General features: G+C 39.2%; 4 protein-coding genes across 5 annotated transcripts; 3 read left to right on the top strand and 1 right to left on the bottom strand.

Moving 5' to 3' along the window:
* Positions 1-9,350: 9,350 nt before the first annotated feature.
* On the top strand, positions 9,351-30,315 carry DSG2 (desmoglein 2; the record flags this gene model as incomplete). Its single annotated transcript, XM_079533678.1, has 15 exons — positions 9,351-9,395; positions 14,979-15,014; positions 15,925-16,059; positions 16,726-16,884; positions 17,126-17,270; positions 18,517-18,677; positions 19,497-19,631; positions 19,777-19,962; positions 20,858-21,117; positions 21,931-22,073; positions 22,750-22,977; positions 23,997-24,227; positions 25,338-25,465; positions 26,580-26,921; positions 29,473-30,315. 15 exons carry the CDS (start codon positions 9,351-9,353, stop codon positions 30,313-30,315), a joined length of 3,177 nt encoding a protein of 1,058 aa, XP_079389804.1.
* Positions 30,316-50,920: 20,605 nt separating this feature from the next.
* Positions 50,921-59,054, top strand: LOC306944733 (transthyretin; the record flags this gene model as incomplete). Of its 2 annotated transcripts, XM_079533329.1 has the most annotated exons (5): positions 50,921-51,008; positions 52,346-52,380; positions 53,161-53,300; positions 57,339-57,474; positions 58,947-59,054. In XM_079533329.1, the coding sequence occupies 5 exons, from the start codon at positions 50,921-50,923 to the stop codon at positions 59,052-59,054; spliced, it is 507 nt and encodes a 168-aa protein (XP_079389455.1). The 2 variants fall into 2 exon arrangements, with proteins under 2 accessions (XP_079389455.1, XP_079389456.1); XM_079533330.1 differs by lacking the exon at positions 50,921-51,008 and having other exon boundaries at positions 52,312-52,380; positions 53,170-53,300.
* Positions 59,055-61,209: 2,155 nt separating this feature from the next.
* LOC306944832 (transthyretin-like) lies at positions 61,210-66,872 on the top strand (the record flags this gene model as incomplete). Its single annotated transcript, XM_079533435.1, has 4 exons — positions 61,210-61,278; positions 62,799-62,929; positions 65,053-65,188; positions 66,765-66,872. 4 exons carry the CDS (start codon positions 61,210-61,212, stop codon positions 66,870-66,872), a joined length of 444 nt encoding a protein of 147 aa, XP_079389561.1.
* Positions 66,873-71,287: 4,415 nt separating this feature from the next.
* On the bottom strand, positions 71,288-89,695 carry B4GALT6 (beta-1,4-galactosyltransferase 6; the record flags this gene model as incomplete). Its single annotated transcript, XM_079533173.1, has 9 exons — positions 71,288-71,435; positions 73,138-73,239; positions 74,021-74,143; positions 75,306-75,493; positions 76,800-76,916; positions 77,375-77,499; positions 77,884-77,997; positions 78,363-78,479; positions 89,581-89,695. The coding sequence occupies 9 exons, from the start codon at positions 89,693-89,695 to the stop codon at positions 71,288-71,290; spliced, it is 1,149 nt and encodes a 382-aa protein (XP_079389299.1).
* Between the last annotated feature and the right edge of the window lie 31,614 nt (positions 89,696-121,309).

Genomic DNA, 121,309 nt, shown 5'->3' with positions numbered 1-121,309 from the left:
ATATAGTATCTATCTCATCTTATTTCTGTATCATATGTATAGTAAGCATGGTGTATGCAACATCGCTTCAGTGTAAATACATCAGAGTTATATGGGGGGATTGGCTTGTTTTGCTAGATCACCAGATCAGTGCTTTTCCTCAAATTTTGCTACTTCAGCTTTGATGGACAGGTTAGTGAAAAGCTGAAGAGTTGTCTGTGAACTTCCCACTCAACAAAAAGAAGAAATTTTCATATCCAGATTAACTCATCTCAGAACTGGATGACAAGTTTCTGACTTCATGTCAAGAGCAAACTATTTAAATGATGCTTTCAGAAATGCAACCATATATGCTCTCGAAGACAAGATGCAGAGTCAATGCTACAGCAATTGACAACAGTGCTCCTCAGGAGTCACTGCCAAATCCAAGGCTACCTTGAGAAAGGGATTTTACAGAATGTCAAGCTTTTCCTGGAAGCAACTGAGCATGCCAAATGCTCTCTTCTTGGTATCTGAAGTAATGCTACTTTCATTTCATCCTGTAGCCTTGGTTATCACTAAAATTATGTTGATTTCAGTGGAATTATTCTCTTCTGAATGTTTGTAACTACTGCAAGAATGGTTTCTGGAAGTGTTCTTTAGGAAAGGAAAATAGTAACTAATATATAAGCTGTATGTTTTTATACGTATGTCTCGAGATCTGGTATTACATACTAAAATTCACTAAAATGCTGACAAGATCCATTTTGTTTCACTGAACACCTATTTGCATTAAAAAAAAACAAAAAAACAAACAACAAAAAAAAAAAAACACAAAAAAACCCCCAAATATTTCCAATATCAAGGGCACTCTACATTTAGAAAGCCTATGCAATATAGCCAAGGCCCATTAGAGATATTTTTAATGTAAAAAAAATATTTTTTGTAAATATTTCCAAAATCATGATATTCAAATAAGAAATATATTTCCTAGCTGTGTTCCAAGGTTATAAATTCAGATTCCAGGAGCAGATGCTGAATCCTTTGTAGCTCCTTAACAGTAATGCTGTGTGAGGTTTGGATGTGCAAACTGACTCCGATTGCTTGCATCTTTAGTAGAATGGGGAACAAAAAATAGCGAAAAAACTTTTCTTAAATCACAACTTTTGGTAATGTAGTGGTTCTCTATTTATTAGCACTGTCTTTTCCCAACTTTTTAGAAGATTGTTAGATTATTATTTAATAAAAACTCTCAGAAAAAAAATCTTACTTTTTTATATTTTCATGATTGGCAATAAAACAGCAATCACATAATCCCACAGTGCATTTCTGAATATTAATTTCTACTGCTGCATATTTTTTACAGACTTTCTTACAACTTTTCTTACTGAGACTCTGAAATGTTGAGATTACTACAAACTGTGGAACAACAGTGTATCAAAGATGTGAACAAATACGCTGTTCATTAATATTCAGTGCAAATTCTTTTTCTAGCTTTATTACTAAAAAAACAGCATATAGATTTATTCTGACTAACTGACAATAATTTTTCTTCTTTTTATTCAACTACAATTTAGAAGCCTGTCTGCTGACTGGCTTTAATCTTGTTGTTTAATAAAGAAACATGAATGGACTTCAGGGAAGAAAAATAACATATAATAGTGATCTCAATCCTGCTATAAGCTATTCAGCAAAACACTCCTAATAAAGTACCAGCAGAATGCCACACCAAGTCTGTAACTTCTTTACTTGGATGCAGGATCCTACAGTCTTCCAGAGGCTCACTGAGACCTCAGTGGCACAAAAAGCATATGGCAGAGGAAGTGAATAGAGCTACAAGCTGGGGATCTCAGTAGATTATTGTCTTGGGATCACTCTCTCAATCAAAACTCACAGCTTTGATTTTTTTTGCTCTACTCTGATTTTGTGGTAATAAATAACACATTCAAGCTGCTGTGAGCAGCATACTGTACTACTTGCAAGATGAAAAGACCACTAAATCTAAGCAAAAATCCAAAAGTGCCTGCCATTTTGCTTGAATTAGTACAACTGCTTAGTTCAAATATTCCTTCCTACTGAGTAACCAAATGCATTTTCGTTCTACTTAAAGTATACAAGTAATAGTGCAGTGTAATTGTGTTTTCATAAATAAAAATATTAGAGTTTTGCCTGTAAAAATTTCTGAATGACTCTGAAAAAATACAATAAATGATCATTTTAAACAAACTTTGAGTAGACTGACTTGGGATTTTTTTCATCAATCAGTGGAAAACGTAGTTTTCTTTAAAACTGAAGGTTTGTGCACACAGTATCCATTTTTAGTTTTCTTTCAGGGGAAAAAAAAAAAAGAAAAAGGATTTAAAAAGCTGGGGTATCCCAAGGTAAAACTATTTCATGTGTCAAAATGGTTAAGATACTTTAAGTTTTCACAACAGAATTTTTTTCTCACATCCCACTGGAATTACAGTACAACTTCCTCAAATAATAATTCTCTGTATTGTTCTTTCCCACTAGATGGCCTTCCCTGTGATAGTCGTCTGTTCCTCATCTCTGAAACAGTGCTTCAGAAAATCTGTAGATCAAAGAGAAGAAAGAGAACAAACAACATTCGAACTGCAATATTTGGGCAGCCCAAGCCCACATGGACATTTGCCGAACTGAAAATGCAAGCAGAAACTATTGAAATGACAATTTATGCATTCTAGTCACAAGTCATAAATGAAGACCCAAACACAACCTGCAGTAAAGAATCTGGACAAGGAATTGCTTGAGGTGACTTCTTAACTTATAGTTTCATGTGGCAGAGCTCAATTTTCCCAGCTGAATAATAATGGATTTCCTTCCTAATGTCTCTTTTGCCCATCTGCACTCCCTGACTCTCCAAATGAAAACAGAAAGATGAAGAAGGAGCTTAATTAATTGCAAAACAGTGAATATTATTATTCTTCCTCATTTTCAAATGCACTTAATTAATGATGTTCTTACTTTCTTGTTTTTTTTCTTCCTGATGTAGAAATACTAGGAAATGCTGAGGCAGTTTTCAGACATTAAATGTAAATACTTATGGCAGTATATTGGCATGAAACAATTTTGTAATTTATTTCTCATCAATGAATTTTAAGCTGTTTCTTTACTGCCAAGGGAACAGAGAGTAATAAAAAGATCAAGCTTGTTCCTCTTTCAGCTGCTCAAATAATATTTATCCAAACTGTAGAGGACTGTTTTGTTTAAGGACTGTACAAAAAATTGGAACATAAAAATTGAAAGGCCAGCGCTGTTTTGTCATGAAGTATTGTCAGTCCACATGCATAGGTTTTAGTATTTGCTCATGTGGAAAACTCTTCTCTGAACATGCCGTCAAGTTAACCCACCACCATGGGTGTATGTGAGATGATGTCCATGTGCAAGGTTAATCACAGAATCGTAGGAGTTATAAGGGTCTTCCTAATATCACTGAGTCCAACCCACTGCTAGAGCAGGTTCCCTAAACTGGGTTGCATAGGAAAGTAGGCAGGGTTTGAATATCTCCTGAGAAAGAGATTCCACCCCTCTCCAGGCAGACTGTTCCAGTGTTCTATCACTCTCAAAGAATTTTTACCACAAGTTCATATGGACCTTCCTGTGTTCAAGTTTGCACCCATTACCCTTAGCCCTTTGCCAGGCACTACTGAAAAGAGCCTAGTCCCATCCACTTGATTTCTAACCAGCTGATATTGACAAGGTCCCCTCACAGTCTTCTCTAATTTAGGCTGAGCAATCCCAGAATACCTTACCTCTCTCTCTCTCTTTTTTTTTTTCTTTTTTTTTTTTTAATTTTCTGATCTTAATATATATATATATATATGCACAGCAGAGAAAAATGATATGATAAAGCATGGGCTTGATGAATTTAAAAGGGGAATGTTACAGAAAGAAAAAGTCCTCTTTGCTCTCTTTCCATATGAGCGTTTGGTGAATTTCAGACTCTGAACTTTACTACAGTTGTATTCACATAACCGATTTCAGGTGAAATTAGTGTCACTTTAGTGCATGTGACATCATAGAAGTGTCTTTTAAATCTTTCCAGGTGGTCTTAGCTCTTTGCAGCTGGCACAAGCAGGGTTTTGTAGGGCTCTTTCTCCCTGAAGGGCTGTGAACTCGGGTTACTAATTCAGTGCAGGCACTTGAAAAGTATCAGCACTAAACAAGTCAGCCTGCAATGCAGATAAGCCAACAGTACAAATAAAAGTAGAGCCAGAGGTCAAAGCTATCCTCTCTGCTATACCATCATCACTGTAATTTAATGAGAGGTTTTCATACATAGATGAATGCTGTAATGATTCTAAGAATCTTAGTTAAATGTAATGAAGACATATCCTAATGCATCAGCATCTCCTACTCTTACTGATTTGACAGACATGCACTCTCAAACAACCCAGCTATGTGCTAAGACTGTATCTTTCAGCAAAGTACTCTGATGATTTGTTGCACATCAACAAAACTTTCAGATTGCCTTTAGAAAGTAAAATGTGAAGGAACCTTCTCTGTGAAGTCATCCACTTCCTTAAAAACTAGCAGCTACATTGCAGGATCTCCATTAGTTGACAAAATCTGCCAAAAAACAGTTGAGCTTTTGTCCTCACACTTCCAACAGACAGTCACTCTAAACACCGCTGATTTGCTTGATTTTCTTCTAATTGTCAGTCTAAACCTCAGATCAGTTAATATCTTGTTTCATGCTTGTACTTTTCTTTAAAACTAAGACTTCATTTTTGCTAAGCCAAACACTTCTAATGTTACCTGATGAATTAGTGTAATGGTATACACAGTAAACATATTAGCTCATGTATCTGAATTGTGACATGAGAAAAAAAAAGATCAAATATACTGTCTTTTTCGTGATCAGGGAATGCCACATGTCTATATCTACACTTCTTGAAATCCTTCACAGTAGTGGTGCACTATAGCAGCTGATACTGGATCTGATAAGTAAGACCAGAAGATATGGTTCCCACAGCGCAAGTGAAATTTTTCACAGCAGTCTTTTTCTCAACTACAGTTTGTATTTATAGCACTTATTAGTGTTCTTGGACTTAAAAAAGAAAAAAAAAAGGCTAATATTTCTACCAGCTGCACAGCAGGATCTTGAGTAATAGCTTGTACCTGCCTAAACGTTGTCTGTTATGTAAGTTTTCCCAGAAAGATAAGTCACAGAGCCCTGAAAAACAAGGTCTATAGGCACCTCTAGAGCAGGCTGGGTTGCTACGCAGCTGGGAAACAACAGGAGAGTTGTTCTGCCACTCCTTGTTTTACATACATAAAAGGCCTTGTATTCCAGTGCTGTCAGGCAGTAACAAAACGCCTGTGATAAAGGCAGGAATCTGGTGCATGCTGTTACAGCCCAGCCAGACCCACAGCTCAGCAGGATTACTCACTACTGCAGCTGCTCACCTGGTGGGTTGCACAGCCTGGCTGTTAGGAAAGGAGAAGAAAACTATAAACCTGAAGAAATGGAGAGTTTATTTCTAATGATTACAAGGCAATGAACAGCGTAATTTTTTGTATAGAGTGGGCAAAATGCAGGGAGAGTCAGAATTAGAGTTATTGCACATAGGAAAACAATGGCTCCATTCTGAGAGTGTGAAATATTTACTCAAAGCACCAAACCCTGGAGCTAATGTACTTCTGTATTATTTTATTCTACTTTTATTTTTCCCACCAGGGGCCCTGGTCACGCAAGCATGTAGGAGATGAGAGCTATCACAGATAGGACTACTGATGCCAGGAGCCACTAGGGCTTTGGGATACTTCTCTGCAACGTGCACATTTTTTCACAGAATCTACAACATCCTTAACATATTCCCCGTCTTTGGAGGCACTCAAGGCCAGGTTGGATGGGCCTTGGACAGCTTGATCTGTTGGGTGGCTGCCCTGCCCACGGTAGTGGGGTGGAGCTAGATGAGATTTGAGATTCTAACTGAAACCATTCTACAACTGTATGATTCTATGATACTTCAAATAACTAAATGTAATTTTTATGCAAGTGGAGCCTTGATGCACTACTTTCTTCTGGTATCTTTTTTACAGCTGAGTGGAAATTGGGGCTTCTATGCAGTAAAGAATCTTTAAACAATGCAGAAAAGTTTCAGGAAATAGTTTCAAACAATGGGAAAGATTTTCATAATAGTTCAACATGAATCATGATGAGATTTAAACATCTATTTGCTGAGGATATATGCTGGATTTTCCATCTTAATCCCACTTGCTAAATACTGCACTTCGGTGATGTGATTGGATCTCTTGACTAAAAGAAGAAACTCAACTTTTTCATGGAGGAAGCAAATAAAAAACACCTACTTTTCAACGGCAACAGCAGGATCACCTCTGCTTTTGTAAGAGGCAGAGCTTGACTCTGCTGATCAAAAGCATGCCCTTGTCCTCTGCCCCAGCCACTCCCTCAGCACAGAGGGAGTGGCTGCCACACTGGGACCAGGCAAGGCTGGGTGAGCTGGGTGAGTCACTAAGCCCCTTGCACAGAGGCCATAGGTGAGACCATACCTCACCAGGATGCTTGTGCTGACAATTACCAGCTCTGGAAGCAAGCACTCCATCTCTGCAGGAAAGATATGCATTGTTTTAGAAGATAATTCATTCAAAGCCTATAGAGAGAATGCCAGTAGACATCTGTACTTCACAAAAATAGCACCTGATGCATGCTGTACATCTTGGAGAGCCCCTTTCCTGGGCCAGCACTAAAGAAGGGCTTGGCTGCTTTTAAGGTTTTAAAAGCAGCGGTGAATTTTCTTTGTTCTCTGGAGCCTGTGAACTTTGAACTGCTGCTATCTCCAGAAGGAAAACAAAGATCTAATGCTGCACAGATCCTCCCATGCATGCTGGCTTTGGGGTCAGAACTATGGTGGGAGGAGGACAGTTTTGCAGCTGCCAGTTTAAAGTGGATAAGAGCTAGAAATTCAACTTCAGGGGATACTGGCACAGCTATGAGCTGTTAGAAGCAAACTGATGCTCCTTGACACTTATTTCAAAACATCAGACGTTTTCCTTCTGTAAAATATGAAATAGTTTTCCATACCAGAGAACAGAAGTTTCATAATATTTAAAATATTCCTGTTTTAATCTGTTAAAAAAAAAATAATGTGCAGAAGAGCTTCTGGTCTTGTTGTGAGCAAGCTGCTAGAAGAGATTTCCTTTTTAAAGGAAAGCAGTGCAAAGGATATTTCAAAGAAAATTAAATTAACTTTTTATTCCATCGTATCAGCATTCAAAAATGGCGAATGATTGTAAATGCATGTTTGCTAACACATCTTTAACCGTGCACTGGATAGGCAACTAAAAGCTGTTTCAGAACTCCACAGAGCCAATTGAAAGATGAAGACGAAAGCTGCAAATCAAGGTTCTTCCTTGACAGCCATCTGATGCAATGAAATGCTTTCAAGCTATGCTTAAGCATCAGACTAGGATTGGAATCTACTTATAAATCACCATATTAAAAGTACTATAAATAAATATAATACCATAGAACTGTAAGAACTATAAATATGTTCTCCAAGACATGCTCTATGTCACTTATCTTAAACAAAAATTACTAAAAGAGAACTTCAGTGTTTGGTTAATATTAGCTGCACCTGTCACGTTGGTTGCTAGATCTGCCCCAAATTGCACACCTGGCCCTAAACTCTTGGTCAACAGCAAGTGTCCCTCATTAGTCAACAGTGTGCCCAGGCAGCCAGGAAGGGCAACCATATCATGGGGTGCACCAAGCACGGCATTGCCAGCCAGCTGAGAGAAGGTTTGTTCTGCTCTACACTGTACTGGTGTGGCCTCACATTGACTACTGTGTGCAGTTTTGGGCACTACAGTACAAAAAGGACATAAAACTATTTGAGAGTGTCCAAAGGAGGGCTACAAAGACAGTAAAGGGTCTAGAGATCAAGGTGTGTGAGGAGTCGTTGTTATCCCTTGGTTTTCTCATCCTGGTGCAGAGGAGGCTGAGAGGACTCACAGTGGCCTACAGCTCCTTGTGAGCGGAGTGAAGGGGTAGCTCTGAATTCTGCTCTCTGGGGACAATGACAGGGCCCGAGGGAACAGCATAGAGCTGTGTCAGGGGAGGGGCAGCTTGGTTATTAGGAAAAGGTTATTTGCCAGAGGATGGTGGGCATGGAACAGGCTGCCCAGGTCATGGACCCAAGCTGTTGGAGTTCAAAGAGTATTTGGACAACACTCTCAGTCGTATGGTCTGATTTATATGTAGTCCTATGTGGAACCAGGAGTTGGAATCCATGATCCTTATGGGTCCCTTCCAATACAGGCTGGATATTAGGAAAATTTCTTCTCAGAGTGGTGAGGTTGCCCAGGGAGGTGGTGGAGTTACTGACCCTGGAGGCATTCAAGAAACTTTGAGATGTGGCACTGAGTAATGTAGCATGGTGGGAATGGGATGATGGTTAGACTAGGGGACTTTGGATGTCTTTTCCAACCTTAATGATTCTGCAATTCTGTGATTCCGTTCACCATACATTGTTACAATACACACGAGGGGAATGCAGTGTCTTTACTATGAGAGTGGTGAGGTGCTGGAACAGGCTGCCCAGAAAGGTTGTGGATGCTCTGTCCCTGGAGATGTTCAAGGCTAGGCTGGATGGGGCCCTGGGCAGCCTGGTCTAGTCTTATGTGTGGAGGTTGGTGGCCCTGCATGTGGCCGGGGGGGGAAGGGGGGGCTGTTGGAGCTCCATGATCCTTGAGATCGCTTCCAACCCGGGCCATTCTGTGACTCTGTGATTCTGTGTCACTGAGAAGACTGCAGTAAGGCTGGTTCCCTGGTGAGCATCACTGGTAGCACTATGACCAGCTGCTTCCAAAATTATTTATAACAACTGAGTGTGATCTTAGAAAGACCAATCAGGTAAGAACATCCTATAACAAAGGATGTACAGGAAGGGCATTTACTTATTTCGCCATCATGAATAAGCAGTTATGTCTTTGTCAACATCAATTAATGAGGTGTATCCAGGAGAGATCTCTGCCAGATAGGAGTAGGAAGGATATAGCTAGGAGCACGTTAAATAGAGGGTTACGGGAACTGTCAGAAGGCCGCGCTAAAACAGCTCACCGTTTCATTTTCCCACGAGTGTATCTTCTATCAGTCACTCATTGATTTATCGGTTGGTTGTCGGTCCTTTCTCGGCGGGGCGGTACCGGGGGCTCTCCGAGGTCTGGCCGGGCCGGGCGGGGCCGGGCGGGGCGAGACGGGCGCTACCTGCCCCCTCCCCGGCGCTCCCCGGCTGCTCTCTCCACCCATCCGAGGCTACTAGCGCGCCCCTCGCCGGGCCGCCTCCATTTCCCTTGACGGCAGTAGGAGGTGACCCCGTCCCGGGCGCGGCGCGCAGGCGGCGGCCATGTCGCGGGGTAGCGCGGCGGCGGTGCCGTTGCTGGCGCTGCTGGTGAGTCCCTGCCTGGGGCTGTGCCGGACGGTGGGAGCCGGGAGGGAACCGCGGGCTCTACGCGGTGCCCCGGGGGCCGTGTGCGGGCGCGGGGCGTGGGGAGGGCGCTTCCCGTCGAGGTTTGGCAGCTGTCGTGTTCGCTTCCTGGGAGGGAGGTGAAAGAAAGATCCGAAAGTTGGGAAAAGTCGGGAAAGGTGATGAAAACAACGTCCCTGTGTTTGGAGATAGGTGGGTTTTGTCGGGGCTGCTGGAGGATTAGGGGAATTGGTGCTGCTGTCATCTTCTCGTTCAGTGTACTGTCTGTAAACTGTGTTACCTGTTGGAAGGAGCTGTGCCAGGAGGGAAAATGGATCGTCAGTAACATTTACTGGAAATCTTAGAGAAAATATATACGAAACTCTTACAAATACAAGATACGTGGGTTTTCCCCTTCCCTGCTCTCAATCTTTAGACCTTTTGTCCTATGCAACAGCTTTCCATGCTAGAAGCAAGTTCTGAGTGTCCTGAAACCAAAGAAAGCTTGGTTTGGTTCAGGCTGGTGTTTTCTGGCAGTTTCTAGCAACTCCCCAAGAAGCTTTCCTTGAAATCAGAGGCATTACTGAGCAGCTCGCTCTCCCTGCTTGGTGAAACTCCTGTGAAGTTGGGCAGCCACTGCCCAGGCAGGGTGGAGGCCAGGCCTGGCTGGGAGCAGGGAGCTGAGCAGGGCTCAGGAGGGCTGCAGGGAGCTGGGCAGGATTTCTCATGCTCGAGGTCCCAAAAATCAGGTTGAGTGGAGATCTGTTGCCTTGCAGCTTTAATGTGGGACATAATATTCCAGGGACTAAAACTGCCCTGCTTGGTCGTTGACAGGAGAGAGAACTATGGGGTGTTCCCTTTTTGTGTGTGTGTTTTTGTGTGTGGTGGTTTTTAATCAAGACAAACCCATTGTTGTGGGTGAAAGTAGCTGCTTGTGTGAGCATCCAACTGGAGTCACTGATGTCAAAAGGCATGCAAAGAAGACATAAATAATTGCAAAACCCAGAGAACTGACTAAAAAGCAAAAATTAAAAAAAATAATAATCACAATGTACCTTCCACATTAGAAGCCTTAAAAATTATAGGATCTTCCTTTCCTGTTTTTCCTGGAAGCATTTGTTGGTTGACTGTGCTCTCTTTCTACCTATATCCATAGCATCAGTCCTGAGGATTGTATGAAGGTCCCAGCAGCTTTCCCATCTCTACCCTTTCTCTAGGAACATCAGGGTATGCCCAGCGATGGTGCTTGTAGGGTTGGGACCAACATGGGTCATGTCCAGGGCACACACCTGGAGCCGTGGCCTTGTCACATAGGCACAGCCAACAAGGGTCGTTGCACTTTTGTCTTCGAGAGAGGAAATGTTAGAAAGTGTCCTGTATTTGAGTGAGAATAGATTTGAGATTTTTTTTTTTCCTGTGGATGTTTTCTTAGGTTGTACATCCTTAATATTTGATATTTTAGACATTAGACTAGTATGGAATACTTGGAATCACGATTGTAATGTTACCATCAGTAGCAATTTTTTTTTCAGAATTTATAGGAACAATACCACAAAGCCGACTGTATCCTGTGCTGCATCAAAAGAAGTGTGGCCAGCAGGGCGAGGGAGGTGATCCTGCCCCCCTGCAGAGGCACTGGTGAGGCATCCAGATGTGGAGTGCTCAGTACAAGAGGAGACATAGACCTGCTGGAGCACATACAAAGGAGGGCCACAAAAATGATACAAGGGATGGAACACCTCCCTTGGAGGACAGGCTGAGAGAACTGGGGCTGTTCAGTCTGGAGGAGAGAAAGCTCTGGGGAGGCTTGAAAGCAGCCTTTCAGTATCTGAAGAGTGTGTATAAGAAAGAAAGAAATATACTCTGTAGTGAGGTCTGTTGTGATAGGATAAGGGAAACAGGATAATGGTTTAAAACCAAATGACAGGAGATTTAGACTGGATATAAGGAAAATAAATTTATGATAAGGGTGGAAGAGGTTGCCCAGTAGTGGATGTGCTGGTGCCTCATCCCTGTATACATTCAAAGACAAGCTAGACCAGGCTCTGAGCAGCCTGATGTAGCTGTAGGTGTCCATTGTAGGGGTTCGTTGTAGGGGAGTCCCTTCAAATTCAAACGATTCTATGATTCTGTGAAACAAACAAATAAAACTGACTAGTTTTAGTTTTTCTAGAACTGATTAGTTTTAGGAAAAGCAAAAGTGAGGTGATTTCAAGAAGCCTACTTTCTGTCTGCAAATCATGCATCTTTAAAAACAAACAAACAAAAAGACAGGGCTGTGGTGAGATATGAAAGCAGGCATGGAATGCCTGAGGTCTGTGATTTTATCTGTTTGGCTGAAGACGTGTGTTATCTCAGATGCCATACATCAGAAGAAATGGAATTATTACAGGAGAGACTAGAGAAAAGCAAAAAAAAACAAAAAAAAAAAAAAAGTAATGTAAATTCAAGTATTCCTAGTTTATCATTCTCATAGTGATACTAAAGAACTGGGATTGGGGGTAAAATGGATGATAAGGTTTCTTATATGTGAAAGGTAATCGTCATGAAAAGGGAGTTGTGCTGTTTCCTAGTTACGTTATCTACATGACGAAGAGGGAGATTCAGTTTGAGATTAAGACTTCTCAGTATAGCTGTTTTGATGTTGGTTATAGGAAACACATGCAATGGATGTAGAGTGCACCTATTTGATTGGATCAAATTGTGCTTTTGAAGCAAATCTCCAGAGTGTGACAGTCTGATTCTTTGAGATTGAAACTGTTCTGAGAGATGTTTCCATCACCTCTGTGGATGTTTATTCCATGGTTTCAGGTTAATTCCAGTCTGAAGTAAAGCCCACAGAGCTTTACTTGGGTACTGTTGTGTTCTCAGCAGCAATGCTGCGATCTCCATCACTAGTTTTTAGAAACAGGTTAAACAGATGTCAGGCAGCAGATGGATGTTACTCATCCTACCCCAGGGCAGGGAGATGGACTCCCTGAGATAACCTCCATTCAGCTCACTTCTGTAAGTGTGCAGGATGTCCACTTGCCAGTGGTCTTCAGCACCAAACTGACCAGCACAACATGTGACAAGACCACATTTATAGGGTTGGGTTTCTAGTTTCATAGCAAAGCAAATAGGTGTACACACCTTCTAGCTTACTCATTCTGCATCTTCACAATATAAAATGAAGCCGTGTGTTTAAAATGTGTCTCTTCAGTTACTTCCTTCACAAGACACGAGCACACATTTGCGCAAGAGCAGCCTTGCACTCTCTATACATGTCAGTCACTCCCTCCTTTTCCCCTGCCACCTCACCTATTCCAGGTGCTATTCTGCAGTATTTCATTCCATTTTTATTACTTCAGGCTTCAGGTTTTCTGACTAATTTTCTGTAGCAATACAGTTGTTTTTTGCCAATGCCTTTCCAGCTCCTTGTCATCAATAGATTTCGTCACTAGATGTGTGAGTTTTTGTGCAGGGGCAGTGATTCACACCAAGTGACAGATGGGGGGGTTTTCCTACTGAGCCACTTAATAGAAGGCAGCTGTAGTGTGTTGAAAAAGGGAATTTCAAAATTCAGCACATGTAGAGTGTGATTTTACTTTTCCTGAAAAGTAATTCAATAAAAATATTTTTCTTAATTTTGAAATTTTAGTGTCTTTTATGAATTTTCAGTTAAATGCAGAACATGCCTATCTTTCGAATGTGTTTTTGCATCTCATAAACAAAATTCCCACCGTTAGACTCCTATATTAGATCACTTTAAAATTCACCATGGACCACTGACTGTTATAGGTTAAAAAGTAAAAAAACAAAATAATCTTTTTTTAGCAAGAAAACAGAATGCTTGAGGCTCTTTTGTAAGACTTTCTATTTCTAATGACTAATGGGATTTTCTTTACTTCCTTGATGTGCTCTTCTTTTATCTCAGTCCACTGAGGTATTTGCAAACTTCAGGCTTTAGTTTACACTGTTCTCAGGCTTCTGATACAAGGAAACTTCTCTCCTGATGCCCCCTGTCTCTGTTCATTCTTTGTCCCTTCAGTTTGTGAAAGCAAATAAGGATGTTCAAGATGACACTTTGACAGCTGCTTCCTAAAGAATTGTAGTTCTTGTTGGAAAACCTTGACTGGAAAACGAGTGTTTCCCTGTTATGCATTACCTTACTGGTATAATCTCATTGATCAGAAAAACAAAGTTTAAAAATTCATATGAATATTAAATAAGATTAAGAATATTCATAAGAAAAGCTTGATCTAAGATATAAGATCCTGCAGCCCTCACAATGTGTTAGGGAACCTCCTGCTTGCTGATTTTTGTCTTCAGGATATACACACTGGGAAGACTGCTGTTTGAAAAAGTTTTGTTGTGCAAGTTGAAACCACTGTCTGCTGCTTTTCCCAACCTTGTCCACTGACTGCTGTGTTGCATTGTGTAAGAAAGAGAGAAATTTAAAATATTCTATCATGCTATGATGTAGCAATCAGTGTAAGATGGAAGGGATCAATAGTGAGAGCCCAGATAGCAGTTTGAAAACCAGTCAAAGAGAACATTTAAAGTATTTAACATATTCTCAGTGGCTTGGATGAAGGGGTAGAATCCACCCTCAGCAAGCTTGCTGATGATACAGAGCTGGGTGGAGTAGCTGACACAGCTGAAGGCTGGGCTGCTGTTCAGGAGGACCTGGACAGGCTGGAGAGATAAGTGGAGAGAAATCTTACAAGGTTCAACAAAAGCAAGTGTAGAGTCCTGCACCTGGGAGGAATAATCAGGTGGCCAGGAGGTTGAGGGAGCTGGTGCTCCTCCTCTATTCTGCTCTGGTGAGACCACATTTGGAGTACTGTGTCCAGTTCTGAGCTCCTCAGTTCAAACAGGACAAGGAATTTCTAGAGAGTCCAACGGAGGGACACAAAGATGATGAGAGGCCTGGAGCATCCCCCTTATGAGAAAAGGCTGAGAGACCTGGGATTGTTCAGCCTGAAGAAGAGCAGGCTGATGGGGGATCTTGCCAATACCTGTAAATATCAAATGGGCAGGAGTCAAGTGAATGCAATCATGCTCCTTTCAGTGACAGAACAAGGGGTTAGGGGCACAAACTGGACTGCAGAAAGTGCCAAGTGAATGTGAGAAAGAACTTCACTGCAAGGATGACAGAGCTCTGGCATAGGATGCCCAGAGAAGTGGTGGAGTCTTGTTCTCTGGAGGTATTTAGAATCTACCTGGATGCCTATCTGTGCAACTTACTGTAGGGAACCTGTTATGGCTGGTGGCTACATGATCTTTAGAGGTCCCTTCCAAGCCCTACGATTCTATGGTTTACTGACTTCAATAGGCAATCACTTCTCTAAGCCTACTTTTCCTTAGGCCTTAGGACCAATAAAAATCACCTTTGGAGCATCAAGGAATGCAAACACAGGATCTCTGATAATTTGACTGAGACTCCAGTTGCTTACAGTTAACAAGAGGCACCAAACTGCAGTTTCTAGGGCATACATAGCTATCCTGGGCTCTTAGTGGATAAAGAAATGTGCTGCTAAAGCGACACTGAATTAATAATAATAGTTAACCTCACTTTCATTACAGATCTGTCTCAGTTGTGGAAATGGACTCCATTGGAAGGTAAGAGAGAGGCTTTTCTTGATCAGTACCTGAAGAAGGGCCTTCTGAAAAAAAAAACAAGCATCAAAGACATGCTTTATTTAACTTGATAAGTATCTCAAGTTCTACTATTTTCTGAACAATGAAATCTGTATAATGGGTAACAAAATGAAAGCACAAATGTAAGAAAAGGACCAATCCCACATCCATCGAAAGAGTGATGTTCAAGAAACTTTAGCAAAAATGTTACATTGTAAATATCTTTTTTAACTCTCCATAAATGAAGTCAACTGCTGTGATACAGTGTTTGTTGTGGATCTGGGCACCAGCAGGACAGGAGGAGGAAGGACAGGAGTCAGCAGGAATGAGGGGTACCTGGGCAAGGATAGCTGAGACAGTGAATGGGTTGCTTATTGCGTGTATCCTGTATTATAGAAGAAGGTGAGTATTAGTCAGTATTGATGAGACGTTAAACAGCATAATGAGGCAGAAGTAGTTGTTTATAGCAGTGTCAATGGCAAACTTCATTCCACATCTGGTGACAAGCACTTAGATCTGTCAGAACAGGTGTATTTTCACCATACCCTGGTCATGCAAATGTGCCTGTGTATTTAAATCTTGGGTTTTATATGTCTGTCTTGATTAAAAGATTACTGTAGTTTTTCAGTTCAAACAGCTTCAGGAATGTGTAGTTTTAAATTGTGCTTCAGAAGGCTAGTCTGCTCTGTGATTTCAAAATTACTAACTATTGAAAGAGTGCATAGCCTCCTTGGAAGAAAATAAGTGGTAAGGTCAGCACATGGTTTTGTGCAAGCAGAATGCCCAGGTTATGGCCTATGCTATTCAGAAATGTGGACTAGCACAGCAATAAAGCATTTTATCTTAAGCGACTAGATGTTATGCTGACATTCAGCCTTGTTCTTTTTCACAGATTTATAATCGAAGTGGCAAGAATGGCACATTAACTCATCCCAACAGCCTTGTCAGACAGAAACGAGAATGGACGGTCCCTCCTGCTTTCATACGGGAAGAGGAAGACAATTCTTATAGGAATCCAATTGCTAGAGTAAGACCTGAAAAGAGATAAATACAGAATACACAGAGATGAAAATATAAAATAAAGATGTAGCTGCCCTAACCACAGACACAGATGTTTCTTTAATTTTAATGAACTATTGAATACTAGTAGAAAATTGGCACATTTCCTTCAGTTTTCTTCTTAAGATGAGTTACTCTTGAAGCCTGATTCAGCTGAGTCTTTCATCTTTTCCCAGTCAACAATTTTCATAATACTTTTGGAAATGCAGTGTTTTTGAATTTTTTTTCACTCTACCACCCAACCAGAGTTACTCAGCTCTAGTTCAAGTTGGCTAGCAGCTCCCAAAACTGCTGGTGGTGATTGGACAGAAAGGTGTACATGGAACAGTCAGACTCTTCCTTGCACTTGTGTGCTATCCAACTTTCTTTGTCCAAGTCTTCTCTCTGTTCTGTGGTTCCTAGCTGTTGCACTGTCCATCACATTCCTAATCTCCGTTGGACTAGATCTTCAAAGAGAGCATGTAACTTTTTCTTCTGGTTTCATCTCAACATCTTAAACACTGTAAACCATGTAGAAAAACTGTATTTAATACTAATTTTTGTTTGTTCATTATGAAAATAGCTAAAAGGATTATATGTTTTGAAATGTGGTTTTATTTACCAATTACTATTTACTCTATCATGCTCCTCCTAGATACATTCTGATTTTGAAGACACAGGGATAGTGGTAACTTATACTATATCTGGTCAAGGAGTTACAGAACCCCCTTATGGATTGTTTGTTATCAATGGAAAGACCGGAGACTTGAACATCACAGGAAAAGTTGACAGAGAAAAGACTCCAGTGCTATTTGTAAGTTGAATAGTAACTTTACCCTTATAAATGCTCTTCTTTCCTTTTTTAATAAAAATATACATTATTTCAATAGGTTTTAATGTTTGTGGACACTTATATATGTATGTGTGTGTGTATATATACATACATATAACTGCTAATAGTTTTAGTTGCTATATATTTTATATTTTGTGTATGTGCTCACATATATATATTACAGTCACTCATTTTCTTATTGTTTCTGTCTGAATCATTTCAGTTGCGAGGTCATGCTCTAGATAAGACCGGAGCAAAACTGGAAGAGCCAATAGACCTTCCAGTTAGAGTTCTAGATATAAATGACAATCCTCCAGTGTTTTCACATGAAGTTTTTGTTGGTTCAGTTGAAGAATTAAGTGAAACAGGTAACATTTTATATATTTTTTAATTTACCTATTCTGAATGTATTGAAGAACAGAAGTGAATATAGTCAGTGCAGCAGCATATCTGTAGTAACAATAGTGCATTATCTTGCTTATGTAGGACAGGTTATCCAAGTTTGAATGCATGTTTTTATTCAGGGCTGAGTTGTGTAGTGTGATGAAGGGAAAGTATGAGCATAAAGGCAACAGAGAACGAGACTTCTTCTTATGCCAACTTTGTTTTTGGGTCAGACTTGCCACTAAGCCAGGGAGTCCTTAAGTAGACACTGCATGGAGAATTCCATCCATCTTCTGGCCTAGCAATTCCAGCCTATTTTGGAAGCATTTAGCTCTGCTGTCTTCTAAAGTTCTCCTTTATTTTATAGTCTGGAGAAGCACTTCGATGTTAAGAGTATACAATCATCACCCAAACCTCAGAACAAGCTATTGGCAGGTTTCCCATTATCGACAGTAAACATAAGAACAGATCTGGGAGCAATAGACTATTTCCCAGAATAAAACATCCTAATAAATACCTGATATCCTGTTCTTTTCAATGCCATGGCAATCTGAAGATAGAAATTACTGACCATCCATTTATGTGAGGTATTGAATTCCCCCAGCTGCCTTTCAAGTCAGTAGCAGCCATATGGTAACTGTCTCTCTTCTTGAATTCCAGCTGATGCTCAAACCCAACTAATGGTGCTGGACACTAAGGTTGGCTCTTTCCAAGTACAGCATTACAACATCCTGTGTCATGCATATAAGGGGCTTGCAGCATGGGAGCCACAATTGATTTTGAATCAAGCTGTTGGAGGGCATCAGTCTGTAAAGAGCAGTTGTTGTATTGATGTTCATGTACAAAAGTTGTTCTACTTCCTTTAGAATGACGTATGAGGGAAATGCAATTTACTGTCTAAATAAAGTTTCCATCTTCTTTATACAATATCTAAAGTTTTCTGTCAGAATTCTTGCAAGAATTCAACTCATTGAGTAGTTGTGATGAGTTGAATTCTACAACCTCCAGATCTGTGTTGATATGTAGTTTTGTTTTTGAGGTTTTAACATAAATTGAATTTCAAGAACAATTCTTCAGCTCTATTAATATGCCAGAGGTAGGGGCATTGTGAAATGAGAAAATTGTGCATTACATCTGGCAGTACACTCTTACCTGTAACATTACATTAAAAATACTTGCCAGTGCATGGCAGCATAACCAAATATTGTATTTTGTTGGTTTTTTTTTCAGGTACAATTGTAATGAGGTTAAATGCAACTGATGCAGATGAACCAAATAACCTGAATTCCAAAATTGCATTCAAGATCATTTCCCAAAGCCCTAGTTCTGCATTCAGTATGAATAAAGATACTGGCGAGGTTCAAGTAGCAGCAATAAACCTTGACAGAGAGGTAAAAAAAAAAATAAAAAAAAATAAAAAAAATCTGTTGATAGCATTCTTCTGGTACCTGTTGTCACTTCTCTCCTTCCTTCATCCCAGTTGGGTTTAAAGGACCATTCCTTGTCTGTCTGATGTATGTTTTCCAGTAGCTTTGGGAGGGGATGAGGTATAGCTTGCTTTCATCCTGTCTCCTCCCTCTCACTATACCAGTTGGTGGCTGTTGTTTTCTGTCCCTTCTGTGCAGCTGGGCAGCAGTTACATGACACGTGGGTGTCATTTCTTTGCTGGTGGGCCTGTGGATAGAACACCCAGGTCACCAACCTGTAAACCTGCTGGTTGAATCTAGACTTTGGTAGATTGCTGTACAAATCAGGACTCAAAGGCTAAGAAATGATGCTGCTTTGAAAGTGTTGAAAGCCAAATACTGTCAGCAACTTTCCTTATGCTTGCATGTATTTTCACTGACCAGCAGATGGTGATCTTTATATTAGCTCACAGAGGCTGTGGATGCTATCCCTGTATCTGGGTCTGTCTCAATGTGCAGGTATTGCTGTATCCTGTCCGTGGCTACTAAAATTTTTCCATTTTCCATTTGAGCACAGTCTAACTCTTTGGGAGGAAAATGCAAAACTCCCAAACCCTTTTCTAAGGCTCAGCTTTACTCCAGTAGAAAGAGCTATGTGTAAGATTTAATAGTAGAGAGAAAATGAGTTTTGATTGGCCATTACTTGAGAGGTTTTGACAAAATAAGATACTGGTAATACAGTAAGGCAACAAAAATTTAAACTAGTTGAAGCATTTCTTTCTTTTTTTTTTTTAATTATGACAGACACAAAGTAGCTATTCTTTGGTGGTGGAAGGGAAGGACCGTGGCGGTGCAGCAGATGGGAATAGTGCTACATGCTCTTTAGAAATCAAGATTCTGGATGTCAACGACAACCTTCCTGTGCTTGAAAGTTCTGCAGTAAGTAATTCACCATGATATTTGGTGTGTTTGTACACCTGCTGGTATCCCATTGCTTAAGAAAGTCTTATGCAGACTTTCTTGTACTGATGAAATACGGTAGACTGGGACATCTTTTTACATTTAAACGTTTTTGCTCTTGCAGTTTGAAGGAAGTGTTGAAGAAAACAGAGCAAATGTGGAAATTATGAGAATAAAAGTATTTGATAAAGATGAAGAGTTTTCTGATAACTGGTTGGCAAACTTTTCTTTTGTCTCTGGCAATGAAGGCGGCTATTTTCGTATAGTAACAGATACCAACACAAATGAAGGAATTTTGACTCTTGTGAAGGTTAGTATATTCTTTGTGAGTCTTTAGAGTAATTGATTCCCTTAATAGGGATTGATGTACAAATTATTTATAGTTAGTAAATAAACTATAAATGTACGTGGTGGATGCTTCTCTTATATTTTTTGGTGGTGTATTCAGTAATTCTGTACAAAATAATAATTTTGTTCACCACATTCTGTGTGGTGGCACTATGTATCCAGTGGAACAGAAACCCCAGATCTTCCTTGTTGTTGGGCAGCAGTGCTAGTAGCACATATGCTATAACCTTTCCCGCATATTTGCTCTCCTTGCTTGTCTCAGTTTACTTATTTCCCATGGCCACAGATAACTGCATGCAGCACCTACTCCGGGAGTCATGGCTACAGACTATTTACATTGTGGATTTCTGTGGAGCTTTCACTCTTCTTTAGTGACAGGAGCTGAAGATGCATAGTATGCTAAGCTTTATTTTTCTTCTGCTCTGTTTTCCTTATCTCAAACTTGGAAATTATTAGAAATAAAACAATAATAGTAAAAATTAAAAAAAAAAAAGGCATTACTAATAACCAAATTGTTCAAATCATTTAAAAAAAATGTAGAAGAGTAGAATAATTCTGAGTAGGGATTCACTGAAGGCAAATGCAAAATATTTGTGTAGGACTCATTGCACATACCTTAAATTAATTTGATAATATCAAGTAATACCAGTGCTGCCATCCATGGAAAAACAAGGAGCAATCTTCTTAACATACTCTTCAAGAGGTGTTTTGAATTGAGAGTAACATGCTGAATTATAGTTCTTTCCACTGTAGCATCCTCCATCAGCATTATTTAAATATTAAACATCTGGATGTTGTCTCAATATCGAATACCATCAAATTCTGAGGGATTTTTTGTTTGTTTTTGTTTGCTCTAGGAGCTAAATTATGAAGAAATGAAAAACCTAAACCTGGGCATCGTTGTTACAAACAAAGCAGAATTTCACAAGTCCATTAAAAACAGCTATAAAGCACAAACAATTCCAATCAAAATTAATGTGATTGATGTGCGGGAAGGCCTTGTATTCCCCAGTGGGACAAAAATTATTGGAGCAAGTGAGAGCATGCGAGTAGGGCAGGTCATTGGACAGTATCAAGCCATTGATGAAGACACTGGAAAAGCTGCAGTGCACGTTAAGTAAGAATCTTTTTATATATCCCTCATAACTGAGCGTGTCAGAAACTATAGCTTACTGTAAAAATGTGTGTATTGACCTGAAATAATTTCAGAGGAAATCTGTTCTCTCCTACGCATAATTGACAACTAAAAGAACACCATTACTATCAATATTCTATTTGGCAGAAAATGACTGATTTGAAAATACCATTTATTTTCTGGTAAATGATGAGTGCTTGTGCTGAAGTTGTCCATAGTTACATGCAGAATTATCAGGAAGGAGTATAGAGAAACACACAGAAATTGAACAAAAAAGGATGTTCGGGTAGATAAGCCTGCGTATGCATTCATGTGGCTGTCTTTAGCTTTTGAATTGTAGCACATCAGCTAAAACATTGTTGAACTACCACTGTGGTGGCATTTAGAAGTGTTAGGAACTGACAGAGGTACAAACCTCACCCTGGGTCCCTTTCTTCATGCCTGTTATACAGCCTTTCCAGGGGGCTGCTGCTCACCCATGGCTGGGAGGACGGTCAGGGGAAGGGGAGCATCGTGGTCAGCAGCACGCTGCCTCTCGAGTGGAACAGGCATTCTTGTTTCACTCGATAACACTGGCACACCTATGTCCTGGCTGGCTTGAGAGGGAAAAGCAGGTTTCAACAGCCAGGGTAGGTTTATAATCTAAGGTTAATAGTTGAAAACAATTACATTGACAGCAGTGTCAGAGTTTGGCCCGCACAAAGAGTAGGCATAGTATGAAGCTGTTTTTTCTTCTGGTAGTTGTTTTGATCTTCTAAGTATGATATTTTTACTTTTTTATGTGATTTTCATCAGATATATGAAAGGAAGAGACCCAGCAAACTGGATCACGATAAATTCAAATACGGGTGAAATCCAGCTTGCTAAAAACCTCGACTACGAATCACGTTATGTAGTAAATGGTACCTACACTTTTACCATGTTGGGTGTAACTACTGGTAAGTTTAGAAAGTTCTGTTTCTGCTTTACTGGATCTGGTGTCTTTTGTTAATTTCCTTGGGGGGAGGGGGGGAGGTGTTGGGTTTTTTTAATTATTATTTTTAAGGGCTCAGTTTGTATTTCTATGGCTACAGTTGGCTTAACCTCCCTACCTTCAACTGCCTAAAATTTAGGTGCCCAGTGCAGTTTCCAGTAGGCTCTGTGGAGGGACAAAGGCAACTCTATGAAATGGGACAAACCTTGGACTGGGTTGCCAGGATGCTTGTTTTTCTTTGACTGTATCAAGACAAGCTTTTAAAACAAGTTTTGTGAAGACATAGGTGGAAATTGTCAGTATCTCACTATAATAATAAGCAGATTTCAAAGTCCTAAATTTTCTGGAAAGCTAAGTTGGAAAGAATCTCTGAATTTCTTGTATAGCTAGTTAGAATTCTTTGTAACCTGCTTATTATTGTGTAGCTATGCACAAGAAATACATTTTTACATTAAGGTAGTAAAACAACTTGTCTTCAGAAGAACTTTGTCAACACAGTCATTGACATTAGGAATGAAACATTGCTCCCATAAACTCATTTCAGAAGTGCTTATGTTTGGGAAAATGTTGGGTTTTTTTATTTTAAGACAAAATTTCTGTACTTGTGAAATGATTTAATTTTTCATATTTTGTAACCTTAGATCTTCCTACAAAAACAGCCACTGGCACCGTTGTTATTCAAGTTCAAGATGAGAATGATAACTGCCCAGTTATTGAGAACCCTATACGGACTGTGTGTTTAGATGCAGAGTTTGTTGATGTTACAGCTAATGATATAGATAGTTACCCAAACAGTGCTCCCTACAGCTTTTCTGTCATTGATGAGCCAGAAGGAACAGCAAGAAAATGGATAATTGCATCCAAAAATGGTAAGAAAAAATATGTTGAATTACTTTCAGTTTTCTGGAGTTCTACAGGAGTGTTACACTTTGCTAATTCCAGTAATTCAGCTTGACTGATACAGACAAAAAATAATTCATATATGAAATCCCGTCTGAGGACATGTTGCTTGTGTTCTGATGCCTTCCCTCTATCAGCTATAAAAATAATCGTGTTCTGGGGCCTGTTGCCTTCCCTCAACTGGACCATTTTAGTCCAGTTTGATGAGCCAGCCATATGTAGATCATAAATCAAAAATTATTTTAATGAGTATTTCAAAACTAGATTCGCATTTTCTTCTTACATTCCCATTCTTATATACCTGGGAAACACTTGAAGGAAATGCTTCAGGTAGACTGAAGACACTAGAAAATACTTTTTCTTCTCAGAACAATTCTTGTTATTCATAATCCTACAACACAACACTGCAGAGCAATCAGCACAGTCCTAATCACAGTTTAGGACTGAAAAAGAAATCTTGCCTTTCCTCACCCTGCTTGTAGCCAGACTAGCAGCAATTACAGAGATTACAGCTTTTCAAAACAGGATGGTATTCAACTCCTCATCCGGGATCTCTTGAGCACCTGTTGCCCAGTCCTGTCCTAGACATGGCATGGTAATATGTCTGCCAGTAGCTTACAGCAAGTTAATCTCCTAATGACAGAAGTTGATTTTTGTGAATTCAGCCTTTAGCTGACTGGATGAAGTGAAGGTTAGTGCTCTGTAAGCAATCAGACTATCTTTTGTGATGGTCTCTGCTGGTGCAAAGCTCTTCTGTGATTTTCTGAGTCTTCAAGAGAGCATGGCCATTTGTTACCAGCGTAAATTACGTGATTAAATAAAAAAGCACATATGCTGCCACGGACATAAATTTAAGTTGGGTTGCATTGACTGGTCCTAAACGGAGGGAGCTTGTTGGGAGTTTGAGAAGGTTTAGAGGAGTTAACTTTCTGTCCACTCATTTTGTATTCTTTTTTTCTTTTTCACTAACCCCACCTTTCTGCTTTAGCCACCAGTGTACGGTTGGTTCCCCAGGACCTGAAGGCAGGCAGTACTGAAGTCCCCCTGCTAATACAGGATTTCCAAGGGTTCAGCTGTGCTCAGCCACAAACCCTGCAACTGTTTGTTTGTACGTGCACTGCTGACGGCGGATGCAAAGATAGAATTACTGGCACTGGGTCAGCAAGTCTGGGACCAGGAGCGATTGCACTAATCATCTTGGCGTTTTTGCTTCTGCTGCGTAAGTAATCATTTCATGTTATGTCAGAAGCACCACAAATACGGTCCACAAAGTACCAGGGAGTAAACTGTTGTGCTCCCAGGTTTTATCATCTTGGTGTACTTCATGTAAACTCCTAGGCTATGTGCAGTCATGGCAGATCTCCAGTTTGTTTTTGCAATATCAGCACTATACATTCAGAAGCTGTGCATTTTGAAGTTAATATGTACAGCTCATAATATTAGTTTATAACGCCATAAATAATAGGTGGGGAAACACTAAGGTATCCTTTTAGCATTTCCCACACTTCCCTGTGTGAACCCTAGCTCTTCTCACTCAAATCACAGCACTCTCTCAATGTTCTCCCTAATTACAGACCCAGGTCTGGTTCCTTAATCTGAGCAGTACATAATGTAAGAAGTCACATTGGTAAGACAAAGCAAAAGCTGAAAAACAAGAGAAATACTTGCAGTCAGGGTATGGCCATATATACTAGTACTGCATTTGAATCATAGAATCCTAGAATGGCCTGGGTTGAAATGGACCACAATGATCATCTAGTTTCAACCCCCCTGCTATGTGCAGGGTCGCCAATTACTAGACAAGAATGAAAGGGCAATAATTTGAAAGGACAATAATTCATTGTTTGTAGTAGTAGCGCTCTGGCTATGAGAAAACAAAGTTAATTCCACAGAAGTATGTTTTCCTTCTGAAATTGAATCATTTTGAGCTCTCTAGGTAATACTGTAAATGCGACCACTCATGGGAGTGTTCCATAAGGAAATGTCTTGATGTAGTTAGTAACAGGACAGGAGTTGGAAATGCTGAGGTTGTACACTTTTGGGGCTGGTTTTGCTACATGAGATCTTCAGTAGAAGTAAGGATAAATACATGCACAATCATCTGCAGGAGTGACAGGTTCATTGTCAGTTTACTGTTTAGAAAAAAATCCCTGCTTATGTTTCCAGGAAATACCTTGAACTTCTGGGAATTGACTGCACTCCTTATTTGTTCGTATGATGTTCTTTAACTCATTAAAGACGCGTTGCTGGCCAGACTTCAGTATTGGCTGTTAACATGCTTTGACCCTAGTCAGTCCATCACTAATGACAAACTTGTGTTTCCCTGCAGTTATTCCGCTATTACTGCTGTTGTGTCCATGCGGCTCAGGAGCAAAGAAAGGATTTGCTGCAATACCAGACTGTAGCGAAGAGATGTTGCGTAAATGGAACAGTGAAGGAGCAGCTCCTGAGGAGAAGGCAGGTTTTCCCTAGCAGCATTTTTCTTTGATTTCCAGCCAAGTGCTCAGTTTTGCACTCGTCTCTACCGCATAATGGGCTGATGTTTTCAACCTGCACAGCAGATTTTAGCCACACGTGAATATTAATTAAAGTTAACCCCATCAGGCTCAATGAAGAATGCATGGAAAGGGAATTCCAACAGCAGCTCTAGAAACATCAACCTTAGTGTTAAAATCCCAAAGTAAAGGCAAAGGAATCAAGCACATGCTGATAGTATCTGATTAGAAGATAAAGTGTGGGAAAAGCATCCATGCTATTTGCATCTGCAAGCCTGGAATGTTCACTGCCTGTTTGGGAGTGTATGGTAAAGCTGTAAAGCTGTGAATGATCGGGTTATAAAGCTGAGCTTCCCATCACCAGTTCAGAGCTTCAGGTTGCATTTTAAATTACTTTCTTGTGTGTTTATCTTCTTAAACAAAGGATTATTAAAAAATAAAGTTAATACGATTTCAATATTATTACAATTTTTTAAAAAGGCAGAAAAAGAACTTCAAAATGCAGAGGGAATGCAACAGACAGAGAAATGAATGCTAGAGGTGTTTCTTCTTGTTGTCCTATACAAACAGACAAAAGGGTATGACACCGGCCTGTTTTTGCATGACAATAAGAAATAAGGGAAAAAGCTTTTATTTTAGGGCCAGCACTCACACCAAATTCTTGATGAAAGATTGTGAATTTGACAGGGAAGCTAAGAAAAGAAGAAGGGGCCAGGTAGCACTACAAGGACAGCAGGCATTGCATGCTCCCCATAGTTGGAAGGCTGAGCACACTGGAGTTTCGCAGGTCTTTTTCTTGTTTATTTTCCCCCCTCTTTCATTCTCAACCCTTTGAGTTTTAAGAACAATGACCTGTGGAAATACTTCTGTGATCCTCCTTGGGAACACAGTCATGGAAGCTGCACCCTCTTTCAGAAAGCTCTTTACTCTGCAGCAACATGAATCAGTACAAATTCGAACATGTCCTAACTCAGCACCCTCCCAGGTTCCACCCAGCCTGGCTGCTGGTTTGGTGAGCTCCATATGCTAGATAGCCTAGCTTTCATGTCACATCCTCATTCGTGTTTTTCTTGCAGTTAATGCAAAGTGTTATGCTACCCACTGCATCGGAGAACTTGAAGGGACCAGCCAGCGGAGCAGCAGTAACAGCAGCAGTGGCGGCAGCAGGAATGAGTGCAGAGGAAGCTGCAGCAGGAGGAAGCAGTTCCACCTCTTACATAAGAGGGCAGAACAACTTGATTACCAGGGAAGAGCAAAGACATCTTCATCGTGCTGATTACCATACCAGAACCACGGCAACTGGAGGGTCTGTAGGCATGGTATCTGGAGAAGGCAACATGGTGGTGACTGGAGGAGGTGTGGCGATGGGATCTGCAGGGGCCATGAATGAAGAATTTTTAAGAGATTACTTCACTGACGTAAGCATATGACCTGAGAATAACAGTATATTGAGATGTATGCTTAGCATTGTGAAATGCTTTTTATGTTATTATAAACATGAACGGATTGTTTATATGTAAACAATCCTGATAAGGGTCAGTGCTATGTGTGTGTGAGTGGGCTGTTAAGGACTTTTGAGTTAGGCTCACATGTGGGATGTAGACCTCGACAGTGCTAAGTTTTGTAGCATCTTTGGGTTTTTACATGATCTTCACTGACAAGACCCTTCTCAAGGTTTGGGATTCAGAGTATTTAGCAGTGAACAAGGAGCCATATCCAGGAAGAAGCAATGAGGAAGATGATGTGATATAAATGTCGGGGACTTGAGCATAGTAACTGTCCTGCAGGAAGGCACTGGTGACTCTAGATGAGTCACGGCTACAAACCTTTCACAGAGCAAGTTTTTGAAAGATAAGCCATAGACGTCAAATAGTAGGGTGGGTCTGCATTTTAAAAACAGCTGATTAAGAGGTGCTGGATTTGTCTGGTTGTGCAGTAGTTTGGGTGAAAGGCAGTTCACCAGATGCACATCAAGCATATGTTGCAATCCCTTTTCTGAATTATTTTTTTGCAACCTAACTATTGAACAATAGGATAATCCTATTCATTGTAACTATTCCTCTTTCTGTTATTACTTGGCTGGTGAGCTACTAACAGGGGAAGGTTCCACTTCTGTATGCCAGGGAGTGCAGAGATCATCCTTCATGTCTACAAATTAAACATCTTCAGTCTCTATAGATGACTGACGATGGGGCTGGGCAGGAGAGTAGCTGTGCAGGTTTGAGTCACCTCAGGCTAGGGAAGGATTTGTGTATCTCCTGTGTGTTCTGACTACTGATCTAGGTGAGCAGACACAACAGTAGCGATTCTGCTCATTTTGCTTCTGAATGTTAAGACATTCCGAGCACAGCTACCTGCTGAAATCTTGCAGGAGATGCTTAGTAGATGTTATACAACTGGACGATAACAGGTTAGTTATTGTTATAGTCCTTTGGGTGGCTAAAGTCGAGTGACTAAAATACTTCAGATACAGAACTAAAAATGAATGAGAAAAGAGTAAAGAACAAACTAGAAAAATATCTGAACCAATTAGTTCCATGTGTGTGCTGATTTCTGTAGAAGCATCTCAGATGATGTGTCTGCTCCCAGGATCAAATGCAGGTAAATATAAATAATCAGTTTGGATCTGGATACATACCACATTACACAGATGCCTGAGCTAATAAGTACTACAGTACTTCAAATATGGCATGAGTGGGTCTGAGCACGAGCCAGCAACCATATTAGTAAAGCTGGTTCAGCAGGCCCAAAGGATTTGGCCACCTCTACTCCCGCAACTGGAGCTGCTGCAAGAGCATACAAAGATTTGTGCCAGCATCAGCAGCAACCCAGTTGCAGGGCAAGTTCAGTCTGAAAGCAGCAGCAGCAGCAGCCCAGTTGCAGATGCTGCCTTCAGACTGAGCTTGCCTTGGAAAAGGTACAGCCAGAACTTGGTTAATCCTTCTTGTTCTGGGTAGAGCCAGTGTATGCTGGAGTATGTTCCCATACATACCAAACTGTTTAACTCAGTAATTTGTTCACTTGGGTGTGATCCTGCAGACTACAGAAATGAAAAGAGCCATGACAGTGATGATATATCAGCCTTTTCTCATGAAATGTACTCTTAAATGTTAGATACTCTCAGACATGGCACTGGCACTCTCCCACAAAGACCTAGTTACAGGTGAGAGTTATTCACTGAAGCAAAATGTGAGTAGACTCTTTTTGAGAAAGGAGTGGTATCATAAATGGTTATCTGGGAGAAGTAGCAGATGGTGATGTACCCAAGGCTTTCCATTAAATTCCAAAGTATTCTTTTTTTCTTCTCATCACTTCACTGTCCAGCTCAGAGTAACTTCAAAAAAGCAAAAAGCAGTTCTAGGCCCTGCTCTGATTGGTTGACAGATGCTGTTATTATAATCCCCTTGACTAAGCGTTCAAGGTTTGTAAAGGGCTTGGAGAACATGCCCTTCGAGGAGTGACTGAAGGAACTGGGGCTGTTCAGTCTGGGGAAGAGAAGGCTGAGGGAAGACCTTATTGCTATCTCCAAATACCTGAGAGGTGCTTACAACGAGACTGGGGGTGATCTCTTCTCACTGGTGACAGGATGAGGGGAAATGGCCTCAAGTTGTGCCAGGGAAAGTTTAGGTTGGATATCAGGAAACACTTCTTTCCAGAAAGGTTGTTAAGCACTGGAATAGGCTGCCCAGGGAGGTGGTTGAGTCACCATCCCTGGATGTGTTTAGAAAGTTTGGGAAACTGTTTGGATGTGGTGCTCAGGGACATAATTTAGTGGTGGGTTTGGTTAGATTGTGGTTGGACTTGATGATCTTTAAGGACTTTTCCAATCTGAGCAATTCTATGATTCTGTGATTTAATGATTCCTGATTTCTTTCAAGTTTACTATGTCTAGTAGTAAGGTTAGTAAAGTAGTAGCAAAGTAGTAAAAAGGTTAACAAACTTTTGCTTTCTTTTGCTTCCCATCTTTAGAAAGCTGTCTCTTTTGCGGAAGATGAAGCTCAAGCTGCAAGGGACTGTCTCCTGGTTTATTCTCAGGGGGAGTCAAGCTCCCCCCATGGCTCCATCGGCTGCTGCAGCTTTATTGAGGGTGATCTTGACGACCGCTTTCTTGATGATTTAGGAGACAAATTTAAGACTCTGGCAGAAATATGCATAGGCAGACGCATCGACATGAAAGACGGTAGCTCCAAGAATGAATCCAGTTTTGACGTTAATGAGCAAAAGGCTTTCAGCTCCAAACAAGCCTCTGCCTCAGGTGGCTACTTCTCACCCACCCCATCAGTGCAGGCAGGAGGTGCTGTAGTATCGGAGGAAACATCCTATTCTGCAGAGGGCCATACCCACTCAACTGCCAGCTTTTTAGATCCCCAGTTTAAGGAGAACATAGTGGTGACAGAAAGGGTGCTGGCTCCTGCCTCGAGCTTGAGGGGAATGGTGGAAGTCCCCAGCCTGCCCTCCGGAAGCAACGTGGTGGTTACAGAAAGGATGGTGACGTCAGAGGGCCCTGGGGTAGGAACCATGGCAGTTCAGGACCTCCCCAACTCAAGGTATGTGGTGGTGAGGGAGCGGGAGACAGTGCTCGTGCCCAGCACTGAGCAGGGCTCACCGAGCTTTCCCACCTTGTCTGAAGGGCAGAGCATGGTGGTGAATGAGAATGACCTCACAGCCTCAGCAGGGCCTGGTGGAGCTGAACAGGTGCTGATCACAGACTCCCTGCTGAGCCCTCTGGAGGGGGCACCTCCTGCCAGCTCCACGCTGAGCAAGTCCTCCAGGGTCACCAAGTACAGCGCAGTGCAGTACAGCCGCTCCTAGTCTTGGCACCTTAACTTCTCATGCAGCCTTCTGTAGGCTTTGTATTCAGACCTGGTTTTTGTAGTGCCTTAAAAATGACACTGACTTGTATGTAGTGTCTTCTTCAATAAGGACTGTGGCCAAGAAGCTAGCAAAAAAAATCTACTATTATTATAAAACATTGACAATGTTTTTGAAGTGGAACGATGCAAGATATATATAGTTTGCTATTTTTGTAACTGTTTTGCTATAAATTTGCTATTTTTATTATTGAGCTAGTGTAATAATATGTAACTACAAGCATAATTATGGGAAAGCAGAAGAATATTAAAATCTAGTGATGGATGTCAAAGCACAAGTTAGGTTTCTGAGCTGCTCTTGAGTCTATCTGCTGAACCTTCCTCCCTGCTCCCCGAAGGGGCATTGATCTCACCACATCTTCTATCTGTTACCTTGTGGATAGTGCATAAGAGCAGCTCCCCTAAACTGCAGCTGCACCACAGTGAATTCATCAGAAACCTCCTTCCTAAGAAACCCAAGTTGCCAGAGTCCTCTGGGCAGCAGTATGAATCTCCTAGAAGGTTGTCACAATTTCAGGTTATCAGCATCTGTACGTTAAGCAATCAGTACTTCTCTTTAACCTCTGTGCTAATATGCAAGCAGCAAAAAGAGCTGAGAACTGCTTTTCTTCTTTGGGTTTTTTGTTGATTTTGTTGTTGTTGTTGTTGTTTTGGTACTTCAGTGTAAAATTTCCATTACTTGGCATAGATGTAGACTGACATGGGAAAAAAAAAAAGCATTTGCATCATGAAGATTTTACACTGTCTCTTAATTGGTCATTTGAATCAGTGGCTTCTGCTACCAAGATTTATGTCCCTTGGGAATCTGCTGGATCTGATTTATAAGTGCAATTAATTGATTTTATTTCTGTCTGTGAGTTCACAGATACAGGTAGAGGAATGAGGCTATGAGCATATTTTTGCAGTTGTGATAATTGCAGCATCAGAACTGCTGTGGCCTCTGCAGAGCTGTGTCATGGCAGCTGTCATTAGCTCTAGCAGGAAAATAGAAAAGCTCCCTGTAATTTTGTAACACTTGATGTTACTTTTCTTTCTATTAAGTCTGTGGTAAAAGAGAGAGTACTGTAACGTCTGGCACTATGTATATAAGCATGTGTATTTATTTGTTTGCAGTTTTAAACATTTTAATATGACTTCATAGCAAAAAAAAAAAAAAACAAAAACCTGTGATACACTACTTATGTTTTATCAGAGTAGAAATGCATTGGATCATTGGATCATACATTAGTACTGTGTGTATCTCATAACTGTAAAATCAGTGAGGTAATCCGAGGGTAGTGCAAAACCCATGGACTGCAGAGCTTTCTGGTTGTCTCCATGTCTGCTGAGTTTTCAGGTAGTTGTAGGTTATGTTTTCCACTGTATTTATTTGAGGGGTGAGTCAGAAGGCGATTCAAACACATTAAAAAGTACAAGCAGTGACTGTGCTCATCATGGTATGCATAAGTGTGTTACAGTGGAGAAGTACTTCAAGCAACTCAAACGATGCACTTGCTTGGGCCTGTTGCTTATTTATCTCTTACACTTCATTTTTAAAGTACACATCTCTGCTTTTAAGCATGCAAGCAGTTTTAAGTGGTAACCAGTTGTTTTCTCTTGCAGTTAGAGAGAGTGAACTTACCTCTGTTTTTTTTAAATGGAGTGCTTCTGTATTTTTATGCAATCTGAAATAAAGAACTCTACCACACTTTTTCTATTCTTCCTTCACTATTAGATAGCTACACGGATGAAAGTAAGGACTTTTCCTTTGCAAACGCAGTGTGTAAGTATAACTCGGTTTGGGATTTCCCAAATAGCCTGAAGGAATATCTTAAAGATACAGATACAATAAAAGTTTATTTCATGCTAACTTACAGACTATGAATGAGGGACTGGGGGGGGATCCAAACATTCGTTCTGCCTGCTGCTTAAAAGCACTGAATTCTTTAAGTCTACAAGCAAGATAAAAGCAGCCCTACGCAGATTTACTGGGCTTTTGAGTCATACTCTTTAAATTGATTTACACCTCTTGTGCACATGACACGGCACAAAGATACTGCCTGTTTTATAGCTGCTAAAGCTGAGACCCAGAAGGGGCTGTAACACTCATGAACATGAAAATTCCAACTTTACTAAGTATTGTTTATTTACAACTTCACTTGCTCTGTAATCATCACAGATGTGCTAGTGCTGTAACAAATCCATTAGAATAGATTCATTAACGGTGACTCCTGTGGCAAGAGATTACTGGTCAAAAGAAAAAACAGGCTTGTTACTAATAGTTAATTTTGCGTGTTATGTTGGGGTTAGGTAGAAGCAATCTTCTAAGAGCTTTTCACTTGTTTAGACTAATACCTCTCTGTAAGAAATTCCAGTATGAACGGCAGATGGTACAGAAAGAGTTTAATTGCTGGTGCATTAATATTGAATAGTGAAGACAAATAATACTTAGCACTTACTCAACATTTCATCCGAGGATCTTGAGTGAGTTCATGAATGAAATCTGTTTTCTCTGTCATTAATTACGGTGACTGTGGAGAGCAGCGGCATTATGTCTGCCACATCTCATGCCCTTTAATGGAATACACACCAAAAAAAAAACCAACTACTTTCATCAACACTTCAGATCATATCAGCATGTGCAAGTGCTGGCAGAATATCCATCTGATTAAATGTATTTTTCAATGGAGCTGTGTTTTGCACATGGTTGTGGGAAGAATGCACAGACCCAAATTAATGGAAGTGCCTGGTTAGCATCCAGCCAGTAGGTAAACCTGGGACTGGCCCTAGAGTCTTATCTTCTGGCTTCAAAATGAAAAATCACGTCTGTAATTTTCTATCTAAAAATAACAGCACGCTTAGGCAAGGGCTGAAATACCGGAGTGACAGGGACTGCATCCATGCTGCTCTGCAAGAGTTATGTTTCCTGCAAAACCTTGAAGAGTGCACCAGGCTTCATGAGCACAACCTGGCATGCTGCAGTGAGGGTGCAGCCCAGCAGGATCGCCAAGGAGGGCAAGAGGGGTGCTGGTCCCCAGCACCTACAAGAAAGCATTTCTGTGTGTGTGTGCTTGGAGTCAGGCTGGGTTTTGAAAGACAGGGTGTTTCCTTCCAGCTCCATAGTCTGCTGGGTGTTTGATCATCGCCCACTATCAAACGCTTAAAGCTTGGTCAGGTTATCAGCAGTAAATCACTTAAAAGACAAAAATAATCAGCTGCTCCCCCCAGGAGGCTGGCCCTGCTGGGAAGTGTTTATGGCCTTAAAGAATCCAAGCAATCCGTCACTCCTGCAGCACTCTGGTAGCCGAGCTGCAGATGCTGGCTGCCCCCTTCACTGGCCCCTTCACCCTCTTGGTGGCCTTTGTGGTTGCCCTGTGCTCAAAACACACAAACATCTGTTCTTCCTGCCTGGTGAATGATAAAAGGGGAGCCTGCCCCCACTCTTCCAGAGGAACCAACCTGGGCAGAAGGCCTGTCTACCCAGACCTGGTCTGAGCTGCATTTCCCCAGCCTTGCCTTGCTCTGCCTGCACCCATCTCAGCAGGAGCTTGGTGGTTGGCTGGGGGATCGGGGCCTTTTCTTCAGGAGTCTGAATGTCATGCTCTGCCAGCCTGGGATGGTACAGGTGAAGTGTCAAGGCAGAGTAGGGTAACAGCCTCCTGAGGCAAAAAGAAGTGGTGTGGAGAAGTGGCGGTGAGGAGAAATGGAGGTTCAGCTCTCTGCAGATCTCACACTGAATTAAAAACCTGGGGTAGGGCCCACGCTGCTGAATAAACCATGCCCAGTGCTCCAGCCCTCCCATCAGAGCCTCTACCAAGAAACAGCTACACAAACACAGCCCTCACCACCCTTTCATCACAGAGGTTTCAGTTTCCGGCTCCCAGTTTCACCAGATGGCCTCAACACACAGGCTGGTGCTTCAGGCTCTGGAACAGGTGCAGGTGGTGTCCCCAGCACATCCTATTGCTCAGCCTGCTGGCAGCTGAAAATCAAACTCAGGAGGACTCTCCCAAGAGGAGAACAGATGGCGATGCAGGCTGTGCAGCTGCTCCCAACAGGGACATTTACCTTCTGAAGCTGCTGGAAAGAGTGGTGCCACATCCACAGCTCTCTGCTGCCTCCCTGCCAGGAAAGACAACTCCTCAAGTGCTGGTGGTCAGAGTGCTTTTGCACCCTGAGTGTATTTGGACAAAAGCTGTACAACGTTCGGTAGCAGAGACCTATGCTGCCTCCCTCACTGCACTGCGTCTTTATTTCTGCAGCCAGAGAAAAGACCAGAGCAGAAAAAGCCACAAATGTAATTCTGAAGCAGCGCAGGGCTGAGTTTCTTCTCCCCTATTACATAAGTGCAGTCTGTGGGAAGGTTATCTGCCTTTTTTACAGGCCCCCACTCATGCAGCTACTGAGGCTGTAATGGAAGGCCTGTCACGGTAGTGGCCATGGCAGAAAATTGTGGTTTTGTTTAATATTAAGAAAGTTTTTGACTTGCCACAGACTGAAGGAGACTTCCACAACTACCTTGCATTAGTTGGGGAAGCCCAGGGAGACAGAGATATGCACTGTCCAGATGTTATAGTTAAGTCATTATTCACTTTTAGTTACTGAAGTATGCATAACAAGTGATGGCACCACTATTAAAATTCCCCTGAAACTCATTTTCTTGGGATAAATAACAAAAAGTGTCTAGCTGAATGGTCCACAAGGTGCTGGGATCATTCTGGGGAAGAAAAATGCCCAGCCAACAGCTGGTTCTGCAGGATGCTGGGGGTTGAAAAGTTTGTAACCCCTCCTACACTATCATCACGCTGGTTTCTGACCTATGATTCAACTGTTTCATCAGATTATTTCTTTTAGATCTGTTATCTCTAGCAAATAAAACTCAGAGACGAGCTATCTCCTCCCGGTGATTAAGTAATGACCACGATTGATTTTCTGGCTAATGATTATCCCAGATCTTTGGTCTCCTGTAGGCCTTGAAATCTGCCTCCTTAGGCTGCCAGCCTGCTGGGAGCAGGGTGGGGGCCACACCTGGTGGGGAACATGGAGCAGGTGGCAGCAATGTGGTGCCAGAAAGGTGGGGCTGGGCCTCAGACCATGCAAAGGCAAAGCAGCAAGGCTGGGACATGGGGCTGGAAGCACTGGGCTTCATGTGCAGCCTCCTGCCATCGCTGCCTTCTCCAGCAGCTGACATAAGTAAGGTTATTGCCTTCCTCACTTCCCTTGGCTTCTGCAGTTCCTGAAAAAACTCCCAACATTGTCTCTCTAATGTGAGTCGCATTATTTTTTTAATCTACAAATATTACCAATTGCCTCTTTCTTCTTTTCTTAATACAAAAATGAAAAAAAAAAAAAATGCAGAGCAAGGAATCCTGTACTTACAGCATGAGGTTTTAATTGGAGCCAAATCACGTCTCCCAGATGATGCATTGCACCTGATGTAACTCTCATCTGACAGCACAGCTCCTGCTGGCAAGGAGAGAGCTGCTCTTTGTTAAAGGGAACCCACCCTTTTGCTATTTATCATCCTGTGATACACCCAACACTTTGTCCTGCAGTCAGCTAGCTTGACTTGTGCAACGACAGGAAAGACAGAAGGCTTCTCAGAGACTTGAATCAGGGCTTCAGACAGATGCTGCCAAAACAGGAAAATTAAAGACAGGGACTTTCTTGTTACCTATCCATCCTGCCTTCGTTTTGTTCCTGTGAACAAGTTATATGCAAGCTCAAGTAAGGATCCCTACAAATAGTGGATTTTCCATACTGCTGCTAAGGAGTGGGGCTGTTTCTCCTCCCCATGCTCTGCCCAGCAGGATTAAAATATTTAGATTAATGAAAATCATCATTATTCAGAGTTCTTGAGGGATTTCAGGCATCTCATCAAACAAGCATGCAAATCAGGCTGAACATCAGGTGGCTGAGTGTATCTGCCCCCTTAGTCTCCTTTCTCCAATGTAGAAAACACAATAATGAGTAATGCTCATGGCATCCCTCAATGAGCTTCCTGTGCAGTGAACGAACTGCTGTAGCTGAAGCAGATAAAACACACTGGAGTGGGTAAAGACCTGGAGCAGCTCTCAAGGACATGCCCTAACCAAGGACAGGAGGATTGCTCTAACACTCCTGTTCTTTGGATTAATGAGCACCTAAATATTTGATGCCACATGAAACACATCCAAGCAGAGCGACCTCACAGCATTCTTGCAGCTCTTAGGATGTTCTCATGAAAGAAAGCAAAAATAGTGGAACTGAACACAGGTCTTCCCTCACATGAAGATTTCCCTTATTACTTGAATGGAGGTCATTATAAATCCTGCTCAGTTTTCTGGTTCATTCCGTTCATATTATTTCATAAAATACTTAGTGTGCAATAGTCATAGAGGTCTCTCTATGACACTCAGAAGCTGTCTGTTGGAGATATATAGTGATTTTTATAGAAAAAAAAAAAAAAAAAGCTGCCTTTAAGTCCTCATGCACTCAAGTTGTGCCCTCCTCCTTTCAAATCCAATAAAATCCCTGCAAAGTCTAAAAGTGTTTGAGCACCTGTTGAGCATAAAACCTGATGGCATTAGGTGCTGAGAAAGCAGCCACAGAAAAACCGGCCTCTTAATTTTTCCAGGCCACTGAAGGCATGCAGCTAGCTCTCCAGTGATAAGAAAGTCTTTTAGAGGAGATATTTAAGCAAATATTCTGCTAACAATTCTTGAGCATTCAGTGTTCCCTGAAGGACATGACTCAAATAGAAACACACCTGAGGTGACTGGTGTTAGGAGTAAGTTACAACCTAGCCAAGAAAACAATATGGGGTAGAAAGCTTTGGAGCAGTGATGTTCTCTATAAACACGGTTTTATGTTCTTACAAGTTGACTTATTGCATCAGCTGAAGTTTGGGATTAGTGGAGAAGGACATTATGACTGTAAGTGATGGCACGAAGGAGGACATAGGCTGTTCTTTTAAAAGTTATTTCTGGAAGGGGATGTGCTGAATGCAGCTCTAAATCTGAGCATACAAAACTATCATCTGCTGTGCGTTAGAGGGGGGAAAAAAACACGCACAAAAAAAACAAAAACAAAAAAAAAACCACAAAAACATTCTGTGAGGAATGTGTGCTGCCCTGGGAGGAATTTCTACCACAAATAACAGCATTTAGTGTGAGTGGGGCTCACTGCAGTGAGAGCCTCCTCCGGAAGGCCTCATGGCTCAGACAGCTCTTTCTTTCTCTTCTACATATACCTTTTCCTGCTGTGCTCTAAAGCAGATTAAGGGATTAAGAAGAATTGCAATACTCTCCTGTGCCGTCCCCTTGACGGCTCTGTGCTGCTTTGTTTAGAGTTTGACAGCCTGAGCTATCTGAGTGCATTAGGTTTGTGGAGCGTTAGGAAAGAGATCCAGGCTTTCAGAGAGAAGGGAAACTGCCTTCAGCATTTATTTTTCTTTTTTTTTCTTTCCACCTTGGTGACTGTACAATTCTTAGTTTTTTTATGGCTGGCTCAGTCTGACACAACAGATAACCTTCTGAATCACAGGAACAAATGAATGCGTGGCATTTTCCCTAGTGTAACTGAAAAAAGAATCGGTTCATTACATTTATTACCAGTGGATGAGCAGCTAGTTCCTTAGAAACACCATCAGCTTACCGTGTTTCTTTAAACAGAACCATTAACATCATTCTTTCTGGACAGAAAAGCAAGAAGCCCGAACCCAAGGGAAAAGCCCCTGAAGCCCTGAGCTGGTCCGGCCTCTGAGCGCGCAGCAGAGCCCATCATAGCTCCAGCTCCTGCCTGCCCAGGCACAAAGATCGAAGAAAAGGCATTTCCCTGAGCAAAACTATTGGTAGGAGCTGGAGGCCTGGAGGGCCTCCGACCAGCAGGTGGCAGCCTGCTGCTGCTGCTGCACCTCCCTGCCGGCAAAACGCTGGGTGGCAACGGGCTGGGGGAGGGTTAGCCAGACCACGGGGATGAATGCATTGATTTTTGGTTCAGTCAGAAAGAAGTCATTAACTGGCATTGAAATGGAACCAGGGGTGCTTGATAAAGCCCAAGGGGATAAAGAGCTCCTGGACTGCAACATAGCCTCTGCTTTCTTGTGTTTCATTTTATGTCAGTAGCCAAGAACAATTTCCCACCTTTGTCCCTGATCTCTTAAGCAAGATATTCTCTGAAAACACATCGCTATTTTTTTTTTGTTGTTCTCAAAGCACAAATCATTTGGGATGGACTTATGGCATTTTCCTTTCACAAATTATGAGATTTTCTTTAGTGAAAAGAAAATCACAACTCTGACAAATGGAATTGCAGCTAACAAAGGTTGCCCTAGGGAAGCAAAGAGTTTTCTTACTGCTCCTGTCATCAAGTAATTCCAGAGCAAAGACTCCAGCAGCAGCTCTCCATCCCCCCTTCCTTCACTCTTCTGCCCCTTGTCTGTGCATAGCTTTACACTGAGGCAGCACTGCAATGTGCTGGGCTGCTCCAAGCAATTGGCAAAGCTACCGGTGGAAAAAAAGACATCCCATCATCCCAGGTCAGAGTGTGATGGTTTCTGTTTGACTCATCCTAGTTTGAAAGGAGCAACTCATCAGTGACACCTTTAGAAAAGAGGCCTATCATGGTCCATGCTTTCTTCATCATGGCTTACTTCATATTTTCTTCTGTATGTAGGCATAGGCACCAAGACAGTCTGGCCATTCCTTTTCCTTCTGAGCAAAGTTCAGTCTGGGATGTTAAATGAGTGAAACTTACCTTAAGCTGGAGTTCTGTATTTAATTGTGGCAGGCATATAGGGAAATTACAAGATCAAGGACAGTCCAACTTGTATTCTAGACCTCTAACCAACTTGTTGCCTTTCTCTGGACACGCTCCAGGGCCTCAGTTTCTTTACTGTAGTGAAGGGCCCAAAACTGAACATTATTGCAGACTCACCAAAGCTGAGTACAGCAGGATGATCACCTCCCTAGTTCTGCTGGCTACACTATTTCTGATGCAAGCCAGGATGTCACTGGCCTTCTTGGCCACCAAGACGAACTCATGGTTTATGTTCAGCCAAGCATCCACCTACACCCCCAGACCCTTTGCCACCCTTTTACATAGTCTTCCAGCCACTCTGCCCCAGGCCTATATCATTGCATGGGGTTGTTGTGACCAAAGTGTAGGACCCCGCATTCGGTCTTGCATCTCATTGGCCTCAGCCCAGCTATCCAGCCTGTCCAGATCCCTCTGTAGGGCCTTCCTACCCCCAGGCAGATCAACATGTCCTCCCGCCTTGGTGTCATTTGCAAACTTACTGAGGGTGAACTAGATGATCTTAAAGGTCCCTTCCAACCCAAACCATTCTGTGATTCTACAATGTGGATTTCTTGGGTCCCAAAAAAGTAGATTTCGACTACCCTAGTCAAAGATGGAGTTCAGACTGGAGATGACAAGTCACAAAGCCTGTAGGATGACTGTAGGAGTGAAAAGAGAAAGTGCTCTATTTTTGGAGGGTATTTTTCCTCCTTCCAGAACAAATTCAGACAAAGGATCCTACATTATTTTTATTTTTTTTTAAACAAAAGTGGACTGTTCACGTGGGCAGCAGCCAAAAGCAGAGGCTGCACATCACTCAGAAATACATGCTGCTCTTCCTGCTCTTTCTCTGCTTTCCTCCATGTCCATATTTCAAATGCTGGAGCAGTCCCTGAACACTGCTGTGACAAAGTCAGTTGTACTTATTCAGAATGAAATCCCCAAAAGCTGTGTCACAGAAGTGGGCAACAGAAGAGACTCTGACCAGGAAGAAAGATAGGGAGATGCCTCCTGTTCTCATTCATGGTGCTGTGCAGAGCACAGCTGGCTGCTAAGAATGAGGAGAAATGAAAACTAATTCAAGAGGCCCATAACACGCATAGGAAAAACTTGTTCTAGGGTAGGAAATGCAAAGTGAATGTTTGCCTTGTGCTTAACCAGCTGCACTAGCACATCGTAATAAGAGGAGTTCCCAGTTTTGGATTTATTCCTCTGGTTGCCACCAACTCTGTTAAGTGGCTGCTGAAACTCAATTCAGCAAAGCCAGAATAGTTACCTCCAAAGATAAATTGAACCCAAAGCTATGGCAGAGGCAGGCAGCAGAACTGCACAAGCTATTCAGAAAAAAAAGGTGCATTTTTGTTCACTCTAAAATCTCTCAAACACATGCACACAAAGTCTCCTCTGCAAGGTATTCTAGCAGGGTACCCATAAAGAATAAGGTACTGAACAGGCATATGGGCAGCACGTGTTGAACGTCAGCTTAAAACACAGAGACTTCAGCCTTATTTTTTCTAGAGTTCCCACTTCCCTGGTAGGCTTGACCATAAAAGACCCAGCTGATAATTAACCCCCCTTCCCATTCTTTTTCTGTTCTAACCAGTTGTGCAGCTTCCTGATTTTTCCATGCATTTTCCATTGGTTCCCCCTAAGTAAATTTTTGTTAGGCTTTAACGTTAGTTTAACATTTAGTAATTCCTTGACCACTTGGGTTTGTTTCTTCCTTCCCTTTCTGAAGCTTCTTGAGCACTTTTGCTTGAGAGAGTGGAATTGTGTTGGCTGGGAAAAGAGAAATAGAAATAGGAAATTTCTCAAAGATGTAAGCAAGTAGGAGACCTCTGAAAGATCTGAACTCTCTAACCCATTTTACTCACTCCATCCCATTTTCTCCTGAACGCAACCATTCAGAAGAGTACGATCTTACTCTCTGAGACCTCCAAATAGCAGAGACCATCCACACAATCCATCAGGATGAGCCCACCTTGGATACTGAGGCTGCTCAGGACCTGAACAGGCCCCAGGGACAACAGATCTATGGAGGGGTGAAGGTGGAGTAGGGGCATGGTAATGAAAAATCAGTTCTCAAGTAAGTAAATGAAATGTGTAATTACACAAGAGCACTGAATAGAGATTTCTGTTAATCTGTGATCCCATAATCTGCTTTCGTTGCCACTTAGCAACAGAATCGCAAATTGAGGACAAAAAGCCAGTGTGACTTAACATTCCTCTTTTTGTTTGGAAGATGGGAAAAAAGGTCCCCCAGCAGGCAGAGCAGCATTTTCAGGTGCAGGCTGTATTGTGTGTTTCATCACTATTATGCAGAAACCTGAATTCCAATTTGCCTAAAGTCCAGCTCTGCTGGGCAAATAAAATTCTTTATAACAATTAGGAAGCTTTTATTGCCAAAACATGGGATTAATTCAAACAAATATATCCATGGACTAGTGGTAAGGTCATATACTGTAAGCAGGAGGAACATGGAAGGGGCTTGTACTAGAAATTTATCTTTATTGGCCAACAGCAACCCTCACACCTCCCACATCTGTGGGATGCAGGATGCCACAGGGATGTTAGGGGAATGGTGCAGGAGGGCATCACCCTGTGGCCTCGGACTCTATCCAGGGCAACTGGCCTTCATCATCCTACCCACACCCAGCAGTGCTAGCCTACCTCAGCCCTTTCCTAGACTCAGCTGTTCTCTTGACTGGCACAGAAAATTCTTTACATCTCAGCCTGTTTTTCTGTTCTCCTTCATACCTCTTTTTTTTTTTTTTTTTTGTCTTCTTACCTTTTTACTGCCACTGTGCTTTTTTGCTAATGGGCCTGGAGCAGCCACACAAGCTGAGATCTTTTGCAATGTTTCTATGGATCTGGTCCAATGAGGCAGGCAAAAGACATGCTGTGATCTGCCTGGGAGCCAGGTTCGGGCCATTTTTGAGCAGTTGGTAGGACAGTATGCCCTGTTTGCTCTTCAAACCAGGGGCAGATTCTCCCTCATAGTCCAGCTCAGATGTCTGTTTCATTGCACATGGCTTGGTACTCAGAGACAAGGCTCCAGTAACAACAGCTGCTTCCCACCTTAAGCACTGTGCTCCTCCTGCAGTACTGCAGGAGGGATAGGCTTCTGTACCCACAGTGTTGACTAGAACTGGAGAAGAGTGGGGAGGTATCCCAGTCAAAGGGCAACAGAATAAACAGTCAGAATGAAAGTTTCGTTTAATATTTACATTTAAAAGGATTAACTTTCACCAGGTTTGTTTATCTTTTGTCAAGGACATGTTTGCTTTTATTTCTTTTTCATTTTTACAGTACTGTTTTGCTCCAAGACTGAACAGCCAAGACCTTCTTTTTATGCCAGACACATTCACCCTGTTTAACCTACAACACAACTCTCATCCAGATTTCACAGTCCAAACTAACCATGAAGGCGTATGTCCGGCCATTGGGATTACAAAAAGTCATGGGTTCCAATCAGAAAGGAGATAAGAGACTGATGAATGGGAAGGACAGAACTGGGAACTCTGCTCCTTTGCCTCTTCCTCTTTGAGGCAGTTGGACAAAAGAGACAGCCAGAGGAATTCTGGCTTTTCAAACAGCCCAGGGTATGGTTTCACAAAGCAAACGCACCTGTAGACGTTACTGGAGTACACAGGGATGTCTGCAAGAAGTAACCACACCATCCACAAGCCTACTCTATGCAGTCTGTCATGCATACCACTTCAAGCAAGAGGGAAAAAAAACAACCCTCTAATAAGCCATTTATATGTGCTTTTAAGCATTTTTTTTTCCCGACTTCTGCATGCCAACTCTTCATTTTCAAAAAAAAGACAAATTGCTCAAAAGAAAGGAGTGTGACAAGCAATTACTCTCTTCTGCTATTTACAGCCTTCCTCATACAATGGTAAAAAGGAGCAAAAATAGTACATGTTCCTCTTTTTATATGACTCTCTGTAATTTGTGGAGGAAGTTCAATAGACCCATCAAGCTGATACTAATAAAGAAACGATCTACAGTTCTGTCTGTAGTCAAATATTCCCCAGCTAACAGTTGTAGACTGGTGTGCTGGTATTATTTGCTGTTTTTTTCCCATTGTAGGCTATGCTTCTTTCATCATTATTTCAAGATCTAAAGCACCTACCTGCAGAGTATCATCTTAAAGAAATGGCTCAAATTAGCTTCTTCCCTGTCACCCAGCACCCAATAACAGACAATATCAAGTTCACAGCAAATCATAGAATTGTTTGAGTTTGAAGGGACTTTAAAGGTCATCTAATCCAACTCCCCTCAATGAACAGGAACACCTACAAGCTACATCAGGTTGCTCAGAGCCCCATCCAGCTTGAGCTTGGATGTCTCCAGGAATGGAACATCCATCACCTCTCTGGGCAACCTGTTCCAGTGCCACGCTACTTTACAATAAGTAGTAAAAAACTTCTTCCTTATATCCAATCTAAATCTTCTCTCTTCTAGTTTGAAACCATTTCCCCTTGTCCTATCACAATAGACCCTGCTAAAGTGTCTGTCTTCTTCTTTCTTATAGCTCCCCTTTACATACTGAAAGGTTGCTATTAGATCTTCCCAGAGCCTTCAGTCATCAGTATAAAGCAGTAGTCAGTAGTGTAGAGAAGTCTTAAACAGAGGACTGAGGGAATCTTTTAGATTGAATGAGGGAAAGCAGAATACAGATATCGTCCAGATAAGTCTCTTGTCCTCTGTGTTGATGAAGAATGCTAACTGGCAAGAATGGATAAGGATTTCAACCTGACACTTCAAAACTTTTTGAGGGTTCCAAGGGATCCAAAGGACTTTTGGCTACACTTGACAGTTACTTAAGGCAGTGTGAGAACATAAAATGTGCTAACTATTCTGCTAGTTGTGGACAAGCTTTCAGCCTCACCGCTTTCTATGGTCAAAATAAAAGAGGATTAAAATTCCTTTGAAACACATTCAGAGGGGAAAATCACAGATGAAGAGGATTAAATTAATTTAGTTTACCAGCACATAAGTTCCCTAAGCTAGTTTCCTGTGGCTGTGATGTTATGTGCTTGTGATGGAGCTTCGGGAAAACACAGAGTGCTTTGCACTTCATTGTGTATCAGCAAAGGGATGTACACGGTGAGTAGCACCCACCAGTTGCCTCTGGGCTATGCAGGAACACTGGAGATGTCCAGAGCAAGAGTGATCCATGACCTATAGCCTTGTCTGTGTTGCTAAAGGGGACAGTACAGCAACCACAGTCTGAACAAGAAGGACTTCCAGGTCTTCTTGGATGACTTTACTAAAGTGACACTGAGTTCTTCAGATATTTTAAAAGAACAAACTCAACTTCTGAAGGAAAAAAAATGTCCCTTGTTTTGTTTAAGCAAAACAAACAAAACCTTGGCGTGTTTCATTGGTAGGTCCTACAGTACAATCTGCATTACAGAATTTATAGATTTTAGAGTCAAGCAAAAAGGGGTTATACTGAAGTTACTGACATATAGCATTCAATGAACAACATTTAACATCAAGTGACCTTTGAACAGCTCTGCTTCTAGATCAAATTGCTGCAAGAAAGAAAAATGAGCCTTCAGAGAAAATTACTAGAGATCTCCATGTCTCATGAGAGCAGTCAATGGGAATAAGACCCCAAGATAGCCCCATGCTCACCCAGTGCTGCAGATCACTCTACTTGCACTGTAGTTTTATACACAATATTTAAAATCACTATGTGGACTCACATTCCTTAAGCAAGATGTTGGAGCCTGGAACTAAAACTGTCTGCCTCTCTGACTTGGGCACAGGTCATCATTTCATATCTCTAGCAGATATCTGACTGCCTGCTATTCTTTTGCTCCCTGGGTATTACATCCTTCATGATGCTCTGGCAGTCAAAGGTGAAAGGTGGCTTCAGTTCTGTTTGCTTTTGTTCTGAACATGGAGCATGCCTCTGCTTCATTATTCTTACTGATAAAGAATCCTTGGATGTAGAGTAAAATGGAACTTTTTCTCAGCAATGGTACGTGGCTGTACCAAACACTGTGCAGACCAAGAAAAACAAGGTATACATTCCGCAGGAAGAACAGGCACAGACGCAGATCAGAGATGAAATGCATAACCCAAATGCATTTCAGACTTGTAATTGCTGTGATTGTGAATTTAGAGAAGTGGTGCAACAGCCATACCTATAAATAAATTGAAGCCTCAGCAGCTGTGTACTTTATTTATGTGCTACAGGAAGTGTTCTGAATGCAGCTTAGAGATGGTTTGTCCTTAGCAAGGGTTATGCGGAACTACTGACAAGCTTGCACTCTAAAAACTTGAGCATGTATGTGCTACTGGATTAGAATTTGGTCTCCCAACTTGGCTGGCAGTTGGTAAAGAGGTTATAAGCACCAGACTGAAAACATGAATATGTAGCATCTGTTGGTCCATTTAAAATGGCAATCTGTGTTTGCACTGATGTGGAATATACAGCACTTCATGCTGAATGTCCAAGGGAAAATAAATTGTGTTTACACATGTTGGCAGTGATAGGACAAGCGGGAATGGTTTTAAGCTCAAGGAGGGAAGGTTTAGATTGGATGTCAGGGGGAAATTATTTACAGGGAGAGTGGTGAGGTGCTGGAACAGGCTGTCCAGAGAGGCTGTGGATTCTCCATCCCTGGAAGTGTTCAAAACCAGGTTGGATGGAGCCTTGGGAAGCCTGGTCTAGTACCAGATTGGGAAGTTAGTAGCCCTGCATGTGGCAGGGGGATTGGAACTTGATCCTTAGGGTCCGTTCCAATCCAAGCCATTCTATGTTTCTATGATTCTATATGAAGACATACACAAGCTGTATTGCCCTTACAGTGTATCAAGCCATGCTAACTCATGTAACCCACATTTCCAAGTAGGTACAAATGACTTTTGTCCTGCTTTGTATAAAACTATCACAGTTTACTGGCAGCTTGGGCACTGGAATGGGCTGCCCAGAGAGGTGATGGAGTCACCAATCCTGGAGGCATTGGAGGAACATTTAGACATTGTGTTGAATGGCATGGTTTAGTGAGAACTATTGGTGATAGGTAGACGATTAGGCTGGATGACCTTGTAGATCTTCTCCAATCTTGGTGACCCTATGATTCTATGATTCTATGAATCCCAAAGCTACTCATTATTTTTGCAGTATTCCTTCAGCCCGTATTTCCCATCTTACTCAAAGAGTTAGCTTTCTGCTAACTGTCTGCTGCAGTTAGAGACAGCTTTTCACTCAGGTAAGCCTATTTAGGAGCAGTGACTGACCTCCAACAGCTATCAGCTCTTTTTCTTTCCTTTTCTTCTGCTTACGCATCATGCTGTTGCTGGTTCTGCAGCACTAGAATAGTGAAGTCCATGAAAGAAACAGTCACCCAGTTTATGAGACAAATTGGGCAGGTCTACAGGAGGATTAAAGGGGCTGGGCAGCCCAGGACTCAGACTACAGGCATGGTATGCACTCCAGGTATACTTCACCTCAAAGCTCCATCCAGAGGAGTCCATGTGATGATCTCTCTACATTGATCTCCACTAAAGAAAAAACTGAGTAATTTAAATGACACTGCAGGACAATTAAGCATTGACCAATGGCTAGTTTGGCTCTGTGCAAATTTGAAGAAGCTTTTGAAGAGCCTACCCAGGTGGACCTGCATGCTAGAAAAACAGGCATTTCCACACATCTATTTGTATTCAGGTACCAGAATGAAGTGTCTGGGAATAAAGCCTTAGACTCAGCATTTTACAATCTTAAACAGCAAGATGCAGAACAAAGTACACAGCTGTAATAGCTGACACAGGACCTTCAGTAAATATATAGGTAAGCTAAGAAAAGATTATCATTTAACTCTACAGAATCTTTCTAATGATCATAGTAGGTATGGGGAAGATTTTCACTGTCACCAGTGATCCATAATTTGTGGAGATTCCCTTAAAAATTTAGCCCTGCAAAGGCACTGTGAAATTCATGTTCTCTGTTATTGCTTTTTATGCTATTAAAAACACTTGCTTCCTATTGTGGATTTCCTGTGTACCTCTTACTGTAAGGAGGGGACAAAAATAAATGAACAACTTTCACCATTTTGCTAACAAAGAAACTGAGCTTTAAAAAACATTGATCTCGTGGCAAGTTCAAAGCATTTTTCAGCATTACAAGAGGCTAAGGCACCAGGGTTGGCGCAAGAATTATGAAGTTAGTTTTGTGTGTAAAATGAGATGGGGTTTATTTTTGCAATTACTTGTCTAGACTGATGGATTGGTATGTAAGCATGAATACATACTGAAGTTGAAGAACAGAAGCTTGTTTTAGAGGAAACTAACAAATTAGCACTGATCAATGCCCAGCCACCTTTGGAGCTGAAACACTTCAGAGTGAAAGCTTGCTCTGATGAGAAGGTGTGAGGTGAATTCAGAAATCACAAATGCCCCAGAGCAAGCATCATCTACTTAGATGTTTCAGTTTTTTAGACATTGGGCTATGTCCAAGGAGCATCCTGGGATGTAACCTGGATATGACCAAAAACTGGGACTTTTTACCTGAAACTTAACCCAACACATCTGTCATCTAAGTCATTTGCTAACAGAATAATTGTGTTTCATGTAGTGTATAAGGTAAGAATGATTTTCTTATTTTTGTATTTCAGAGCAGTAATATTTCCTTCCCACTTAATGACCCAGTGTTAGGAACAAGGTAATTGGAGAATGATCATTAAAACTCTAAACATAAACACATTCCCTATACAGAATCAAAATGTACAGCAGACTAACAAACATGCACTCAGCAAGCACATCTGAACTCACACTATTTTTAAAGCAATTCTTTGAAAACTCAGACTCATGCATGAATCTCTCTGAGCACATTTTTTAATCAGCAAAGTACTATTCCTGGCTCTGCAGAGTGGAAAAATGGTGCATCATTAGCAAATAACAAAATCAGTGGAAAATCTCTCGTTGATCCCAGCAGCACCCTAATGTGCCAGAGTTCAGCCACAGCAACTCACTGGCAGATGCCTGGAGTAAAACCTGTTCACAGAGAATCACAGGCATACAGAGTCTATTTTCCTTTTAGAATAGTGGCCCTGCTAATAGTCCTTGACTCAGTTCAGTCACAGAATCACAGAATGGCCAGGGTTGGAAGGGACCTCAAGGATCATGAATCTCCAACCCCCCCCACCACAGGCAGGGCCACCAACCTCCACGTTTAATGCTAAACCAGGCTGCCCAGGGCCCCATCCAACCTGGCCTTGAACACCTCCAAGGACGGGGCATCCACAACCTCTCTGGGCAGCCTGTTCCAGTACTTCACCACTCTCTGGGTAAAGAATTTCCCCCTGATGTCCAACCTAAATCTCCCCTCCCTCAACTTAGAACCATTTCCCCTTGTCCTAGAATGTTCAGGCAAACTTAGTCAAGAAGTAAATCTTAGGTCTTTTCCTCTTAAGTACTAATGGAAAGTAACCCCAGAAAAGTGGGGCAGGAAAAAGTGCCATACTGAAATCTCTATACTATAGACTCCTTTTTTTTTTTTTTTTTTTTTTTTTTTAAGAAAAAATGCTAGGGAAATTTATCCAGATTACCATCAGCCCCTTTCCTCCCAGTATCAAACGAGTAGCTTACAGTACTTGATGCTCAAAGTCAGCAGTACCATCCTGTCTGAACATTATGCCATGTAGAAACAGTTGGCTTACTAAATAAAATCAAACAGAAGAGAACGGAGCAGAGAGGAAAGAGATTATCTGTGTAAAATAAACATAACTGTACGAGACTATGCAGAAGAGAGAGAAAGGTATACTGCAAAGCAGTTGGAAAAAGCCTTGACACAAACAAAAGTATTAGTGGGACATGTTTGTTCTTGACCTGAACGCTGTAAAGCTTCCAAGCAGGGAACACGCTTTCTCTAAAAATAGGCATTAATTCTAATTCTTCAGAGATGAGCTTCAATTGATTTGGAATTCAGATAAGCTTTAGAGTATTTACATATTTGAGGATTATCTAATTTTTTTCCACAGCTGGGGGTGTCTCATACCTCTTGGTTTCCATAGGATCATGGTTACTGTGTACACTAGGGACTCTGCCTTTCTCTCCTTCAGCTTTCTAATCACTCTGCACGTTTCTTCCTTACTCTGGGTTCTGAGTGCCCTTCAGTCCCAAATAGCCTCTTTCTGTTTCCATGTTAGCTACATAACCCTACTTTTTCTTCCACACTAGGATTTCTAAATGTCTTTCTTTCGAGGTGTCTTCAGTGATTGCATTTACTCTCTCCCTGCAGTAGGGCTTTTATGCTACTGCCCCATGCCTAAGGTTCTGTGTTGCACCCCTTTTCTTGTGGCACATACCCTGCTAGCGGAGGCTCTGGGTATTGCTCACCAATCTCTTGCTCTTCCCTACTGCTTCAGAAGTCTGTTTGCTCTTAGCCCTGCTTGCTCCTCAATGTTCAGTTCTTTTCATTTCCCTTATAAGCTGCTCCTCAATGTTCTTTTCATTTCCCTTATAAGCTGAAAAATATTCTGCTTATAAACTTCAGACTCCCATTACAGAGAGAGGATGTAGATACGATAGACAACAGTCAGTCATCACTTTCAGATGTTCAGCACTTACTCATCTCCTTTTTCCTTCTTACCCCTTACAGTCAAGTGTTTTGATTCTTGCTCAAGGTAGTAAGATTTCATTCACTGAGGTGGGTAAATTCTATAAAATGTTAGAGCTCAGTTGGATGCAAATGTCAAAATCTCTCCCAGTAGAAACACACACGAACCTGGATGACAGCAATTTTCCAGCCATGTCCTTTAAGAACTACCCCTCCCTTCTCCTTTTAAATCCAGCCAAGTAGGAGCCTCTATCTGTTGGGGTTTTTTTTGTGTCTTCATTTCTTGTCACTCCAAGCAGATGCGTTTTTCTTTCATTAATATTTCTATATATATATATATATATATATATATATTCCAGAAATTCCCATGCATTTTACCAAAACTATTTCACTTGCAGTATTTGTATCGATACTGCAAGAGAAGGAGGAAGGACTGACTATCATTCGATTCACTAGTCTATATTAATTTTAAATTAGGTTTAAATGGGGTTTTAATAGAATTTTGTGTAAGTTCTAGATGTTCAGTGACCTTCCAGATTGGAGGAATATTAAAGGTGTTTACCTTTTCAAAGAGAATCACAAAGACACAAGAGTTTATTTTCCTTTCAGAATGGTGGCCCTGCTAATAGTCAAAGAATCCCTATTTAAATTATGGATGGGATGGGAAGAGTCAAAAAAAAAAAACAACAAAAAACCAAAAACCAAAACCAACCTGTAATGGAAGGAGGAGAAAAAAAATAAAGTAAAAATAATGTTTGGAATTTTCTATGCTTATTTCATCTGCTTCAAAAACCAGCTACCAAAAGGTCGTTTTATAAGAGGAAACTAAAATAGATTATACAGACAGATGAAATATACTGTCCTTTTAGACCTAGTTTTTCAGAAACTCTTATCTTGCAGTAAAACCTAGTAAAAATGATTATTTTTTTTAAAGTCATTCTCCCACAAGAAGGAATTCTATGTTCAATTAGGCTCATTAGCTCCTTGGCATTTTTCCCTTGCAGAAAAGCAGATAGCAAATGAGAGGAAAGTCTTTTTTAATTAAAACACAGATCATTTATCGTCCTGATGTACAAAATTTTACTGCTTCAGAGAAATACTTGCAAACCACAGAGAGCAAAGTAAGCAAATAAAGCACTGATGCACTGATCTAAGAGCAGTATTTACCTCTCCAGTGCCTGAAGAGAACTCACAAGCACTAGGCTGCAGCATGATTTGTTATTGCTGGTCACCTTGCACTAACTTCTATGCATGGAACTTGAACATAGAATGCTACCTACGTATCAGCTTGCTTTGCTGTAAGTCCAAAGGGCACTTTGATTTCAGTTTGGAAGATTACTGTAATATAGATTTTTTTTGCAAAAAACAACTTTGCTTAGAGAGAACAGACTACTGCCATCTGAAAGCATGAAAACCTCTGGAGAACACAGTCCATAAATTCACTCGCTCTTCGTCATAATCCGACCAAAGTTAGAAGGCAAAAATGTTTTTTCTTAGAATATTTTGAAATGAGAATTAGGCTTATCACCTCCAAAGAGCAGAAATATAAAGTCAGAGTTCTTTAGGACATGGGAAGAAGGAAATGCCAAAAGAAATTTTTTTTCTTATTCAACGAGCACAGGCAATACAGACAAGCTTTATATAATGTAGCTAAAAAAACCCAGCTATCCCATGCATATTCTTCCAACAGCAATCTCCTTTCCAATTTACACTGGGGCCAAATTCACCCCTGAAACTACTCTTATCAAAACGTACATTGTAGAGCATAACAATATGTCTGCCAGGATGATAAGAGTTTGACCATTAGATTTTAATTTAAGCTACTGATCTCTGCCATTTGGCTTTGCTTATTCTGGTGTGCCATGAGGAAAGAGAGGACTCCTCTCACTTTTCTTAAACCTCTATCTTCCCAGAAGGACAGGTCATTCTAGGTCTCTCTCCAGTGACAAAGAGGAAGCTTCAGCATCTGCCCGAAAATTAGGTATGATGAATCCTTGGGGACATCTAGAGTAAGTTGCAAAAAGAAACAATGCTCCTTTTAAACAAGCGGGATCAGACATGGGAATCTGTCTCCATGCTTAGACCATTAATGCTGCCTGAGCTAGGCAGCAACTGAACTCCATCACTCATATTGACTCCACATCTATATTTGGGAGCTAGTCTTTGGAAAGCATTAAAAGAAAGAGAGAAGAAGCACAAAACATATACAGAGAGAACACTGGGGCACTATCATGCACAATCTGAGGGCAAGAGAACGTCTCCTAGAACTGGCTGGACTTCTAGGCAAGGAAAGGTTGCTTACATTATTTTGTGGAGGGCTTTTTACAAGTTTAATCTCCCCAGGCAAGGGTCATGTTTGTGTCCGTTACTTATTCTCTTTACTCTAGTGATCCTGCAGTTCTTCCATTGACTGCAATGGCAGCATTATTCATGGACTGTCTCTAGGATTGGACTGTTTACTAAGCAAATAATCAGAATCAGCAGATTTGTAGTCATATGGGCACCCAATAAGCAGCCTGTTTTCTTGTAGGGTTGGGTATAAAATCCCAAATCTCATCAGCTCCTAGCTGTTGGCACCACGACTCACTAAAAGCAAGCAGAATGGCCTTTCACTCTACTCTTCTTGTTTTCTTAGCTGGGCTGGTATTTCTCTCTGAAGCTGCACCACTGGTGAGTCTTTTTTTTTTTTTTTTTTAATTCAAACTCAATCATTACAAGAGTTATAACCAGTATTTTCTAGATGACTATCATCTTCCTCAACCATGAAATTATGCAACCATTAGACAGTCCTGAAGTGTTATTTTACTACCACTTTTTTACACAGCTTTTATTTCACCATTTACCTATCTATTTTAGGATACTACAAAAGGGTCTGGTATATAGAAGATATGAACTTTCATTTTTCTTTTTCTGTCAGCTTGTGACTCGCATCCTATATCTTCAGAACAGAGACAGCTTATTCACCAAACAAGCGCTTCTCTAAAGAAATTTAAATATTTTTAAAGCATGACTAAGAATGTACTATAGTATAGCAAAATTTAAGGAAACAACATCCTTTCACCCTTAATGATACTGTAGGTATTTGCTGTTGGCTGCCTAGGCTAACATACTCAGCCTGCACTTATATTAACTTACTACTTTACTATTTGCAATCTCGTTAAAAAAGTATCTCTTCTATAACATTTTTTCCAGGATTATATGCAACTCTAAATAGTTCTAAAATAGTGTGCATATGTATGTGTGTAAAATAAACACTGTATAAATACTGAAGATACTCTTCCGTATGGGGGACAAAACAGAATCTTGGGGACTGGCTTTGCACACCATCTGGCAAAGAAATTCCTTCCAAGTCAGCATTAATTCTGCAATAAGAATCCGTCTACTCTTTGAAAGTAGGTTTTTGCAGGGCTAGTGAGCAGCTCCTTTACAACCTCTCCTGCTTTCCCCCAGGTCTCCCACGGCTCTGTTGATTCCAAATGCCCTCTCATGGTGAAAGTGCTGGATGCAGTCAGAGGAAGTCCTGCAGCTAATGTAGCTGTTAAAGTCTTTAAAAAGGCTGCAGATGGAACCTGGCAGGACTTTGCTACTGGGTAAGTTATTCATGTGGTCTTACTGAGATATTTTTTCAAAGGGCCTTGAATAAACAGAAGAGAAATAAAGGGAACAGAGCTCTGATAATGTTTTTTGCTGAAGTTTTCTGTCACCATTAACAGCACATGAATTCTGGTCTAAAACTCATCAGATTCAAGTGGAACTTACCTGTCACTGAAATACATACAAGTTGCAAAAAAAAATGGTCAAGATTCTTGTCATACCTTTGTAGGGGTGTAGGTTTAATAAACACATTTTACTCATTGCTTCAATGCTATCTTTCCTTCCTATAAAAATAAAAGAAACAGAGGGACACAGTTTTCTAAAATTCAAATGCATGAACACCCCATCAATTTAAGTTTCAATCTAAGAATTCAGTAAATCAGGTTTTTAATTAAGAGAAGTTTCTAGCAGCAGCAGGTTGTTTGAATACCGAATGACAAGCACAAGCATGGACAGCAGCCACTAGAGAATCCAGCTTTTCTAGTAGGATTTTATAGCTTGATTTACATAAAAGCTGCAGAAGGAAATAGAAAAGACTGCAAAGAGAGATACGCCTTTCTCCATTTGAAGGGTTTATTTTATAAAATTCAAAACAAAACTAGAAAACTTTCCCCTTTGAAAAGGAACAGAAAAGTTAAGAGGAGAAACGAACAACTTCATTCCCAAATATGGGAATATTTCCTATGAGAGTGGTGAGGTGCTGGAACAGGCTGCCCAGAGAGGTTGTTGATACTCTGTCCCTGGAGGTGTTGAAGGCCAGGTTGGATGGGGCCCCGGGCAGCCTGGTCTAGTATTACACGTGGTGGCCCTGCCTGTGGTGGGGGGGTTGGAGATTCATGATCCTTGAGGTCCCTTCCAACCCAAGTCATTCTGTGATTCTATAATTCTATGAAATACTGAATGGTAATAAGGGAATAAATGGCCCTCGGAATAGTCTTATATACTTCAAGGAGAAAAACAGAGAAACTCTAAAAATTGACAGGTTGCTTTCAGGGGAAGTGGAAACAATGCTATGGTTTTGTTCTTAACAAGAATTTGTGCTGCTGTTAGGAAATCGAGATTATTTTGCACGCTTCATCACTTGGTCTTGAATATGCAATATACAATAGAATCTACACTGTAATAAGATAAACGCAACATCAGTGTTAAGAATAGTCACATTGTGAATGTAACAGTTCAGTTTGCAAGGCTGCTCTTAAGAAGCTCAAGGAGACAAGTCGTGTGGTGGTTCTTAGCCTTTGTTCTTTTGGCACTTTGCGTCACAGAGAAAGTCTGAGAAAAATCAAAGTATGTATTTAAAATAATTAAATAAATAAATGAGGAGATTATTTGCAGGCAAGAAAGAAGCATTATTTTTTTTTGCCAGGGAAAGCAGTAAAGGAAGATTAAACCACCATTTTTATTGCAGGTAAAGATTGCGACCTCTCCTTTGACTTCCTTCTTTACCAAGGCTGCTTTCAGTGACACCGCTGACTTTAGCTGAAAGCACTTATTTGAAACAGTTTTTCAAGCTCACTTTCAGTGTTTTTATTTTGGAAAAGCAGAGTTTATCTGTAATAAATATGTTGAAAATCCAAATGCAATCAAGGAACACAGTCTGTAACTGAAGCTGTCAGGTTAATATTATGAAGTTCCATATGCGTCTGCTAGGTACTGTAAGAAAACTGAAAAAGAAAAGGAAAACTGTAAAAGTTTTCCCTTTTGTACAGATGTCCATAGAAATATTTTGTTAGGTTTGGTTGTTTTTGTTTATTTGCCGTTGCTCAGTTTTTTCTAACAAGTTTTAGGAAATTAAGCGAACACACCTCGCCACTCATGAATGTGGATAATTACTATTTAAAAAGTTTGGAAAAAGTTACCATAACAACAGCTGATTTTATTAAGAGGGTTATTTCAAAATTAGTCTGGCCAAAATATGCACAAAAAGCTTAAGTCCAGCAGAGACGCTCTCTGAGGAAGGCCAGAGGGCACAGAGACGTGGAAGGCATGTGATCTGTGTTCTATATGAGCTCTTCCCATGACTAGCTTTGACTGACTTACTCCTCACATGTTTTAGGAAATCTATGCCTTACAATGAAGTTCAAGAGTTTCATTTGTCAAATATTTTTCATGTGACCTAAGTTGTGGATCATCAAAGAAAAAGAAAGTTACAGCGTATTTGAAATAAATACAGATGCTCAGACAGAAATACAAGTGCTGCTCAGAAGGAATGAGTTGAACCGTTTTGCTACCAGGGCTGATGGCAGGGAGCACTCTGCCTTGCGCTAATCCCGTCCAGGATCTGAATCATATACTGTCCTTTTGGATGTCACTGCAACAACAGCTCTAAGCATTTTGTTGGTGAAACCACTAGCAAGGAATAGCTACCCCATATTAGCCTTTTTTTTCTTTTTTTTCTTTTTTTTTCTTTTTTTTTTTTTTTTAAGTGCCATGAACTCTTGGCAGTGAAGAGGAATCTCATTTTCAGTTTTAAAATTCAGTGTCTGAAATGTATTACCTGAACAAAGATTTTTCGGTCAAATACCATATTTGTTTTTAACTGGTTTATGTCTTAACTATCCAGCTTCTAAGCAGATATACCTGAATTGCTAATTTGCACTTTAAACACTTCTACAGAATTTCAGCAATTCTGTTTCACAAGTTCAAGGACACATGAACACTCACCAATGAATTATTCAGCATTTTGCCTATTGCCTTTTCTTAAATCAGGATAGGTTAAGGCTGGAAGTACTAATTAAACTAAAAGAAAATTTCTCACAAACTGCCTGGAGCCATGTTTCAATCAGGGCTTGGCTTAGTACAAGTTTGGTCTTCCCGGGATACAGCTGATTTCAGCTAGACTAGACTTACGCTGTAATGCTTCGGTCAGTCTTCAAAGTGCTAGAGTTAAAATGACTTCTTAATTCTTAATTTATCATAGCTTTTTTTATGCACTATCAATAACTGAAAAGAAGACAGCTGAGGTGGAGGAGGTGGGGAAAGAAAAGCTGTGACAGCACAATGGTTTCTTTCTCTGATAAGAAGCTGTAGGTCACTGTGTTATCCCCTCTCTCTTCCTCCTAATGCTCTTCTGTCCCATTTATAGAAAGTTATTCCTTTCTGTAGATTGCGTAGGTTGTTCTTCATGTCAGGGTTTTGACGTTTCCTTCAAATACATCAAGTGGTTATGAAATGTGATATTATATAAACATTTTAAGTAAAAAAGTAAAATAAGTTAAAAAGATTGAGGGAAGAATATGAAAGTAGAAGCATAAAAGCGGTTTAGTAGCTCAGTAGCTAAATATTTCTGCAGCTGTCATACAAAGCCTGGTCTTTTTCAGACTGTGCTATGCAAAACCAACTACATTTCCTTTTTGTTTCTGGATGTCATCCACCCAGTATTTTGTTACAAACTAAATAAACAGCCTCTCTGAGCTGGGAATTCCTATTTCTCATTTACACGGCACCCAGTGGAAGCAGTTCCTGCTCTTTGACCACTGCACTGTAATACAAATTACCGAAATCTTGTGATGCTAAATTGCTGTTCCAAGACATTACCATTCAGGGTCATATAAAAATCTGTCAGGGTTTAGATGTAAAATCCATAGTCTCAGTGTTAATATCTAGTGAATAAAATCATTTTCCACTAAAATCTTTTTTCTCTAATTATAATTCGATGTTTGGCATCTTGCCTTTCATCATGACAGTCCTTTTCGTAAGCCACTGACATTTGTCTCCAGAGAGCACTTGGTACAAGTTAAACGTGATATTAAGGCAGAGGCCTTAAATGCAATCCTGCCATAGCAGTAAAGATGACCAAACAGCAAAGAAAGATGACCAACCGTGATATACATGAACAAGTTGGTAGCTGAGACAGATTCTGCAATATGGAAGTATAGGCTACACAAGAAGGAATTATTTCACATGATTAAAAATCATTCAATGTCAAATTTGGCTGTGCAGCACCTGTGCTATTTAACACTCAACACTGACTGTTTCTGCCTAGCATTTAAAGGACAATACAAAATATTTATGTAGGTGTTTTATCATTGCAGGAAAACCACAGAGTATGGCGAGATCCATGAGCTCACAACAGAAGAACAGTTTGTAGAAGGAGTATACAGAGTTGAGTTTGACACCAGTTCATACTGGAAGGGACTTGGCCTTTCGCCATTCCATGAATATGCTGATGTAAGTATTTGAGAACACACCTAATAACCCACGTACCATGTAGTGGTATCAGCTGGACGCAGAAAATACAGCGCTTTCACACCAAAAGAGCAGTAAAACAGATCACTGTCATGTTATATATGTAGCGTTCTGGAACAGCTACAGAATTTCTTTGTAAAACATGCTAAATTGCAATTTTAAGATCTGTGGAAGGCTAAAACAAATGACTGAGACCCAGATCTACAGAAGCCTGAGGAGCAAGTTGAGCAATTTAGGTCAAACAGACAATCCTGATATTCCTGAATCATTTGAATGTCTGAAAATACAGATGGGGCCTAAGACCTTCACCTCCAAAGGTGCTTAAAGGCACGTGGTTGAGATTGTTCCAGATAGGTTGCTGAGGATGCCTTCTTTTGATGTACTACTGTAGCTGAAGGGAGGTTATGACGAGGCAGGTGTTGGCCTCTCAACGCACATAACTAATGACAGGACTAGAGGGGATGGCTTCAAGTCATGCCAGGGGAGATTCAGGTTAGACATTAGAAAACATTTTGTCTCTAAAAGAATGGTCAAGCACTGTGGAATGGACTGCCCAGGGGGATGGTTGAGCCACTGTCCCTGGAGGTGTTCAAGAAATGTTTAGATGTAGTACTAAGGAATATGGTTTAGTCGGGAAATATTAGTGGTAGGTGGATGGTTGGATTGGATGATCCAGGAGGTCTTTTCCAACCTTGGTGATTCTTTACTTCTATGATTCCATAAGTCATTCCACTGTCCTGGGAAGTGGACAAAGTTTAACAAATGATTAAAAGGTAGCCCACAGTCCTCACATTCCATCCATTTGGAGACTGACAAGATGGATACAGGACGGAACTCTAGTTCTCACATGTAAGAAATACACCATGGATCCAAAAGTAGTTCGAGTATTAGACTAAAGAAAGCCAAAGAATGCGGGAGCTTAATCCAATTGACGGCACTTTCCTGGGAGCTGTGTATTCCAACTTCCAGGAAGTATATGGAATTCATATCCTTCATATTCTTTTAGGACAAGGGTCTTTCTGTTCTTGCACGTCTAGCAATTCATTTCTTGCATTAAAAACTGACCCATCACCATTGCCTGCCTTGTTTAAATACAGACGTTCTATTTGAGTTAGAGTATTTCATCTCTGTTTTTCTTACTGGTTGGTTTAGTTACCACCCTCTCATCCTCCTACTCCACATTACGAACTAGAAATGTGCATGCCTGATTCAGGTGGTAGGTGTCTTTACTGAACTTCACTGCAGGTGAAGCCCTTCAAGGACATGAGTCCAAGTCCCACTAATTTCTCAGTCTTCAATGTTACAAAGTAATGGTGAGCATTTGCAAGGGTGAAACCTCTGAACAGAACTGGCAAAGCAGTTTGCAGCAATTCGAGTATGCTTCCTAATATTAAATGCTAAGCTAGATTTGAATACGCGTTGTTCCTCTTGATTACAAGTTTTCTCTTTTCCAGGTGGTGTTCACTGCTAATGATTCTGGCCACCGCCACTATACCATCGCTGCTCTCCTCAGTCCTTTCTCTTACTCAACAACTGCTGTTGTCAGTGATCCCCAGGAATAAAAACGTACTGTCAATACATATATTCCCTCCTCTGCTAGGACTATTATAGGTTTTTAGGAGGAAGGTTTTTCCTATTGCTAATGCATATCCTTTTGCTACATTAGTTGGTTGTTTTTTTTTTTTGGTTTTTTTTTTTTTCCATTTTGTAACCTGGCAAAAATTCAGAGTCAACAAGTCAATAAAATGTAACTTCTTTAAAACAGTTTTGATTCTATTGGTCAAGTTTTATTATGTCCTAAAGCATTATGATTTGCGTTCAAGTACAAATGAAATCTAGAAACAGTGCGTGGCACAGGGCAGTAAATTAACACTTGATTTGGTTCTGTTAACTTCCCCCACTGTCCTAAAAAAAAAAATCTCAGCAAATGCATTGGTTCAAAATAAGACAGAGTTCTACTATCTTAAAAAATATATAAATCAGACAAGTATACTCAAAACGTGAAACTCATTCATGCTATTTGGTTTACACACAGAAGATAGGATCCCTCTATCAACTAGGTCACGGAGTAAATAGGAGAAATTCTGAATAACTAGCAGCAACACAAACAATATAGAAAGGCTTTTAAGATATACAAATGCAGAGAGCTGAGCTAAGATCTGTATAGCTCTTCTTAAAATTTCAAGGCAAACTTTGCTGATTTGATGGGGAAGGATTGCTGCTCACTGAATCTAGGAAGTTCTGGTGTAATTTCAGTTTCCGTTGTTGTAAAAGCTCTGCTCTTTAATACAGTTGGCTACCTCTAGTAAGCTGAATATCTGTTCATAAAAAAAAAAAAAAACAAATTCCTAAAATGCAAGCATCACCTTAATACTATTTTCAAATTTTTAGAAGAAGGACAAGGTAAATTGTGGAGTGATTGTGATTCAAATAATATTGATAAATGGACCCAAACATCTGAAGGCTCTAACATTAATTTCTGTAGAAAGATAGCTGATTGTATTTATGATATCCAGAAGCAGAGAATTGTTGTTTAATGGGATTACAGAAATAACACAGAACATTACTGAACTCAGCCATTCCGGAACTATCAGCACTAATCTGCTACTGACCTTGAAGCTAATCTCTACATAGGAGCCTGCTGGGATGACTCTATACCAAGAGAATTCACAAGGTTACAAAAGCCTTTAACATTCTGCTATTTGATTACTTTTCTCCCTGATTTCTGGACTCTACCACAGTTACGCAATTCTAGCAGACAGTGCAAACAGTTTCAAAACAGCACCCATCTTAAAGCATGAATGTCATTGCATGGAATTCTGCAATTCCTAAAGCTTGAAAACCAGTAGGTTTGATTTGCACTGGACTGTGGCCAGCCTTCTGAACAAAATGTAAATATATTCCTACCGTAGACATTAAAAAAAGAAGTTAATGTCCTAGCTGGGCATGTAGTCATTCATATGTATAAAGACAGTCTCATTTCTGGAAATAGTATTTACCTAAAATGAAAAAGAAACTTCTGATGAGGGCTGACTTGCAGTTATACATATAAACTTCTGAAGTTGTATGAAATGTAAGGAACTACTAAAGGAACAGAAATTAAAGGAACTGAATTTAAAATGCTGTTTAGCTGTGCTCCAGAAATGGGTATGTAAGTATGTAATTGTTGTGCTAGAAACCAAATGTGGTGTTTTTTCTCCATGGGAATACATAAGAAAACGAGCAGGTCACATGTTACATATTTACCACACAGAGAAATTGTTTAATAGGTAAACATGGATAAGTTGATTATGCCATACTGTTACCACAGAGGAATACTCAATTAAATGGACATTTTGAATTAACAAGATCTTTCTATTTTTCTTAGCTTTACGAGACTTCAGCAGTACTATTGTAACTAATGTTCAACGAGAAGAGAAAAAAACAGAATAGACATTGCTTCCAAGAAAACAGATTGCTGCAGTTAAGCTAGGCAATGTTCACTATTCACACAGGCATTAATAAAGTGGATGTATTTTCACAGACAAGGTTCATGTTTGTATGGGTTACTTATTTTCTCATTATTTACTAAGTAAATAGTAAGAATCAGCATGATCAAAGTCAGTTGCATTTTTTTTTTAATTGATAAACAGTCTTAGTTTAGAGGCCTTGATATAAAAATCACAGATCTCATCAGTTTCTACTTGCTGCCATTGAGAATTCCTAGTGATAGCCACAATGGCTTTTCGCTCTGTATTTCTTGTTTTCTTAGCTGGCCTGGCATTTTTCTCTGAAGCTACACCGCAGGTAAGTGTCTTAGGATTGAAGTTGAAGTCCTTCATACTGATGTAGTTCCAGCCTCTCTTTTTTTTTTTTTTTTTTTTTTTTTTTTTTTTAAATCTCTCTCTTAAATACTACAATTAGTGTAAGAGGAAAAAATAGTATATTCCATTTTATTGCAATTACTTCAATTTTTTTTGTATTACTGACTATAGTTCTCTCTTACTGCACTTTTTCTGGTCCTTCTTTCTCCTCAACAGAGAGCTTTCTGATTAGAGAAGTAGCACTTGCCATCAGACTCAGCAACTACATGAAAAAAACATGTTAGAAAAGAAAGGGAAAAAAATACCATAGTCACTATGCAAAGGCCTTGGGCTTCTCAAAAAGAAACTATAGCCCTTATAACATAACGAACAAGGTCATGAGGGATTTCAAGGCAGTTCAGGCAAGTTTTGCAGTCCTAGCATTCTCTGTGGTATCCAGCACTTCCTCCCTCATTAGTTTTAGTTGCATTGGCTGAGGAGAATCCACACTGGAGTAATGTATTTTCTTGTTCTTTCCCTTACTGCTGCCATGCAAGAAAGAAGGGATGTCAACACTCATTGACGCAAACCAACTCTATCATATGGATGGTGGTATAGATACATTCTGATACACGTCTGACACAGTGGGAATCCTGATCCGTGGGATATTCAGTGCAGCATAGAATGAAAGAGGGGATGTATGAGAGGGCTCAATTTTTACCATCTACATCATGATTCATTTTCCAATGATTAAATGGAGATCAATGATCTCTATTCTAAGTGGACCTCTGATTAGCACCTTCTACATAGTTTTATTTTCTCACTTTTCACTTATAGAATTAGGTAATGGAAAGATAAAGCCTTGATTCAACTTTCCTTTTGAGAATGTAAAAACACCATAAACAACATGCCTTGTGATGTGATGGGAGGGAAATTATCACCATCCCATAGTTGAAAATAAAAAAGTTCCTCTTCTACCCCATGCATAACTGCCAGGGGACAAAAAATCTGATCCTTTTTTGGCATTAGGGAAGACAGTATGTGCTAGTTATCAAGTTCACAGCTGAATTAAGATAATTCTTCAGTAAGATGACTAGATCAGAAGCCAACAAATTCAGAAAGTTCTGCTCAAACTGCAAAACATAGAGGAAAAGTTGCCTAATTTTTGAACATTTTTGCTACTTTTGATGATTTGATTATTTAGTGTCTGGGTCACCATTTGGTTAAAAATTATGCTGTGAATGATGTGTATGTGAGCCATCCCCAAGGGAAAACAAAAAGGCATTTTCACACACAACCGCTGTGTCTATATATTACACACAACTCCTTGACTCTCTACACCTGCTGATATCCTCCTCCTTGGTTCCACTGTCTCCAGCTTCAAGTAACCTTCAGGCTGTATTTCTGAGTACACAGTAATCTTGTAGAGAAGACTGTAAAGCTAAAGAACAAGACTCCTTATTGCTTTATGTCCCACTTCTTACCTTTCTTACAACATAAACAATTCTCTCTCCCTACCTGAAGGGCTCTTCTGATTCCAAGCATCCTCTTGTTGTAAGAATTCTGGATTCAGTCCGAGGAAGTCCAGCTCCAAATGTTCCAGTTAAGTTATATAAAGCAGCTGCAGATGGATCTTGGGAACTGTTAAATTCAAAGTAAGTCATACCAAAGTATGAAGTGAGAGAAGGGAAAAGCAATGGGAAAGACAAGAGTTTCTAACAAACTTTTAATCAGAGAGAAGACACACTATTGAATGAATTACATTTTATTTGCTGCAGGTTGTCTTTTAACAGTACAGTTTCAACTACCAAAACAGTTTTATAATGTAATTTTATTACAGAGCCTCATATTTCCTTTTAATACCCACCAATGAAGTGCTGCATTATTACCAGAGGAGTCAAACAGACTCTTTTTGTTTGAGACTAAGACTGTGATTGAGAATTCTACCTTTATTTGTTATTTCTGGTCTTTTCAGATGGGCTTTCATTTGCTACAACAGTACAGCATTAGAAATAAAACATGCAGTTTTTTTAAACGTATACCACATAATAATTGATAGCCTCCTTTATTTCAAGGAAAAGTAATCAGCCAACATGAGAAAATCCAAGTTATTTGCAAAGTCCCACCTGAGACTTTCTTCCCAGGACTCTGTTAATGGTACATTCTACCTATCAAAAGGTGACACAGGGCTCATGCGTGCAAAAGCCAACATACTGCAGGAAGTATACCAGGCACAGATGCATTTGTAGACAGCTCACAAGAAATTGTACGTCCGTGACTCTGGTGTAATAGAGCAGTGGGCTGGAAGAAGCAGCATGGCTCTCATATGTGCCCTTAACAAACATAGCTACAGTGAAGGTCATGCATATTTGCACAAGTAGGGGAAAAAGAACTTTATCTATTCACGTTGTCCTTGTTAAATAATTTACCTTTCACAAATAAAGTAGGTTCAAACATATTCTGTCACTGGAAATGTATGTAATTTTCCATTAAGAAGATGTTCATCTTAGTTACTTTCAAGTCTGAGCTCAGCAGCGTAATTTGAAGATACAGAGCTGAGCAGCTGGATGTTAATCAGAGCCTTAAAACACGTTTCATGTTGAAACAAAGGTGTACGGAAAGCTGCAGTAATACTAAGTCAATTTCTCCAGTCCTGATTGTTTATAAATAATGGAATGTTAGGAAGGGATTCAAAAATAACTATTCTCAACTAAATACATGTTGGGTTTTACCTGAGAAAGCTTATTAATCACTTATCTAAAAGTAATCAAGCTATGACAAGGACAGAAAAAAAAATCTGCCAACTGACTAAGGAGCATCTCTTAAGAAGCAAATTACTTCATTTCTATAAGCTACACAGAAATACAAAATCTAAGTAACAGTGGACCATGGCACAAATAACATTCTATTCTTTTTTCTGCATGGAATGAAAAAAAGATTTGGCAGCTGGAACATGATACAGTGGTCTGTGACTACTCAAAGCAGGCACTTACCAGAACTTATTTGTGGATAACCTACTCAGTGAAAAACGTAGTTTCATAAAACTTATTTCACAGAAATAGATTTCAACCAAGAGGTATGTTTGAGAGACAGCATTCAATATTGTTTCTGGCATCCCAGTTTGGCTGGTGTTCCAAGGTGTACAGTTTCAAGCCAGCTCTATACTCGAGGGTAACACCGATAGCACCTTTAATTCAAATATCATCTGTTGTATGAGGATAGAAAACAGCTGATCAGCAAAAACAACAAAGAATTCTGAAATACCACACTGTTGGCTGACCAACAATCATTTCCAATAGTAGATTTCAAGTTTAAAATTGGTGACTCATTAATACTTATATTGATAAAACAACTCAACATATTTAAATAAGAGAAACAACTATGGAAAAATCAAGAGTTGACCCTACTCACATAGCTAAGTGCATCACAGAGCTTTTGCATTGCTTACAGCAATGTTTCCCTGTGAGTTCATTTAATTAACTCCAACACACTGCCAAGAGCCTATGAACAATTATACCAACATTTGGCTCATCCCTAGACCACGCAGTCATGACATGGCAGGCAGCCACGCACTGTTTTGATTGTGGAAGCAATAAACGTCACAATAAGATGTGTAAGACATCCATAATACAGATGGACAGAAGACATTACAGATCAAAGGAAGTACTCACGACAGTACTTAAGTGATGTTGCGTAACTTAAGTGCAATTGCTAAAAAGCTGAATTTTTATTGGGTTTTGATTAAAATATTAAAGTGCGTTCTTCTGCCATCACACAGACAAACCAATGAAAACGGAGTGCTTCAAGAGCTTACAACTAAAGAACAATTTGTAACAGGGATATATAAGATTGAGCTTGATACAGCCTCTTACTGGAAGAAACTGGGTTTGAATCCCTTCCATCAGCATGCTGATGTAAGTACTTATTCTGTATGTCAGTTGCAAAGAATAAAGATGCATTATACATCTAGGATTCAATTAATAATTACACATGTTAAACCTTTTGCTTTAAAATGTTTTAGCATTAACATTTAAAATTTGCAGTCTCAAAACATTCTGGTAACATGTTCATGGCAAAACATAGTTACCAGCTCCCCCACTACTCTCAGTGAGCTCTTAGATGCATTATTTACAAAGAGGTTTTCCATTCTTCTGCTTCTGCTGAAGCCTATGACTCTTTCTGACAGATAAACTAGCTAGGTAAAAGTTGTCCAAACCAGGTATCAACCAATTCCAGTGTTTGGGACTCCTGGGAGACTGTCCTCTTCCCCTTGACAGTATCAGCTCCTTCACATGTTGCTACACTGCAATAACCACAGCAGATCTGTACTGTCTGTTTGCTGGTCTATGACAGATCAGTAAGCACCAATAGCTGTATGGTTTGCAATTGCTTTGCAAATTGCTTTCGTTTGCAAACATCCACTCCACAACTCTTTGGAGAAAAGGTAGCAGCCACCCAGATCAAGCTTTGTTTTGGCTTCCCTAAAATGAGTAGATGACAGTGAATGTTAATACTGGGCAATCTTTCTTTCTGCGATAACAGAAATGAAAGAGATGTAAGATTTATAACATGCAAGTTATGATTATATATCATAACGGTAATTTCCAGTCTCGAATATAGACATAAATTTAATAGAGAGTGAAAGAGCTTCCTTTCTTAAGAATAAGCCTTTGTAGGGATCGCATTTTCTTCAGTTCACTTTCAAATATGTATGAATTTTTATTATCAACTGTTTCAATTTTCACAAGCATTTTTTTCAGTTAATGATGAAAGGAACAAAAGCATCACAGTGTTAATGAACTGTTCTAAATGTTTACATTCTTTAACTCCTATCTTCTCCCAGCACAAAATAGTCAACTAGTCTAAAAGGAGGAATTGAAGAAAAGGAGATGAGCAGGTGAAGGAGATGTTAAAAGGGCTGTTGTAAATAACTCTCCTACACAAGGTCGTGGCCAAAGGACTAATGCAGTCCTGAAACTACTAGAAACTCAAGTAGGATTGCTTTGCTTCATATTTTTGACTGAATACATTTGCTGTAATACTGTTTAATTTTGTTTCTCAATATTTAGGACTTTCTAAGAACAAAACTGTTCAGATACTTGAAAATATACTCTAAATTTAAAAAAATATACTATACAAAATATACTTTAAGAAAGCAACCGAAAAAAAAAACAGAGGTAAAGTGTTCAACCTAGCTCTTAAAGGAAAAAAAAATCTTGTCATTTACCAGTATCAACAAAGAAAACTCAATTTAGATCATAAATGTTTAATAATTATAAAGAATATTCTTTAAGTTACATTTATGCTTTTAACAAAAGTTTCTCAAACAGTGGAAACGTGTGACGAATACTGACCACATTACGAGAAGATATTTCCAAAGTCTTGCGGAAGCTCAGAGTAGACAGACAACCACAATGGTTTCACCTACACGTAGGCTTGTGTCTAGAGATCACTTCTCATTTGTCCTGCATTTATTGTTTCTTTTTCTAGGTGGTATTCACAGCTAACGATGTTGGTTATCGACATTACTTCATCGCCACTGTCCTCAGTCCCTTTTCTTACTCAACTACAGCAGTAGTCAGTGAGCCGGTGGAATAGAAACTCGACATTAAGCATAAGGCTTTAGATGTGTAAATTAAAGTTTCCATAAACTCTACAAATAGTTTCTGACTTCGGTAACGGATTTAGAATTTACATAGCACTTCCCAGAGTAAATCACTAACAGCAAATGTCAAGTTGTTTATTCCTTTTGTTAACTTTAGGAAGATGTATTGACTTTGCTTTCAATCACTCTTGTGAATAAAAGCATTCAGAGAAACACATTAAGTTTATTAAAAAAAAAATGTACTGACCAAAGTCTTCTGTGAAGTTAATAAGCTACATTCCTCGGAAAGAAAGTGAACAAAATATACCTGAAAGGTAAGTGAGCACATGGGAAATGTAAACCACTACTTGCCATCATCTATATCTTATTATTAAAGCCCACAGTGGATGAAATCACATGGAGCCACACACATAGAAGTAGCTTTTGAGTGACAACAGGGTAAATAAGAGTATGCAAAGATTCTACACAAACTCAAAAAGCCTCCTTTCCCACTCCTAAATATAGCTGATAACACTTTCAAGAGAATCCATATCTACTATTGCAGAAAATTAAAATCATTAAACATACTTGAAGTTATTTGTGGATTCTCAAAAGATCCATAGAGTTCTGCAAATACCTTTGGCTTCAGTTTAAGTACTCAAAAAAATTACATACTTCTAGTATTCAGACACTAATAATAACTCTAAGATAAAAGGAAAAAGTACAAAGGACAACTGCTTGTTCCTGAGAAAATCAGCCAAGAGATAGGATTCATTCATGTTTTTCACACTATTGTAAATCACGTACAAGGAAAATTACTCTTAAAGAGCAGAGAAGAGCTATTAGGAGAATTAACAAAAGTCACCCCACCACAGCCTAGCCTGATTCATTGGCTGCCCAATTTCCCCTTCCTCTTCCTGTTATTTCAAGAAGTTATGCACTAGAAAAAAAATCAGCACTTTATCATCAAAACACCTCTCCAGAAAGCCTAAGAATAACGAAACCAACACACTCTTTAGAATGTTATATTTCATAAAAGACAATGATAAAAAAGTACAAACATTCTCATGAACAACAGAAAAAAAAACAAGATGATAGTACACAGGAAATTCCCAGCATATGTTTCAGTGCATTTTTCATTAAGCCTATCTTACATACCTCTACAAATAAAATAATCTTAAGTACACTTCCTCTTGCTGATAAGCAGTGGGTACTTATAATATTTTAAATTAACTGGCTCATTAGCAATCCACTTCAACACAGTCATTAGTAAACATAATAGAAAAATAGACTGGCAAGATCTGAAAAAAAAAAAAAAAAAAAAAAAAAAAAAAAAAGGAATTTTGTACATTTTTCAATATAGCCTCTATTTTGAAATGGATTTTATATTTTATATTCTCCTATTTAGTTTTATATTGTGGAAAATGCACTGAAGAGCATCTGAGTATATGAAGCAGATTCAAAAGTTAATATTTCCGTAAAATCTTTATTCTCAACTGCAAGACCTTCAGAACCTTGTAAAAATAATTCCTTTCTCCCCCCCTCCAAATTAACTCCTTGAAGATGCTCTTTATTTGCCTCATCAGCAATGTGCTTGGCCTCCCCCCATGTTTTACAAGAATTATGAAAAATATCAAAAGGAACGTACAGAATTCTTAGTTCTGCACCACATTTATTTTGTTTGAAGGCACTGTCTAGGTTAAAATTAAGTACAGAATAGTACTGAGCTCAAGCAGATGGTATACAAACATTATTTTGATGTAATTTAAGATGGCACCTTTGAAAACTTCTCAACAAAGTGATCGAAGTTATTTAGAGAGGAGTGTTAGTTAACGTTTCATCAAGTAACATCCATCACTTTGGGGCACCAAAATGCAAACTTTTCAAGAACTCTGCTATGTCATAATCCACTCACATCCTGGTTTAAAATTATATTTTTCCTAAGACCAGACATGATTAATCACTTACAGCTGCGAAGTTATGTTAGTTCAGCCACAGTATGTAACATACTATGTATATATGTAACCATGCATATATATATATGCACTTGAATGGTTAAAAATTGCACATTTCACAGAATGCCTATCGAACGGGCACAAAAGCATGGTTCAGAAAACAGTACAGACCTACAATACCAAAGATGTTTGGTAATCATAGGTGTTGAATCATAGGTGAACTTTGTACTGAAAACCAGAAATCACTTCAAAATTATGACAATTTAAGGTTTATTCAACAGTTCTTAAAGAATTGTATTAGTCCGTTACGAAATAAGACCAACTTTATTTTGAAGATGTTGTTGATCATGTTTTTTACATAAATATGTTGATATATTAATTACCTCCCTTTATCCATATGCTTCAGAATATCCTATACACTCAGTTATAAAAATATATCAGGAGGTGATCTAACTTTTGAAAAGATGTTCTGATCACTTTGTACTTTTCGTTATTTTGGACCACATCATTGCTAATGCATATTAGATAAACTGGTAGATTTCAGGGTAATTCCCATAAGGTTTATCCCTTATAATTGTTCTCAAGTACTACAATTAAATCACTACATTTCTACAAAACATTCGGGATGTCTAAGTAAAATCCTAACTTTACCTAAGAATGACTAAGAGTAAGATTTACTGCTGGGACGTCAAGGAAAATAAAAAGTGTTTATGGCAAACAAAATAAACATAGCACCACATTATTTGTGGCAGCAATTCAGGAAACCAACACATAGTAATGAGTTAGTATTTTTTGTCTATACTCTTACAGAACGCTCTATGGATAAACAATCCTATACTGCTTTCCATTCTTTACAGGAGCAGAAGTCAGTCTTTGGTTCCTAAAAGAATTGAATAACTGCGACAAACAAAACAGTTCAGGAGAGCTTAGACTATATTTGCATTAACATAGAAAATAAATGATTCAGTCCTTTTCCTTACTGCTAAAAGAAGGATGTAAAAAAAAAAAAAAGTTAGGAAAAAATTCTTCTTAGCATTGAGTTACTTATAAGTAGCTTAACATTACAAACAAACAGATAATAGGAAAATAATGTTTTTCATTCCAAGCCAAGGAGAGAGGCTAGTTACTCATACATTTTACACCACAAAAATAGAGAAACAGACAGGACCAATTCTTAGTGGAACTGTGCAACCTCAATCTCATCTGAAGTCATAGACTTGAGGATACTCAGTGCATCATAAAAGCATTCAGCACTGTACTAGAATAGGCCCTTCAATAGCTATATTGATTAATACATTATAGGTGGAAATTTAAAAAGCACTTAGCTTAATTTCAGTTGCACTTATGCAGTTATAAGTGGAACAGTTTGACCCACACCATGTTCCTGAAAATCCCACACTGCAAGCATTAGAACTATGTTTTCTTATTTTCTTTAAAATCTAACTTTAATATTCTTCCAATGAAGACACATTTTTGGCTCTTCTGATTTTGGAGGAATAAAAGTGCTTTTCAATAGTATTAAAAAAAAAAAAAAAGACAATACCAAAATACTGTATGCACCCAGACACATTGTTTTAGCATTAAAATCCCTGACATTGACACTAGTGGCACACGTGGAAACATTTAAGAGTTCCTGTAGATCACAGAATGTAACAACTGCAAGATTTTCCATAATATGCATGCAATAGGCATATAAATATGATTTAGATGGCAGGCAGGGTATAATTTTGCTGGCAATAAATAAAATTAAAAGCTTTCTTTTGAGAAAGTTCATATATGAAATTGATTCTTCTATATAGATATGCAGGAGGCCTAGAGCTCAAAACTAGTATAACAGTTTACAGTCATAGCTGGCCAACAATTAATATTTCCTTCATTTCACATAAGGTATAACCTTTTTTTAAGGATACTTACATTTCACACTTGTTCTTTCATGCTAATAAAAACATTCCTAAAGAATTCAAACAAGAACACACTCAAATACATACTGGAGCATAAAATATTGAGCAATTTAAAAGCAATGTACACACATTAATTTACATCACATATTTACAAAACACATTTTAAAAAGGAACAAAAGCATTCATTTAAATACAGGAGGGCAGAGTGGGAGCAATTTAGTATAAAAGAAGTCCTGGAAGAAGAATGTCTCTACTTCCAGTGAAGCTAGCAAGTCTGTTTTCTGCAGTTTATTTAGCTGAGTGGTTAAGATAGAGAATATGGAGAATGAAGGCTTGAACAGTAGTCTCATGCTGTAAACATCTGAGTGGTAGCTGCTGGCTTTTCTTTCTGAACAGAATGCATGGCGAATACAATCACTTTACTTCTCATCCCAAATATGCATCATCAAAAGGACAAAAACCCCTAATTCTAGGATGTTGTGTTTTTTGTTTTACAGTGTCTTCAGTGTCTATTAATACCTTCCAGTGCATTAAAAGTTTACTCCACTAGGATAGCTTGCCACACCATTTCCATCAATAGTCTCTAATAGGAGCAAGTTCTGGCATAAGATTAACAGTTACATTTTTATACAATCTACTGACAAGTATTTTAGGAGTGTATACTAAATTGTTCAACCCATCAATATACTGTCGTTCTCTGGAATACCTCAGAAGTTTATATCTGCAGAGAGAGTTGGAAGAAGAGAACATGAGAAAGATTTGCAGGAAACCATTCAATTTGTGTTAGGCATGATACAGTAACAGTCACATCAGTATGGAAGACTACCACCTTTAACTCTGAAACTATCTTTCAGTTTTTTAAAATCACTGATTTACCTAAAGTTCAAAAGCTGCCACTTGGGCTTTTTTTTTTCCCCCCCCTAAACACTTCGACTTTGTTTATGCATACAAGCTGATCTCGAGACCATATAACAAGATCAGAGGTGGATGTTGGTGGTATGGTAGCAGAGGTTGAACCTTCCATGCCAATACATTTTATTGCCATGTGGCAATGGTAGAGGAAGGGCAGACCAACAAAATGGTATCTGACATGGAAGTGTGCATGGAATTGAATTCCACCATGCAGAAAGATTGACGCTCCTTGACATTCATTCATGTTTGCTGAACACTTCCAGTGACCAAACAGTGGATGTGAGCACAGTTAGGTTGGTGCACTTCAGCACTGACAGCAGTGACAGAGACAAGCCATGTTTCAAATGGTTGAGGAGATTTTTATGAGTGTGGTACACGGGGCTCTTGTTCATTGCTGGCAAAAATGCATAGCTAATGGCAGCAACTATGTTGGAAAATAGTGGTTATTAGCTGAGAATCTGTTCTATCACAGTGCTATTGTGCTCTTTGTATCTGTTGTAGTTTTTATGGAAATTGTGGCTTTGCTTTTGGGGCAATCCATGTACTTTTTGTAATTCCAAACTAAATTTCTTTTTAAAGAGACATTCAGTTTCTTCACTATTCTGTGCTAGATAACTCACTGTGGAGATATGATCTAGATGCCTTCACTGTGCATCAGCATACATTTAAGATGTCTGAATTTCTTTACATTTCATACTTTAGATTCATGCATTCGCAAACATCTAAATTGCAGATTAAAAAGCATTTTTTCCTCATTGGTTACTGACGTGTACATTTTAGCATATATTTTTACAGCACATATTTACTCATATCTGCTGTATATGACCATTTTCAGCTTTATTCATTACTTTTAATGAATGATGCTTCCAAAAAAAAAAAAAAAAAAAAAAAAAAAAAAAGACATCCACTGATAGCAAAACTGAGCAGGATTTCTAATTATTTGCAAATATACCAGGAGCCCTATATTTTGTGCTTCACATTACAACTTGAAGATGCAGCTTATGTGCTACATTCTGGTTGCTATTCTAGTCCAGGGTAGCCAGAGTGTTCTGCATGAGAAAGGAACCACAAAACAGAAAGCTGAAGTCCACACGACCAGGAAACAAGACGACCTTCATCTCAGAATACAATGATATATAATAGAAGAAAACAACCCTTGAGGAGTCCTGAAGTCTGTTTTCACACAAATCATCATCCCCAGTTGTTCTGCTTCCTTATGCAGAATATCTAAATCAGCAAAGTAGTAAAGCTCTTCCAACACTAGTGTCCAAACTATAAAGGAACTACAATTTTCTGCAAAGATAATAACATCTCCTGACACACAAACTTAGTTTAAAAAAAAAAAAAATACCTGAACAAAAACACATACGTTTAAAAGACATGGAATTCAGCACTGAAGAGGGAGCAACACTTACAAGCACTAGCTGCTTCTTTGTGCATGAAGTAGATATATGTAAGAAAATCTTTACATTGTTAGCTGCAGTGTTTGATTAGTTTTTAGTTTTTCTTACCTTCCTAAAAACTGGACTTCACCTCTGTGATGATGAGGAATGGATTTGTATTTCCCTAAATCTCCCTCTGGTCTTGTTACATTGTATCCAGCATAGTGAACCCTAAAGTGCAATAAACAAAATATCAAAAATGCCTTTGTTTTTTTAAGTTACAGCAAAAGTGAAAACTGTGCATTAACCGTTTTAAAGCTCAGTCTTTGCATTCACTTACATTCTCTCCCTTAAGAAAATCCCTTCTGTCTTAACAAATAATAATGCTGTCAAAAACTAATTAAGTAGGGAACATTAATCATTGTATGTTTAAGGCACAACAGGATGAAAAATACGAGAATAGCAGGGAAAGGAGAAAAACAAATTCTTCTTTTAAAAATATCCCCCTCTATATAAGAACTCATGTTTTAAGAAGTCCACTGGAATTTACAGTTGTTTACTGTGTGCAGTTAGTAACATGGCAAACGCTGCTGTCCATTATCCAATTTGTGACCATCTGAAGGGCCAAAATTACCACTCACAGTTCTTAAGATATTAAATATAGCTGAAATTCATCCTTACTCTACAGCCTGTAACATGGTATTCTGTAATGCTAGCAGTAGAGACATACTAAAAATAAAAAGCTACACACAAAGGACTAGGAGGAATGAGATTAATATACTTAATACTATTATCTGTTGTTATATCTATTGTGTGTTAAAAGATCTCTCTCTTAAAAGTCTGTTACATACCCAAACCAATAAGGCCAAGAAAAAAACAAAAGGCATGTCATACTCATTCTTTTTATTCCTTAAAACAACAGAATTTATCAATCTAAAACAAATGTTGATTGTTCACAGACATTGGATACTGTAGAACAATCAAAAAGATACAGTAAGTATTGAACGTTCACCTGTTCCAAAGATCATCATCTTCTCCACCCCATCCCCAGAAGGCATTTGGAAATCCATTAATCTTCTTGAATTGTTCCACTGTCAGGCCACTTACACCACCAAAGAACTCATTGTACGGAAGTCTGAAAAAGACAAACAAATTTCATATTCTTATCTGGACTTAGGTAAATAGTCCTCTTATTGAGAAATACCCTTCAATAAAACACAAAGAATCCATAACTGAGGACATGCACAGAAGCAGAATGCATCTGCTAAGATAAACTGACTCACAGATCACCGGCATTAATACACATTGAAGTCACATAAAATGCTTACAGCAGCATTAGATTTGCATTAGATTTCTGCCCAGGGAGGTACCGACCCTGGGGGTGTTCAAGGAAAGGCTGGATGTTGTGTTGGGGGACATGGTTTAGTGGGAGCTATTGGTAATAAGTGAATGGTTGGACTGGATGATCTTTTAGGTCTTTTCCAACCTTGGTAATTCTATGATTCTATTCTATGCATGAAAGCTACTCTCACACTCAAATTTATGTCTCAAATCTGTAGCTGTAGCTCAAATTTGTAACATAAGTCTACCACATATTTCAGATGGCTGATTTAGATCCAAAGCTGAAAGTACGAAACGAAACCTTCCAATTATCTTTCAAACTACTCAACCAAGAAGAAAAAAAACACTTATTTAAAAAAGCAATGGAATAACAATAATAATAAATCAGCAATCAGTAAAGCATCAATTCAGTAATTTTAATTCTCAGCTGTATTTTATGGAATGGTTAAAAGTTAAAAAGGATTAGTTTAATAGTATATATTCAACTATAGTAAAATATTTACCTACTTAATAATGAAAAATTTAGATTTCCAGGTTTTAGAAAGTAAATTTTTAAATCAAAGGTGTATATAGATATATAGGTATGTATTTTTTTCCAGTAAGCATACACTAAGCACTAGCTCATAATTATTAAGTAATATGCAGCTGACCAACAAAAGCAGCCAATATTCCTATATAATGCAATAGATATACACCAGGAGACTTGTGCAACGGGATTTCCAGTCCTCAAAATATTTCCTCACTATTAAAAAAATAAATAAATCAAGAATCAATATTAACTTCCATGATTTATAGACACATTCTTCACTCAGTAGCTGCTACAGTAAAGTGTGTTTTAATGAAACAGAAAATCTGAAACAATGTTCATCTATTGGATTTTCTTTGAAAGAATTATATACGCTTCAAGAATGTTTCTTAAAGACCCAGAAACAACGTGGATAAAGCTCATTACTTACATGTACATGTATTTGTCCAGCTTTGCTGCAAAATGACGTGGCATTTCTCCACATCCGTAATAATTGCGGTCATTTTCAGGTAAGTGATCCACATCATGAAATATTATGCAGTCCCAGACAACATCCTTCATAGCCTCCTTGAAGCCAACATTAAAGAGCATTGCACGATTAAAAGGTTGTGTACCTGTCTTCAAACAGCAAACAAGGAAGAAAGAGACATACTTTCAACACCAGAGAAACACACTATATTCCACACAAAAAGAAAAAACAAGTATTCACTTGTTGATGCCTGTTATTTCTGTAGTTAAACAGAGGAATGGCTCTGGTTAACATTATCAACCGTACTTTGTGGTTTAGCAGTCTGAAACAGCTTTCCATCTTGCACAAAACTTAACAGCACTAGCAACTTACAGCATTTGTCAGTATAGCATGATGTTATGAGTTATCTGAAGTATGTGAAGCTTTTGTTTTTATGTAATTATAATTAACCATATTAATTATAATTACCACCTTAGAACTTAATTCCAGTTTCTGAGAAATTTTAATGAAATTAGATTCAAGTTCTTTTAATTTCAAAATTTAAATCTTCGTATTTCTATTTTGAACAAATGAGACAATATAACTAATAAGACTGATTCATAAAGCAAATGCATTCCACATGATTTAATGACAATTGCTGATCTTTTCCTTTGCTTGCTACTTTTCCAATTGTCACCTGAAAATGCCACATAAGGTAAGCCATGAGAAATCCAGTAATTTCTTTAGAGATCTACTTATCTACTAAAGCCAACAACAGATTCTTCCATTAATCTCAACTACTTTGTTTCTTCACTGTGACTTGCAGACACTGTTGGCTGATTGTTTTTTTTTCCCTCTACGTCCATTCCTCACTGTTTCTGAAGAGTCTCAGTCTCTAGCTAGTTAGTAATGCTGTACTATCAACACTGCCATTATATTTCACTTCTATTAACCAGATAGCACACACATTAAAGCTAGTGGCTTTGAATGGATTTCATCAAGTACATATTGTAAAATGGCCTTCTCTAAATGATTATTTACAAACTCTCCCCACAAAACAAATGTGATTTTTTTTGTTGTTGTTGTTTGTTTGTTTTTTTTAAGCTTGAAAACTTAAAATGACAATAGATTCCAAGAAGATGGGTTATATTATCTCTACAAAATACTAGCCCGTACTTGGGAAAAAAAGAAAGCAACACAGGCTAATCCTTAGGACAAAGCTGAACATTGCTTTTTCACTCAAAGAATTAGAACATAGAATCATAGAATCCTTAGAACTAGAAGGGACCTGTAAAGGTCAACTAGTCCAGCTCCTCAGCAATGAACAGGGACATCCACAGGTAGGTTGCCCAGAGCAAGCATAACATCAAGCGTGACAGTTTTTAAATTCTTGATTCATCTAAATCTTGGTAAAAAATGTCAGATCTCCTTTAGAAAGGAATCCTAAGGATTCATTTTTCAAGCCAATGTTGTTACCTGTTCAACAACATAGAAGGCGAATTCCAGCCGCTGCTTCTGCAACATCGGTATCAGGTGCCGGAAGAAAATGGGAAGATGCTCGTGACGATTACGGAAAGGAATGATGATCGCCACCTTCAAACATTATTTATGTAAAATTATATTGTTAATATTTCTTAATTATGCTTTATTTAATACAGATTAACTCTTCTACCATTGTACATAAAAAATTAGCTCAGTGTTTTAAAATATGTCACTTCCATTAAGAAAGCAAGTTCGAATTTTGATCAAGCAGCTGAAGTGAGAAGAAAGTATCTTTAAGTAAAAGTTGAATGTAATTTTCATTTTATGATAATTTGCTTCTAGTTACACTTAAAGCAGCATACACATAGGACAAGTTTATGGCTACATAACAAAGTGTTTAATTACAGCTCATGACAATCCATTTCATGTTTTTCAATAAGCTTTAGTCTCTGAGCACAATACACACACTTTAATTTACTGCATATAATAAAAACCATACCAATTGAAGACTGAGTACTTGCAATTGAATTCAAACAAGAAAAAAAAAAAAAAGCAAAGAAACACCTCACCTTCCATCGTGGCTTACAGTCTTTGGGCTTCCAGTGTCCTCCTGGTTTGATGTCTAAGTCTTTTGAAAATAGTTGCTGAATTTCATCAAAACTAATTTCACTCATATTTACATCAATAAGGCCTCCTATATAGAAGAAAAATATTTATTAATTTCAATCATGATGGCAGGTTAATAAGGATGAATAAGAATAAGGATGGCTGGTTAATAAGGATGGCATGCTACAAAGCATACAACAGGCAACTATCAGATTCCTTGAAAGTTTCCTTAGAAATACTTATAATGCTTATATGCATTTTTATACCAACATAAACATCACTCTGTTTCTCTGATTCTTTACATTTGATGCTGTTGGAACTTTTTATTACATCCCCAAAGTAGGAAAACTAAAATATTTAGTATTATTTTTTTTATTTTTATTTTTATTTTTTTTTTAATTAAAATAATTATGTTGCACTTTAAGTACCAATCCAATTGACTACATAAGATTAAGAACAGTTTTAAACTTACTCATGTAAGGCAGTTTCTCTGGACAAGCCTGGTAAGGAGAGTAAGTGAAGTTTTCTGGAAGATACATTGTTGTTTGAGCAACACAGTCACTAGAATTGTTTCCTTCAGGATAATCTTAAAAAGAGGGAACGATCGGTGAAAAAAAAATCTAAGTAATCCAATTATTTTGCATCATATTATCACACAGTTGACACCACTGACTTTGCAAATACAAAATTCTTTGCAGCGTGATGAAAAACCATTCTATCACAATACCAGTAATTCACTTGCAATCTCTGTGTAACAGCAATGACATTTTCACTGTTAAAATGAACTGATAAACATTAATTCTTTGGCCTTCTCCACGGTCACTGAAAAATTGGATATGCTTCTAGGTTTTCCTAGTCAAGCTAAGACATCAAGGTTTGTTTGTGTAGGTCCCCCCCTACTCACCCCCAAAAAATCTTATAGAAATGAAATTAAATAAGAAATTTTCTTACCTGTTCCATTCAGTGTTGCATTTTTGTTCGTATACAATCTGATCATGTGTCCTATTGTTTTTACATTTTCCCTCAGCATTATACCACGAGCTTGCACCATGAAGAGATATGTATTTGCTGAGAAAACAAAAAGCAATTTTGATTTCAATTAAAATAAAGTTATTTCAAAACTTTTCTAACATCCACTTACAGTGTGCTCAACTGTTTGCTACTAGGTCTGAATTCATAGCTAGTGAATATTAATACTCCAGAATGAAGATCCTCAAAGAGTAAAATTTAACAGCAGTAAAACAAGAACAAAATAAATTCAGTGACAGGCCTATTTATAAGATAAAATTATAGAAAGTCAATGTGTTTCATATGACACTTTCACTTTAGCTTACAAAAAGCAAATGACAGTGCAGGGAACTAATTGAATTTAACTTAAGTTTTCATGTGCAGATGCATCCATCCATCTCAAATATCCAGGATACACATTAATACATACATCAGAAAAACATAGGACAAAAAAGTCTATAAATTCTTCAGTCCCACAGAACTATCTCCCTTTTTAACCATTAGTTAACACAGCTTTCAAGTAAAGCGTACTGCTACTCATTCACTCCTAACTGTTGTTTCATTATGCAACTGTTATAAATCACTGATCACTGCCAATCATAAAATATTAACGCTTGATAATTAGATATAAAGTATTCATTTTAGGCATTAAGCATGACTAAATCAGCATTCAAAGTGACTATGACACTCACTCATAGCAACAACAGGAAATATTTGTCTCAGCTTTGCATTCAAAGTCCCAAACCTGACCTCAATAAAATTGTCAGTCCTAAACAAAAAGCAAGTCAGTTGGAAAAGGGGTTGCATTTATATATGAGTAAGCAAATGTGTATCCAGGACTCAAAGAGCTCAAAAACCAGTGTAAAAAATCATTTTGCAGAATGACTTTTAATCATCGGAGCAACAAGGACCACACAATCATCCCTCAACGATTTTAACTTCAACCATTTCAACTATTTGAAGCACCCATTTGTACGGCAGATATTTGGCTTGCTGGAACTAGCAATCCACAGTAACCAAAATGCTCTGAGATTTTGGAGGAAATAAGTAAACATACTAGATCTGATGACCCAGCACCAATGGCATGACACAAACAAGGGCTCACAATGCCAGAGGCAGATGTTGGTGGTATGGCAGTAGAGGCTGAGGCTGAACCTTCCCACCAATAACATTCAGTTACTTTCTATTGCCATGTGAGAGATGGCAGCTGAGGGGCAGTCTGACAGAACGGTGTCTGACATGGAAGTATTTATGAAGCAAAGGTGTAGGACTGAGTTGCTCCATGTGGAAAAAATGGCACCCACTGGTGCTCATCAATGCTTGCTGAACTTTCATGGAGACCAAACAGTGGATGTGAGCACAGTGAGACGGTGAGTTCCAGCAGCACCAACAGCAACATCAAAGACAAGCCATGTTCCAGATGGCCATGCACAGCTGTCATCATGAAATGAAGAGTTCATCCATGTGAACTGGATAAATGGTGGTGATTGTGTTGAAAAGTACTGTTCTGAAGCTGAAAATTTGCTCTATCAAATAGCACTACTGTGCACTTCATATTTGTTGTAGTTTCCATGGAAACAAACAGCAGGTATTACTTTTGAAGTGAATCAGTTGAAGTCTACTTGCAGCACAATACAAGAGAACTTTGTATAAAGGACAGGACAGCACTTCCAAAGGAAAATATGACAACCAACTCCACCACGTTAGCAAACAATACTAACCGACATTCGCAGCAATCTAAATACCTACATTACCGTCCCAGAAATAATAGCTGTAAGTCCTACAGTAATGTTTTTGTGTTTTTTTGCTTTTAAATAATCTATGGGGAGTTTTATTGGCATTCAGAAAACTCTTTATTAACAAGGGAAACTTTTAGTTAGCAGTCAAGCTCAGAACATTTCAGGTGCTGTGCGTGGAGTATAACCCCCAAACTGTTGATCAAAAAGACTGTTTCGACACATGAGAATTCACTTGTGTAAAAGTTATTCAACTACTGAGATTGTTAACTTGTGTTAAAACCTTACAGCCACAAAAAATAAAATGAAATTAGCAACAAAAAATGAGTTTGGCTGATACTGAAAGTAGGATCTCAACTTTCTTGTCTTTCTTTCTTAAGAAAGCTTAATGGTTTTTCTTCTGCTTACACGTTTACCAGCCTTGGGATTTTTTTTTCTCCTTCCTCGCTGCTACCCAAGCACACTGGCTGAAAACTCTTCAGCTGTTACACAAATAAATAGTACACAAATAGCAATGGAAACTGTGGACACTGATCAGGCAGCAAACCTATTCTCCAGAATTGCTTCTGCCATGGCTGAAAGATTTATTCCACAAGTCATAAGAAAGAATATTTAAAAAAAAAATCTACTCCAACATGTTACCATTATAGCTTTAGTAACCTGATGCTAAGTATTAAGTACAGAATTAAGATGAAGACCTTGAAACAAGTCCACAGGAAAGACAAGACGGTCATAACTGCCTTCGATTCCTATGGGAAGCTTTATTCTAATCCAGGTAAGATTGCAAACATAAACCCTGATTAAAAAGATTTTCGGCAAAAGCATCTACAAGCTTTCTTTTTTGAAGGAAAACTTGCTTCTCTTGAGGAAAAGGAGAAAAATGAAAATAAACACACCAGACATTTGTGACAGGCAAAGCTAGAAAAGACATTTCTCCATGAAGTAGGCATCATGAAAATACAGTCAGAATTCCCAAAACAATCAGGCAAAGCCTGCTGTCAGCTTTGGCCTAAATTGCTCTTGCTGAGAGGAAGATCTAGCCTTGTCATGTCTAAATCAATATATCAGGGAAGCCCAGCCCAACACCTTGCATTCCTTGTCCATTTGCTTGACAAGCCACCATTCATTTCTACTCAAATACATACACAAAATGCAACAACTTCCTTTCTTTGCACTTTTTACCCTCTTTGTGCCAGCTCATGGGATCCTAGCCAAAAATTAGTTACAAAGATTACAAACACTCCAGCAGTTGTGTAGCAGCTGTACCAAAGAATTCCTCACAAGAAAGATAGGCAGGGCTCAGTTTCTACTACAGAATCCACAATGATACTTAAATCTTCCACAGCCACAGTTTAACCTCTCCCTGACACCCTCCAACAAGAAGCTCTTCTGTTGGAGAATAAAGTTCTATGCCAATGTACCTTTCATAGTTCAGCTCTCCTGAATGGCATAGATGGTCTGCAATAAACCAGAACACCTTATCCTAGCATAATATCCCAGCTGTTTCTTTCTTATGCTCATCTCTTAAAAAATGCACTGGAGGATAAAGCAGGAAAAAAAATAAAGCAGTAGCCAGCCTCCAAACTGATAGAATATTGCATCTTGCCATTGCCTGATCAAGTTCGTATTCTATTGCCATTCAACAGCCTCTCAAGCAAGACAGATGCATGAGTTGCCAATTAATTACTTCAAAAGCTAAAAGCATCATGTGAAATCTTAGTCCTAAAAACATATCTGGTCTACTAGCAGAGGTTTCTCAGCAAAACTCTATGAAAAAGGGCACAGGTTACACTTCATACTACCCAGAAGTGACAGCAAGAAAGCATTCAAGATAATCCTTAAACTGAAGTGTAACAGAAAAACACATCAGTTCTCCTGGTGTGTTAAGGAAATAAGACAGCAGAATACTCAGGGTTAGAGTTTGACAACTTTTCACAGCAATCTTCCTTTCAATTGCCAGAGGTACTTGAACATGGGTCATCTTCCTGAGCGTGGCACACACTTCCAGAAACACTGCCTTTGCTGTCATGAAGACTTCATTCCACTATTATTTTTTCCTGCATCTGCACCAATCACCATTCCTGTCACACTGCAAGGCAATGAACAAGCCAGAAATTTTCAAGTAACCACTCATAATCAGCTTTCTGCACATACTCCTTATTGAGATACACAGTCCACAGCAAGTCAGAAATACAGTGCTCCAAATTCCATGTGCAAAACCCACACAATGTACACAGTTATACAGAAGGGCAGTTCAGATATCAAACAACAGGCCCATACAGGACATTTTGGAATAAGTATTGTACTAAATGCTCTACCTAAACTGTCTGCAGGGTGAGCGTAAGCTCATACCTAATTCAAATGGATCATTTTTTTCTTCAGTTTTAAAAGATCACTGGTTATTAGTGGCTTTCTGTGTTAGACCAAGAACAAGACAGTTGGAAAAAACTTTGCACTAGTTCTTAAAATGCAGAAGTATGTGGCAAAAAAAGCCTCAAGACTTTTACATCAGGCAGCTTCCTATTATTTAAGTATTCACTTGAGAACTATTTAAACCTTTATTAAAGCAAAAAAAAAAAAAAAAAAAAAAAAATGGTAACATTCTCAGATCATTCTCCATTAGGGAATCAAGCTTCTTCCAGCAGGACACTGAAAGTTAAAGCACTTTTCACAATACTACACAAATTAATCCACCCTCATAGAAAAATTGTAGAAATTGCTTTTAGATCAAAGCTTAGTAATTTATCATTCTGTACACCTACACCAAGGAAAAACAAAACAATCTAGATAATACAGTACACAGCAGAACAATTTAAGTTAAAAGAAGACCAACGATTAATGTTCTGAAGAACAGGAGGAGGAAGATAGAACTGATTATTTTAGCAAAACAGTCAGAAAAACATGAGATTACAAACTAGGATGTAATGAGATTACAAACTAGGATTTTTAAGATGCCTAAGAAGAAAAGAATAAAATGCACGGAGGTCATAAATTTCATTTTGAAATGCAGCTTTTATCATTGAAATTGAAAAACAAAAACCAAAAGGGAAAAGTCTTACATAACACTTCCACAGCACTTGGCAAGAAGAGTCAGAGTCAAATATTTGCGTAAGGGTGGTAAGACTTGGGGACAGTTTGCCCAGAGAGGCTGCGGATGTCCTCTTCCTGGAAGCATTCAAGGCCAGGCTGGATGAGGCTTTGAGCAACCTGGTCTAGAGGGAGGTGTCCCTGCCTATAGCAGGGGGGTGGATCATCTTCAAGGGCCCTTCCAACCCAAAACAGTCTTTGATTCAAAAATTAGGTTTTGTCAGTGCAGCCCCAGCAACACTACACACCTGCTCTTAGAAACAAAAGAAAACAAAAACAGCATACTGAGAAGCTCAGATGGGGGATACTTGATAGAGAATCCAGAGACACTGCAAAATTAAAATGCAATCAACACTGCTTCTGCAGAAGGTAGGTCTTGCCAATGGCCATTTCCTACGAAGCTACACATCTGATATTCAACACCTGTTTTCATAAGATTTCTGAAAAAGCACGTTCAACACATTGCATAAAAATTGATGTGGATTCAAACTGGTTAACAGAAAGATCTCAGCTACTAACTGCAAATGGGAAATAATCTCACAGGGACATTTCTAGAACAAGTCCCACACAGACCTCTTCTCAATCTCAAGGTTATATCGTATTATTCTAAGCAACATGAGAGATATAAATACACTACTGGCAGACCTCATGAATGGCAAATCAATCAAATGTTAAATTCAAAAGTGTTCAGATTAAATTCTAAAGACTAAGCTAAATATATAGCAAATATAACTCAGCTTGAGATGGCTTAAAAGTCAAGAATTTAGGTGCTAGGAATACTTTACAAGCTACAGCACGAGGACTTTAAAACACATGTAATAAATAATTTTGCAGTAAAGATAACCAAACTAAGCTAAGACTGCTGGAAATTACTTCCTGTTCACAAACTCAAATCTATCAAGAACGCAGATGATAATAATAATATTATATTATATTATATATATATATATATAAATAATAATCAATAGCAGTGTTCAAAATCCACAAGATTTTATTTTTACATTTCATAGAGTCATAGAACCATAGAATGGCCTGGGTTGAAAAGGACCATAACGATCACTTAGTTTCAGCCCTCTGCTATGTGAAGGGTCACCAACCAGCAGACCAGGCTGCCCAGAGCCACATCCAGCCTAGCCTTGAATGCCTCCAGGGATGGGGCATCCACAGCCTCCTTAGGCAACCTGTTCCAGTGCATCACCACCCTCTGAGTGGAAAAACTTCCTCGTAATGTCTAACCTAAACCTCCCCTGTCTCAGTCTAAAACCATCCCCCCTTGTCCTATCACTATTTGTTGTTAATCAGAAGTTTTTAAAACATATGCAGCAATAACAAAAGAAAAGTGTGTAGGCCTTGAAACCTATTTTTGGCCTGATTTACTGCTGAACATTTAAAATGAATTTTCAGTGTTTGTAATTTAATAATCAATGAACACTTATTTCATGGGTGTGATGAGACTGCTTTCAAGTTTGCATACATATACATCCTTGTAAGGAAAATATATTAGAAAGACACAGATCACCTCAATCTGTAAGAAAACCAACAATGACTGATGTACCTGGAGGTTAACAGAGATCATTCATATGATGCACGTAGACATATCTTTACCAAATACCACAGAGAGGTTTCAGAATTGTTTACAGTGTTTTTTTTTTTTCCACTACTCCAGACAATGTCTGTATACTTACTGTCACAGAATGTGCCTAATGGATGAGTCCTCTGGCTCCAAGTCTGAGGGACCCAATAAACATCAGTTATCTACTTAGCAGAGCCAGTAAGAAAGGCCAACCTATTGGTCAAGTCTCCATTTAAGGGTAAAGAACAAAAACAATCAAATATTTTAAGTGTGATACCCAAAACAATCTTCAATACAACTTCTTACATGCTTTACATGGAGCTGGATTCAATGAAGGTCCCTTCCACCTCAGGATGCTCCATTCTATCCTCCATCATCAGAAAATTAGCTGATGATATAGCAAGTTAAATAATTCAGTAGCTAATTCTGAAACAATTTCCTCCAACTAAAGCCTTTGATAAAGATTGAGCTTAAAATGATTGTGGCATTAGCAACAGCATAGCCTTTAGGTAAATGGCACTGAGTCTCTGTACAGCAACTTGTGAGACTGTATTAGCATACCACAGCTAGTATGGGGATTCCAGTAAAAGAAAGGTTTCAACACACCAGAGCAAGCCCAGGGGAAAATCTTAATGATGGATTAGGTAATATAGAAACAGAAACTGAAGGACATGGGTTTTTCAGTCCTAACAGGAAATGACTATGGGGAAGGTGCACTTTTGGCGTTTTCAGCCACACAGTGGAAACACTGAGAAGATGAAGTTGAATGCTTCTCAGAGCTAGATAGAAAACAATACACAAGGCAATGAACACGAGACAAAAAGATGGGAAATTCCAACAACATTACAACTTTCTCAGAATTGTGAAACACTGAGACAGGTTGTCCAAAGAGATATTTGAAACTCAACTGGACACGGCCATGAGCAATCTGATCTAGTATGATCTGCTTGCAGCAGGAGGTTGGGTCAGATAACTTCCACACGTCTCTGCCAACCTAAATTATTCTGTGATCAAACAGCAAGTCTTCGGAAACATTACAAATGACAAAGACGCCAGGAATACAGAAGCTGTGCCTGTATCTATGTGCTCAGTACCTGGAATCATTCACTGGCAAATATTTATCTTACTGATCACATTTTCAGTTCTTCCCTCCATTTCTGCACAAGTTGAAAAGGATTGGTATAGTCTTCTCCTATCAGGTAAATCATTTCCTAATAGTGAATAGGGGAATGAAAGATATTAAATAGATCAACTTGTATGCTGAAACCAATGAAGATGTTACAAAGTCTTGCCTAGCTAGCAAGCTGCTCCTTGGCTAGGAATGACAGAGGAGGTTAACAGTAGCTGTGTTTTTCCTCAGCAGTCTCATTCACTGCTCAGGCTTTCTCCTCACTGAGGTCAAAAACAGACTATATCTTCTACAATCCCTGCACTGCTTCATACCCAGTTCCCACAAGTGCTATAATATCATTACACCCAAGCTGGCCAAGTCAGACTGCAGATGACTACTGAGAACTGTAAGATGCTGCTAGAAGTATTCTGCTGAAGTCAGAAAAAAAAGAAACCCTCAGTGGTGAGCAAGACATTACAATGTTACAGTTACAGTGTATGAGATTTCAGTTATGATGCTGATAGAAAAGTTGAAAAATAAAGTTCAAAAGATAAATCTCTCTGGCAACTACCAGATTGGCTTGGCAGTGAAATAAAATCAGCAGGTGTTCTTTCTTCTTCATCAGAGCCCTCTATCTTTGTCTGATTCTCCTCATCTTTCGAGACATTCCACTATGTAAACTCAAAACTCAGTTCTTCTGACTATCAAAAGCAGACAAGGAGCACTGAGGTAAGGTTGCAAACATCTCTACTCCACTCCATCTTCTCTTCTTGCAAAACAGGGAAGAGGAAGTGCATGAAAAACAGTGTACGAATTCTTCTCAGTAAGCCCTAAATTTTTATGTGGTGTGGAATTTTACATGTCTTATTCTCAAAAAACACAGTAGCGACTGAAAACCTGACACAAATGCTTTTCTACTCCTCATATTCTGAAATACACAGGAAAACAAAAGCTTCTATTTCCCCAAGAACTAATATCCTGCTAGGCCCCTGCAAATAATAACAGAAATCAGTGATATACATATAATTACTGTGCAAATAAAAGTATCTAAACTTCAGAAATAAGCAAAAACATTCAAGAAAGTGGTTGAGATTTTTCCTCTAAACAAACTACCTGGATCCCAAATTCACAAAACCTGCAGTTTCACTAAAAAAAAAAAAAAAAAAAAAAAAAAAAAAAAAAAAAAAAAAAAAAAAAAGCGCAGCATAGATGCTACCCTTTAACAGAGGGAATGCGACAGTGACCTCTCCAAAAACTTCCCCAGAGCTAAGGAATTCCTTGTGTGGACGTCTTCTCCTTCTGATAAGCGAAGAACTGTGTGCAAGAAGGGAACTCCATTGCACTAGACCAGTAAAAATTAAGTTTTCATTCAGATTTTGTCATTTCAGGAAGCCACTCTACTACATAATGTACGTACTCTTCTTCTCATACAACTGGGAGATCAACTTCTCCCTCTCTTTTCAATTCCCACCTCCAGTAGGAAGAGAAAACACTTCTGTCTTCCCTTCTGCCATGTCTTGGATCTCGAGGGAGAAAGTGTTCTGGTGAACCAAGCATAGAATCATAGAATCACTCAGGTTGGAAAAGACCTTAAGGTCATCTAGTTGAACCATGACCTAACCATGCTACCCTAACTCTAACAGCCCTCTGCTAAATCTTAACCCTGAGCACCACCTCCAAATGGTTTTTAAACACATCCAGGGACGGTGACTCAACCACCTCCACCAACCAATCTGTTCACTAGAACACATCTGCACATAGGAATTACGACAGATTACAACTATTTATGATAACTGCAGAGTAAAGTTCTATAGATATCTCACTTTTGCTTTGAGTTTACCAATTTTTCATTCATAGTTACATATTCATAAAATGCTGCTGGCTGAACTTCAGTAAACAATCTTTGTCATGCTTCACCTCCTCATGCACAATCAACTCTGATTTAGATACACCTATTCCATTACACACAATGGAAGGCAAAAAAGCATGTACAGCAATTTGAAAATAGCACGTGCATACCACATGCAATTATTACGTGAATCACCTGTCTAAACTATTTCTTTCCTTCACATCTTCCTTTGCTACTATTAAGACATTCATCCAAGAATACTGCCAGGATGGCTGCAGGCTTTATTCTGAGATAGCATTATATCTTCTTCTTCTCCATTGTACACAGTAACATTTCTGGGAGCAAATCCTTGGAAAATCATCACATCTGCAATCTGGCAGATTTAGATTATCAGTGTAAAATTTTCTTTCTGTCCTTCTCTTCAACATTTTGTACATTTACTACCCCAGTAAGACCAGAAGAGGATGGCAGCATATTGAACTCATATAGAGCAGCACACAAGTGAGCAGTAGTTGGAAAGAGTTGCAATCTCACAAACTCATTTAACTATTGAAGATTTTCTTTATTGCAAAACAAGACTTGATAGGGCTGACTATAACAGATCCATCTGAGATTGTCGTTTAAGTTTTTTATTTATTTATTTAATGTTGATTGGGCCTGAACAACCTACCCCAAGAATTCTTCTGGTATACACTGTTGATTCCACTTCGCTTGACCCATAGTCAATGGTCCCCCCCACCAGCTCAGCTGCCCAGGGCCCCATCCAACTTTGAGCACCTCCAGGGATGGGGCACTGCATCTTATCTGGGCAGCTGTGCCGCTGCCTCAATGCCTTTGAGTGAAAAAAGTTTCTCCTAACACCTAACCTAGATCTCCTCTCTTTTAGTTTAAAGCCATTCCTCCTTGTCCTACCACTATTAGATCAGAAACAAAAGTTAAGCTGAACAGCTAGAGGACAGCAGTCAGCAGGACACAATTACTGCAAAGATTTAGCCACCTGATCAGGAGCTACATTTTGCAGCAAAGACTGCAGAGAGGAGTTTTAAGCACTAAGAAAAGACAGAGAGATGACAGGGAGACAGCATTACAGATACTTGCGAAGGCCCTGACAAATCCAGAGAGGTGCAAGAGATAGCATCAACGTTCTCTGAAAAAGGGGAAGCACAGCCTAGCCAATAGACACACCACACGGCAAAATACCACAGAGCACCACACACAGTATTTCTTATCTCAGGAAACACAAGCCAGTTCTGAAGGACTCGTCCAGTGAGGAAGAGCCTGATGCCCTCCCTGGAAGAGCACAAGTGAGCTAAGAACACAGCACCCGACCAGTCCTGTGGCTTGCTTCCCTATCAGACCTAGACTTGCAGCTGTGTTACACAGCATTTCTCACATAACTCATCTCCCCACTGCAGCAGCGATTTCAAAGGTAATAGTTAATCAAGCGCAAAGCCTCTGAAGAGATCCCACTGACAGAAGAAAACGACAAACGTTTTAACGGATTTACGCAGCTACTGTTGCCTTAAAAAGATGCATTCAGGCAACCCTGCGGCTCACTCCTTCCTCCTGCCATTAGCTTACAGCGCGGCGCTACGGCCAGCAGCGTTTTCACCTCACTTTCCTGGCCTGGCAAGCAGGAATAGCACTGCCCACGTCGCGACGCCAGATGAACCTTCTAGAGCGTCGGAGGGCAGCACAACAAAGATGCGGGGTTAGCAGCAGCGCGCCCGGCCCCGCACACCACCACGGGTACAGCGGGGGTCCTTGAGGCCCGCCTCCCCTCCCCCAACAACGGGCCGGCTTACCTATGCCAGGGGCCACGTAGATGAAGTAGAGGCAGGAGGAGGAGAAGGAGAAGAAGAAGATGAACGCGAGCATGGAGCGATTGGAGACGCGCAGCACCTTCCGGAACAGGGGCATCCTCCCGCCGTCTCAGAGCCGCCCGCACCCCTCAATCCCGGCGCGCGGCGGCCGCGCTTCCCGCAGGGCGGCGGTGGGCTCCTCCCATGGAGCGGCGGCAGGACGGGGGCGAGGGCTGCGCTCCGCTCCTGCCGCTCCCACCGCCCGGCGGAGGGCCCGCAGAGCCGAGCAGGAGATGGCCTGAGCGGGAAGGGTCCCCTAGCGCTGCCGCGGGGCTCGGGGACCGCTCCCGCCGCTAGGCGCCCGCTCCCTCTTCGCAGGCGGCGGCGGCAGCATCCCGGCTGCCGGCGGACAGGCACCTCCGCGCCCAGCCCCTGCAGCCTCTCGGCCCCGCCCCGCCGAGCCCCGGCTACTGCGGCGGTTGGAGCGTGCGCGAGCCGCGGCAGCGGCGGACTGCAGAACTGCGGCGGCGAGCGCACACCCAACGGAGAGACGATGCCGCCGCGTTATTGCTGCTGCTGCTACCGCGGGCCAATGGGAGGGGAGGGAGAAGTGAACCCATCCTCCCGATTGGCTGCCGCGCGGGCTGGCGCTTGTAACGCCCGGGCGGGGGCCGCGAGGGTCCCTGTGCGTGTCATGTGACGGCAGGGCGGGAAGAACCGTTGGCGCTGCACCCTTCTGTGTGGGCCTGTTCCGACCCCGTGCCGGTGCTCTACTTCTCTTCATGCATTAGTGAGCAGCCTCCGCGGGTTGCTAAGTGACAAGGGGCAGCGCCATTCCTCCCCACAACGCCGCCACTGACGGAGGCGAGTGCCAAGGTGCTGGCGGGCAGCCGGAAGAGCAGCAGAGTCGAATTGCATAAGCATCCAGATCTGCTGCTGGAAGGTGTTCGTCTCCATCAGGTGTAGGGTGAGGAGAATGGAAACGCAGAATTGCTGCCCAGTGTTGCTAGATGTTGAAATTAGACGTTTCTCACTACAGTAGAATGCAGTACACATTAGTAATCTGTAACCACTGAGGAGTTTTGTGATTGACACTTTAGTGAACAGCAGAGATACAGGGATTTCCTAGTAATTGTTTCCATGAGAGAGAGAATTCTGCTCTGCCTGTTCTGGAACAGTTCTTGTACTAATAGTACAATCACTGAATCATTAAGGTAGGGAAAGATCACTAAGTTCCCCTAGTCCAACCATCAGCTATCACCACCATGCCCACTGACCACGTCCCTCAGTGTCACATCCACACGGTTCGTGAACACCTCCAGGGACAGTGACTGCAACACCTCCCTGGGCAGCCCGTGCCAAGGCCTCACTGCTCTTTCTGAGGAGAAATTTCTCATAATGTCCAACTGGAATGTCCCCTCGTACAACTTTAGGCCATTCCCTCTCATCAGTCCCCTGGGAGAAGATGTTGACGCCCCACCTCAACACAAACTCCTTTCAGGGGGCTATGGAGAGTGATACATCTTCTCTGAGCCACTTCTTCTCCAGATGGAGCAATCTCAGCTCCCTCAGCCTCACCCTATCAAACTTGTCCTCCAGACCCCACACAGCTTCATAGTCCTTCTCTGGACACACTCCAGGGCCTCAATGTCTTTCGTGTTGAGAGGGGCCCAAAAACTGAACACAGTATTCAAGGCGTGTCCTCACCAGTGTTAAGTATAGAGAGACAACCGGCTCTGGCTATACTAGTTATGATACAAGCCGTAATTTGACGAATGTTGTTGCAATGCGTATCAGATAGATGGACAGATTGAGTGATTCATTTTGTCTGAAATGCCTGTAGCAGCTAGGCAACTTGATTTATGTCATTTGTTTTATTGAGCAGAGTATAAAATACAACACTGAACTAATTTATACATACACAGTTTAAATTTGAAGCTTCAGATGCATATAAAGAGGGTCCCTATAGACATGAACTTGGTTTCATGAAGAAAAAATGTAGAAATAATACTGTATCCTTATGTCTTGCTATTATCTCACATTAAAGTAGAATTTGCAATGCTTCTCTCGTATTTCACTTTCATTAATGTTTTTGATATTGGTTTAGAATTTTTTTTCTATACAGAAGGCCATTAGAATATCAATACAGTGGCAACTAGAAGAATCCAGAATCTTGTCAGAGATAAGAGTGAGATTCATAGTACTTGATATCTTAAGATTAGACCAAACTTTCATGGAAAGTGAAGGAACAATATTAAGTGGTAATGTACAGATCACTGGCTGTGTATATCTAAAAGCAAGTGTCAAATCTTCAGCTCAGCAGTATTAATTTTGTTTTAATTGTATTGACTGCTGGGTGCACTTTTGCAAGATTTTAAACTCTACTGTGATGAGCACAAGAATAATACCTTAAACAAATAGAGACATATGTGAAAGAACATAAAAATGGAATTCTGGGAGATAAATGTATCGTGTTAAACTGAATCACCTGTAGCATCCTGCAGCATGACTCACACACAGTTGAGGTAGATGATTAGGTCCAAGTACCTGCCCTGAAAACAATTCTTAAAGCACACTCCATCTTCTTTAAATATTTCTTCTGTAACAAGCTTACTCTACAATAAATAGACCACTTCTTTGAATAAGTCACATTCTTGGGATGTACTTATAGTAAGAAGGAGAAATTCAATTGAGTGTATATTGCTCTTTACCATATTTCATCTTGCAATTGAATTTGCACAGAAGAGTCCTTCATTTAAATTACTCTGGAAAAGATATTTTAAAAGAAACTTTCTCATTCCTCATTGCCATTTTCAGTCTTATGATCTAAAAGTGAATTTTCAGTGGATTGGAAAATACGAAGTCAAATAAGATTTCACAAGAGTAACAACTGAAATCAAAACAAAACAAAACAATGTCTTCAAAGCCATAGTAGTGAAAATCTTCTTCAACACTTCTAGTCCAAACTGTCTTAGATTTTACCCAATTCAGTAAATATTATGCAAAGTACATGAGTGAAACTAAACTAATCAATAGCTGCACAGCAGAATGGTCTCACATTATCACCAAAAGTTATCAGTGTTCTGTTATCTTGGAAAGAACATCCTGTGCATCAGGTATTTCAGCTCCTTTCTTTAGAGAAGGGTACAAAGTACCTACAAAAGCCAAGCACAAAACTGTTGCTAACAATAAAAATTAGACCCACTTTACATGTTAAAGCTAACATCTTTCTCTGTCTTTGGATATATGAACTCTTTTACTTTTTTGCTCTAATTGATCAACTAAATGAGGCCAAACACAAGAAGGTGCATTAGGTGGGTTGGAAATTGGTGTGTGCTACTCAGGCATGGAATCTATTTCAGTGAGAACCACAAACTGTTGTGGCTTTATAATGGTGGACATAGGGTACCGTGAGACAGCAGGCGGAAAGAAATACCAGAAAACACTGAGTTTAGCAAAAGAATCTTAAACTGCTTTCCCACTGAGTATGAAACATGCTCCTGACACAAATATCATGGATCTCAGTCAATATTTCTGCTATTTGAAGAAATAGAAGGTGGTATTGTGTTTAAATCATTTGTTAGAATTAGGAGTTACAACAATACATGTACAAATGTGCTGTCCATACAGCATGCAGTTCTACATTCTGTGGCACTAATTTAAAATGTTTGTTTGTTTGTTTTGTTTGTTTTTCTCCTGGTCATTTACTGATATATGTTCATGTTATTTCTTACTGCCGTTCTTTGAATGAAGTATATTCCCATCTTTAACTCTTAACTAGCTATTTCCATTTTTAAATGTAAATATATCTTCAGTTTGTCTCTCCACTCTGATACAAATTCCTAATTTGTCTTTCAACTGCCCGCTTCCTTCTCCTGTATTATTACTGAGACAGAAATACTGCATGACTATCACATCTTTTCTTGTCATTTATCTGTTTAAAACAGATTTTTATCAACAACAGATAAAAGTAAAGGAGTACAAAAATCTTGCAGCTTTTGTATTCTGTCTGCCTTGTGTCTGCACGTTTAGACATTTGTACCAACATGATTGCCTCTTTCTTATACATAGCTTTTAAAATCTAATGATCATATTATTTGCTTTCTAATGATTGATACTTTATCTTCATTTTCAGCGAGGCCAGTCCAACTGAGTGACGTGGGCGGTAGTTAATCACCCATCAACATCAACAACAAGTTTGCAAGATCCCTCTTCCACTCAACAAATATCCCCCAAACTTTAGCTTTGTTCCTTGCATTTTATGTATTTGTAAACTGCAGCAATAAAAACTGATAAATGAGTATAACGTGGTTTTATTATTAATATGACACGTAGCAGGAGAATAGTTACTTTGTTAGTATTTCTCATTGGTACCTCTGTTGTTTGTTTGCTTTTTATTTATTTAGACATAGCAGCTTGATGGGGTTTTTTTAATGAAATTTTGTTCTGGAGGGCAGCAGCATTTCAAAATTTTGTGGAACAGTTTCTATGTAATCCTTATTGCACAGTCAAATAATTCAAATGCCTTCAGGTAAAAGTCTCAAAGTAAGAAGCACAAGAACCTGCCTGAGAGTTTCAAGAGAATTCAGTCTGTGTGAGGTTAGAGTAATTCAGATTTTCAAGGATTAATTCACACTGTTACAGGGTGACATGACGAGAAAAGTTAACATTTCTCTTTGTGGCATATAAACACATGAGGCTCATGCCAGAACACACTGAGAACTAGACTAAAGTACTAGAGATTGGGCTCATGTGCACTAACCTCATTACATAAGTTAAAATCCCATTATTAAATCAAATGTCAATTTGCAACTATAAAGAGAATGTGTTGGAATTTTTCTGGTAATATAATGTTGGTCACGAAACTTATTTTTTACTCATTATCACCTCTGAGACCTCTATTCAAAAATTAGTTTGCATGTTGTAGTTGATGCCATATGAGAGTATTACTCAGCAAAAGGAACTTATGCACATGCATTCTCTCACAAATGTAATTTTAAAAAAATGATACATCATGTGTCTTTTATTTCCTTCATTTCTGTTATCTACACTTATGGTAGCAGATAGCAACAGAGTTCATATTTCACTCATATTTCATTTTTCTAGTTGATGTTGCTTTTTTGCTTTTAAGTAGATTCAGGTGCCATTTCTTATAAAAAGCCTCTGTGACAAGCTTAGCAAAGAGTATGGAAGGCAATTCTTTCTAATGCTATTAATTTTGAGTCTACAAATCACAACCTTTTTTCTTTGTAGAGCTTTCCCATACAGCTCCTTACACAAACACACACAAAAGTGACATGAAAGCTTAGTTTTCATGAAGGGTTTCACTCTAGGGTCTCTTGTTGTTTTAACATTGCAGGTAGTCCAAATTAAAGATATTTCTCTCACGAATAGTTAAGAATCAGGGGGAAAAAAAAAAACAAAAACATTTTGGAGCATGAGGTTGCTTTTGAAATGTTCGTGAAAAAAAGCCATAAAGTGATATTGTTAAAATAATGTCACAGTGTTATCTCTAATCTGTGTCCATGACAGGGTACAATGGTCCAACAGGCCCCAATAGGGCAGAGGTGGAGTTGGGGGAGGGAAGAAGCAGAAAGGGAACAAAGAGGGGAAAAAAACAAACAAACAAACAAACAAACAAAAAAAGTGGTAACGATCTGAGGAGGAAAGTTAATTTACTAATTAATAGAAGAAATACAAATTAATTGAGATTGAAGCTAATAAAGCAAATAAATGGGAGTAAGATGTTAAAATCAAAGGCCTCACTCTAATGCTGAAGGCAAGACAGCCAGGGAGCGCACACTACAGAGAGAAGCAGTAAAAGAGACAATCTCATGACTTGCTGGAAAGACCCAAAGTGCTTTTCCCAACATGCTCTTTACATGTACTACAGGGATCTTATCTCCCTCTACAGTACGTAGGGAGCTGGATTTGGTAGGACCATCTTGATTGATAGACAGGTAGATAGGTGCTGACCAATCAGGTGACTTCTCCCAAAAGCTTCTCTCAGTGCTTAAATGTTCCATCACCCATTGCTTTCAACATAGTTTTTAACAGCACGTTTTATCATTCAATGATCTTTGGCCCAAGTATTTACAAGGGAATTTTTGAAATGAGATCCAATTATCTGACTCAGTTCTTCCTGGAATGCCATGTCACCAGAGGAATTGTTTTTTGAGGCCTCATATGGTGTTTCAGGCGGTAGCGTGGGGTACAGGATATGTTTCAAGATACCTGCATAATGCTTATCATTGTGGGCTCATGACAAGGTGATGTAATCTACCTGCCATACCTCCCCATAGTTCTACTTTTGCCATCGCCTTTCCTCCCAGAGAGGTTTTATCTTCTTGCCTTGTTCAATTATGGTGCATGTTTCACAGTCATGGATAACCTGTGCAATAGTGTCCATGGTTAAGTCTACTCCTTGATCTCTAGCCGACTTATGTGTCACATCTCTTCCTTGATGGCCCAAGGCATCATGGGCCCACCAAGCAAGAGATAATTCACCCTTGTGTTGCCATTTCAAGCCTTTGAGATATCTCAATTTTGGCTGCACCTCTTGGTTATTTTGTTGTTCTTCTGTAGCCTGGCTCTTGGGCATGACAAATAATATACTATTTTGTTAATATATCCTTCCATCAGTAAATAGAAAGTTGTGAAATTCTGCTGTCAATTAGAAGCATCCAGGTTTATAAAGTCAAGAGACAAATACTAGGCTATTATATGCTGTAGTAATACCTTTTTGGAAGAAAATAGTGTGTAGTTAAGGGGCTCTAAAGTTTTAAACTTCAAAAATGAAGTTAAAATACTCCCATTTATGAATGTGTGAAGAATTTTCTGCCAACGACAGAAAAGAAGAACAGTTCGTCAAAGCAAAAACATTGGAACACACCAGCTTTGGTAAAACTTTCATTGGAAAATGTTTCTGATGTTGAGAATGTCATTTCAAAGCATTTCAATTTACATTGCCCTAATTTTGCAGCAGAGTGTCTAACAGTAGATACTTGGCAAAAATTTGGCAGTTTCAGAGTTTTGGGAGCAGGCGAGCATTCTGTTTGCACGGATATATATCCCTTCCTCTACAGAATGAGAATGTTTTACAGACTCTCTTTTCTGCAGATCTGAAGTTTGATGTCCTGTAGCTTTTGTCAATTTTATACTTTGATGACTTCTTTAATGATAATCTTATTATTCTCTGTCTTATCTTTCCAGCAACAATGTAAATGTGTTCATTCAATTTCTCCAAGCCATGTAGGAGCATTTTCTATTTTTTTCAATCACTAACAAAATTCTGTATATTAAGAAGGCAAATAAAGGAAGATAAACATTCAAAAGAATTGATTGTGATCTCTGGATATATAGCTGAGTCTTTCAACAATATCAGAAGATAAATTTCTCAAGCTATCATATGTCCTAATAAGTAATTACTGTATCTTTACACTGCAGTTAACTTTATGACTGTACATGCCTAGCACTTGCATCCATAACACAGATTTTGAGCCACAGAACACATGTTCCTGTGTTGTCACACTAGTTGGAGCATTTGTATAGATGGGGAAATGCCATCAAGTAACTTTTTAGACTTTCTCACATAATTGGAAGAGAGTAAGAAGTACATAACATAGATGCTACTGACTCTGCTGATGTTTTAAGGAGCCTCAGTTAACTATGCTTTGTTACTATAGGAAAATGAAACACCCAGAATCACATAATCAGTCACTGCTTTGGCATAACTAGTCTTAGCTAGTGTTGGCACTGTATATTAAAAGCGTTTATACGTAATGTAAGGATTACAATCAAGAGATTAAACAATTTTAAAACTTCAGTGCTGTGGATATAACTATTTCTTTAGGCAGCAAATACAGTGTTTTGCATGATATCATTTGAAAAGGTAGTGTGATCAAGGCTTCCTAAGAGTAGAGCGTAGGTAAAGTTACACCATTGGACTGCTTCCCTAACCTCACTTTTGAAGATCTAATTCGAGTCTTAGAAGTCAGAATATAGAGCCACATCATGTAGTTTGGCTGTTAATCTCTGCAGTGCTGATTTTGTGGAAGGCTTGAGGACTTTGCTTTGTGTTCATGGCTAAAATCTTATCATTAGAGATGCAATTCCTTTGTATATATAAATAGAAACAATCTGGTCCCACTCTTTCTGCTGCAATTAGGAAAAAAGCAATCAGAATTTGTTAAACAGACTTCAGGGACAGCAGAGTCTTACGTCTTAGAAGACAGATGTTTCTATTGAGGTCTCATTTAGAAATGGCAAAAGTCACAGATAAGTTTAGCAAAGTTGACAGCTGCAATTTCACTGCTTTATTCAGCTCTCAATACAAGGCTTGGTCTAGTTTCTGAGATAGTGTTTAAATAGTTTGAACCCTCCTAAGAGCTGAAATAAAGGCTATTGTCCCCTGAAAATTCCTTTGGTCTTCTGTAAAGCTAAATAATACAGTTTAATGTTTTACTAAAATATTGTTTTGCTTCATTTCTAATTATAGTATACAAAAAGGCAGTGCTAAAAATGAATAAATGCTTTCTCACTCATTCACAACCTCATTTAAAAGTTGCTTACCAACAATTGTGTAGAGGCAGTGATGCTGACCATGACTGTTTTTGCTTGTTGTTCTAACTGCAAAATCACAATTTATTTCCTTATAACTTAAAATCCCTTAGAATCTGTGTAAAGTGACTTTCCAGGGTTGAACTTCTCCCAGATCTAAGTAAAAAGTTCCGTCCATAAAAACAAAACAAAACAAAAAAACAAAAACAAAAACTAGAAAACAGAACTCTCCCCAGCTTTTCACCTCTCTTGCTTCCCAAGACAAAGATTGCAAGACCATTTGGGCATAATTTCAATTATCTATATTCTGAAAAAGAAATAGCCTTTCACATCACCTGTTTAATCAGTAGTGAACATCTGAAAAAGCTGCAGCTGATTTCCCAGAACAAAGAAAGTTAGAAGGTTATTGTGCTGTACCTCTATGTGCCAACCTCTTGGAGTTCCAACATCTGCTGGTGAAAACCATTTCTAACTAAAGTATCAAAGATTCTAACAGTGTTACTATTACTGCTTGAGAAAATGAGAGCTTCTGGGAGGGAAAGATACTTGATATACCTGACACAAGAAACACCAACCTAGGACTTGTAACAGTAGCTACAAATTCCAGTGAATGCTCCGAACATGCAAGGTTCTGAGTATCATTTGGAAGATTAGAATCCTTCTGTTTTTATTTCTTTGTTACCTTTTCTTCTCCCTGCGCATCTTGTTTTGATATTTAGAACAACTTACATTTACATTGAACTCAGCACTTTAACCATTTGCATGCTGTTTATTTCTTTTACTTACTGGGTACTTCCCATAGTTTCTAGCTGATTGCCCTTAAAAATAATAATCATCATCATCATGAAAAGGAGAAACTATGCACAAGGCAATCAACCGACACTGTAATGGTTGCCCACCATCTATGCGGACTAATAATTAAAATTTCTAATTATTTTCTTTTTCTTTTTGTTATTTAAGTGCTTTTCAGTGGACGTGATGTGATATTTTTACTTTCACAGATAGTTTTATTTTTACTGCCTAGCTTTCTTCTGTTCTCTTTCTTCAGTTTCAGTTTTTTTTCCTGTGTTCTCTTCAATTCATGCAGAAGTTAACAAATGAATGCATGTATTTATGGATACAGAAGCATCTGAAAATAAATAATTCCAAAACATAAAGAAAATCAATTATTTATAATTTGAAATAATTGTGGTTCAGCAGAAAACAGTTTCTAGCTTTAATTTCCTGAAAATCATTCTTTCATTGTGGTTATTTCTATATTCAGAGTGGCTTAGTAGTTCAAAATCCTTAGCTGATGATTTTAGAGCTCCTTATGTTCTGCTAAGTTTAGAAGGAGTCCAGATGACCCAAATGCTCTAAGAGGGGACACTAACCTATCAATTTTCCAAGGCCATTCTCATTATCCTAAATGCACAGGGGATTTGCAGAAAGGTAGAGATGAAAATACTCTCTTGCTATCATCCAGTGAACTTTATTGTGTTCATATTCACAGAGGTTTCATTGGCAGATCAGGAATTAAATGGCAAATACATATTTTTCAGTCTTTCATTAAAAAACAAACAAACAAAAAATTCTTAACTGTGACAGTGGTGAGGTGCTGGAACAGGCTGCCCAGAGAGGTTGTGGATGCCCTGTCCCTGGAGGTGTTCAAGGCCAGATTGGATGGGACCCTGGGCAGCCTGGTCTGGTATTACATGGGGAGGTTGGTGGCCCTGCATGTGGCAGGGAGTTGGAAATTCATGATCCTTGAGGTCCCCTTCCAATACTGGCCATTCTGTGATTCCTTGACAAGTTGAACCAGCACTGAAAGCAAACTGTTAATCTCTCACAACAGACAGGATAGGACCACTAGCATACAAGCACTTCCTTCCCCCCCCCCCCTCCCTCCCACCCGCCATTTCCCCCCACCTCATCCCACCCCTCCATTAGTCATAAACATGCTTTCAAATCTTTATTCAGGTATCTACTGATATAAAAACTGACTGCTGTAAAACAAACAAAAAAACAAATGAAAACCAATCTATTATATATTGCTATGCATAACTATTAAATCAATTTTGTGCTACAGCAATGGTCAAATTAAAAGAGGAAATGTTTATTATTGAAATAAAGTGGCAATAAAACCTTTCTTTTTATCATTTTGGAACTGTCAGCTCTCCAGTTCCACTTGTAATGTATTCAGATCTGCTTATCAAGATCCATAGTGAGTACGTCATACTTGCTGGTGATTCAAGTCTCATTTCCTCTGTTCCAGATGGCCTGTCCAGCAAAGGAAGGACAGATAGCATCTGATATTTTGACTGCAGAAACTAAGAGGGGAACAGATTTTCACTTGTATGTGCTCTTCTGCTTGTTGTTGCTTCTGTTTGTTTCCTTTGTTTGCTTCGTCATTTGTTTGGTGGTTTTGGTTTTTTTTCCCTTATCGATGATATTTGTTGCTGCAAGACCAGTTAGTGTTCTTTTAGTCCTTTGCCCTTATCACGGACAGAATTTAGGTCTTAGATAATGGTTGAAAGATCTGTAACAATCTCAGTCTCTCGGGCTCTTTTTTTTTTTTTTTTTTTTTTTTTTTTTAATAAGATTACATTATTCCAGTCATAAAAAAAAGAACACATGAGAAAGGCAAGAAACCAACCAAACAAAAAAATTCCACATTAGTTTCAGATTTTAGGTTATCATATCCAGATAAAATCTTTCTTTTTACATCCTACCTAATCAACTTGTTTATTTCAAAAAATGTAAGTAATTACATACCATAAACCATTTGCTGCTCTCACCTCACAGTTTTATTTTACTATTCACTGAAAAGCATACCCTACAGACTTTGTTTGTTTGTTTGTTTGTTTGTTTGTTTGTTTGTTAAGTGAAGTGCCCTTGTGCAGTTTCCTTTAGGGATATAACTTGGATTTCATGTATTGGTGCACTACCTGAGGATACAGCACTGGACCAAAACGCAGCTCTCCAGCTCCAATTGCTTATGCAGTGGGTTGTGTGCCCTAAGAGACTATTGCTAGCTTACTGAGCTGGTGCAGCCTCACCTCAAATAGATTTGGGTACTACAATATAAAGACATATGAGAGCATTCAAAGTAGGGCTATGAAGGTGGGGAAGGGTCTGGAGAACAAGGTGTATGAGGGAGGAGTGCCTGTGGTCCCTTGGTTTGTTCAGCCCAGAGCAGAGGAGTTGAGGGGAGGCTTTGTGGCAGCCTATAGCTCCTAACAGGGAGTGGAGGGGCAGCGCTGAACTCTGCTCTCTGTGACAGGGACAGGACCTGAAGGAGCAGCATCAGAGGAGGGTCAGGCTGGATATCAGGGAAGGCTTCTTCACCAGGGGATGGTGGCCATAGAATATGCTCCTAAGGGCAGTGGTCACAGTGCCAAGTGCTGGAGTTCAAGGGGCGTTTGGACACTGATTCTGATACAGAGTTTGGATTTGAGTGGTCCCATGTAAAGCCAGGAGATGCACTTGATGAATATTGTGAGTACCTTCCAACTTGGGATATTCTATTATTCATTGAAACAGAAATCTGTTTCTTTATCAATAGCTGATGCCTGCTGTTTCTTCACTTTTTAAAATAATCAAATGCCATTGTCTGAATAGAAGGGTATAGTCCTCAAAGATAGAAAGAGTGAAGGAACAAATTTGATCATCTTTGTTACAGAAGGCTTCCCAACAGGAAAGAAAACATATGCAATAGAGATAGCATTCAAATGTAGGAAGAAGAATAATAAAGTAAGGCAGAAGAAGTATGGACTCCTAGACAACATACACTGCTGTAGTTTTCAGCAAAGATAAATGTAATATTTTTCTGCAAAGCGTCAGGAGAAATTAGACATCTGTCTTTCAATCTACAGAAATAGACTGAGAGCTGAAGAGAAAGATGACAGGAAAAATCACCCTTTTCCTCCAGCTGTTAAAAGCTAGAAATGGTTTTGTGTTGAATCAGTGAGAAAACAAGATTTTCACTCCATTATTTCATGCCATTTAGGTCAACAGGAGAGACAAAAACAAATAGTTCATTTAATGATTATTTTTATTCAGCTCGATCATGCCTGTTACTTGCCTCTTCTAGGAGCAAGGCAATGAATTTTCACATTTCTGGTTTTAGACATCTGAAATACTTAAATATTTAATTTAGATCAAGATAACTGGCTTTCAGATGATACATTTCCCTCACTCCCTGCCCCTCCCTCTTCCTCCTCCTCTCCTCTCCCACCTTTTCCCTCCTCCCCCACCCTCTCCTCCTCCTCCTCCTGCTCCCTCTCTCCTTTCAGTTTAGGATTTTTATGTCCTTTTGAGGATTTTCTAATAAACGGCATGAAAAGAATGGGGCAAGGATGAAAGACAATGAAATCAAGCTAAAATAATTTCTGCACCTATTTGTTTGAGAGTGGCTATGTGTTGTATATTCTAGGGCCTGTTCTATCAACAGAATGACTTTCTTCTCATCACAGCGTCTTTTGATCACATTATATCTGTCAATTGCTTTGGGCTGGCTTTTTTTACCTGCCATTAGGATAATGTGGTACAATTTCTGTAAGTGTGTTTTCTACATGTACTTTGTTGCATTTCATTTCCATATTTCATTGTTCTTGTGAAGAATTCATGGTCACAGGTCACACTGCATAACATCAAGACACTCTAAAGAATACAAGGTGACTAAATCATAAAAGACATTCTTAAAGAACATTTATGGGAGTTATTTGCAGCAAGTGCCAATTGTTAATGATCCAACAAAAAATGTCATTAAATTCCAGATATTAATGATCCCTTGTAACCTAAGTAACTCATTTTAATTACATCTGCAAGAACAGAACAGTCATCTTTTTAAACTGAACTGCAAGATATTATTCTTAGTAATAAATTACCCTACAAATTAAATATAAACTTCAACATCAGAAAACTGAATGAAAATCTGGAGCATTCAATCTATCAAATATTGTTCTATAATCTTTTTTTTATTATATCCATTTTTTTTTTCCCATGAAAGCAGCATTCCCCAAATGAGAATTATTAGAAGAAAATGGATACATCATTATGTCTTTAAAAATCTCAGATATACAATTTAGGGTATTAGAGGCATTTGAAATATTATAAGAAAATAAGGCAGTCGTACAGGAGGCCACCTGAACTGAATTACAAAGGTATGATGCAGATCGTTTCATAAACTGAACAAGAAATTAGCTCATATCAACATTTCCTAGAATCGTGTTGCTAATCTTAACTCCATGGATCTTCATAACACTTTATGATACTTATACTTCAAGTACTTCTCATTTAGATATTGTGTTAAAATATACTTTTTCATACATCCTCATGTATATTTACTTTTAGTAAAGAACAAGAAAGTACTTAGGGATACAATATTCTGAGAAGAAAAAATATTCACTAGACTAGCCATAAATCTACAAGGGTGCTTTTCTTCTGCAGCCTAATGTTAAGAAGGTGAGAGACAGAGTTTGCAAACTTATCATCTTTACTGCATTATTACCAAGCAAAAATTGAAATCTCTTTGCAATAGTTATTTTCACAAACACCATACAGTACAGAATTTGCCTTGATTGTTACTATTTTTTTATTTACTAGGAAGACCTTACTGATATCTTCAAATGTAAGAAGAAAATAACTCAAATGCCTAATATTCTAGATCTCCCTTTTATCCTTTTAAAAGTAAATTGAATGGTACTGTATTTTCTCATGTCTATCTTTTGATTTTTTTAAAACTTCTTTTTGCGTCATTTAGAGGGAACAAAATCTATCTTTTGTTTCTGTTTTTCCCAGCAAAATCACATTATAAAAAAAATGCAACTGCAAACAGCTGAGAACCAAGCATATGAGTTTTATCACTATTTTATTTAAAGAAAAATCAGAAGAGAGTTAGAATTATAGAAAATATTCCAAAAATGGAACAACCTCTCCTTGTTCTTCTTTGGGAAGTTCTAAAGAAGCACTATCTGCTGATGACGTAGATTGCTCTCAATGTGTATATACGAACAGTTTAAAAATAATTATTAAAAAAAAAAAAAAAGGTTAGGGGGTTTTGTTTTTTTACCCATTAAATTGGATTTAATTCCCTAAATATAGATCACTTGATTATCTATTACTTATTTCTGAATTTGATTATTCTGCACTATGTCTATTACTCAGAATCATAAAATCCTTAATTGGGAGGGACCTTTAAAGGTCATCTAGTCCAACTACAATGAACAGGGACATTCATAGATAAATCAGGTTGCCAAGGGCCTGATTCAGCCTCACTTTGAAAGTCTCCAGGGACAGTGCATTCACCACATCTGGCTGATGCCTTATCACCCTCACTTTAAAGGACTTTTTCCTCATAACCAGCCTAAATCTACCCTCTTTAAGCCTGAAGCTATTTTCCCTTTTTTTTCACGACAGACCATGCTAGAGTCATCCCCTTTTTTCCTGTAGCTCCCCCTTAGATGTGAAAGACCACTATCTCACAGTCTTCTTTTCTCCAGGCTGAATAGCCCAGCTCTTTTATCCTATCTTCATACAAAAGGTGTTCCATTCCTTGGATCATTTTTGTGGCCCTCCTCTGGAGGCACCCCAACAGGTCCATGACTCTCTGAGGACTGAGGACTCCACATCTGGTTGCTGTACTCCAGGTGAGGCCTCACCAGCTCGGAGTAGAGGGGCAGGATCACCTCCTTTTCCCTGCTAGCCACGCTTCTTTTGACGTTTCCCAGGATATGGTTGGATTTCAGGGCTGTGAGGTCTCATTACTGGCTCACATCCAGCTTCCCATCCAGCAGTACCCACAGGTCTTTTTCAGCAGGGATGTGCTCCATCCTTTTATCCCCCAGCTTGTATTGATATTGAGGGTTAACCTTGACTCAGGCGCAAGACCTTGCATTTGAATTTGTTGAACTTCATGAGGTTCACCTGTACCCACTGCTCAAGCCTGTCTAGGTCTCTCTGAATGGCATCCTGTCCTTCCAGTGTGTCAACTGCACCCAACAGTTTGGTGTCATCAGCAAATTTGCTGATGGTGTACTAGATCCCACAGTCAGTGTCACTGATGAAGATATTAAAGAGCACTGGTCCCAGTACTTACTCCTGGGGAGCACTACTCATCAGTAATCTCCATTCAGACACTGAGCCTTAACCACCACTCTGGACTCAATCCTGCAGCCATTTCTTCATCCATGGAACAATCCACTCATCAAATCCATGTATTTCCATTTTGGAGATGAGGGTGTTGTGGGGTACCGTGTCAAAGACCTTACTGAAGTCAAGATAGATGATATCAGTGGCTCTTCCCTTGTCCATTGATGTAGTGACACCATCTTAAAAGACCACTAGCATGGTCAAACAGGAATTGCCCTTTGTGAAGCTGTACTTGTTCTCCTGTATCACTTCCTGTCTTCCATGTGCCTTAGCATAGCTGTCAGGAGGATTTGCTCCATGATCTTTCCAGGTACCAAAGAGAGTTTGATAGTTCCCAAAGTCATGCTTTTTACACTTCTTAAAAATGGGTGTGTTTTCCTATCACCAGGGACTTCACCTGATTGCTACGACTTTTCCAATATCTTTGAGAGTGGCTTGGTGACCACTTGGTGTGGCTTGGTTAGCCACTTCCTTTAGGATTCTGGGATGCATCTTGCTGGCAGTCATAGACTTGTGGGTGTTCAGGTTCCTCAGGTGGTCATGAACCTGATCTTCTCTTACAGTGTGAGGAATGTTGTTTTCCCAACCCTTTCCTACCAAACCAAACATTTGAGGGCTGTGTGGTGACCATTTATCAGAGATGACAAGGCAAAAAAAGTTATCAAGTACCTCAGCCTTCTCCTTGTCTGTTGTTACCAGTTTGCTTGTGTGTAGGAGGGGTACGTCCTTCTGGACTTTCCTGGTCAAGGTACCTGTAGAAGTTTTTCTTGATCTTGACATCCCTTACCAAGTTTAGTTCAAGCTGGGCCTTGTCTTTCCTGACCTCACCTCTACACAGCCTACCAGCTTCCTTATACTCTTCCCATGATACCTGTTTCCATTGCCTGTGCTTTTCCTTCTTGCTTTTCAGTTTGATCAGCAGGTCTCAGTTCAGTCATGCCAGTCTCTTGCCTTCCTTTCCTAACTTGCTATACCTGGGGATAGAGAGCTCTTGCACTCTCAAGAAAGCTTCTGTAAAGATCTGTCAGCTCTTCTCTATGCCCTTACTCATGAGGACAGTTTCCCAGGGTGTTTTGTTGCATAGCTTCCTGAACACCTGGAAGCTTGCTTTCCTAAAATTTAGTGTCCTAGTTTTACACTTTGCCTGTCTCATATCCCTCCAGAGCATAAACTCAGACATAGCATGGTCATGGCAGGCAGCTTCCAATCCTGATATCACCAATCAGTTCACTTGCATTGGTGACCAACAGGTCCAGTATTGCATCCCTCCTGGTGGGTCCTTCTCTAACTTAACTCAGGAAGTTATCCTCAGGAGCCTCTTGGATTGCCTACAGTTCACCATGCTACTTTTCCAGAAGATGTCTGTGTGTTTGAAGTTCCCCAGCAGGACAAATATTTGCAGTCAGGATGCCTCCTGTAACTGGAGGTAGAAGGTCTCATCAACAGGTTCTGCTTGATAAGGTGGCCTGTAATAGACACCAATGAGAAGGCTTCCTTTGCTGTCTCAGTCTCTGTCACCCGTAGGCTTTCAACTTGTTCGTGACTATTCTTTTAGGGACAACTCTTCAGATTCTATTTCTTTGCTGATGTAGATAGCAACACCCCCTCCCCTCCTTCCTCACTTGTCCCTTCTGAACAGCTTGTAATTGTCAACAGCTACACTCCAGTCATGTGAATCATCCCACCTGGCTTCAGTGACAGCAACTACATTGTGGTTTTCTAGTAGCACAGTAGCTTCTAGTGCACCCTGTTTGTTTCTCAAGCTGTGTGAATTGGTGTAGAGGCACTTCAGCTGTGCAGTTGGTCTTGCCACCTCCTTAAAGGATTACTTCTTAATCCCTTTTAAGTATTTCTCTTGATTTTCCCCTATGCTTTCTCTAATTGCTCCAGCTGTCACTTCCTCATCACTATAGGGTTTCATATGTGCTACAGAGTTGCTATTACCTTAAAAGTAAAATCACTAATGCTAGAAATGAATCCCATATTTTTCATGTATATGTTATATTCTCTGATAGACAAAAATCATCCTTTCCCTGAAAAAAGTTGCCACGAATTTGGGTTTGACAAAGATGAGTTTGCGTCAGTTACAAAGAGAGCACAGGTCATCTTTTAAATTAGAAGTAAATAAACAATATGACCAAATGTGGAAAGTACGGTGGGATGCTATGGACATGTTTATCAGCAGGCTAATTCTGGGGAAATATGTAGTGGTGGTTGGGACTAAAGATGGAGCAAATCAGTGATTCAGGCAACTAATACATCTTAGTAGACTTTTGTTGTTAGATGAAATTTACAAAAGGTAGTGAGGGAGCAGTGCTTAACCTAAGCCCCAGCAGTTTTAAAAAATATAACCAAATGGTTGTAATAGAGGGGACTGCAAATTGGCACATAAACTTTGATGGACAAGTTAATGAACAGAACAAACACTGGTTATTATATGAAAGTGGAAGATGTAATTAATGTTCCAGTACCACAGAAATTTTCCAGCAATTAAGGAAATCCTGTGATTTTAAGGCACAGTGCCAAATGTACTAATATGCTTTTGTCTAGAAAATTCATCTGTTTTCTGCTTGTGTGTTATCCATATCTTGTTACTGGGCATTGAAAATCTTCTGATTTAAACATTCCCAAGGACTATAGTTTTGAGTGTTGCTTATCCTGAAGGTAAAGTATTCATCCAGAGTCATCAATTCAGTAAACTCCACAAGATTGCCCCTAACAATAGTGATGGTATGTGAAGATTTCTGAGGCCAATAAGACTGTTTTTCACTCAGTTAAAGCTGTTATCTATATTAATTCTGTAATAAAATGATAACAGCAGCATTTCACAAAAGGATCAGTTAAATTTTCAAAACTGCTGATACAGGCATAAGATCAGGCTGTGCAAAAAGATGTGTTCCACTTTTCTTTGGGTCTTCCTCATTTCCAAGTGTAAATCAGCAAAAGGAACTACAGAGAAGTAATAATACCCCCTCACCTCCCCAAGTGTGAATGTGAAGTTGTTATTTTTAACCTCTGCAACAAAGTTCCTTTCATCTGACTTAGGAAAGGGAAGCAGGTTCTGCTCCCCTGCTTGTGCAATACTTCATCTTATTTCGGTTTGTAACAAGTGAGCAGTTGGACTACTGGCCCAAAGAAGTGGAAGTATTGCACAAGTATTTGACTGCTATATGAGCAGTCAAAGAGCACAAGCTTTTGGAAATGATTCTAAATGCATATCTGATAAGAGAGAATTTGAAACTTCATTGTCTCTGGAGGGTACAACTCCCATGAAAAGACATTCAGCTCATTTTAGAGGAACAGCATATCTTACTGAAATCAACCCAAAATAATAGTTTGCAGGCCAAAGATGAACTTCAGCTACAAACACCCAATTGGAACATGAAATCCTTAGTATTGCAGGAGTAAAAAACAGCTCATTATCAGATAAATTTTTTTAGTAAAATTCAGCTATAGCAGTTTTCTAACTACCTGTATTCCCTCTCATCTTTTTAAGATTATATGACTTCCTTGACCATCTCAACACTGCTCCAGTAATTCAATCAATACAGTAGACCTATTTTAAAGAAGACAAGAGGAGCCAGCAAGAAATAATTATTTTCTAGAAAAAGTGGTATTTTTTGCAATTGTCTGTTCAGCTGCTTCCCCTTTGTTCTCATCAGACTCATGCTTTTTGACTCTGTAATTTTTTCTGCCGAGGAGGAATTGAGTGGCTTGGGCTATTTTTTGCAAACACTGATTCACAATCTTGTATGCTCCCCTGTTCATGCAAATGCCAAGTTATTAGTGGCATACAATACCACAATAACACAATTAGGGTATCACCTGAAATTACCTTGGAATTTGCCAAAACAAAACAAAATCATTTAGGTACACTGCTGTTTCTTTTTTCATGAGTTAGAATTGTAGTTCAAATTTAATTGAATTCAGTATTTAATACATTCTTTCCTTCCAGGTTCAAGGATATTATAGTTATGTCTGATGGTTCTCTCACATAATCAACTGCATGAAGTAGGAAATATATCAGTTAATTTCGTCAATAACCTCAGCCACTGTGAAAATAGCAGCAGAGAGAGAGACAGAAAGAAGCACTGAAGCAGAAGTTATTTCTTAGTCTGCAGTATTCATTAATATTTTGATTCATTTTTGTTCTCAGCCAGTTGAATAGAATGCATTTTATTTCTATATAGCTTCTTACTACACAAATTTCTCTTTGTCTCTCTAAATTTCACTTACACTTAATTTACAGCTTCTGGGCCAGGCATTTTTTTCACATCCATCTTGCGCTGGGGAGCTCCATTAATTTCTGTGGAATTATTTCCAATTTCAAATGAAATAAGAATGCATCCTCCCTTCATTTGCTCTATTAGAGCAGAGAGTGGGAGGTAGCTGTGCAGCTGTGTGTATTTTGCAGGCTCTTAAGGAACCATCTTCTAGTTTTGTCTAACATTATGAGGTAGATTTGAGTTACCAGCAATACTGTCACTCAGTTCCAATAGAAATTATGGAGATAGGGCCGTGCAAGGTATGGTTTTAGTAATTGTATCCTCCTCTTTGCCAGGGAAGGCAGAATCATCACATGAGTAACAGTTCATCCCATCTACCAAAACTTATTTCTCTTGCATCCATAGTATACCAGAGAATCAAGATTTCTCCATCCAAGTTTGCTTGTTTGATCCCCTTTACCAGTCAAGGCCAGCACAGATGCTAATTCCACTACCAGACATAAAGGAAGCTCATCAGCTCCCACAGCTGTCTTTAAACAATTAGCTTACAGATCTTCATTACATCTGAGTGCTGCAATTTTTCACAAGAATTGCTTTACTCATTACACTAGAATAAAATTTGTTCATTCCCATGCACTGTAGACCCCCCTATTTTTCAATAAAAAGCCCAACTTAAAAATCAGATATGGAAAAATTAGCTCTATTCATAGGGATTTACATGTTCTCCATCTGTGTTTCAGTGAAGAAAGGCCAGAGCATATCTACTCAGATGGAAAGAGAACAGGACAGAAGTTAAACTTTCTCTTGGGTGTATATTTTGCACCTAAGTATAGATGCACTGAGAAATCCTGAATTACAGTCACAGAATGCCTGTGCAAATCCCAAAGTGAGCATGGCTCAAGGGCTGACAATAAGATGAAGCCAGGGAAGCATCTCAGTCTGTGGTCTAATTAGAGTATGCCCATAGTTAGCAGACAAATCTGTGTATGCTGACTGAATTTAATAAGGACAGATGTTTCCCAAGAAAATTCAATTACAGTGTTTTTATTTGACGTGGGACATAGGAAGTCATACATTAATATCTTCAAAATGTACGAAATTATGATTCTGTACAGCTTAGTGTGTGATGCTTGACAGCGATAGAAAATCCTGTAATATCTGTGAACATTTTCAAATGGCTCCCACCTGAGTTAAGAAAATGGAAAGTCATGATTTAAGACAACTGCAGCCAGGCAGCTTGCCTGCCTATCAGGTAGAATAGTTTTACAGTACTGCAGTGGTATGGAGGTGATCTTGTCCACTTTTTTAAAAATGAAAAATATGTAAAGGCCTTTAATAAATATATGAATAACCCAGAATAGTAGGAATATCTTGCTGTAATGTAAAACTCTTGTAATAAGCATGTTCCATACCAGTGAATAAAAATGGTCCAGGACATTAATTTCCTTCCAGCTTAACATAAAATAGCTGAAAATGCAAGAAGATGAAAACATACAATAAAACAATGCTTGACCTGAACTTCTAGAAAGTGTTCAGATAGGTCATTAGGTTTACTTCAGATTCTGAGTGAAGGAAATAAATACACAGTAAGATTTATCCAGAGGTAACTCAGACAAAGGCACTCACCCCTTTGCTCTTTGTAGTAGTCAAAAAACAGTAACTTCAGCTTTATATACCTACATGCAGTCTAGCTGACTTCTGCAGGGCACTGCAAGGAACACAGACTGACACACTCATCATGCCAGCAATAATGTCCAGCAAATTTCCCACTCCCTTTTGGAGCTGGCTGTTACCTGACATGGGGCAGCTGCCAGGCTCTGCCCCATGCAGCCACCCCTGCAGTTTCCATACCCTCAGATAAATCTTGCCACACAAGCTCAATACAGCAGCAGAGCTGTGATCTCCATACAATTGCACCTGCTGTAGCAAAGATGTCATAAGCATAGGATATATGCAGCCAACGTGTTGTCAGCACTCAGAGGGGACTTGCTACCAAGCAGACCTCTACCACATTCCCTCCTCTCATTCTAATGCTCAGATCTCATGATTCAAATTGGGTAAAGATAATGTTTACTAAGATGAGCCTTAGTGAATAGCCTTAAAGATTAGGAGATATATGCGTATCTCCTCATAGATAGATATATATATCTAGAAATGTGAAAGTATCTGGTGGCTTGTAAATAAGGTTTGCAAGTTTACAAGAACCTCTTCATATGTTATTCTTCATACTTCAGAAGAACTAGATAAGGAACCAGAAAAAAATGTGAAACTATTCAGAAACAGTAACAAAGAAACAGTAACATTTTTGTCACTGATGATGATTAGCCAGAGATTAATTCCCGAGAAGACATTAGATGGATTATCAAACTTAATTTTTACTTAAAATATTTCTTACTGTTGAATAGCTTGCCACAATTTCAGGTTGTTTATGAGTGCAATGCTGAGCACGGGGATAAGCTGAATACCTGAAATTAGGTAGGTAAAGGAACAAAATGTCATGCTCAGTGGCAGTTCTGTGTTGTTTTGCCTCTAAGCTTCCTTAGCCTTATTCTAGATCATTTCTTTATGTTTTATTAGCTAAATTAACTCCCTATAGAAGCTGTCCAGTGTATGCAAATACCCAGCTGAACAAGCATTCAGAATTTGTGTAGACAAAGTAGGCATTAGTAGAGAAAAAACATGTTTGGTAATCAGTGTGTAGTAAGCATTAGAAAGAGCTTTAGGAAAACTCTTGATTCCTTGTCAATATCCACATCACCAGGTCCCAGTATGCTGCAGGAAACAGTTTTCATGTCTGCTTCAGTAAAGCTCAGATTTGGGCTTGCAGAACAGAAATTTATTCCAGAATGTTTTTACTGAAAATGTAAGAGATTTTTCTGCCCTCACCCTTAGCACAGAACACGGTGCATTTTTTTCTCTGAAAGCCTATCAGATCAGGCCCATGCTATCTGACACTGACATTTTCTGACCTTTCCTATGACTGGTTTTCTGTAAGCAATGCCCTACAGAGTGAATCTAAACACTAAAATACAGACAATTCCAAAATATTCCTTCCTGACTTTCAGTTCACATCTCATTTTCTCTGTTCCTGCCTACTCATTCGTAAGTTCTTTGTCTCTCATACATTACAATATTCATTGCTGTCATTCATGAAATGAATAAGGGTGAAAAAGGTTTTGCATGCACTGAAATTATCTGAAATACATATTGGAGCTCCAGTCATGCTGTATGTGAGTGTATGATGTTGAACATATTCATCCTCAGTGCCCCTGGATGCAGAATCTGAATGCTTTTCCAAGTATTTGCTACAGCTGGTTTTCACAAAGGGGATAAATCTAATCTGAAAGTACAGAAAAGACAAGAGAGCAGTGGTAGTCTTTGATCACTGAGTCACCCCAGACCCCAGTCTGTGTGAGTGTCAGTATCATTGCTACTGTCAGTGATCAATATCCCCACGCATTAAACAAATAACAGGAGATGGTGACATTTATCACAGGGCAAGACTAATCATGTATTATCAAAAAGCACTGCAGATCCAAAGAAGAAAACACATTTTACTTACTCAGAAAGTTACCATATAAAAAAATGTCGTTGCCACAGCTACCTTCTGAGCACCAGAGGTTTGCCAAAGATTGGGAACAATGTTCAATCTTTTTTCAACTCTATATGTACTCCAAATAATTTGAATATTCAATTCAATTAAAAACTTTTTTTCTACTTTCAGACATAGAACTGATTTTTAACTATTATCCCTCCTATTTGTCTCTCAAATCGCCAGTCTCAACAACTTGCAGCTGTGTATCCAGAATTAGACACGGAAAAAAATCTTTGCATATTCTTAGGATTAACCAAATACAAATATTTTCCTGTTAATATTAGACTTGGATGAGATACCGTAGGAACTCTTTCCCTGTTACGCACTGTTGTGTGAATCAGTGGAATGATTGCATCACATAGGAGAGAACCACTGGTTATCATTCTTAGCTGGAGATTTGGGTCTCTATAAAACTATATTTTCACAACATGGGTGAGCTTCTGTTCATAAAATTATTTCAAGGGTCTCTTAACATTTATTTGCCTGGGTAGAACACATATAAAAGAGAGATGTTATTTCCTGAATGATAAATCTATATTGAAGAGTGGGATGTGGTCTTAATTTTGAATTCCCAGAGTCTCAGAAACATTATACATTTTACTGCTTTTTCCCCTTACACCAATGCCTTTTTTGCCTTAAATTCAGTGATTTTCCTTGCAGTTTCATTGTTTCCGGATTTGGTTTGCTGTCGTTTATATTTATGTCTTCCTTTACATTAAGTCTTCCATAAGAGGCAGCAAAGAAATAATTATCAGGGGAAAGCAGTTTTGTTCCGTGGGTTTAGTTTTGGTTTTGTTTTTTTTTTCCTCATTTTTATATCTCAGCAATAGAACCTGAACTAGTCACTAGATGTCATTCTAACCCACCAAATATCTTCGTTGAAATCAGGCAGTTTTCTATCATAAATGCTACTTACCTGTATTTTGAGTTTCCATTTAAAGATAACCAGTTACTCTAATGCAGTCTCTATTCAATGCAGCTGAGCTAATTCAGTGTTTCAAAGTTCTGAAGAAAAAAAAATCTATGATGAAATTGTTGGAGCTCAGTGATTAAAAGCAATAGCAAGTCATACATTAAATTGAGTTATCTGCTGAGTCTCATTAGTTATTCAGCCACTGTGAGCTCACAAAATCATTTGTAATTTCAAAGATTGTATGAATTTTAGTCTGGAAGTTCATACTGAAAATGCATTTTTCATTATTAGCTTATTATATCAGCCATCTGGGAAAATCACAAGAGCAACATTGTGCAACTTCGTTAACTGTGATGCTATTTTAAAGTAGTCACAGGAAACAATCCTCTTGCAGAATCTTTTCTGTAGAAAGTAATTCATTCTCTTTTCAAATTATGCTGTCAGAGGAGGTAAATCCCATTACGTGGTATTGTATTCTGCAGACAGAGGGGGACTAGGCACTGCCAAGGACATAGCAGCAGAGAATTCCAGAGAATGTCTGCTTTTAATGTACTGGAGGAGAAGTCTCTCCTTGCTGTCTTTTGTGTTTTGATCTCCAGGGTTCTTCCTGTGCTTGCTGATATTTTGATGCAGGTATTATGGTCTAAATCACACTCCTGACATTAGTAGGTCAGTTCATAGCCAAATCCAAGACAGGGACAAGAGCAGCTAGTCTGCTATTATCGTTTTTTCATTTTTTTTCTGTTTTTCTCTTTTCCATTCTTTCATTCTTCATTCATTTCCCTTTGAAGTCCCCATGGAGCAAGATGGCTATTCTCCAGTTACAACTATTCAGTATTGCAGTTATTTAATTCCTCAGATTTCCCTCTTACCTTACCTTAAGCTACTTCACGTGACGAGATAGACTCTCTTCTTGCAGAACTGTAGCTGGAGTGTTTGCTGAAGAAATTCCTGCCCTAATTTGTTATTGACTCCTTACTGGAAATTGCTCCCAAGTCCCCTGTTTAATAGAAGGAAAAGTGTAAATCCCAACCCACGGTGATTAAAATCACTTAGTTAAAGTCAACTAACCAATGAAAATAATCTGTAATAACCCAACTGATTTTCTCTAAAGTAAACTAGGCTGGATTCTCAGAAGCAGTTCAGTAGAGACATGGGAAATAGCATGGGAAAGTGAAGAGCAGATGTGGGTAGTCAAGGTAGTCAAAAAAAAAAAAGAGAGATATAAATAAAAAGATTTCTAGAAACAGTATTTATGTTAAAAATATTGTAAAATGCAGTTTAATCATAAAAAACAGCTTGTGTTATATACCAAAAGTGAACTAAACTTTGTAAAGTGAGAAATTCAGACACTACAGGCTTGTTTCTCTCTACATTTCTAGTTTCTCCTTGCAATCCATGGACTGTGGTAGAAAGAAGCACAGAAATGATGAACTGTGCAAAGAATCTTGTAAATGCTTGTGTCCACAAGGTGAATTTCCAAATGTAATGCATATCATTGTACAAGTGAGCATAATTTGTACCAATGGATAAACAGTAGTTTAAAAGAATCCTCAGCAACGAGAATTAGAATTGTTCTGGTTTATGTGGAATCTTTGAGTTGGTCTAATTCTTTTTAATATGGTTAGGTATGTTACAGTAATGGAAGTCTTGCTTCTAGTCTATTCATGTTTTAGAAAGAAGCTCACCACTTGTTCTTCAATCAATATTTATACAACCAAAATTAGCACAAATTTAATATTGGTAAATGAGATCAAGCCTATGAAAACAATGTTATAGTCATTTTAAAATTCAAATTACTTACATATTCCTTAGATGTGTGATAGATATGTCTCAGACTGGCGAGGGGCAAAGACCTTATTCAGCTTCTTCTCCATTTAAAGAATGCCTATCTCTAAATACTCTTGGACACAAAGTTCTCCAAAACTACCCACATGGAGTTAGAGCTTGTTTTCATCGATAAAAAATGATAAGTTTTCCTCTCATGTTCCTTTCCACAGATTTTGTCTGGTGTGCATGGTGTTGCTGCTGCATTACACAGAGCGGTGTGACGGTAACATGTGATCCTGCTGTATGCCTGGAAGGTACATTCCAAATTCTGCCTTCCTGATGAGGGACCTGGCCAATCTGGTAGGAGGCATCTCCACACAAACTGAAATAGTCTTTCATGCAGAGGGAGCAAGGAATGATCTTGAAAGCATCATCATAACTTTTGCTGTGCATGCCAAAAAACAGAGTGGCCAGGAATAATTCACATCCCATTCTGCGTGCAATATTCTCAGCTGAACCATGAAATATTTCAGGTTTGCAGCTGGATGAGGGTCTCAAAATTACAGGAATAATGTTCTGTTGCATATACTTCTCACACTGTATGCAAAAGGGGCTAAGGAACACAAAGTTTGAATTTGAAAACCATAAAGAAGAAAGAATGCATCCTTCAGATACAGTGAAATGTTTTTATCTCCCAGGTTCTCAGTGAAGCGGTACAGAGCTATTGTCCCAACCTGACTGACTCACAGTAATGTAGTCTGAAAACAGCAAAGTTAATCATCTTAGAATATTCTCTTTTAATTCATAGCTTCTCCTTAGTAAAATTCTAATAAACTTGTTACAACAAAACCCTGAGATTAAACTATCCTCTTAATAGCAGTTATCAGAAGCTAAATAGGAATCAAAGAGATGAATTACACAATTCTCCAATGACAGACAGTTGAGTTGTTTCAACATGTAATGTTTTTATCTGTCATCCTTTGTCAATTTAATGTTGGCAGCAAAATGATTGCACTCTGGACACCTCAGTCACAGCAATTTAGAGAAAATATTGCAGAAATATCACATGCTGAACAGACAGAAAGCATCTGTGTAGAGCTATTTAAAAAGATGATCATCATTTCATGTAGTAACTATGACCAAGTGGCAGAAAAAAAGCTTGATTCTTTGGGGAAGAGAAACTATCTGTTAATGTAATTCAGGGCTCTAGCTAGCAATTGTAAAAGCATTCAAAATATTCTTCTCTTTGCAGCTACACATAGTTAAAACTAATTAAAGTTTAAATGAACTTAAATTACACATGTGGGATTGTTCAGTGTGTCCAGGTTTCTCCACCCTGAGCCACGTTTATGCTCCCGTTACAGAGATGGTTCTGGTGTGGCTGTAGTAAAACAATCATGTTCAAGAAATGCAAAATTTGCACAAAAAGAAAAAGAATATTTTCACTCATTTAGTTCTTCTACATCCCCAAGGTCTACAAGCAGCTCAGCCTTGCTATAAGCACAGCAGGTAACAGCATTATTTTCCCAGGCAGCTGCTGTAAGTCAGTGCTTTAGGCCAACATCACCTAGTCTGAGAGATGTAGAAAGAAATTACTTCTCTATCTACTTTAGGCAGACATAGCCATGTCACCAGAAACTTCATCCTGAGAACAGAATTTCCAGCCTTGTACATAAGCAAAGATTTCTCACATTGTCAGCATTAGATAAAGAAAAATATAAGATGGTTTAAAGGTTTGGTACATAGCTTGCAGGAGATTTCCTTAAAGTATATATCATCTTTAAAGTACATCAATTTTAAGTGGCTTATTTTTCATGAAGTGTGCATTTGTGCATGTATGTGAAAACCTTAGGACTTCCAATATTCCTCCTGTGCACATAGGACCCAGTCATCCTCTTTGGCTACATGCATAATTGCCAGAAATATCATTATTCCTAATTAATGAACACATGAATAGAAGGCTGGTTCTAATAACTCACCCAGGAGTATCCTGTTCTGTTGTTAAATTACTTTGATCCCTGTTGCCAGTGATCATTAAGCAGCTGCTGCAGCCCAGCAGACTGGGGCTCACTTGTGTATCAGTGAGCTAGGCTCAGAATATATCTTCATTTTTTTGGCTCTCAGTGGTAAATTCATACTTCGGCTTGAGCATTAAGATTTTTTTAATTAAAATTCTGACTTTCATTAAATTACCACCTGGACTGCGATGCATTTGTTATTTTTGGTTTGGTTTATTGTTTTGGGGGTTTGTTTGTTTTCCATTTATTGGAAACTCAACATTGCAGCTTGTTCAACTTCTTTGCTGCCTTCTGGAAGTCCCTTATCTCAGCCCGCCTCCACTCCTTGTCCTGCTTCGACTTATCCTCATATAAGGAGCTCCGAGTGTCCTAAGTCTCTCTTTAACTATGCTCCACCTCCTTATTTCCACCTGGTTGATATGTACTCCTACATACACACTAGACAAAAGCTGCCCATACACCCTCTTCTTCCTTTTCCTTCTGAAGTTCCATGTTTTATGTGAGCTGTTTCCAGAAGGCAATCCAGAAGTTCAGTTGTTCATTTTCAAGTAATTATTTGTAGCAACTTGAAAGAGTACAGAACAGCTTTTCCTTTTCATACGGTAGTAAGTATAAACAACATAGATTAGCTATGTTACTGTTTAATGCAATATGCAATATGAAGAGGTCAGGTTGGTTTGGTTGGACATGTATGTATCTTTATCCAGGGATGGTGACTCTTCGGTTGAACGCAAGCAGTCAATATGCAGGGAAGAGCCTTGTGACAGCACAGCAGGGCTGTGGTTAGAGGGTGAGGTTCACTCCAGGAGTGTGTAGCGCCAGGTCTTGTCATAGTACAGCCCACATGACAAACAGAGGAAGAATCTCAGAAAAAAACCCAAAAGAACAAAACAAACAAAAATAGAAAACACCACTACAACAAAACACCATTTATTAACAGTTCAAAAGAAAACTTACTTGATAGCTGGGGAAGGACAGCTAAATCCAAGAATCATACATTTGGTTCCATGTACGTAAAATAATCTCTATCAGATTAAAGAGTATGAGCCTTTATAGTGCAATTGTTCCTTTGCAAAATGTCTGTCTTCTTTCCTACAAATTACCTGTGTAACATGTTTAAACACTGGCAGAAGGAAAAGGAACAGTTTATTCTCAGGGAAATTTTAGCTGTGTGGAGATAACTGCAGTTGCTACTACCCCAGCACTGAATTGGCTCTGACAACAAAAACAAAAATCAGCCCTATTTATCTCAGAGGTTCAGCTTTCCTCTGCTGCAGCTAGAGGGAATCATTGCTGTTTGCCCCCACTCTGAGAGGCTGAGCTGAGCAGCCTGATCTCACCCAGCTGAAGGCAAACCTCTGCATAACTCACTGAGTTGGCTAACAGGCAGGACACAGACTAAAAACACTGCAACTCTAATATGTTGCATCAGAATGCTGATGTCCACAGAACCCGATTGTTCAATTCCTTTTGTGGATTTAGCACTGGGATCAGCTCAGGGTGCTGTCATAGTCAGATACAGGTAACTGGTTTCTTACCATTTTTAGGAACGGTTTCCCTAAATTTCCCAGCTAAGAGCACTATCTAAACAATTGGAGCAGACGGTGTGTCCAAAAATTCATACCCCTGAATGAACTCTCTGCTGTTTCTCCACATCTTGTGGTATCTCCTTACAGTGAAGCAGAAAAAGTGACCACAGAATGAAGAATGGAGCACAGACCTGAGTGCAAATGCACTGCGTTAGACACGGAGCCATTTGTCTTCTCTTTAACTGAGTGGAAGAAGAGTGAAAAAATGTATTTGTTCTGCAAACACCAATTTAAATTTTTAAAAATCCAGAGAGCTGAAAACTAGAGGCTTTGGTTCATGGGACTGTAACTCAAAATTAATTGCTAACGCTGCTACCACAATAAGATCAGTTAATTGAGCTGCCTGGTTCCATGAGCACTAGAGGACACAATAATCTGAATTTGCTGTTTGTGTACCACAACGTACTGAAAATAGAAAATAAAAGTTACACATGGCAAAGTATTGATTAATTGTCTCCAAAAAACAAAAAGACAAAATGGCATTAGCCAATTATACACACCTCTAAAGGACAAACTCAGGGAAAACTGCATTTCCTTCTGTTGCAATTTCATTTGGAACAGCAGGCTGTGCTCCTGAATTAATTTTACAGCTGAGACACAGCTAATCCACAAATAAGCCTGTTACAGTTGGTGGGCATAACGAAAGAAGTGCTTGCCAATAAGCGCACATGACATCTGGAGCTTGAAGGCGTTTTCATGAGGAAAGGCTGTTTGTTAATACATTAAAACTTTGTGACAAAGTCCCACATAAAAATGTATCCACAGAAATTCCATAACTGGTGTAGGTTACTGTGAAAAACACACATTCAGAGAGCATCTGAAAGTGTGGGAAAAGCTATTTTTATGATTCACACTACTAACATTGAATATAAAAAGCAGAAAACAAAGTGATTCCTTCCATATAGAGGACTAAAATTGAGATAATAATTGACTAATTTTGATTTCAAAGTGCTAATACTGGAATCAGTTTTCAATACTTGAGCATGGTAGATTTTCCTTTTAATCAGAACTGAATGTAGAACAGAGAGATTCTGCCGTTTTGGAATCATTATCTGTAGGGATAACTACAAGTTTGCACGGAGACTAGAAAGCTGTCTTTATACGTAACTCAAGTTGTTGTTAAAGCTAGAGGGGGTGGGTGTAAGAATTTACTCTGGAACACCAGAAGGTATTTAATTTCCAAGAAATAAGTGCAGTTCCACATCTGAAAAAGGAAAAGTAGCTCTATTCTAGGGATAGTTCTCTTCAGCATTTTATTAATGACTTCAGTGCCTCCTTAACAAATCTGTTTATGGCACTAAACTGTTTCATCTGGCTGTTCTATTCTATTGTCTCACTGTCTGATAAATACAGTGCAAACTAGGAGAACAAACATACTGTTATCACATGTTATGACAGATATCAAACAATAGACAATATCAAATTATTTTGGAGATCCATAGGCCAATTCAATGCAATGTCCTTAGCGTAGAGATGAGGAAGAAACAAGGAGCCAGAACCAAGGAAATGTGTATCTGTCTCCCAGGTCTTGTACATACCATTTTCCTAATTAAAATGCCATTCAGATAAACAGTTGAGCACATGCTAATTTACATAATGAGTTTAATAGAATGATTCTCATGCTTAAAAATTGTAAGCATAGTGAAACATTTTGAGATAAATCCAGTATTCAAAGAAGGAAGCAGGAGGTGATTTTAAGAAGTCAGTGATTATTAGTTTGTTCAAGAAGAAGATTTCTGTGTTGGTCAAACTGTGTAGTTATAAATCCTTAGCAAAAAATAATTCTCAATCTGTGTAACTATATTTGAGCCATATGAGAGTGGCTAATTAGAGTCTTGATGAAACTATGTTCCACATCATTTAAGAAAAAATATAAAAAGATACCAGTACCATGAAATTTAATGACAAGAAGGAAATTCCCATCTTATATG

Source organism: Tetrao urogallus, assembly GCF_951394365.1.
Source record: "Tetrao urogallus genome assembly, chromosome: 3".
Lineage (NCBI taxonomy): Eukaryota > Metazoa > Chordata > Aves > Galliformes > Phasianidae > Tetrao > Tetrao urogallus.
Note: the sequence above shows the minus strand (reverse complement) of the source record. Positions and strands in the feature narration are given on the sequence as shown.